At 38.8% G+C, this 144,179-nt stretch overlaps 2 protein-coding genes across 2 annotated transcripts; both read left to right on the top strand.

Annotated features, from left to right (window-relative positions):
- Positions 1–34,575: 34,575 nt before the first annotated feature.
- Positions 34,576–113,119, top strand: LOC149267136 (hsp70 nucleotide exchange factor FES1-like). The gene is made up of 7 exons (XM_089398214.1): positions 34,576–34,837; positions 65,068–65,159; positions 81,743–81,893; positions 104,172–104,299; positions 104,512–104,670; positions 104,763–104,951; positions 112,903–113,119. The coding sequence occupies exons 1-7, from the start codon at positions 34,681–34,683 to the stop codon at positions 113,101–113,103; spliced, it is 1,077 nt and encodes a 358-aa protein (XP_089254340.1). The 5' UTR covers positions 34,576–34,680; the 3' UTR covers positions 113,104–113,119.
- LOC149267137 (uncharacterized) lies at positions 61,906–62,775 on the top strand. The gene is made up of 2 exons (XM_089398209.1): positions 61,906–62,284; positions 62,407–62,775. Exons 1-2 carry the CDS (start codon positions 61,925–61,927, stop codon positions 62,608–62,610), a joined length of 564 nt encoding a protein of 187 aa, XP_089254335.1. The 5' UTR covers positions 61,906–61,924; the 3' UTR covers positions 62,611–62,775.
- Positions 113,120–144,179: the final 31,060 nt, after the last annotated feature.

The following is a 144,179-nucleotide window of genomic DNA, read 5'->3' as shown; positions in this document are numbered from 1 at the left end:
TTAGATGCCAGCATGCATATCCTTCCCTGTAGCACCTCTGACCATAACCCCATCAAGTTGACCCTTCGAACCCTCTCGGATCTTGGCCCCATCCCCTTCAAATTCAGCCCTCTTTGGACCAAGGAACCCAACTTTCTTCAGATTGTCAAGCATTGTTGGTCTCAGCCAGTCAATGGCTCTCCATTCTATATCTGGGAAGAGAAACTCAGAAGAGTGAAATCTGCCCTAAAAAGCTAGGCCAAATCTCTTTCTAATCCAGCCACTGAAAGGAAAAAGATCCAATGCATGCTAGATGCCCACCATCAGATCTTGGAAGAGGCCCACATCTCTAAAGAAATTCTTGACAAAGAGGCCCATCTTCAACAGCAATATCACAAAGCCTGTCTGAACGAAGAGGAAGCCTGGAGGATCAAATCTCGCTGCCTTTGGCTCAAAGTAGGAGATAAAAACACCTCATACTTCCACAAGCAATCTCAAGCCAGAAAAATCTTCAATCATATAGAAGAAATCAAAGAAGAAGTCGTGACCCACAAAGACTTTACAGACATCAAGCAGGAAGCCTTTCGCCATTTCCAAAATCTGTATAGCGAGGAGGTGAATGGCTCTCAGAATTCTTATTTGCTAGACGGGGTCCCCTCTTCAATATCAGCTCAAATGAACCTCCAGCTAGAAGCCAAAGTCACCATGGAGGAGGTCAAAGCTACTCTCTTTGCCATGGACCCTGAAAAAGCTCCAGGACCTAACGGTTTCTCTGCCAGATTCCTTCAATGTTGCTGGCACATTGTGGGAAAATATCTGCTCAAAATGATTCAAAAATCGCAAGATTGCCAGAAAATTGGAGGAAGAACAAACTCCTCGTTCCTTGCTCTTATTCCTAAGGAGAAGGGCGCCAATTCGTTTAACAGATTCCGCCCCATCTCTCTTTGTAATATTGGCTACAAGCTGATCACCAAAATCATTGCTAGCAGGCTGAAACACATCCTCCCTAAAATCATCCCTGAGAATCAAGGGGGCTTCATCCATGGAAGACAGCTGGTGGATAACTTCATTCTAGTTCAAGAGGCAATCCTTTCCAGTCACCAGCGCAAGGAAAGAGGTATGGTCATCAAACTGGATTTAGCAAATGCATTTGATCGTGTTAGGCATAGCTTTCTGTTGAATGTTTTAAAAAAATTTGGATTCGGAGAGAGATTTATAAAATGGATCCGGGCTTGTATCTTGGAGCCATGGATAGCCCCTTTAATCAATGGCAGAGCTACAGGGTTCTTTAAAGCTACAAGAGGATTAAGGCAGGGTTGCCCCCTGTCTCCTCTGTTGTTTGTTATCCAAGCATCAGTTCTCAGCTTCCACTTAAACAAAAAAATGCAAGATCAGGAGATTCCAGGGATTTGCATTGCAAGAGGAGTTCAGAACATAAACCATGCCCTATTTGCAGACAATACACTGCTTCTCGGGGCTGCTGCTATCCACTCAACCACCAGATTCAAAGAGGCTCTGGATGAGTTTGGCATGATGTCAGGAAGCTGTCTTAATAATGGAAAATGTCACATATACAACTAGAATACCCCACCACCTATGCTCATCTCCATTGCCAGATGTTTAGGATTTGCTGGCTCTGCTGTATGGACCTCATTTAAGTACTTAGGAATGCCTATCTTCCTCAAACGTGCCTATAGCAGGGATGGGATACCTCAGCTGAAAAAATTCAAGGTAAAACTTCAGGCATGGGGCTATAATTGGTTAAATATTGCAGGCAAGACAATCCTAATCAAATTTGTTCTCAGCAGTCTCCCTTTATTCCAATTCTTTGTGCTTCTAGCTCCCGTCGGCATCCTTCAGAAAATGGACCAGCACATTCGAAACTTCTTTTGGAAGGGAGGTAAGCAAAAGGAGAGGAAATTCCCCCTGGTCAACTGGGAGACAATCCTCAAACCTCAGATGGAGGGAGACCTAAACTTCAAGAATCTTCCCCTTCAAAACATCGCCATGGGAGCTAAGATTCTTTGGAAAATCATAGCGCCCAAGCCTGGCTGGTCTCAGCTAGCGCTCTAGAGGAAATATTTCACTGGTGAAAGGCCAAGATGTCTGGACGGGTCTCTTCCCCAAGGCACCTCTTCATTCGCCAGACTCAGCTCTAAAGCTGCCCCTCTGATCCGTTCCAAGGCCTATTGGATCCCTGGAAATGGGAAAAAAATCAACATATGGTCAGATCGCATAACGGATCGCGACCCAATTGGGGACTGTCATTCTTTGAAGAATCTGTGTGATTGGATCACAAATACAGGTAAACGCACTCTCTGGGACATTTCCAAGTGGAAGGGACGCGTTGGGTTGGATAGAACTTCCTCGATCCACCGACGGAATTTCTACAGGACATCAATCTTCTTTGTGACATGCTAATCGGTGCTGACCCCTCACACATACGCAGGAGAGACAGAAGAGGTTGGGGCTCTTTAGCGGCAGGTTACACTGTGTCGAGTGGCTACTCGAACCTTGCTGCAATCCTGTATGCGCCCCCTGATCCGGCTCCGTGGAAAACAGTTTGGGACATACCATCATTGCCCAAGATCGATATGTTCAATTGGTTGCTTTGTCACAGTAAAATTCTCACCGATGAGAACCTGCAGAGGCGTGGCATCAATGGTCCGTCGAGATGCTCATTATGCAGAGAGAAAGCGGAGTGTGTCACCCATCTGATATTAAACTGCAATTTCTCATAGCAGGTTTGGAGAGAGCTGATGGAGCAATGGAATCCAAATTTCGTTCTGCCTGCCTCCATATCCGAACTCTTCACTAACTGGCAGATTAGATATCCAGCTCCCCCGTCTAAAAATAAAATGATAAAGGCCGCCTGGTCCTCTCTTCTCAAAATTCGCTGTTGGCAAATCTGGCTAGAAAGGAACATTAGAATATTCAGAAATACCCAGCACGACGTAAAAGTGGTAGTGGCTAAAATAAAAATCCAGCTAAAAAAATGCCTGGAGGATTTTAAAGACGATTCGAATCTTAGCCAACTTGACATTATTTGGGGGGCTTCTTTAAATCTTCAATTCCGCCAAGCCAACAGAAGCATTATTCCTGTTGAGGAATGGCAAGTAAGAGGCATAAATAAGGAAGAGTTTTGAGCGTGGATCTCCAATCATAAGGTTCATTCTCTCTTTTTCGATGGGGCAGCAAAAGGAAATCCTGGCAAGGCTGGGGCAGGAGGAACGGTTAATAGCACGGAAGGCACTCTGATTCATAGCTTTGCCTGGGGGCTGGGGTTCAATTCCAGCATTCAAGCGGAAGCATTGGCCCTGTATCAAGGTCTCAAACTGCTATTGAGCCTAGAAATCAAGGAGGCAATCATTCTAGGGGACTCTCAAGTGATCATAAAGCTCATGGTAACCAACACTGCCCCCCCGAGACTTAAGATTAGCAAGTCATATTCAAAGAATTCGAAGCCTGGGAAAGCTGTTCCAAAATCTGAAATATTTCCATGTACTAAGAGAAAATAATAAAGAAGCAGATCATGAAGCAAATAAGGCTGCTCTTCTCTCCGTCGGGGCAATGATAAGGGACGGGATAGAAACTTGGGATCCAATATCATAATCACTTCAGCAGCTATGTTTTATTGCCTGATTCTAAATCAGTTTGTTTGCATTTTCAAGCTTAGACAAATTACAGAAATCAACTCCATTGTAGAGCCTAAAAAGAGCTAGAAGAGGAACACAAATTCAATACTTCAGGAGGTCGATTGTATTTTGGACCTGGACAACTCCCATTGTAATCAGAACTCTGGCAATTAGGCCAATCATCAAATATAATCCATAGTCGTTCTTGTGAAAAAAAAAATAATGAACACATAAATCAATCTAAAACTGCTAAATTAGTAGTTTATATTGATTAATGATGAACACAAATAAAATGAATATATGACTAAATTAGTTGTTTATAATGATTATTAATGAAAATAAATGAAATGAATATAAACTACTAAAATAATCGTTTATATAATGAATATGAAACTACCAAAAAAATATAAATGACTACACCAAGTGATTAATTTTTCATTACAAATGACAACTAAATTTTGCATATATACAACTATTAGTAGTTAATCTATAATATCTTATAACGCGACAAAAATTTAGTCATATTTCTTTGGTCATTAATTGGTTTCAAACGGCGACTAAAATTTGTATATATATGACTATTAGTAGATAATTTATAGTATCTTATAACACGACCAACATTTTGGTCATTAATTGGTTTTCTCGATGATCATATAACAATATATTTTGTTGTATATTTGGTCATTAATTGTGGCGATTAATAACTACATCAATAACTAAATTAATGACCAAATTTATGACTAAATATATTGCTAGATGATAAAATTGAGACAATCAATTAATGACTAAGCTAAAAATGACTAAAAGTTGGTCGCGTTATAAGATACTGTAAATTAGCTACTACTAGTCACTGACTGAAAAATGGTCATTTATATGCAAATTTAGTCGTTGTTTTAGTAACTAATTAGTCATTTTGTACTAGTGTATTAAATCTAACATTAAAAAGTGATTGAAAATAATACTATTTTGTTACACAAGGTAAGGTGATCTGTAGTTACAAGTTTTCAAGTCAGTGATAAAAGAAAAGAAAAACTTATTATAATATGATTTTTATAAATAAAAATGTGTAAATAAATTTGGCTTCATGATTAGTTACCTAATTTCACAAAGAAACCAGATGAAACTCAGGAAAAATTTATTAGCACAAAATAAATTTTTATACATTCTCATTAATGTAAATTTATGTGAAAGCCAAGAGGGAAAAGCAATCAGTTGTTTCCTTTGGTTTTTAATATATATAAAAAAAGGATATTATGAAACACTTGAATTTAAATAAAATATTAAATTGATATAAATAAAATCTACTTTATTTTTTAAAAATAAATTATGACCGAAAATAATCAAGTTAAAAAAAATACATGTAAAGATAAATAATTTGTGTTTTTGTACATGCAATTAATAAAGCAATTAAAAACTATATATTCAAAGTAGCATATGAATGGGTATAAAAAAAATTAACATTCCAAAAAATTACATTGAAATTAGAATATGAATTGGGATAAAAGGCGGTTAACATTTGCTAAAATTACTGATTACATTTCAAATACAACCATTTTTATTTCGTTCAACTTCAGAAATCATATTAGTGTGACTATAAACTTCATTGTTACAATAGCTAATCTGCAAACGGATAAATCCAAAGGTTGTATATGAGTTATCATTTCCATACATTCAAATATAAGCATAAATCTAAACCTCTAATAGTAAGCCATCGATTAATATTACCAGTTCTCGCATTCCCTTAGCATTTCTGGCTATAAAAGTTGCATGATATATTTCTTCTTCCATTTTGTTCCCCACCCATTTTCCCCACCCATTTAGTGCAATTTTCTATTAGTCCTTTGTCTATATCATTCTTTATGCAATGAACAATAATATTTTTCAATAAGCATCGTAAATCATAGATTGCATTATCTGAATTGGCATCCACTTCTTTCCATGTTTTGTGCAAATTAAATTTCAGAGCTGTAGTCATCTATTCCTCATAGTCATACCTATCTATGCTTCGTGGTGTTCCTTGTTTTGAAATTTGTTCCATTTCCTGTACGAGTGACCTGATCTTTAGTTGTAGTAAATGGTTGGATTTTTTATTCCAAATGTGCTAGAGAGTGTCAAATTATTTGTTCGCTGTTAGACTAACTAAATTGACTTTTGAATCGGAATTGCCTGCAAAGTCTATGAAGTCCCATACTTGGAAATAGACATTCATAGCCTCATCATAATTAGTATCGTACTCACAAACGTGGATCATACAATATATCAATGACCCTATTTTCATTTTCCAAGGCTTAGGCTGTGATTTATCGTTGTCTTCATGCCAGTTGGGTTATGAATCCTGCGATGACCATGATCTTCCCAACCATATTCATTTCATTACATTACACCACAATCAATTCAACTTGTTCAAGAACGATCGCTTATCCCATGCAAAATCCCCAGACAATCGAGGAATGATTTCCCCATAATAGTAGAATCACAAAGTCTATCTACTAAATCTCTCTTTGTAAAATAAAAAATGCAACAAACAAATGAATGTTAGAAACAAAAATTGAATTTCATTTCGACAATAAATACGCAAACTTTTCTCACTTACATGAGTTGGATGTCTGCAATGTAATGAGGGACGGTGCTGACATCGATGCGCGAGAGGCTGAGCATATCATCCAGGGCAAAAATGACAAATAATCATTGCATCGCTATAAATATTTTAATTTGAAATCTCGGGTGCTCTCCCTCCCCATTTCATTTCAATTTTTAAAATATCCCACCCATTGTCCTAGTGTTAAAAAAAAATATATATCCCACCCCATTGGCCAAGTTTGAAATATGGTGGCAACCTAGCATTCAATGCATATTCCGCCAACCACTCATTTACATTAATAAAAATGCATTAACTGCATCAAAATAGTTAATTCAAAGTGGTGTTGCAGGCTGGAGCTAACCAGCTATATATTGGGTATTTAATGCCCTCAGAGCAGCACGCAACTTAGCCCGATAACACGGGAGCGAGCAAATATTATTTAATGCCGAATTTGCCCGCTCCCGTGTTATCGAAATATTATTTAATGCCGAATTTGCCCGCTCCCGTGTTATCGCGTTAAGTCGCGTGCTGCTCTGAGGACATTAAATACCCAATATATGGCTGGTTAGCTCTTTCTGGTGTTGCATGTCGATGCCAGAGAAAGGAGTGGGCTAACGGGTCGACGAAACACCCTTCGTGTTTCGCGCTCCTCAACGTCGGTGAGGCCGTTCCGGCCACCCGGTCCCAATGTCGACACGGAACAACTAATGTCCCAAACGTTAACGTTAACATTTGTGTCTAACTCCCATTGGCAGTTAACGGTCGTTTCATGGTTCATCATTCAACACCCGTCTGCAAGCCAGCTACGACGCAACAACTCATCAAAGGTACGCAGCCACACACTCGCCGAAGTGACAAGTAGCCCGTCTTCACCAATGGCGAACTGCGATCTGTATACAGAGGGATAGGAGTGACAACTCCAATTTCGAATGGATTTCAAATTTGAATAAGAAAATCCACCAATATCCATCAACAATTAACCCCATTAACCAGAGGAGGGTGGGGATTAAATGACGTAAATGTTTGTAAATCCTCAAATCCAATCATGCGTGGCAGGTCAGACGATGTGGCGTACAGTCAATTTTTTTTGCATTCATTTCATTTCAAAACAGGGGAGAGGGAGACGACTTTTCATTCCGTCGAGCGAGGAGATAAAAGAGGGGAGTAAGCTACCATTCTATCAAGAGGAAACATGGGAGAGTGCAACCATTCCGTCGAGAGCAACCAAGGGAGAGTGCAACCATTCCATCGAGAGGAAACCTACGAGTGTAACCATAGTTACCAAATTCGAATTCGAATCGATACGGAAAAAATTCGACCATCAAAAATTCAATACGGAAAAAATTCGAGAGTATGCATTATAGAGACACTTATTTTTTAAAAAAATTAAAAATTAAAAGGAACCATAATTATATTCAAATTTTTAAATAAAAGTTATTAAAATCTTTTCTCACAAGAATAGTCATGTTTACTTATCTCTAACAATGACCTCTCTTGTCTAAAATGCTACAACCCCTCCTATTTAAGATCATAAAAAACAAATGAGGGATAAACTAAAACATGTAAAGTAAAATTTAGGAATGAAAAATCAAAACTAAATCTTATATAAAAAATGGAACACTAAATATTAAAAATAGGCTTAAGTGATCTCCACATACTAATAAATTTATGTCTCTATCCTTCAACAAATCCATATAAACTTTGAAAATTTAAAAGACATCCTCATTTCTGGAAAGAGAATGCCTGCATTAGTTCAAAATTTCAAATGGCCCTAAGTTTAATAGATGAAAGCTAAATTATCACCTAATAAATCAAGTTCTAAATACAATGAAATATCATAATATTAAATTCAAAGTTTAGATAATTATATAAAAATCTGATAGTAAAGTTATCCCATTTTTTAAACAAATTTAAAACTTCAACTTCATTTAACTAATTTCTATGGAAACTAAATTTATTCAACAATAATGAAAAATAATATTAACAAAATAATTTTTTATTATAAATTGTAGAAAAAAACTTTTATTTGAATTCCATTACAGTAATTGTTTAGCAAAATTTTACCTTATTTCAAATTTGGTAAGGTAAAAATTTCTATCTTTTCTATATATTTTGGATATTTTTAAATATAAAATTTACATTCGTTATTATATTGTAATATAGAAATTTCTATTTTTCCAATGTATTTAGATATTTTTAAATATAAAACTTACTTGGATTACTGTAATATAGAAATTTCTGTTTTTTACCAGATAGATGGCTTTCTTTTTGGGTTGCACGTCCACTAGGAGCAATTCTGTTCATGGGGAAAGATACCTCCTTCCCACCCGATCCTTAACCGCTGGTTGGTAGTCGGTTTGGAAGAATTGCAAAAAGCAGTAAATTCAATCTTTCAAGGTTCTCTTGATCCAATCCTTAATTGGTGGACCAAGAGGAATATTTGGCCACTTAATCATTCTTTCCAAGATTGACAAAACTGGGTTCAGAGCGATAGCAAGAGAAAGCTAAACCCAAGATTGACAAAACTGGGTTCAGAGCGATAGCAAGAGAAAGCTAAACCCGTACCGTATTGAATTTCACGAATTAGCAGACGAATCGAACCGAACCCACAAATATTCGGATTTTTTGGGCCAATTCGCCCGAATTTGGTAACTATGAGTGTAACCATTCCATTGAGCTCCCAAGAAAATAGGGGAGAGTTCCGTCGAAAGAGAGAAAACCAAGGGAGAGTTGCAGGCGATATTCAAAAAAAATCCCAAAGGCCTATTATTTCCTACTTTTTTTAGAGGGAGATTTGCCTACTGTTTTCAACAATCCTGCCAAGTGCATTTCTCTTCTGCCAAGAGAGATAGGGTGACCATTTGCATAGGTAAATTTACTATTTTTTTAGCTGTATAATTTACAAATTAGCTGTAGAGTTGTAAATTAGAAATTATATGCATTATGCGAGAATTTTTTCTCCTGGATGTTGTTCCAAGAGTTGTCGCAATGGCTACAAGCTTGTTGATGCAACAGTGCCCAGTGAGTTGCCACTATGACACTTATTTGGGTCAACTACTATTTTCAGAGGGAGAGTTTCCTTATTTTTTTCGCAATCCTGCCAAGCACATTTCTCTTCTACGAAGTGAAACAGGGTGACCATTTACAAAGGTAAATTTACTGTTTTTTTAGCTCTAGAATTTACAAATTAGCTCTAGATTTGTAAATTAAAAATTATGTGCATTTTCACTAAGAATTTTTTCTCTAGGATGTTTATCCAGGATTGTCGCAATGGTGATAAGCGAGTCACCACAACAGTGACCAGTGAGTTGCCACTATGACACTTATCTAGGTCACTTATTGTTTTTAGAGGGGGAGTTTCCTACTGTTTTCAACAATCCTGTCCAGCACATTTCTCTTTTGCCAAGCAAGACAAGGTGACCATTTGCAGAGGTAATTTTACTGTTTTTTAGCTCTAGAATTTTCAAATTATCTTTAGAGTTATAAATTACAAATTATATGCATTTTACCTTTGAATTTTTGCTCCGGGATGTTGTTCTAAGGGGTTGCCGCAATGGTGACAAGCGAGTTGCCGCAACGGTGACAAGCGAGTTGCCGCAATGGTGACAAGTGATTTTGACAAGCGAGTTGCCGCAACGGTGACAAGCGATTTTCCGCAACAGTGACCAATCAGTTGTCGCTACGACATTTATCTGGGTCTTCACTGAGGCAACTCACTGGTTACCATTATGGAGAATTAATGTTAGTAGTGGTTGTTAGAGGTCAAGGATGATTGCGGAAACTCGTTTGTCACTTTTCATTGATTTTCTTTTCTTTTCTCAGTGAGCTCAACTAGATAGATGGTAGTGAATGATATGCAACTTATTTTAAAGAAATGAAATAATATTCAAAAAAATAATATATATGACAATGAATGGTTTGCAACTTATTTTAAAGGAATGAAATAAAATAATAGTGACCCTAGGTTGGTACTCATGTTGCAGCAAACCAAATCCAGGAAGCTCTTTTGATACACAACGACAAAGTAAAAGATAAAGTAAATTAACATATGAAAACGAATGACTTTACAACTTATTTTAAAATAATGAAATTAAACAATATTTTGTGATTTAAGTTGGTACTCATGGAGCAGAAAACGTGTCCAAGAAGTTCTTTCGATGCACAACTACAAAGTAAAGGATAAAAGTAAATTAACATATGAGAATGAATGATTTGTAACTTGGTTTAAAATAGTAAAATGAAATTAATAGTGTGTGATCCTAAGTTGGTATTATTGTTGGCACCAAACCAAGTCCAAAAATAGTTTTTGATGTACAACTACAAAGTAAAAGATAAAGTAAATTAACTTATCATGAAAGCATTTTAAGATGTTTTTAATACATAAAGTAAATTAACTTATCAAATCATTTTAAGATGCTTTTTGATATTTTCATGGTTGAGTAATAGTGAGTTGTTGCCACTGTAATAGTGAGTTGTCGCCACTGTAACAGTGATTTTCCCTCACTGTAACAGTGAATTGCCTCCACTGTAATAGTGAGTTGGACTCACTATAACAGTGAGTTTCCGCCATTGTAACAATGATTTTTCGCCACTGTAACAGTGAGTTGCCGCCATTGCAACAATGAGTTGTTGCAACATTGTTTTAACAATCTAACAATATTTCATTAAATTGTTTTTTTTCATTTAATTGTTTTCTTATTTTGCAGATGGTGCGAAAGTGGACACTAATCATCTAGGTTTGGTGCCATCCAAATCTAGGCCAAGCACGGACTATATTTGTGCTTCATAATGAAGAACTAAGCCAAGTGTATCAAACTAGTACAGAAATGCCTGGGACAACCACAAACAATAAAGACTATTATTTTGCATTGGTTGATGGGCTAAGAGAAGCAAGGTGTTATGGTGCAAGTGACATTGTCACTTACACCAATTCAGAGTTGATAGCCAATCAAATGATTGAAATTTACCAAGTAATAAAACTAAATTTGAAACCCATCCACAAACAAGGCAAAAACAATGCTACACAATTTCAGAGTTTTAACATAACTTACCGATCAGATGTCCAAAGGGTTTCTAATGATATACTCATTGAAGCAACATCTAATGGATGCAGATGTGCAAGATATGTGGAGGAGGTAGCATGTGCTCCACCAATTGTCATTGACAGGCATCAATATACGTGGCGTGTCAATTAATGGATTGTTCTTGTGATTTCTATTATGGTGGGAGTCATATTATGGTTTTCTTATTCCTTGTGATAGCTTGTAGCAGGATAAACATCCACTATTTCTATCATTTTTTATGTATATATATATGAGCTCTGTTTTTTATAGATGGTCTCACTTTATTTTTTGGTACTTTTTTTATATCTCATTATGTGTATGTAAAAAATGTATTTTTCAGTCATGCTATTGATGGAACTACATTTTCATTGCATTTCAGATGTCTCATTTTTATTGTAGCTCAGTTGTGTCTAAAAATTCATTACAGTTCAGTTTTGTCTATCACTATTTCCTTTTACAAATGTTATTTTATCACTTAAGAACACTTTAAACAAAACCTAAAAATGAATAGCAAAATAAATATTTTTATTATCAAATAGAGGGCTCCAAAATATGTTAGAAAATGAGACCTTATAATGCCTTCAATACCTCTTCACATTTCAAACTTCTAGTAGCGTTCATTCATTCATTATCCATGAGTACCACATGCAATATTTATATAAGTCTCTAATAAAAGTCTAATGAGAGCGAATTCTTAAAGAAGTCCATTCAATAAAAAAATTATGTCAGATACCCTTGGTTACAAGCCAACCAAGATAGCTTATAGATCAATCATGATTTTCCCTTTATACATGGTTAAATGCAAAATGAAATTGTGATATCTTGCATTTTTCCAATCCAAAGATCCAACCTCAAGGGACATAATTGTATAAATATCCAAACAAACAATTCAATTGCTGTGAATTTCTCCATTATCAACAGCTACATCCACAAGATCAGGTGATTTCAATTGAAGCACGTTTTGACATACATGACAACAACAACAGCTACGCCTGAAAACAATGAAAATAATATGAACAACCTACAAATCAATGAAGTTAACTTAATAAGCATGCACAATTATAATATGCATTCAAGGATAACTAATAAACTGTAGACAATACTTTTTAAGGCAAGTAATTTGAGTGAGTGTAATGTTGCATGTGCCCACAAAGTTGCACGTAATCAAACTTTAAACTATTATGATGGAAAATCTCCCCTGACCACATCAACAATGAACGTTTGGTGCCAAATGGTAGGAACCATTGTGGCAACACTTGATTGCATACAACGATAATAGAGCCACTGACAACAACAACTACAAATGGTCTGTGGAAAATGGGGTTGTAACCATTGCAGCAACACCTGACTCGGTACTTCCACCACAATAGACGACACCTACTGGACTCATTACCTCAACTCTTCCATTGCGTCGTCCTCCCACATTCAAACTTTTGTGGAGAACAAACAAATTCATAGCCACTCTGAACTCTGAATAAATATGGGAGGCTGAAGAGTTCGTAGAGAAGATAGCGAAGAATTGCTAGACGAATTTCCATGCGTTAAAACATTGTTTGAACAGGCCGACTGGATAGAGTATATTCGCAAGTTTCAAGGGTATGACAACAACATAACTCTAGATTTTTCCATGCATTGCAGGGAGGGTAGAATTGAGGTAGCAGGAACAGTGGTGCATGTGATAGAAGAAGCAATTGCAGAAGTGACAGGGTTACCCCAGACGAGAGAATAGTGGTTTGCGCCCCAAAAACCCCAACCTGATGTTGTGTGGAAATTCCTTGAGGCAAGCGAACAACTGGAGAAGATAAGCACGAGATTTGATTGGAGGGCATTACCACAGCCTCGAAACATGTTGCATTCCTTATCTAGATATATTTCACGTGTGAAGGAAGGTATGTCGTTATTTATTACCAACACATCTGGTTGTTAGACCACTTGCGTCATGGAAAGTTGGTTAACATGCCTTTATTTCTTGCAAAAACCCTAGAGCATATGGCTCGATCTGTGTAGAAATCAAAGCGACCATTCGAAATACTATCCCACCATTGCCTCATTAAACTTTTGGTGGATGTTGTGCTGCAAAGGGAAGGGAGAACTTGGGATGAAGTAGTTAGAAGGCCATTTCATGCTAAAGTTGGTACCTCGACAGAGGATGCCCTAGTAGCTACAACTCCACCCCATGACCTCCCAACTGCAAATATTCCCCATGACCCCCCATATACAACTCCTCTGCCCCACGACCTCCTAGTTGCAACTCCACCCCATGACCCCCCAATTGCAACTTCACCCCATGACCGCCCAGCTGCAGAAATTCCCATAGAAATTTTCCATATCGCAACTGAGCCACCCATTGTTCAAACTAGGGTTGCTAAGGATTCTGTTGCTAAATCCCATAGAAATGAGACGAATAAGATGATGTTTATGAAGCAGAAATATTGGGGAGTAAACCTGCCACCAAAAGATTGAAAGGATACAGGAAACGCCCAACAATAGTGCCAAAATCCAAGCAGAACAAGAAAAAGTGAGGTCGTCTTGCTCCAATTCTTGAAATCCTCCTTGTTGTTATAGAAGAGACAATAGAAGAGAAAGAGCAAGATCAAGAGCAAGAGCAAGAGCATCCAAAATATGTATTGATGGAAGAAGCAATCATGGAGCAAAGATGCATGCAACAAAGATTCATGGAACAAGGATTAGGCTACCTTGCCGACACAAAAGAACAAGTTGATAAGGTTCCCTCTCCTAATTCTTACTATGAGTACATACAAGGAGTATTTTAATGGTTTGGAACGTAGGGCCTTGGCTCAATTTCAATTTTGTATGGGGATGATGTGGAGGATGAACCAACTACACCACCAGAATTGTCCTCCAACGAAACAGAGGGCCTTGCCTCAATTTCAATTTTGTATGGGGATGATGTGGAGGATGAACCAACTACACCACCAGAATTGTCCTCCAACGAAACAGAGGACCTTGCCTCAATTTCAATTTGGTATGGGGATGATGTAGAGGACCAACCAACTGCACCACCGAAAGTGTATGGGATCATGAGGAGGACCAACCAACTGCACCACAATAATTATATGGGGATGATGAGGAGGACCAACCAACTACACCACCCAAATTGTAAAAGAAGCATGTTGGAACAGTAAGTACCCCTACAAATCTTCCTCTATATATTTCATTGTTAAGGAAGAATAGGACTCTCCTGATGAAAAACACAGACCTACAAATCAAAGTTAAAACCCTAATAAATGAGCTGAGACAACAACAACTTTTGATAGATTAAAATGCTTGGCCCAAGTTGCAGAGTCCCTACCCATTGGTGTCATAGATATACCTTCTCCAGGGGTCCAAGAGAATATACCCCTTGGAAAAAAAAATGCTGACATTGGTGTGCAAATAGAGGACCAAAAGCCAGAGATGAAATTGACCAAAAGTATAGTTGTGCAAACAAAGGAACAAGAAACACAAATGAAACTAACAAAAGAAATGGTGTACAAATTGAGTAATAGGAACCAAAGATGAAACTAACAAAGGATCAGGAACTAAAGATCAAACTGACCAAATAAGTTGTTGTGCAAAAAGAGGATGAGGAAGCAAATGATAATTTAGTCATGTGTATACCCTCTTATAAGGGAAAACTAATACCTTTTCATTTGCACGAAAACTTACTCCGTGACCTTTGCAAGAAATGCGAACAAATATAAACAAAGTTGAAGGAAAACATAAAAACACAATGGTTGAAATGCAAATCAAGGTGAACAAGATGGAGAATGGTAAGAAACAACTCGAATAGATAATGGACCGTGTGCTTAGTTGCAGGGCTCCTTCAACCAATTACAATGTGTACTTGACAAAAAGATTGTTGATGTTTAAAAATAATGCTATCATCAACAATAAGCCTTTCTATCTTGAATACAAACATGGTTTCATAGAAGCATATAGGGCCTGCATGAATATAGAAAAATACTTTCTCTATGAATTTTACCAACATAATTATCTGGTATCTCTTAACAAAAAATGGAATCCCAACCCTGATGTAGGGGATGTCCAATTGAGAGCCTTTGTATCGTATTTGAGAAATTAGGCGAGTTAGGTCGAAGATATTAAAAATTTTAAACATAATTCCGAGAGCATTTGTGGGTTACAGGAGAATATGAAATACTTATAGAGGTGATAAAATAACAACAACAGTTGGCCAGTTCGTTAGAGGTAGTAGAGTATATCCCTAGGAATAGGAAACAGACCATTGCATATTGTGCAACCCAGATTCAAATATTGGAGACTGTCATATAAGAAGGATATAAAGCAAGGTCGGATGCCTGGGGAAAACAAACCCGAAATATATCCATTTAATAACCTAAACTTAAAGATATCCTTAACAAGGGTTTCTTAGTATATTATTTCCATGGAACAGTGTGGGGATAACTGGATTAGTCTTAGATTTTGCTATCCAATGATCTGGCTGCCAACAAGGATATATAAAAAATCATATACCCTTAAAAATGAAAGAGTTTGAATGTTGGAATGAAATTATGGAAACAGGAGGGTATCTTCGTCCTGGTGAAGCAGGACACAGTGATTATTGTATCAACAATATTCATGAAAATCCCCCTTCATTCTCAAATTTAGATTGACCCCTATGTTCTTGCTGATATTCACTCCCTCATTGTTGTTGATGTTGTAATATATATAATATTTGATGTTGTAATATATATGATTATCCAATAATATATCACCATTAGCATTGAGCAGTTATAAAAAACTGGTAAAATTGTGTTTTACATGTTTAGTTACAATTTCGTTGCATTTCCTCTACAATTTTTGTTACATTTCCGTTGTTTTTATTCCAATTTATATATCAGATTCATGTTTAGACACCAATGTATGCAAACATAATGAAAGTATGGAAAATCTCGTGAAATCTATTTTCCATAACATATAAAATAATCGATTTATTGAAAGACTAAGCGTAAATGCATGGAGTTACTTACTGACCTTAAATGACAATTCAGACAAATTAGAGAAATCAACAAACATATCCTGACCACCTATCAAACATACATGAACATATTCAACAAAACTATAATACATCGGATACATGTAATACACTAATAAATATTAAAATCAAATTGAAAACAAATGCATCACAAAAAACTAGGAAAGCCATGCATTTTTGGAGCGAGGGCGACCTCACTTGTTTAGTTGCTCAAACTCAAATGGTACATCTTCACCTGCAACAATATTCAAGTCAATTTCAAATCTTGCATTTTGTTTTCTTGTTTTTCTTCTCTTTTTGGGGCGGAGGAAACTCTTCTTCCTCTTCAAAGATGTCTCAAAAGCACCCAACCCACACATTAATTCATAATCCATAATATAAAGATTGTTGGCGTCATCCAACATTTTTTTAAACAAAGTAATCATCTTAGTCAAAGTAGTAGGAGGACTTTTTTGAACCAGGTCTATGTAGCCAAATAACTCCTCTTTGGCCAACTCAATTTCTTCAACATTTACATCAACATTGTGACTATCCATGGCAAATGTGTTTGCATTTTCACCAAGACCCGATATTGCCTCTATATTTATCTCATGAGGGTCATTGTATGAATAAATTGTGCTTTGATGATTTAGTAATTCATTTGAAGCTATTGAACAAGAAGACAACAAACCCACCTTTATGGCATGCTTGCAAATGTTGCCATGAATAGACCATGGGCAATCACAAGTTAAGAAATTTGTGCGATGACAAGTGACAAGATATTTCTTATTAGGTTTGGATTGACTCCTCACCCAAAAAGCATGAGACATTTTCTCATGAGGGCTGCAATCACTATCTGGAATTCTGTTTTCTTTTTCCATTGATGATTCAAATTATTTCTCTTTCTTGAAATTCTTCAAAAATCCTTCCTTTTTTAGAATTTCCTTAAACAGGTAACGGGGTTCAACATTTGTTAGAAGAATATATATCAACCAATCCATCCTAAGAGAAAAATTGTTTCTTCTATAAGATAGAAAATTTGTTTTTAGGTAACAGTGATATGACTCCGCGTCATTATTTGTCTCCCGATTTGCATGGGGAAAATCCCGACAACCTTTTACCCACATCCCTAATAGCATAAAATTTGGGTTAATGAAGATATTTCATCCTTATGAAAACCAAAAAGAGAAATGTAAAAATAGTTTCTTACAAATCTTGTCACCAATAACCCAATTCTTGTGGAAATATTCTAGGAGCTTCTCATTAGAAAATTTGTTGAAGAAAGCATTAATTGCATTGCTCACTTCAACACTGGAACAATAATTCATAATTAAACCGAAATCACTAAACATCTCTTTTTCTATTTCTGGACTACTGGCCAACATTTTTTAGCCATGCTTGACGTACGTGCCAAACACACAATATAACATTGCACCTTGTGATTCTCCTATCACGTTTAATTCATTTCAAGCATGTCTTTTTGTAATAAATACAAGTTGTACTGTAAAATAAGAAGATTGAAGTTACCTTAAAGCACTGATTTTAGCCAATGTATCACAACCATGAAGGCATTAACTTTCCAACTATTATCAACTTGGTGACGCCTATGCATGAGGTGCTCCAACCATAGTGAAATGTCATGTGATGTATTAGGTGATTCCACCACCCATGCAACTGGCACCCCACTTTTTTTCTCATCAAACACCATGAGTGTGTACAACTAATACTATCACATTCAAAAAACATTTGAAGTCAACTTCAACTCATTAATCATTATCAATCATTACTAATAAAATTATTGTACTAGATCAATCATTTTTAATACACACACCCCATATTTATTAGTGTTGAATGTTGAATCCATGACTATTAAGCTATTATTTGATAGCTTCACCATGGTCTCCAACGTCCACTTTGTCTTGAATTCCAACTATAAAAGGAATCTCTCCACCATTGGGTTTTTTATAAAAGAAAAAATCATCTAGGTGTTTTCTATACCAAAGGTTCACACTCATTTCATCCTTCTTACGTAACTCATAATTTCCTTTCGTTAGATGATTATAGATGTTAACAACATCTTTTCTACACAAAAGTAAATTCCTATCTTGAGTTGCAGCATCCATGTCAACATCTTTTTTAACATGCATTTTGCAAACCGAGTCAACTGGCACTTCCAAGAAGAAACAACTCTTTACATAGGAAATCATGTCCCTTGATAACTTTGGTTGATACAGGGACCTAGCATGACCCGGAATGTAATGTTGGCCATGACAAGGCCATCCTTGGCTATCTATATGTTATATGTTATTATCATTATCTCAGGGATTTCAACCATAAATTTTACAATGAAATGGCATTAACAACCCCTCTTTTTCACAAATGAGTATCTACGCTTCATTTCATCTTGTCCTCTTTTGTCCTCGAGGCCATTTGTACAAGCATAGCTAAATAAAAAAGATTGAATCTCTAAAAAAAATAGACTTCATATAGCAAGTAAGTAGTAGGCCTTGAGCCTGGGCATTTATTTTGTACCCGGGTGAAAGAACATGGAGCATTTGGGTTCATTTTCTCTCCTCTAATAAAGTATCCAACTTTAGTTGAAGGGATTTTTGCAATCTGATCAATCTCGATGTGTTTTCCATGTACTTCGGACCAATCTAAACCCGTTCTAGAAAAGATGATATTTTCTTTAGGGTCTTGCACCGGAAGGGCAATGATTATTTCCCATTTGAATTGCTTTACCATTTTCTGACACAACGAGTTGTTGCAATGGTGAGATAACAACAGTGGTTAACCAGCATTAACAAGCGAGTTATCGCAATGGTTAACCAATGTTAACAAGCAAGTTGTTGCAATGGTTGACTAGCGAGTTGCTGCAACGGTTGAACAATCAATTTTGGGTCAGAACCAGCGGTGTGCAACCCAGCACAACATTTCCTTTATATAATAGTATGAATAAATTTTGGTGCTCTCCTAACCTTGACGGACAAACAACAACTAGCTGTGTGCAACCCAAAACAACATTTCCTTTATATAATAGTCTAAATAAACTGGGTTTTAGCAACGTGGAGGATTCCAGATTTTACAAATTGGGTTTTGACCAACACCATCAAAAACAACAAAAAACAAACAACCAGACCTGGAATCTGCGTAGGTTTTGACATTTGCTATTTTGAACTTACAATATGAGTGACGTCCGGGTATAGACGTTTGTCGCGCTGTTTAAGCTCCATTCGTGTTGAACATTGGACCGATATTTGCAATTCGATCAACACAGACAGTTTAAATGTTTAAGTTTAAACATGAATATGATCAACACAGGTTGTTTATGTATATTGGACAGATATTTGCAGTCCCTGAAAGATTCAACTTAGAATGATATTTGCAATTCCTGAAATATTAACCAAGCCATCAATTGATTAACCTGACCATCAATATGCAATCCTGCCAATTTCTGTCATGCTGATCGGGTTGAGTATTGGACCAATATTTGCAAGTGGTTTCAAGTAGCTCAGTGTGAGGATGCATGGGAATTCAAATGATCCCAGATTGAATGGAATTCAGATAGATGAAGGCGTGCATTTGTTGTGTGCGACGACTGCGTGAGTTAGGTGGTAGGTCGTGTCGTCCATCGTTCGACGAGCTAGCCTGCAAACAGAGTATCTGGACGGGCTGCGAGGAGATAGAGTTGTTAATGTTAACGGAAGGACGGAGTTGATCGATGTTAACGTTGGTGAGCGATGGGACCCAGTTGCCGAAAGGACCTCGTCAGGCTGTGAGGGGGCGCGAAACCCGAAAGGTGTTTCGTCAATCCGTTAGCTTACTCCCCAGAGAAATGGAATTGATCACAAAATTAATGGTGATGGTGTAACATGCATGCTACCATGGTACCATGCAATAATCACCGTATGTTAAGTACAGTGAAAATACCTGCCAAGGGTTGTCTACTGCAAATTCCTCAGGATTTTCGACTTCAAACGGTGGGCATTTCGGTCTACGTTAACGAAACCAACAACGGAGACGGAGAGGTCCCCACTGGCCACGTCAACGAGTTTGATGAATATGAAATCAAGATAAGCTCAACAATGATAGTCTGATCAAGGGAATGCGGGGCCCATACCACGTCAAGGTTTAACGGGATGGTTTCAACCTCCAACCCACTTATCCATAATTTGATCTTTTTGATTTTTATTATATATAAAAATTCACGGGGTTATAAATATAAAAGCCAAGAATGTATTATTAGGCATACATTATAATAGCCTTATTAAAAAGTGGGAGCCCAACTTAATATATATATATATATGAAAGCTTATAAACTGTTATATTAAAAATGGGTTGTAAAAAAACAAAAACGTATGGGTTGTAAAAAAATTTAAAAGGGCTCATTATTTTTTTTGGTATAAACTTATTTTTTTTAAGAAAAAAGAAACAATTTGAAATTAAAAGTGTCGTTCCTTATGATATCTTGTTAAGTGAAATAGGGACTGCTCCTATTGTAGCAATTGCTATGGTGCGAGTTATAAGGTATTTTAAAAAAATGAGCAAATGGGAGAGGGTAGATGGCCTAAAGTTGTCTTTAATGATAGATTGTGCAAGAGCAAAAAAAATTGGATGTAGCAAAATAACAAATGGTTTAGTAAATGGGGTGTTTGCTTGAACGCGTGTCCCATAAACATCAAAGAGATAAGAGCTTTTGTTATGGAAAAGTTCCACAAGCGTACTTGGGATAAGGAGTTAGGAAGAAAGAAAAAATGCTATATTGAAGTGTTTAATCTCACTCATGGTCATCAACCAAAAGCATACATAGAGGCCAATATCTCTTGGAGAGCCAAAATTCTTATTACTCAGTTAAGGACTAATTCTCATTAACTCAGTTGTGAAACAGGGCGCTGGAAAAGGCCAAAGGAAGTGTGGGAGGAAAGAGTATGCATTTTTTGTTCTTCCGGAAAAATGGAAATAGAAAAACATTTCATTTTAGAATGTGAGGCCTTCAAAGACAACAGGTAAAGTTATGCATATATGTTGGCAGCTAGCTCTTGGGATAATCTATTTAGCGAGGGGTTTGTCGAGAAGCTAGGAGCATTTATTTTGAAGCTTCACAGAAAAAAGGTCGAATACATCAAGCAGATGAAGAAGCAATCTGTCCCATAAGCTTTCTTTAGCCTAGTGGACATTAAAATAATTTCTTTCTTTCTTTCTTCCTCAGCAAAATAATTCTTACCAGAAATATTGTTGTTGCACACTTGTTTTGGGCACAATGTTATTAATATAATCTCGATATCTATGATATTTTTCACATTGATCTTGTGAGATTGTTTTATTAAATGAAATTTTCTTTCTATTTGCTTGATGTGTATCTTTGCATTCCTCAAGTGTTTTAATGATTTGTTTTTTTAATGAATTTTTACGTTTTTCCGGATAAATTTAATTGCAATTTTATACATTTAAATTTGAGTATAATATGTGTCCCAAAAAAATTTCGTTAATATTTGTTTAATAAATTTTGGACTATTTAGATCCTATCATAAAGTTTTACATCAATTTTTTATATAATTTTAGAAGGGGAATTGGCCAATTTTTTATATAATTTTAGAAGGGGAATTGGCCAAGAATCTATAAAGCAATCATTTTTAAATATAAAATAATTTAAGATATCATATAAAATATATATGAGTATTATATATTTATAAATAGTGTTATATATAAATGTTAATCATATTTTTTTTCTTCATATAATTAGATGGTGTTTATACAATGTTTTTAGTTAAGGAATTGTCTTTAGTGCGATTTTTTTTACTTTCAGGTGCCGAATCCGGTGGAAAATTTTGAGATGAAATCTTGATTTGTGTTATTTAAACTAGTTTTTTTGACTGCATATATGGATTCATCACCCTGGAAAACCCTTAGGGCACTTCGATTGCACAGGATTACCCATCAAACTTGTGATTTCAATAAATTCCTGCTAGATTTTAGAGAAATTACATCGGAAAAACCCACCTTAAAAACTTCCAAAAACTTGCACTAAATACAACTCCTTTAGTTAATGGTTGTTTAATTTCATGAATTTTTTTTTTCTCAACTTGAATTAAATACACTCCTTATAGGTATATAAATTTATTTTAATACTCATTTACATATAATTATTTATATATGAATATTAATACCTTATATTTTATCTTCAATTTTGTGATTTGATAATAAACCACACTTTCGGATCGAAACTCTCCATCAAAAACTTCTCTTATATGATTTCTACCAAAAAAATCCTTTGTTTAATATATTATTCAATTAAAATTATAATATATAAATTTTCATATTTTTATATTTTAAATTAGTTAAATTTATTTTTATATAATATAAATATTATATTATAATTTTCCTATTTTCATATTTTGAATTAGTTAAATTTATTTTTATATAATATTTATATTATATATAACTATTTATTTATGAATATTAATATATTATATCTTATCTTTATCTTTGCCTGAGTCATGTACAATATATTATTCAATTAAAATCGTAACGTATGAACTTTAAGAGATTTGTATTTTGAATCATTTAAATTTAAATGGGGAAGAAAATTGGCTTTGATGGGCTGGTTTGTTGAGAATAGCGATAATGAGACACGAAAGTTCTGAAGCATAACCATTAAAAATAATAATAACACTAATAAATATATTTTATATTTAATTTTAATATTAATATTAATATAAAATAAATAATTTTGTATTTTGAAAAGTAAAATAATGTATTTTTAAATTAAAATATCAAATATTTTATAATTTATAATTAAAATTTTAATATATAAATTAATTTTGATGATGTTATATTTTCTTAAATTTATAATTGGGTTTGGTGTATGTTTTAAAACTATTTATATTTGGCTAAGAGCTCGTTTTTTTTGGATCTAAGGAAATAGGTAATTGTTGGAAACTCAAAGACATTGGACGACAATGAAAGCTTGCACCCCTAAAGGCATTGAGCAAGAATGAAAGCTTGCACCCTTACAAACCACTTGCTGGCTTGGTTTTCTAGTGGTTTTTATTGAATAATAGTAATGAAGCAACCTGCATTTACGGAGTGATGATTGCCCCCCCTCTTAGCTTGACAATTGAGTTATGATAGAGTTTCCACTATTTCAAAAAATGTTTTTTAATTTACATTATAAAATTACAAGGTTTTGATATATAAATTTTAATCATTTTATATTTTAATTTTATTGTTATTAAAAAAAAATTCGTCCACCCCGGATGCGGGTGATTCGAATTGCATTTAGTGTGATGGGACTGGGGTGGGCGAAGCAGCGAAGCCACCTGTGAGCCATGATCATCAGACAAAAGGCCATGTGGGAGGAGGAGCGCCTGCAGGTGGGTGTCATTAAGGGACAAGGAATGTCTGAGACCAGCATTAATATGTCGTCCCGATTCGCATGCGACGATGGCTATCAGTCTTCGGCTCCCATGAATGCCATAGTTATGGCGGGAGAGTATCGAGGTGGTGGGAACTGTTTATTAGCCGGCTTCAGCCATGGCTATATGCTGTTGTGTTTCATGCTGTTTTGGATGGTTGCGGGTTCTGCAGGTGCATGGGCTTCGTGGGGGTCGAGCTCTGGTTTTTATCAGCGGCCCTCTCCTGAGGTGGTGGGCTCACAAACGCAAACCAGCGCGCTCTCTTCGCGTGGTATTCCCCCTGCTGTTCGTGGTGATTACTTTAACGCTGCTGCAATGCCGAGGCCCCGCCAGAGAATGCTCAGCCGCAGAGGCTCAGGACGGGGCACCCCTTCACGCCCGTCCTCTGGGTCTGTCGCCATGAGTCAGGATCCTCGACCTCGAAGTGGAAATGAGGGCATTCTGAGGCCCAGTCAATTCCTCGACCCAAGCTCTCCAGGCTCTTCGAATTCGCCCTCCTTTGGCTCTGCTATCTTTACTTTCAATTGCTCCCTTAATCGCCCTCGGATCACGGCTCATGTCTCTGTCCTCTTTCTAGAGGAAGCCCAAGATGAGGGCGATCCCAGTGCTCCAATGCCACTCACAGAGGATGAACAGGATGTGGGTGATCCCAATACTCCGAGGCCAATTGCCGATTTGCAGCTCGGGATGGTTCCGCCGGCCAGCGCTGTCAATGTTAATCCAATGGCTCCTGCTCCTCCAGACATGCAAGATAATGCAGCGGCCCAAGCTCAGGACCTGAATGAAGGGGGTTGGTGCAGGATCGTGGAGGAGTCACCTGATGAGTAATCAAGCTTTGCAGTTGCTTAACCGGTTTTTGCGGCCCAGTTGAAAAGGTTTTTTGGCTCAATGTGTCAAATTCTGTCTCTGTTACTGTGTCGAGATCAATTTCTAGTTTCTGTTGTGTTTGCATGTTGTTTGTGTTCTTTTGGATCCCCTGCGTGGGAAATCTCGTCCAATTTCTCAGTTTTGGACAATGTCTGGCTCAAACGGCCTTACTCTCAGGCTAGTTGGTTCACCATGCTCAGCTTGTTGTAATTTTACTCTTTTACTGTGAATAATAGTTTAGACTTACTTAGCAAAAAAAAAAAAAATCCGTCCAATCTTTAATAAAAGTGTAATTCTCTAGATTAATGTTTTATAAATTTTAATAGGTTTTTATATTTTTTATTTATAAAATTTGAAAACTATAATTTAGAATTATCAAAGGCCATTCAAGGAAAATTCATTGTAATTGCGGTGTCAAGTAAAGATGTCTTTGTTTTATGTCTTTGGCATATACATTAATTACCCAGAAAAATGAGTGTTTGAAAGAAGGAGATTATGTTTAATGGAAGATTAATGTTTTATAATAAAAAACCCTTACAATCTTAAAAAGCAATTATTATTATTATTATTATTTATTTTACACCAAATTGGTGTATGAGACCCCTTTGTTTGTGGGACAAGGGAACCACCTTCGTGCAATGATTTGACTGTTAATTCTATGAAGGGATACATACTCTACCCCCTCTAGTTTTGAACCTGTGACCTCGTAGGAGGAAACACATGCTCTTAACCATCCAGCTTCTCGACAAACCCCTCACTAAATAGATTATCCCAAGAGTTAGTTGCTAGAATATCTGCATAACTTTCCCTGTTGTCTTTGAAGGCCTCACATTCTAAAATGAAATGCTTTCTATTTCTACTTTTCTAGAAGAACAAAAAATACATACTCTTTCCTCCCACACTTCTTTTGGCATTTTCCAATGCCTTATTTCACAACAGAGTTTATGAGAATTAGTCCTTACTATAGAAATCTTATTATGATTTTGAAAATAATTACAAGTCAATAGCTTTTTGTATATAGTTCATATTCTATACAGAGTGTAATGGATCATTTCAGGAACAGAGTGTAAATGAAATGGTTGATTTTATGCCCCTACAATTGTTGTATTAATCAACAACTTATGATGATGCATGCCTAGAAGTCAAAAAAATCGACGGTATGCGGGGACCCTTGTCGTGTCCAAGTTTAACAAGAGGGGAGGGTCTGCATTGGAATGATTTGCTGAAACCATCCACCAAAAAATAAATGGTGGAGATTGAATGCAAGACCCCCACAAAATTTCAAAATTGGAAAGGGGGAGTCCCACAAACCATCGGTGGTTTTATTTCTCGGCAAAAAATTTCTTTTTTTTTGTCATTCAAAATGGATTTCATTGGATATTCAAAATAGCATAGCGTACAAAATGCTCTCAACAACCCTCGCTCCCTCATTATGACCAGAATTTTTGAGATTGGCGGTTGGAGAATACCAAGATAGACAATTTACATATATTATTTTTGGATGGCTCCAGGGTCTTAGCATACTATGCGAGACACAAAAATTAATCAGAACTAATGGAAATGAATCAAGGAGGGAGATGGGGGGTCATTACAGGGGGAGCTGCAAAGTAACCCCCACGGACATGAATGTGGAAGTCAATATGCTCCACACGTGCCTCTAAGCTGTAGAGATGGTCGTTTGTGCAACGTTGGTTGCGTCATAGGTTGTCCAATTGCTCCAGGATGGTATTTTGGCTATAATGTTAGTGAGATAGGCAACAATTTCATTGCGGTCTTCGTACCTGTGGTCCTAGAGAATGTCAATTTCAATTTGAATGTGTCACAACTGCTCAACAATTGATTCCATAGAGGTAGCAGCTACTAGGAAACCTGGCGAGTTAGCAGGGGAAAGCGCCTAGACTTCCTCTGTTTCCTCATTGGAAGAGGCAGCGGAGGATGTGTGATGTCTTGGTACAAGGCGACCTTCCTAGGCATGTTGCCCCCATCCGTGACGAGTGCGGCCCCGCTGGCGTGGCATATTGTTGTACCCGGATTGTGGCGGCTCACAATAGGGGGAGCCCACAGAGAAAACTATCAAATAAATACAAAGAAAATAGTAAACACCCGACTTGTAGACCCACAGTCCTAAGCAAGGATGAGTCACTATCCAAATATTGCTACCAAGACGGCGAGAGAGGCTCTAGTTTACCCAACCTAGGTGCTGAAGCGAAGTACCTCTGAGACACCACCTGATTGTTACGCATGAACAGGACCCCCACCCCCAAAATCTGGCCAAGAAATTGTGAAGTCCTTCGGGCCAAAGGCGAGACCCAACCTCCGAACATAAATTACCAAAAGCCACATAAAAACCCACACACCTGTAAAGTCCTGTGGTGGTTCGCTCGAGTAGGAGAGGATCCGGGAGATGGCAGAGAGATGAAAAGTCCTTATTTCCACCAGAAGTGAGGGAGCAAGACCGAACCGCAACTATCTGCGTACCAAGGTCCCAAGGGCAGATCAGGGAATTGATGTCAAACCACTTCAAGTTGCTGCAAGTGTCTTCTGCCTTCCTCACCCAAGGCCAGAGCCCCATTAAGGCACCATAGACACAAACTCGGCCTCTATCCAACTCCTTACCACCCAAACTCATTGCCGAAAATGTTGAATAGAGCCAAGACATGCACCTAGGTTCACTTATATCCTCAAAGCGTTTGAGGAGGAGTGACGTGCCTGTGGAGTAATGAGCGGGCCTTGTCATCGATGCAGAGTTAATGGGCGTGTGGAAGGGAGGCAGGCCTGAATGCCCGATCACATGCCAAATGTATCATCGCATGCACACCCCCATGACAGGAAGGTGAGTCCACTTGAAGGAGATCCTAAGGACTCTGCAGCTCACCAAGGTCTAAATCAGCGGCACTTAACGCGACATGCCACATAATGGAAAATTCTTTGTGTTGATTCATAACCCCTTGATTAGCCAACCAGTCTGCCACTTTATTGCCAGCCTGAAGGACATGGCCTGTCGTGGCGTATTCAAATTTCTTCAGAAGTTGACTTATTCTTGCTAGTTGGGCCTCGAGACGCCAACTTTTGGCAATTTTGCAGATGGGAGAGTTGTCAATGACCTTTTGTGCCATTTGCACCACCATTTTGGAATCCCTGACTATACGGATCCTTAGGAAATCTTGTTGATCGGCCAAAATAAGACCCTTCTCCAATGTAGTGAGTTCTGCTACATTATTAGTGGTGTGGCCACAATACCCAGTGTATATTCTTGTCAGAGATCCCCCAGAGTTGTGTAAGATTCCTCCATACCTTGTCAGACCAGGGTTACCTTTAGATGCTCCATCAAAATTGATTTGAATGCAACCTGTAGGAAGTCGGGAGAAAATAGACAGAGCTGATGCAAGAAGGTCCCTAGTCGAAGAGGGGAGGGGAAGGATCATATCTTGAGACAGATTAATGGAAAGGAGGGCGGTTGACTCCTAGGGAGTAGCTTATCAATTCGTTGGATCCCATTTCTCCGATAAGATTGTCTCCCTGGTGTTGTCCTTGGCTAATTCCCAAATGGAAGTGTTGGAGGGAGTCTAATCACGAAATATGGCTCAGTTTCTTTCTTTCTAGATGTTCCATAAAATAAAACCCAAGATTAGACACCATTATCTGTTACCAACTGGATTTTTGAATCTATTTTGCGAACAACTGCTAAATTCCATACTTCTCCCGCTGTGGGGCATGCATTTAGAAGGTGCTCCTCCTGGTTCTTACAAAGGGGGCATTGTGATGGGCCCAAGAGGCCTTTCTTTAGAAGGCAATCCCAAGTTAGGATTCATTTGTGCCCAACAAGCCAAAGAAAGTGAGCCACCTTATGCCAAACTTTACCTCCCAAAATGGATCTCCAGATTCTTCGGCGGGGCAAGTTATGAGCATTGACCTTGATGAGGTAAGCTTCTTTGAGGGTGAAGGAGCTCGCCATTGAATATCCCCATCTTAGTTTGTCTTGCCCCAGAGAGACATGGATTCGTCTCTGATTCAACTATAGTAAGAGGTTCTTCCATGCTTCCCGGGGGGCTAAAGGTGTCAGTCAATTATTGTTTTCCATGCTCGCTAGACCTAAGGGTGAGGTTACGCTTTCCAATAGTTGGCTACTCGCCCCTCACTATGAGGTTGAAGAATGAGTTTAAGCTCCTGTAGGGGGGTCTCTCTATCCAATCTAGGGAGATGCTGCCATGAGTTCTCCCAGAATAAACCAGAGTTTCCTTCCTTAATTTCCTAGAAGAAGTGATCCTAAATGAGATAACTATTTTGATTTGCCAAGTTCCATATGACCGATCCTGTGGTGTAGGAGGTGTCTCTTAGTATCTCACACTGAGTTTTTCCTTGACCATATTTTGGAGTCCAAATAGTTTTCCATTGCTCTATGCTACCCTGAATCCATCTCCACCATAGCTTAGCCCCTAAGGTCGCATTCAAATCCTCAGGTTCCCTCAACCCAAGACCCCCTTGTGCCTTGGGGAGGTAGAGTTTGTGTCATGCAACAAGGGGCCATTTATTTTCCAGGGAAGAACCATTCCACAAGAAATTCCTAAAGATAACAGTCAACTATCCATATATGCTTTTGGGGGTGGGGAGAACAAAAAGTTGGTAGAGTGGGATAGCTTGAAGGACAAATTTTAGAAGAGTAGCACGATCTGCTAGGTTGAGAATCCTGAAAGTCCAGTTGCAAAATTTTTTGAGGACTTTGGAGCATAATTATTTCCAATATGCAATTCAAAGAGGGTTAGATAGTAAAGGAACACCATGATATTTCGATGGGAGTGCCCCCATGGAAAATCCTAGGATGCGAGCCAAAAACTGTTGGATTAGGTGGGGAGTATTGAAGAAATAGATATGGGATTTGTCTTTGTTGAGAAGCATACCTGAGCTTGCTTGAAATTCCGCAAGGATCCCATCGATCGTTACTGCTTCTTGAACCTTGGGTTCACCATACAATAAATTGTCATCAACAAACTGCTGGTGGGTCATGGAGATATCAATTCCAGGGAGGTGTATTCCTTTCAGGTCATTGTTGAGTTTGACCACCTTGATTAAGTGACTCAGCCCTTCAGCAACAATTATGAATAGAAATAGTGATATTGGATCACCTTGTCTAAGACCCCTATATGATTGAAAAGTGGAGGAAGGGGCCCTGTTTACCAGAATTGAGAAGAAATGGGTGGAGATAATTGAGTGGATCCAACGCACCCATTCCTCTACGAACCCGAAAGCTTTCGTGATTGAGAGAAGGTATGCCCAACTGAGTTAGTTGTAGGCTTTGGAAAGATCCAACTTTAATATCATCCCCTGCTTCTTATATCGCTTAAGCAAATCGATAATTTCATGGGCTGAGACTATGCCATCCAGTATTTTCCTCCCTTCTACGAAACTTGACTGCTCCTGACTGATAATGTGGTGAAGAATGGGTTTCAGCCGATGCACCATGATTGAAGAAAGGATCTTGTAGATCACATTGCAGAGCGATATAGGCCTGAATCCACTCGGGGTGCTAGCTTCCTTTGATTTTGGAATTAGGGTGAGGAAGGTTGCATTCAGTCAAGATCATACTTGTCTTCTGTGTCGGGACTCTTCCACCATCTCAACAATATCTAGACCTAGAAATAACCAACAAACCTTGAAGAACTTTGAGGTGAATCCATTTGGAGTAGGTGCTTTGTTGGAGGGCATGTATTTAACCACAGTTTCCACTTCTTCGAACGTCACTGGCCACATTAAGGCCTCATTTTTCTCTTCCATTACGAGGCTAGGGATATGGTGGGTGATTCTCTCTATGTCTTTAGTGCAATCGATATCTTCTTTAGATAGGAGTGAGGAATAAAAGGAGACTTATTCTTATTCCATTGCTTAGTGCGATTTTAGACAAACCCCTCCCTCAGAGGTAAGCGAAGTAATGTGGTTGTGTTGTCGGTTGCTAAGTAGCGATCTATGGAAGAACTTTGAGTTCCGATCCCCCTCCCGGAGCCACTGAATTCTAGACTTATGCCTCCATAATGCTTCCTCTTGGAGCCTTCGTTCTTCTAGTTGCACCGGGAGATGACCCTCTGTGGTCGCCAGTGCCTCTGAGCGTCCTTCGCAGATGATTTGCATTTGGATCTTCTCTATACACTCTTCCAGCGTCTATTTTTCAGTGAAGATGTCCCCAAACTCCTCCCGATTCCAAATTTTGATTTTCAATTTCAGTGCTTTGAGTTTTCTTTGGAAAGTTTGCATAGTGGAGCTTGGGGGCACCTCCAGGGTCTTCCACCAATCTTCTAATTTCCTATGAAGCCTGGATGTTGAAGCCAGAAGCTTTCAAAGTGGAAGGGTTTGTTCTTTGGTGGGGCATGTGAGGCTATATTGATACATATGGGCCAATGATCTGAACCGAGAGAAGGCTGAATGGAGGCTTCAATAACGAGATCCTTAAGAAGGAGTTCCTCCAACAAAAGATACCGATCCAAACGGTAGGCCACCTGGTGTTGACCTCCTCGTCGATTATTCCAAGTGTGGAGCCCCGACCTTGGTTTAACTTCCGCCGAGTGAAGATCCTCAATCATATCATTGAATGCAATGGAGTTGGGCTCCAATTGTCTAACCCCTCCACGTTTTTCTTCCAAATTTCGAATGAGATTAAAGTCGCCCCCTATTATTGATGCAAAGGATGGAATGATGGATTGTAATGCAAAGGATGGAATGATGGATTGTAATGCTTTGAGATCTTTCAAAAATAGATCCTTAGCTTGAGGTATGGAAGGTCCATAGACTGTCGACAAGTTGTACCACACATCAGAGCCAATTGACCTGAAGGTACCAGACATGGTATAATGGGTGCCAATCTAGTCTTTAAATATGACTTGCGCAGGGTTCCAAAGCACCGCAATGCCCCCAACCATTCCAATGGCATTGATCATCATGACTTCAATGTTCTTACAAATTTGTTGGCTTACCTCCTTTATTTTCTTGCTGTCATTTTGGTTTTCTGTAGCATCACAACATCCAGCTTTACTTTAATGATTTTTTCCTTCAGATATCAGAGCTTACTTTTGCTGTTGTAGCCTTGAATATTCCAAGAGACGATTTTCATTGAGAGGGGGGAACAGGTCTGGGAAAGTAATCCGTCAATTATCCCATTTGACCTGAGTTTAGTAGAAGTTCGCTCGCTTCCCTAATTACTTCTCTTGTCGTCTTTATCCCTTTTTTGCCTCTGTTGAGTGCTCCTGGATTTGGAAAGGTGATAGCCATCATTCCTCCTTCTTTGCCTGAGCTGGGAGGTTTGGGATCTATCTCTTGCTTTCCCAGTCTAACACTCCACTGGTTGAAGATGTTGTCGGAGTGTAAGACCTGGTTGGCTGGGATTTCTTTAACGTTCCCTTTGAGCCATACTCTAAATATGTCTAGCATTTTCCTTTCCTCCAGTCCTAGCCAGTTGCTTTGTTCCTCCATATCCAGCACTTTACTTGTGTGATTGAGGATCTCCTTGATTTTGTGGTCTTCTTATGTGGTTTTTGGAGCTTTTCTCTTGGGGTTCGCTTTGTCCATGGACATTGTGGGTTGATTGTCAACGTCCATAGCCTGAAGTGGAAGTTGAGACTTGACCTCATTTTCGACTTGCTTCTCTTGCGTCAGCTCTAGAGTTTCCAAGAGTGTGAAGGGTTTTTTTTACCAGCGGGGTGGGCTGTCTGGTTAGATCTTGGCTGAGGCATTGGCAGGTTAGATCGGGTAGTCGAGGGAGCGGCTTGGGCTCAGTTTTGGCAATTACGGCAACCTCCTACAGGCTAGTATCCTTCATCATCATGGTGTTGGGCTTCCTCAGCTAGGGTAAGGGGGAACTCACGGAACAAATGTTTGTATTCATGACAACACCAACATTTGAAGGGTGCATGCTCATAGTTAAGGCGTTGCGACCAAATAGAGTCATGGTATACCAACTCAATTTCTTCAGGAAGGGGTTGGGATATGTTTATATGGACACAGATACATGCATATGATGCATGCCGTCGACACATTGTGATCTATGAAACTTTTATAAATTGACCATTTCCGATTCCTTCTAGGATACCAAGTTCCCATAAGTCATCCGGAAGGGAGAATAGTCTTACCCATACCAAAGCTGCCTGGAACTCTTCTTTGTCAAGGTTGTAGCATTCCTCCCAATAGTGAAGAAAGAGTCTTGCACTGTTCATGAAATAGACCATGTTTTAAAAAGTGTGTTTTCTATGAGCCAGATGTACAAAGATCACAGTGAAAATGGCCTTGGTTCGCAAATGCAGTTTGATTTGACCCCTAGGGGCCCATTGTGTTGGATCCACTAGAGGATATCTTGTTCCACAGCCAAATACCTAGGAACTTATAAATCAAGGCGTGATCTTTCATCTACTGTCTTGATTTCTCTAGTCGATTATTTGGGATAAAAAATTTGGGGTTATTCTCTGACTTTGGGAGGCAACATTTCCACCCATGTGCCTGCCATTGAGCACCCATCACTAGATTTTCCATGGTCGTCGAGGTCGACATTCTTGGTGTTGTATTGCTGGAGTGGATGAAGGGCAACTGGTTGACTACATCTCGGAAAGAAGGAGGCCCCCCTTGCCTAATCGAGGGGCCACTCATTGGAGAGCTTCGCTCCACGGACAGGAGAGCGAGTGCCGTAGGTGGGATCGATGCAGAGACAAAGGCCGACCGACCCTATCCAACCGATACGACTGCAACAGGGTTGCTGATTTGATCTGACAGAACCCTAACTGCAGAGAAAAATCTCTTCAATCAAATATAATTGTGTAGCAAAACATTTCTATTATTTTCTTGACAGAAAACAAATATATAAAAGAATTGTGGAATTTCAGCTATCTATATATGTTTCTATCTCTCTTGTTTGTCATAACATGGCTTTGCTCAAATTCCTGCATGAGGCATCGCCTCCATTGTATTTCTGGATCTATACTTCATCTTTGCCTGTGGCTACTCGCCTTATGTATCCTCGATCTTTATATCATCTTAATATAATACATTCAGCTTTTTCTTCTGAAAAAAAATAAAAAAATTGTGGAATTTACTTTTATATAATAAATTTAATAATTTTTTGAATTAAGATTTTTAATAATAAATATACATGCTAAACCTTTTAAATTAATTTTTGCTCATTATTATTTTTTTAATCGTTATATAAATAATTTTGAAATAAAGCATATTTTATTTATTTATATATAGCTTGACAAAAAAAAGTTATATATATTTAAAGTGTTTCACTATATAGCATGAATAAAAAACTTGAAATAGAAAAATAAAAATAAAAATATCAATTTTAGAAGAATCAATTTAATAAATTTTAATGGCTTTTTTATTAAATTAAAGAAAAAACAATTAATTTTTACTTATTATTATTTTTTTAAATCATTATATAAATAATTTCGAAATTATAACATATTTTATATTTTTATTTTATATATATATATATTACTTTTATTTTTTTCCTCACAAAAATAATAACCTTTTATTAACCTATATAAAAAGTTACATAAACATATATTTAAAGCGTTTCACTATATAGCATGAATCAAAAACTTGACTGTTCTCTAACCCAAACCAGTCTCAAATATAATATATTTTTAACATATTTTAATATATATATTCAAACATTTTTTTATAAAAAAGATGCACTTGGAGTTAAAGCAAGTAATTTGAGTTAAAAAACAGTGTTAAAAATATAAATTTTAGAAGAATCAATTTTAACTCACAGAAACAGTGTTACATATAGAACAATTAATTTTAAAGAATCAATTTTATAACGGACCGAAACAATTAATTCTGGGGAAAATAAAAATAGAAATATCAATTTTAACTCGACCAATCACATTCAGTCGAACACACATGCCCATGCAAACAGGCAAAACGCAGACGTGTCCTTACATGTAATTGCAGTTAATTCGTCACTCGACCAATGACATTCAATAGAACATACCCGCCAATAGAAACACACGAAATACACACATGTCCTAGTAACACGTCTAATTTTCCCTATAAATTCTTCTCAACGTTCCACTTCGAAGCTCTGCAGGAGGCGTCTGATATTTTGTGCGACCAGTTTGGAGGCGTCTGATATTTTGTGCGACCAGAATTAGGGGCCCGACGATTGAATTCCTTGGCGCAGAAAATGTATTTTACAAAGCGCAAAGTGCTTGGATCCGGAGTGGTACTATTATGGGTTTTGGTAGCAGCGGTGTGCCTGGCAAAAGCTCAAAACAAGTTGGAATTACAAGGCATGGACGGAGGATTTCCTTCTCTGGACTCTATGCTGCAATGGGCTGTAGGTAGGCACTTTATTATATGTTTTGAACTGCGAAGTATTTGGGTCTTGTTTGTTTTGTGGGCTGTGGAGGTTTCGATCTTTGCTGTTTTACGCCTTTTCATAAACCTAACATGGATCTAGGAGGGTGGGTAAAAGAAGCAATTAATGCAATTCACTAGGTGGTGGAGGGTGTGATGCTTATGGAGTAGCTATCTTAGTGCTAGGTTTTTAGGTCTTGCCTAGAGTAATTATTCACTTTATTTTATTTTTTACATCTTGCTTTATTTAGGCATTGCTTTCCATGCTCCCATTGTATGTTGGCACTATTGTACTTAAAGTCCTATTGACCAACTTTTGTGGTCGTTTGTTGGACATTAAAATATTGTCTTTTCTTATCTCACACATCACACAATAACAGAGCATTATATCTCAAGGGTTCTCCTCTTATCACATTGGATGCAATTATTAAATTCAAAAGTATGTTGAAGCTTTGTTTCTTATGTTTCTTTTATTTTGCCTTAATCGATGCATGAGAGTGCTAAAGATCATCCAAATTTAAAGTTCCATCTTGCTTGACATGATTTAGTCTATTTAGATAAGATAAGCTAATTTTATTAATGTTTGACTAGTGCTGATAAAATTAGGTCAAAGGGACTATTGAGTACAATGACGTCATTACAAAGAAGGAGCACTGAAAGGTCTCCTATAAAAGGCAAGATGCAAAATGTAAAATAAGGTAGAGTAGAGAGTGAGATCTAAGCTGAGCATGAACAACCCTTGACCCCGATCCCAAAACCCCACTTTGGCTTGGAGATGTATAGGAGGAGAAGATCTAGGAACAAGAAGAACAAAAAATAATGAGGTAAGTATGTCATGGAATAGACTAATCTCTCCTAACATCCAAGGTTGAATGAAGGAATCTTAGTTAGTATGATGTCCAGACTGAGGATTAGTGGGATGCCTAGATTGTCCTCTGCGTTGTTGTCTAGAAGAGGTAGTTCATTGTTGAGGCATGGAGAATGTTGCTTGTTTCTTGCGGAGGGTTTGAGCTAGTCATGTCATTGAAATCTCATGGGATGGGTAAAGGTCCCATCGGACTGCACTTATCTAAAGTCCAATGATGTGTTGTTATTGGTCTGTCTTTTAGAAATAACCTACTAAGGTAGTATCATGTACAATTTATCAATGGATTACAACCAACATTGTTGTTGCAATACACAATACTAGAGCTTAATTGCCATTTTTTGTTGTTAAAAGTACTTAATTTAAGAAATGATTGTATTATGTTTATGTTGTATAAATGATATCACACACTAATTTCAACAAAGGTTAAGTGTTCAAGCCCTCAAATTACAACCATAAAATGAATCGACAAAGAACCCCATTTCTAATCAAAGCAATGCAAGTTTACCATAGTTTTAAGTTTTGATACTTAATGGGTTCTTGATATTGCCATTGACAACATTCTTATGGTAGCCATGAGAGCATGGTAAATTCTAAAAACATGAAGGTAGAATAGGTCAAAGAGACTATTGAGTACAATGATGTCATTACAAAGAAGGAGCACTGAAAGGTATCCTATTAAAGGCAAGATGCAAAATGTAAAATAAGGTAGAGTAGAGAGTGAGATCTAAGCTAACCATGAACAACCCTTGACCCCGATCCCAAAACCCCACTTTGGCTTGGAGATGTATAGGAGGAGAAGATCTAGGAACAAGAAGAACAAAAAATAATGAGGTAAGTATGTCATGGAATAGACTAATCTCTCCTAACATCCAAGGTTGAATGAAGGAATCTTAGTTAGTATGATGTCCAGACTGAGGATTAGTGGGATGCCTAGATTGTCCTCTGCGTTGTTGTCTAGAAGAGGTAGTTCATTGTTGAGGCATGGAGGATGTTGCTTGTTTTTTGCGGAGGGTTTGAGCTAGTCATGTCATTGAAATCTCATGGGATGGGTAAAGGTCCCATAGGACCGCACTTATCTAAAGTCCAATGATGTGTTGTTATTGGTCCATCTTTTAGAAATAACCTACTAAGGTAGTATCATGTACAATTTATCAATGGATTACAACCAACGTTGTTGTTGCAATACACAATACTAGAGCTTAATTGCCATTTTTTGTTGTTAAAAGTACCTAATTTAAGAAATGATTGTCTTATGTTTATGTTGTATAAATGATATCACACACTAATTTCAACAAAGGTTAAGTGTTCAAGCCCTCAAATTACAACCATAAAATGAATCGACAAAGAACCCCATTTCTAATCAAAGCAATGCAAGTTTACCATAGTTTTAAGTTTTGATACTTAATGGGTTCTTGATATTGCCATTGACAACATACTTATGGTAGCCATGAGAGCATGGTAAATTCTAAAAACATGAAGGTAGAATTTCTTGTCTATGATAGTACTTTGCCATAGGCAAACACTTATGGTTTTTTATAGTTCATGAATAGTAAAATATTAACTCAATTGGTATTGAAATTTACCCCACACTTCTACTTGGTGCACCTTATACTCCATACCATAAATGCATTGAGCCCTTTTTGATGCATGTCAGTCCCTTTAAAATTCATTAGTGGTAGGGTACACCTTGTTTCGCTTGAAAGAATTTTAGCAATCGACAAAAATATCATCTCATCCAAGAGGCCCTCTAATAATATGCATGCATCCTGATGTTAGTCTTAGTCAAAAGATTTATACCTCCATGTAAGTGACTTGAGTGGAAATTGGTGGCTATCCACCTTTTCCATCAAATTACTATCGTAAAAAATTCTGAGGACCTAACCTAGGTCTTCTAATTAAAGAAAATTTATCATTTAATTTAAACACAATACGAAGGAAAATAACCTATTTTTAGCTCAACATTTATTTGTTGATAATATACAAGTAAAATTTATTTACAACATATTAAACCAGTAAGAAATTTCATTGCAGCAATTTACATAAGTTATCAACAAATAGAAGAATACTTGTATCAATAGCGTGGTTGGGATGCTCCCGATTCTGTTGAGATGCTCCTGTTGGGATACTCGACTGAATTTACCTCCTAGTCAACTAGGAATGATTTCCTAGTCTAGGGAGCCTCCACAGGTTCCCTAGCCCTCTGAGCCCAATTCCAACCAGTTGTAGTGTGTCCAAGTTAAAACCAACACTCTCCAATAGATCCAAGTTTGAGTTTTCTCATTTTTCTCTCCATTATCTCCCTTCTCCTTCTCCACATTCCCCCCCAAAAATAAAATAAAATCCTCCAATGCCAAAATAAAGAACAAGGATCTACCCCCCTTCTCCTCTCATTCTCCTTCCCTTTATGTCTCTTCCTCTCATCCACCTCAAACACTTTACCATTAATGTCATGAATACCCCCTCATCCTTTTAATTTAATGACCTTGACTTTCCTTACCATATCTTATCCAAAAGTAGATTTGAGAAGACAACCTGAGAATAGAAATATGGATATTTGATTTAGAAATAAATTGGAGAAGACCATATCTTATCCAAAAATAAATTTGAGAAGACACCTTATGAATTTAAATATGGATATTTGATTTAGAAATAAATTGGAGAAGACCATGTCTTATCCAAAAGTAAATTTGATAAGACTCCCTGGGAATATAAATATGAATATTTGATTTAGAAATAAATTGCAGAAGATCATATCTTATCCAAAAGTAGATTTGAGAAGACACCTTGGGAATTGAAATATGAATATTTAATTTAAAAATAAATTGGAGAATACCATATCTTATCCAAAAGTAGATTTGAGAAGACACCTTGGGAATTGAATAATAACAAATAATAAAAGTCATATTAGTAATTCACAAGTGTAGGTAGATACCAATATTACTTAATAATTATAAGTCAATATTTTCAGGTTAATTAAACACTAATCAAAATTAGCATGATAGGATCAAGTAGGGCATTACAATAATTGTCTTCATTGGTGGCTTCCAAGCCCATGGTTTTGGTAAACCATGGTATCCACCCATGGCATTTAAGAGGTGGAACAAAACAAAATATAAATCCAATCATACAATTATCTTTACCATACACAACTATTCATTAGTTTTTACCACAATGATTTATGGTATTCACCCATGCTATTATAGCCCATGGTATTTGCTCATGGTATTGGACATATGACGAAAGTACATGACTTTAGGTGAAAAGTGTTGGAATTTCAAAGAAGATGTTAAAATTCCTTAACTAGATAATTACTTGTGAATGTTATGTTCTTAATTTAATCTTTCTTCATCAAGCAATTACCATAAAAGAAAGATCACAGTACACACGAAAAGAGACAACAATTTATCTTGGGAAAACCCTCTGTGGGGAAAAACCCAACAACCTTCTTCTTAGAAAAATATTTAGATCAACAGGAAAAATCAAAATTTTACAACCATCCATAAGTGCTAGGCTCCTCATGGTTCTGGATTTACTTCAAACAATTCTAACAAAGATGCTTTACAAAGCTCGTATTTCTGTAGACCTTTGATCACCCTGTTAGGCTTTAGGACACTTCAAAACAAGCTTCAAATTTACTAGATAAATTCTTCAGTAGTCTTAAGATCCTTCTCTTAAACTTCAGAACTTCTTTAATAGATTTTTGGGTATTCAAAACAGAACTTGTGTTTGGATCACTTTAGGAAATTTCATATTGCTTTTGGACTTCGGATTATAGACCTCAGATCATTCTAAACTTCATATTTCTCTTAGACTTTAGATTACAGACCTCAGATCATTCTAAACTTTAGATTGCTCTTAGACTTCAGATTACAGATCTCAGATCATTCTCAGATTGCTGTAGATGCTCTAAACCAGTTCAGATCACTTTCAATAGACTTTAAACTAATTCGGATCACCTTCAACAGGATTCAGACTTAATAGAGACGAAATCTCCACAGAAAATGCAAACTGTATTAATTGCAAAGTGAATAGCCATCAAGGAGGATGAATGAAATTTCTTTTTATAGTCAACTGAGGGTCCGAAAGCATGTCTCTATAAGGCAAGCTGGCCTAAACAGTGAGGAGGCTGACCAACACTTGTGAAGGTTATTGTATTTACAAAAACACATGATAAATAGTTTTCCTTTTTAATGTCATATGAAACGTAACTTAAAAAATTATACTAGGAACAACATAATAAATTTTATTTTTCCAATTACAAAAATTATAATAACATTATGAACACTGACCATAGCTACATTTTCTGACACTCCCTCTTATCTAGGGAAGTATTCATAATGACTATCTAGATATTCTCTGTTGAGATATTTCTTTAAGAATAAGGTTACACTTTATAATACCATTATCCAGGTTAGCATCCCTAACCAATGGTACTACAACATAATTAATATATGTTGATACATTATCATGGTTCTCCATATACAATCTAGGTGAAACTTCAAAGGCCTTATTCTAGGCCTGATACTAAACAAGCTCACTCTAAAAAGTTCTAAGCAAGATACTAGGACGAACCTTGCTTATCTGAGTTGCCTCCATAACTACTCTTTGACAATGATAAGAGCCATTTCTTCATAGCCAAGGTGCCAACCCAATAGACATTCTTTTTCTAGGACTCTAGGTGTTATCTAGGCTACTGCCAAGATACCAATCCAAAAGATACGCTGATATAGGGATCTAGTTACCGTCTAGGCATCAAATCAACACATACTATTTAAGGGATCTAGATACCATCTAGGCTACTGCCAAGGTATCAACCCAATAAATACGGTTTCAGGGATCTAGATACCATCTAGGCTACTGCCAAGGTATCAACCCAACAAATACTATTTCAGGGATCTAGATACCATCTAGGCTACTGCCAAGGAAACAACCCAACAAATACTATTTCAAGGATCTAGATACCATCTAGACTACTTCCAAGGTATCAACCCTTCATCTCAAGGATCGATGTGCGATCTAGGCTTCTGCTAAGGTACCAACCCTACATACCATCATGCAGGGTATCCATCCTAAGGTACGATAACTAGTCACCATGATCTAGTAGGCGCCTTAACCTCATTATATGCATACTAGTTTGTCATTATCAAAGTCAAACTTTAAGGAACATCTGTGTTTGTACATTTCAACTTCTCATCATAGACCTATTATAATTTATAGCTTTAGTTATAAAAGATAATACTTGAAGACATACCTCAAAACTTGAGAGTTAAATTGCTCCCTTTGAAACAAGGCTTCTTTTAAATTCATAGTTCTTTTAGGATCCAAAGCTTCTTTTGAATCCACAGCCATTTCAAGATTCAAAGCTCCCTCTAAATCCATGACTTGTTATGGACTTTGTTTTGATATTATGATTTCTTCCAGTCTTTAGCATGTACCTGTAATTCTCTTTGGAGAGATCACAAAATAATAGTTAAGTAACGAAAATAAAGAAAGAGCCTAATTTTACTAAAGAAATCAATAACAGTAAAAGAAGGGAGAGAAAGTACTTATCTTTTATGAACAACAACGGATCCCTCTTGATCTTGTATTTCTTGTTGTCATTTATCTAGTCATTATAAGGATTTTCTTCAATTCAACAACTCATCCTAGGGTTTTTATCCAAAACCTATGGATTCTCTTATCAAGCTTATCTAAACTAGCAAACCCTAGAAATAAAAAAGTTGTAAAACCCTAAATGATCTTTTTGCAAATCCTAAAGTCAATTATGCATATGATTCAAAATCCTAAATATAATTTTACACAAAGGATATATTACACTAGGGTTTTGTCTTAAAACCCTAAACCTTCTCTTATTTAATAGTATAAATCTCTGACATCAAAGTCATCTGTTTTGGCCTTCTTTGATGGTTCGTTAGTGTTAGCAACAACAACCTGATCTCTTTCTCTTTTCTTATTGTCATTCATTCTCTCAGGACATTGGTTTCTATAATGACCAAATTTGTGACAATGGGAACATTGAATTTTTGATAAATTTGTCTTCCTTTGTTGATTTTTATTTGAGCCTTTGTTTTGAGAACCAGATTTCTTACTTTCTCCTTTCTTCTTGAAGTGAGTTGTATAAGCATTAGAGATAGAATTTTCTTCTTCTTCTGGTTTTCCTTGCATTAGTGTAAGTCTGGCTTCTTCTTGAGAGCAAGCAGTCCACAACTCTTCAAAAGATGGAGCCTCTTTCCAGCTATTTATACTGGTTGCGAAAGCATTCCAGGATCTAGGTAATCCCAAAAGTGCTGAAATTACAAGTTCTTTATCAGGGATGATCTCATCAATTGCTTGAAGTTCATCTCTTAGACGAGAGATCCTTACAAAATATGAAGACACAGTGTCCTCTTTTGTCATCTTGATAGTTCGAAGCTCATTCTTTAAGCTTGCTACTTGACCAATGTTTTTTATTGTAAATAGTTTAGAGAGAGCATCACACATCTTCTTTGAAGTATCTAAGTTGGAGATATAGGGAATTAGATTGTCTTTGATTGAATCCATAATGAGGCTCATGGAAATTATGTCATTTTCCTTGAATTTTTCTTTCCCCGCATCATCTGATGGTTCTGTGATTTTGCCTTTCACAATGTCCAAAACTTTGTTTCTTGCAAGGATAAGATCCATCCTTGTCTTCTAGGCTCTAAAATTTGAAGCTCCTTGTAATTTGTTTTCTGACTTCATTGAGGATGCCATTAGTATAAATCATATTAGAATATCAGTGTCTCTTCTATAAAAATTCAGTCTCCAAGAAAGATCTTGATCTCACTGTCCCTTTCTTCAATGTTTTTCAACCATAAGCTCTGAAACCGTGTTGGAATTTCAAGGAAGATTTGATATTCCTTAACTAGATAATTACTTGTGAATATTATGTTCTTATTTTAATCTTTATTCATCAAGCAATTACCATAAAAGCAAGATCACAGTACGCATGAAAAGAGACAACAATTTATCCTGGGAAAACCCTTTGTGGGGAAAAACACAACAACTTTCTTCTTAGAGAAATCTTTAGATCAATGGGAGATATTAAAATCGTACAACTTTCAACAAGTGCTAGGCTCCTCAAGGTTTTGGATTTACTTCAAACAATTCTACTAAAGATGATTTACAAAGCTCAGATTCCTGCTTCAAACCTTGGATCATACTGCCAGGCTTTAGGACACTTAAGAACAAGCTTCAAATTTACTAGATAAATTCTTCAGTAGTCTTAGGATCCTTCTCTCAAACTTCAAAACTCCTTTAATAGATTTAAGGTACTCAAAACAGACCTTGTGTTTGGATCACTTGAGGAAACTTCAGACTGCTCTTGGACTTTGGATTACAGACCTTAGATCATTCTAAACTTCAGATTGCTCTTGAACTTCGGATTACAAACCTCAGATCATTATAAACTTTAGATTGCTCTTGGAATTCGGGTTACAAACCATAGATAATTCTCAGATTGCTACAGATGCTGTAAACCAGTTTGGGTCACCTTCAACAAACTTTAAACTAATTCAGATCACCTTCGACAGGATTCAGACTTTAGTAGAGATCAGATCTTCACAAACAATGTGAATTGTATTAATTACATTGTGAATAGCCATCAAGGAGGACGAATGAACTTTCTTTTTATAGCGAACTGAGGGTCTAAAAGGGTGTCTTAATAGGGCAAGCTGACTTTAATAGTGAGGAGGCCGACCAACACTTGTGGAGGTTATTTTATTTACAAAAACAAATGATAAATATTTCTCCTTTTTAATGTCATGAGAAACATGACTTAACAAATTATACAAGCATGGAGAACATGCTAGGAACAACATAATAAATTTTACATTTCCAATTACAAAAATTATAATAACATTATGAAGACCAACCATAGCTACATTCTCCAACAAAAAGACACCGTAAATAATATAAATATGGGCCGTCACTATTATAAAAGCATGAGTTTTTCTCATGATGTAATTTGATGACATGTTTACCATTTAAATAAAATAATTAAACTCTTTTCGTATGAATTTACTCTAAATTATTTCTTTTATGTACTTGTGACATTTTTTGATTTTCAATATTTTGTTTCATTCCTCAGGAAGTTTGGATCAGTGGTATCAGAACAATCTGCTCTTTATTTGTTTTTTTATACATGTCCTTAATGAGGTCAGGTATAAGGAGTTGGAGCTTGAACTCTATATATATATATATATATTCCCTTCAAAACTACTCTCTCTCTCTCTATATATATATATCCCCTTCAAAACTTCTATGCTTTGATTGTTGCTGATGAAGAGGGTAAATATATTTTTTCTGCTCTATACACACATTCTATGCATGATATTTTCTATTAATTTCCATACTTCCTTGGTCCATTAAAGGGTCTGACAATTGTTTGAAAATTTCTTCATAAGATGATTAGTGCATATGAAACTTTTGGGCTTTCACAAAGACTTTGCAATTTCATTTAGGGTAGATTGTTATAACTTGGAGAGAGGCAACACACTCTATAAATTTGGACAATAATAAACTGAGCATTACCAACGTCCGTTGGTTTTTCCAATTCAAGTTTTCAAGTTAAACACTACTGTATCGAGTGAGTACAACGAATTGCTGCCCCTAGAATTGATGAATTTCATAGTTATTAACTGAAGCTACTTTTGTAGGTATGAGAAAGCTATCGATTTTTATCATGAGAATGTGAGGCTGGTTTAACTTCCTGTATTTCATAAATCAGGCTGAAGATTTATGAAGATTTTGGGCAACTATATTTTGCATGCAACTTGTGATAAATAAATTCAAGTACTAAGCACAAATAAATTATAAAAGACTATCCCACGAGCATGTGATTGCTTCTAATTTGAGGACCTTGGTTCGAAGCTTATGGACTTCTTTTTCACCTATTGACTGCTAGAGGTGCACTAACTTTGATATTGTGTTGGTGACCTCGAATGATAGGATAACGATTTTTTTTTAGTGGCCCTTTTTTCCTTTGGGGTCCAAGATTAGAGCAGTTTTTATGTTGGTGGTGACATTGTTGACCATTCTCGAATCCAGGAGCTGTCCTTGAAAACCATTACTTTGTTGTCTTGCTCAACCTTGGCTTGCCTTAGCATATCTTCCAATTGTGCATTTGCCTATTTGTTTTGTGTTCACATTGTTTACACCAGAGACAACAACAACTACCAATGAAAATGCCATGAACAACTGTGACTCTGTGAGAGAAGTCATTTAACGTCTAGGTGTGTTTTAATTTAATTTGAGATTGATGGTCGTGGTAAAAGCATCGTTTGGAATTCCTTTCTCCCCATTTGTATTAGGTATTAAGATACAAAAGTCTCTAGTAAGAATCAATTTGTACTACACTAGTTTGCTGGCTCGTCGCGGGTTTTGGACAAGAGAGAATTAGTGTTGAAGGAATTCTCGAACCACTTATTGGTTTGGTTCAAGGATCTTTTGGAATGTTGGCACGCATTTTGTATGTGATACTTATTACCGCTCAAACTAGCAGGTGTCCTAGGAGGGGACCCTATAGAGCAACTACTAGGTCAAAGGGCAACAATGGAGCGATAGCCCACTGTCACCTCAACTAAGGCTCCTTATTCTTTATGGACTTTCACCGATGGGAGGAGACCCGGTATAAGAGGAATCACAAGGATGAATGTATCAATGAATGGATAAAGGGTGATTCCTAGAGCCTATTTGCAAGAGAGACTCAATTATGTGCCTTACTTGCTTAAGAAGCAAGGTGATGGGCTCTCTAGGAAGAGCTAAGAGGATACCCAAGCCTAGGGTTTGAGAATATCTCTTGACAAGAGGCTTCCTAGGTCTAAGGGTCCTTGTGGAGAGATGGCTTCTATGTAATACTTGTAGAATATGAGTTATGAGGTTGTGGGACCACAAAGAAGCCAAGTGGACCCAAACTAGGTCAAGGGTATGGAGTTGATCACTCAAGGAGGGGCTTGACTTAATTGGGGAGGAGAATAGGATCAAAGACCTAATTTTCTTGAGACTTGAATGCAATGATCCCAATGAGGACACTAACGAAAAATCAGCCTAGGGCTCTGTGTGGTATTTACCATAATGCCCCAGACTTCTGCTTCTTCAAAGATGCTCTAGATTCTCTCCTTCCATGCACTGTAGTTGTTTTGCCCATCCAACCTGTCTTCAACTCTCAAACCCAAAGACATGTTTCACTGTCCTATCAAACTGAAATTTTCAAATCTATGGTAAAGGTTTTTGTTTTTTGTGTAAAAATCAACTTGCTGTAATTTTCACTTTATTGTCCCAAATTGCACTTTTCAGCCAACCAATCTCTGATACCATGAAGAAATTTCAGCCCCCACTCCGGTTATCAGTTTTCCTTATCACTCCATGCATTTAGTTTTAAATCCAAGCATGATAAAAATTCTAAAATCTGGAAATGATAATATTTTATGAAAACACAAATTTAGAGATTTTACAACTATTGAAACTGCAGAAATAAAACACAACAAAATTTTGACAGCCACACACAGAAAATAACACAGTGATTTTTGGTCAATGTGACCCTGGAAAAACCCCCTACAACTCTTGGGGAAAACCAGTTTGACAGCTCTTCTTTATTTCTGAAAGTGCTTTTACAGAGAAATTGAAATACACAGTAAAAATTCCAGCAACCACAAATTACAACTTATCTTGATTTCCGTGCTTGAACTCCACCTCGAAAATCGTGCCAATCAACAAACAGCCAAAACGGAAATTTTTACAGCAATAAAATAGCATTAAATGCTGTACGGCCAGCCTCAAAAAATGTGCCCAGAACTTCTTGTCCCTCTTCCTCGATTTCTGTGCCTTTCTCCTACTGTATGGTTTTCTTTGTGATGCATGCCAATAAATTTTGCTGCCTAGATTCGCTGAAATGTCTTCTTACTGCTCTCCTTCACTTCCTCACTGTTCAGAAATTTTCTCCTTGCTCTCTCTTCTCTTTCTCTCAAATGCTCATGAAAGAATGAATGATCTTTTCCTATTCTCTTCTCCTTTTATTCTCTAAATGACCTTTTGGGTTACCCTAAGATCTAATGGCTGAGATTCATTTAGATCTAGGGACGAGAATAAATGTACATTTAATTCTCACTTTCTATTTTTTAACTCACCCACTTAAATAAAGACCCACTTAGCCTTTTATTTCCATAGTCACTTTTTCACTTTCTAATTCTCCATTCACTTTAATAAAGTCACCTTTAAATTAGAATGTAACTTTACCACTTATAAAGTCACTTTTAAATTAAATTGACTTTACCACTTATAAAGTCAGTTTAGGAGAAAAGTAAAAAAATAAATTTGGACACTTTTCCCTAGGCCAAAGATCAAAGCCTTAGGGAACCACTTGTCCTCTGGTACCCAAATTTTAACAAAATTTTGCAGCTAGAGGATGCAATTGAGGTCCATTGAAAAGAATGATACAAGGAACATTTGATTTAGGGTTTTTGAAAAGAAAATGACATCAAAACGAAAAAAAAAAACAATCCTCTTCCTGACAAATGATAAAGTGGAGAGATCCAACATTAATCCTTCTATAAATTGATCTTCTTGCTTCCCGAGTACAGGACTAGATTCTTACAAATTGTTTTCGCAAAATGATGCAAAAACAAAACATGTCTAAGATTTGAGAGAGACCGACCCCCCACTAGTTTCAAGGGAGTCAAGAAAATGTGGGAACCGAGTTTGGAGATATATTTTTGCGATCTTTTCTACCTCGTCTTATTTGTAAATCAAGTAGTGGTTATATCACATCTTGAAATAAAATGGATATATCATACATTATGCTTTTTAGTTTGCCATAAGGGAAACTAGACCAGAAGCATAATAATAGAGCTTTTGTTTATATAAACAATTGGAATTGGATAACAAAATCAAAGAGATAAAAAATTCTAAGACAATATAGCAGATTACTGGCTAAACCAAATCTATCAACATCTATGGCTACAAGCAGGCTGCTACTAGCATATATATCCAAAAAGAAAAGTAGAAACATCTATTTTGACTGAGAATCACCCTGAATGGTGTTAGGTACATCACCCTCCTCATAAGAGGTGGAAAACTTGAGGTCTGCTAGCTTCTTAGTAAGAATCGATACCTTGTCAATCAACTTCCTTGTATGCTTTTGTATTTTGTCAATGCACAAGAGGATTTCCTATTTGGTTTCCAAGTGTTCTACTAAGACTTCCAAATGATTTTTTTAGCTTTCAGTAAATGCCCACAATTTGCTTGTATCTTGTTTGTCTAGTCTTGGTATTCCTAGTGTCTGGTACCTATCCACTGACCTCTTCTACATCCTACATAAATTATGAACCACTGCTCAATTCTAACCTCCTTTTTGCGTCCACAATTTACCTACGAATATGTGGAGTGGTGGACCTTACTATACCACAATTAACCTTTTGTTGAGAGATGGGCTTCTGAGCAAAAGAGAGTTTGTTGGCTTCTTTCCCCCCTGCGACCACTGGAATGAACCGAGTGGACCATGGTTGATAGGGCATCAACCGGGAGCACTGAGAGGGAAAGAGTGGGAAAACTAAGATAAAATAAGTTAGAAGAAGGTCTACTAGAGGTACCTAGGAAAGAGACAAGGAGAAAAAATCTGTTAAGGGAAGAAGAGAGTGAAAAGCCTTTGCCTTGAAAACACTAGAAAAGTCTCCCAAGAGACCAAAAATAATAGAAGACTAGAATTTTGTTCTTAGAGCAGGATCCTAAGGAAATGAAAAAACAATAGCTAAAAGAAAACTGGAAGATTGGAGTGGTACTATAATGGGAGGGATATTGCCCCGAAAAAGACCAAAAACTAGAAAAAACCTATGGTGCAATAGATATAAGACAACTAGAGGGGCGAAATAACTAAGAAATAATAAAAAAATAAAACACGGTTGAGATAACTTGAACTTGGGACCATAGCCATAAATCTTGGACTTGAACTTTGGTGTGTATGCTTGAGATGGCCACTAGGTGGATGTCCTCAATGGCCTAGAAGAAGGCAATTGCCTCAATCCCCATTCTTCTAATCACTTTCCAATTCTGATCACTATGCCAAGAAGAAGAAGCCTGCCTCTAAGAGTGCTTCCAACATATGAAATAAAACTATCTATGAAAAGTATGGAATTCTAGATGACAAAGAAGCTTCCTATCTCAAACCAACAACCAAAATATATGCACATGATCCCAATTATCCAGAAGGTAGGAGGATTTCTTACTAAATTTCTCCTGGAAGTTCTTGGTATACTTGTTGTCTTGCTGGAACTCCCGCCATTCTATGAATTTAGTTAGTAGAAGCACATTAATTGTGAAATGATGAGTCTAGGATGAGCTAACTGTCGCATTAAACCACAAATCCATGAGCTAGATCTAAGGGTGATACTCCTTGCTTACACAGGGAAGCGTTGAATTCCCAAGCCAAGTGTATAAGACCACTGGATTCCATTTCCCTTTCCCATCAGGTCCCATTAATGTGCCATGATTAATCATGAGTCACCCGCCATGGGGTTTCCTACCTCTTGTTATTAAAGGGGAGGAATGTGGATTTTTTTAATATCTGAAAAGGAAGGAGAAGAAGAGGGAAGACCTACCCTAGATGGGTTCTCTTCTTTATTTTGAATTGATGTTGTTTGTTTGCACTTGATCTAATGTTGGTTGGTCAGATTGGAAGATTGTATGAGATCTAGGACGGGGCTTGTTACCCACCATTTTGTGGGTGATATCCCTAGGAGAAAAAATTTCTCCAAGATGGTCCTTAGCCGGCATCCAGCAACCCCTTGCAGCCACCAATTAGCTCATTGTGCCACTTCTCCGCCACCTGAGTCAACCTTGTGGTCCCTCACCCATCTGTCATGATTGTATGCTTGAAAGTGGGCCTCCCGAACTTAAATGTATGCCTTGTCATTTGGTAATTGAGTATTGTAGTTTTCTTATCATGGACACTTCTGGGCATGGATTAATGGGGGGATTCATCAGAGAGAATGGTCTAAGTCTGTGCTCTTGTCCCCTAGACCCATTTTTGGATATTAACTTTGGATTGTAGCCCCATGGGATCTCTTTCACTGACCACTTGGCTTTAGGGATGGTATTTAATGGGAAACCTTGCTTTTGGTTGCGTGGTCCCGCTCCCTTATTCACATAAATTCCCCGCCTTTCCACTCATTATTTAATATTACCCATTCATCATTTCTCCCACCTGGGTCCGCATTCCTCCATCGGGTCCACATAGGGCTAACTCTCCCCTTTCCCTTGCCCACACCTTGGGTCAGGCCTAGAATGATGCCCTCGAGGTTGATGCAGCTAAAAAGAAAAGTAAAATCTCAATTCACCACATTTAACAAGAAAATGTACCAAAAAATGCTAAAGATGGCCGGGACAAACACATTTAGCATGTCGGAAAAAGCCAATACATGAGCTCTACCCCATCATCATGGCCATCACCCTGGCTCCTACAGGTTTTATGAGCACCCTTCATCGTATAGGAACCCACAACTTAGAAAGTCGGTCCACAACCACCATGATGACTGACTTGTTTCCTGACTTTGGAAGACCTGTAATGAAATCCATAGAAACCTCCGTCCATATAGATGCCGGGATGGGCAATGGTTGTAATGTGCCTGGTGCTTTGACTATCTCCCCTTTGTGGCGTTGACAGACATCGCATTCCGCTACAAAAGTAAGGATGTCCTTTTTCATGCCTGTCCAAAAAAATGATCTTCTAGTGCGAGCATATGTCTTCTGAAAGCCTGAATGTCCTGCAATGGGGGATGAGTGCAATTCTGCCAAAATGCGGCTTTTGAGGGTGGATGTTGGTGATATTACGACTCTGTCCTTGTAGCGAAGAATCTCATCCTGCCACGAGTAGCCCTTGGTGGAATTTGGATCCGCCTGCAATTGAGTAATGAGTTGGGAGAGCCAGGGATGTGAAAACCATTCCCTGCAAGCCTCTTCAATCCATTCTGGAATGGGAAGGGAAATTGCGAGCAGGGTACTTTCCTCCTCAAATTGGCGAGATAATGCATCTGCTACACTATTTTCGCGCCCTTTCTTGTAAATGATCTCATAATCATATCCCAACATTTTGGCGAGCCATTTATTTTGTTGTGGGGAGGATAGGCGTTGCTCCAAAAAATATTTAAGGCTGTGATGGTCTATGCGGATTTGGAAACATCGCCCCAGTAAGTAACGTCGCCAGGTATCTACTGCATGTAAGATGGCCATCATTTCCTTCTCATAGGTAGATTGTCCCAGATTCTTCCCACTTAGTTGTTGGCTTGTGAAGGCCAAGGGTCGACCTTCTTGCATTAAGACCGCCCCAATACTCGTACTCGAAGCATCACATTCAATGACAAAAGATTTGGTGAAATCAAGTAGTGCTAAGACTGGAGTGGAACACATGGCATTTTTGAGAGCTGTAAATGCTTGTTGTGTGTCATCATTCTAGAAGAATCAATTTTTCTTGAGGAGTTGAGTGAGGGGCTTCGCAATGCGACCATAATTGCGGACAAATTTGCGATAATAGCCTGTGAGACCCAAAAATCCTCTCAGGCTCTTCAAGGTCTTAGGTTGAGGCCAATCCTGCATTGCCTGGATCTTTTTGGGGTCCACCTTGACACCTTCACGCCCCACAATGTGGCCCAAATACTCAACTTCTTCCATGACAAAAGAACATTTGGACATCTTAACAAATAATTTATGCTTGCGGAGCAGTTGCAAGAGCAGATCTACATGCTGAAGATGTGCGGCCCAAGTGCAACTATAGATGAGGATGTCATCGAAGAAGACAAGGACAAATTTCCTGAGATATGGTTTGAGAAGGTGGTTCATAAGGCTCTGAAAAGTAGATGGGGCATTACAAAGACCGAATGGCATGACCAGGAACTCATAATGGCCTTCATGAGTTCTGAAAGCAGTCTTTGGAATGTCGACTTCCTTCATGCGAATTTGGTGGTAGCCTGAGCGAAGATCCAGCTTAGTGAAGAATTGAGCCCCATTGAGTTCATCCAGCAAATCATCAACAACCGGGATGGGAAATTTATCTTTGACTGTCAACTTATTGAGGGCCCTGAAGTCTGGACACATCCGCCATTCCCCATCTTTCTTGAGCACCATGACCACCGGTGATGAATAAGGACTAATGCTGGGACGAATGACACCTGCTTCCAAAAGTTCCTTGATTATTTTTTCTATTTCATTCTTTTGGGTGAACGGATATCTGTATGGGCGCACATTTGGTGGTTGGGCCCCTGGAACCAAGGTGATGCTATGATCATGTTCCCCTCTCGAGGGTGGAAGCTCATGAGGCTTGTCAAAGACTGGCAGATGGTTATTTAAAATCTGTTGCATCTCAGGATGAATCGACAGAGAATTGGGTTCGACGGCTTGGATGGCATTAAATTGAGCTATAACTCCATGATGGCCCTTTTTTAGCAAATTTTCCATCCTATGTGAGCTGATGATAGAGGGAGCTCCCGCCTGGAGTCCACAGAGGGTATGTGTGGAGTTGTTCTGCTTAAAGCTCATATATAACTCCTGGAAATCCATTGTGATTGGCCCAAGAGTGCGAAGCCATTCAGCACCGAGGACAATGTCGCACCCTCCCATGTGTATGGCAAACATGTGGGTCTTCAACTGATAATCCCCCATTTGAAGTTTGACATTTTCACAGCGGCCTTCACATTTCATTGTTCCCCCATCCGCAATTTGGACTTGGAAGTTAGAAACTGCTCGTACAAAACAATGCACTGCTTCCGCGACTTTTTGATGGATGAAATTATGTGTACTTCCATTATCAATCAAGACTACTACTGGGCGATGTTTAATAAAACCTCTGATTTTGAGAGTTTGAGGTGAAGAAATCCCTGCCAAAGCATGCAGCGAAATAACTGGTTCGTCAGGGACATTGTCGTTCTGGTTGTCCTCTTCTATCTCCTCCGATTCCTCAAGTGGTGGGGCTTCCTCCGATGAGCTGTAATCAGTGGCATCAATTTGAAAAATTTGGGCTCCTTGCATTTATGACCTGGGGAGTATTTTTCATCATAGTAGTAACATAATCCCTGCTTTCTTCTTTCGGCCATTTTTGCAGGTGACACCTTTTGAACCTTAAGTGTTTGAGTCGTGCTGTGAGCCTTTGGGGGGCGACCCTTGGCGGTGAAATTTGGGCGAATGGACTGGGCTGCTAACGCACGTTCCACGTTACGAGCTACCTTGCAAGCCTCCGACCATGTGGGAGGGTGGTAAAACATTCCGTGTAGAACGTATCTGGGAGATCCCTAGTGCGGAAATTTAAGGCTTCAAAGGCTGTAACATATTCATCCACTGTGCCAGTTTGTCGGAGCTTAGTGAGACGACCCAAAAAAGCAGATTCCTGGTCAAAGCGCTCTGTAAGAGATTTTTTGAAGGTGGCCCAAGTCAAAAAACTTCCATTGCAACGTTGATGCCATTCCCACCATTGCCATCTTTCATTGTCCAAGTACATGCTCCCCACCATAAGCTGAGTCTCATTATCTAAGATGTTATTTAGATTGAAATACTGCTCCATTTGTGCTACCCATGCGGCTGGGTGAGAACCATCAAATTTATGCATATCCAGCTTGGGAGGTCGCGGACGGGATTGTTGGTGGGTGCCCCAGAGGTGAAGAGAGTGGCTAGACTCACCCTCACTGTGTCCATTGCCAATATACGCCTCCTCGCGGGCTTCCTCCTTGCCCTTAGAGAGTGCGTCAGTTAGTTTGTCAAGCTGAGCTTGGATGGCTTGCAAGGATTGTTCAAGTTTGTTGATCTTCTCATTGGCCATAGCTTGAGCTCTAGTTGCTACCATGCACCGATCCGATGTACTTGAAATTTGGGACCGCCCAAATTTTTTTCACTAACAATTGAATGGTACCACCTTGCTCAGCTCGTCGTCCTGATTCTTATGGGCTAGATCACCAATAAGCGCCGCGGGGGGTCTCAGACTCTTTTTTTTTTGAAAACTCCCAACGGAGTTTTACTCCTTGCTTAGGAATACTGCAGTAGCTGAATCCTCAAAATGTCAGTGCTGCCAAAAGTCCTACAAAAATCACGCCACGATATAGGAACCCCACACAACTACTCAGATCTGGTGGATCTGAGAGATCTGAATGGCTGATCGGATAGCTCGGACAGATTGCTGCTGCGGATCTGATGGATCTAATAGATCGGAAAGGCTGGTCTGCTAACTCGAAACTGCGGGATTGATGTCTGCTGCTGCTGCAAACCCCCTTGCGAGATCTGATCTGGCAGAGATTATGCGTGATCCCAAGATAGAAAAGGGAACTATGGTCTCGAGGAGTGTCAGGTGCTACAGATCGCAATATACATAAGGGTCTGACAGTAGTACTTGGCCCAATGTTTCAAGGCTCTAACTAAGGAGGATCAACCGTACCCTTAGCCGTACAACCCGACTACCCTATCGTACGGGCGAGTAATCTCTCCGAGTGCTGTTCTCAGTGTACTGTAGCAGCAAGACGGCCGACGGTTTATCTATGGCGAGGTTTCAAAGGAGCTAGGGGGCTTCCGATATACCTAGAGGGTACTTGGAAGACAATCCGTGCGCAGTTCTGTCTAATGTGCTACTACTCGAAGGGGTACCCATAGGGGTTACAAGGGAGTCCAACAAGCGTGACCACCTCTTGTATTTCCTGCGTGCATGCCTCCCCAAATCCGCAGGTTTATGCGCTCAATGACAGATCCCGTGGTTTAAAGACGCCGGAACACGTCTCTAGCCAAATTTTTTTTGCTAAGAAATGGAGATCCCACCTGCCCTGGAAAGTGCTTTGATACCACTTGTTATGCTCTTAACTTGCAAGACGATTACCAGAATACCAAATATGCGAAGAAATATACCCAGAACATAGAATAGTGAGAAACAAGAGCAAGTATTTTATTATTCAGAAAGCAATGTTCACTTGCCTCTTCGAGGGGGCAACCTCCAATAGAGCAGAGCTCGATTACAAAATAAGACACGATGCTCCTCACAGGGAGTCTCTATCCTTTATATATGACTCATACATGCAATACCATGGATCAATACCATGGTTCTTATTAATACCATCTATCTAATACCATGGCCCATTTGCAACTAACTGTGGTCCCGTCATTAATTGCGGGTTAACCACTTACAATTATTAATATGGGCTTTATTGACTCTTTACTTAACTATAACTATGACTCGATCCTACTACATAAATAAGGGGGTTAGGGTGGGACCCTAACACAACATGTGGCCCAGGGTTGCCCCTTCTCATCCCCTACTTCATTCACCTCTCTATTACATACCACCACCTTTTAAAGGATGTACCTCGAACATATTATCCCCTTTAGAAGTAGAAACCACCTCATAGGATACTTGGATAACCCCATTTGGAGTTTGGAGACATTAGCACATGTCAAAACCCATTATGGAAGGGCAGGCCATTATGAAGTTCCCACCTATGGTCCATGGTTTGTAAGATCTTTTACTTGATTTCTCTAATGACTTGTACTGGAAGTTTAGGGGACACATTGGATCTTATGCATGATTGTAGATGGTCTCCATCTTGGGTTTGGTCTCCCTATACGAGGTCCTAACCCTCCAGAGGGCTACATTGGCACATGTAAGGCGTGTGTTGAGAGCCATGGGCCTCCACAACAGTAGAAAACACTCCATGGATCCCCGAGGATGTTTAGAGATTGCTTGAGATTCACCTATTGGACGAGGAAGATGCCCCTGATTTACCTTTGCCCAACTAGCCCCACAAATGTACCATGCACTTGGCAGCTGACCCAAGATTTGTAGGATGATGTGGCATCACCTACACCATCATCGGAGCCCTTACAAATGATCTACAGGCATCTTCAACTCATTTGGAGACCCATGAGGTTATTATTGTGCCCCCACAACCACTGGGAGCACCACAGGTTTATTGTTTGGAGAACAAGGGGCCAACCACTTGTCCATCACTTTTGAGTGTTCTGTTCTTCATTATGGCACCTATGGACCTCATCAGGCCTCTTGGAGGGCCCTACAACATGTATTATTTATCATTTGACCTCTTAAGAGACTTACTATTTCATTTGTGATCTAGTTTGGTGGGCTTGTCACCAAAAGTTAGGTTATTAGCACATTATTTTATTTTTGGGCCTTATGTAGGCCTAGGAGACTAATTCAAGCTCCTCATTAGTGTATAAATACAAGTGAGATGATTTCATTTGATCATCATCACTTTGGATTGGGTCTCTCTTCTCTTTAGAGAATTTCACACTAATTCTTGGAGGATGAATTGGAGCATTGATGAATTTTGATGTGTGGATTTGGTTTATCTTATCTTGGAGCTTCTCTATTGTCAAATTGTTGATGGTTGGATATGTTCTATTACATGTAAGTACACACTTTTAATTCTATTCTTATTTTACTTTGTCATATACATTGGATTGGAAATTTCTCTATTTTTAGGGCTAATTGCGGCATGCATTTATTGCTTAAATTATGGAATTTTGTTTCTATATAACATCTCTCTAAATGTATGGGCCATGTAATTTTGAATGAAATTTCCTAGAGATAATTCTGTCACTGAATTCATCTTGATAAGCCATCACCTTTTGCAAGTAGAAGTATAAAGTTGTAAGGTTGCTTCCCCTTGCCCTGGAAGGCAAGCGAAGTAGTCTTAAGGCTTCCTTGACCAAGAAGCAAGGTCCTCATTCATATTTACCCTAGACTCCATTCTCCCAAGACTAAGGCACTGATCTACCAAGAGGTGGTCACTAGAAAAAATCAATTCCTTTTCACCTTCTTCTAGGTCTAGCCAAGTTGGGTCACCTAAGGCATCACCTTCTCGACAAAATAACCCAAGAAAAAGTTTGATCTCCTAGCCTGTCTTGCGCTAGTGTGTCCTCAAGGCATCCTCCAATTTTGAAGTTATTCTGATGATGGAGTTGTGAGATAACCCAAGCCCTAGCTCCGAGATCAAACTTTGCCCTAGTGCTCCCAAGGCTAGTGCTTCATAGGATCAATTTGACACCTTCAAGTGAAGATTCTTGCTTTGATCCTTTCCCCCTCCTTGTCTGGGTTAATAACATCATTGGTTGCTAGTTTCTTCCCCCTTAAGCTAGGCTAGGTCCACTTGGTCCTGTGTGGTCCCACACTTTTGAAAAGGCAAATCTTCAGGAACCATTCAGGAATTCAAGTCCAATAAGGATTTTAGGATTGGGAAACTCCTTCATAAGGCATATTTCTCTAACCTAACCCTCAAATCCTCACCTCCGCATCCTAGAAATGTTTGTACCTTGCTTAACAAGAAGTAATCTCTATTCTTACAACCCTTCTAGGAAAAGGATTATTAGGGTCACTTCACATCCATTGGTTGATGCATCCTTCACAAGCGACCTTCTATATACCGAGTCTCCTCCCATTGGTGAAAGCCCGTAAAGAGAAGGGAGTCTTAGTTAAGGTGACAATGGGCTAAGCCTTCATCGTTGCCCTTTGATCTAACAATTGTCCCTTTAGAAGTCCCTTTTACCCCCGCTAATAGTTTGAGCGGTAACAGGGCTCTAAATCCTCATATTCTTACCTCGAGGTTTGTAGGCTCCAAATTTGTTATTGGAGGGGGTAAGCAGGTATGACTTAGCCTTGATGTCAGGTGGAGTCCTCCTAGACTGCTGTTTCTTTTGCTTTCTTGAAACTTGTCTAATGATCCTTGCTCATCATTATTTGGAGAAGTTGGAGTTGGCTTAGAAAATTGCTGAGTTGCTTGACCATTAGAACAAATTTTTGCAAAGTGACCAGACTCATGGCAACAATTACATTTAAAAGGAACCTACTCATAATCTAGGGTCCGAAGATGGCTCCAACCTTCAAATTCAAGTTGAATCACCTCAAAAAGTCCTTTTGCAAAATCCATTTCCACACAAATTCTAGCACATGTAAAAATATTACCCTTAGGTTCTGCATGAGTAATAAAAAGGCCCAACTTGTCTCTGATAACTTTAAAATACCATCACCCCAAAAAATAATGGGTAGATGTGGCAATCTAATCCATACAAGTGTAGAAGATGTTTCCATGTTGGGGTTAAAGTCTAGAGTCCAGTGGGCAAGAAATATTCTCCTGGAGGCCATGAAGTAAGGGCTAGATCTGAAGATGAGATCCATGTTCTCTTTGCCTTCAAAAATAAAAATAGTGTCTTTTTCCATAGTACAAAGTAGCAATTAGCTCATGGTCTACGCAATTTTTAGAAATCCAATTCTGAACAGTGTTAGGACTGGGCCAAATATCCAATCGTCAGATTTCCTTCAAATCTGGAGGGCCTGTAGAGAAAACATCAGTGTAGTTGTGGACCAAAAATTGAAGTGTTTGGATGGCTAGATTGTGAGATAATTTATGCCCTAGGTCCCCTATGGAGGCTAGGCCTAGAAGAAAGAGGGAGAGGTGATAAAGAGTATGATTTATGGTGATCACCTATGGAAGATCAATGCCTATTCCTTTGGGAGAAATGGATTTAAGAAGATTCCAATGATTAGGTGGTTTCATTCAGTCAAGGAGGCCTCTAGAACAATTTCACATGTCAATTAGGGCATGAGAAAAACTGCTTCAAGGTATTTATACTTCAATGTGCAATATGTGATGACTTGTCAAGATAAATTTCAATGAAATATCCCTAAGAACATTCACTTATTCAAACATGGTCCATAACATGATGCAACGCTAATAAAATACAAATTTATACCCTTTCATCCAAGAAAAGCAGCAAAATTTCGGCCTAGTATAACAAAAATCCCAACATCATTTATGTAACATAAAAAAAAGAATGACAAAATAGCATTAAAAGAGCACTTACATGTGAGAACAAGTATATCCAATCATCATCATATGCCAATATAGAAGCTCCAAGACAAAAATGAAGATATCCAAACGTCAAAATTCATCCATCCATCCAATTTCGTCCTTCAAAGAGAATAGCGAAAATCTCACAAGAGAATATGATCAATCCTCGTGATGATGAGAGAATGAATCAACTCATCATCTATTTATACATTGTCTAATGAATTTGATTTAGCTTATTTTGGCCTAATTTAGCCCCTAGAATAAAATAATGTGCAAAATAACAAGTACTTTTGGTGACAAACCCACCAAACTAGCTCAATAACAAAGGAGTAAGCTTCTCAAGAGGGTCGAATGATCAATAATATGTGTCGTTGGGCCTTGAAGGAGACCTAATGAAGTACATAGGTGCCATAATGTGAAATAGGACTCCAAAAATAGTGGACAAGGGGTTGGCCCCTTGTTCTCCAAGTAATACACCTGTGGTGCTCCTAAATGGATGTGGGGGTATACAAATGTCCTCATGGGTCTCCAAACAGATCGAAGATGCTTGTAGACCATCTGCAAGGGCTAGGATGATGATATAAGTGATGCCACATCATCATATAGATCCTCGACCATCTGCCAAGTGTATGGTGCAACTGTGGAGCCGGTTGGGCATGGTGAACCAGGTGCATCTTCTTTGTCCAATAGGTGAACCACGAGAAATATCTGAATGACTATGGGGATCAATGGAATGTTTTCTATTGCTGTGGAGGCCCACGACTTTCTACACACACCCTACATGTGCCAATGTAGCCCTCTGGAGGGTTAGGTACAGTGTTGCACGAAGCGCCCCCCCCCCCCGGATCGAAGCTCCGAAGCGCGCCCCGTACGGAAGCGCCGTACGAAGCGCGCTTCGGAATTTTGGAAGCGCGCTTCATGAAATTTTTAGCGCTTCCTGGAATTTCCGAAGCGCCGATTCCGAAGCGCGCTTCGAACGGCGCTTCGGGCCGAAGCGTGGCGCTTCGGAGCAGGAAGCGTGCGCTTCACGCACGCTTCCGTACGCTTCGGCGGAAAGGGGCGCGCCCAAGGGAGAAAAACACATTTTTTTTAATTTTTTTTTTAAGTTATGTTCACTCAACCTTAAGGGGGTGGGGTAGGGTGAGGTTAGAGTGAGGTTAAGGTGAGGAATGAAAAGAATAAAGCCCCCATTCATTCCTCATTTTCTCACTTTGAGTTTATGAGAGTTGGAGAAGAGAAGAGAGGAGAGGAGAAGAGAAGAGAGGAAAGGAGAGGAGAAGAGAGGAGAGCTTGGAGGAGTGAAGAAGGAGGAGCTAGGAGAAGGAGGAGGAGTTTGGAGCAAGAGCTTGGAGGACTTCATCTACAAGAGCTAAAGAGGTAAGTTCAAACCCCAAACTCCCTTGTTTTTTTGAATTTTTTTTTGTATTTTTCTCCTCCCTCTCCTACTCTTTCCCATTGTTTCTACTTGCTCCTTTATTTACAGGTTGCCGTTGTCCACCACCTATATCCATATTCCAAGATGGTGTTCTTTTGGCTTCTATGTATCATTCCACTCTTGGTTTTAATGATGGCAAGGGTGAGGAATAGAAGGGAAGAAACAGAAGAGGACATTGGTGATGGTCCTAATAGTATTGACCCAATGTATGATGAGGAGGAAGGGTTTGAAGAGGAAGGGGATGAACTTGAAGGGGACACTGAAACACAAGATGGGAAAGCTACATCAACACCCTTGTGGAACTATGTGACCAAACTTGATGGGGGAATGGGTGGTGGATCTTACAAATTTGTGTGCCCTCATGGTTGTCATGGAGGAAAACCATATTGTGGTTCATATACCCGTCTGAGGAGGCATCTTTGTGGGGTGCTGGACAGTGATGAAAAAAAGGGTTCTGTGGGGGTACAAATTTGCCCAAACATTTCAACTGAAGAAAGAAGAAAATACATCCAAATAGAGATGGCTGCACAACAAAAAAACAAGAAACAAAAAACTCATTCTGAATCAAGTGTAACCTCTAAATTTGGTAGTTGCTCATCTCCTCATGGTACTTCTGCAAGCTCTGGAGGTAGAAGAACAATAGGGGATTTCCTTAATGTTGCTGGGAGGGATGATGTGGATGGAAAGATAGTCCGTTTTCTTTGTGCTTGCGGTGTACCATTCAATGTGCTTCGCTCTCCCTATTGGCATGACATGGTAAAGGCCATCAATGAAGCCCCAAAAGGATACAAGGCCCCCAACTATGAGAAAGCTAGAACAGTGTTATTAGAAAGAGAAAAAGCTAAGGTTCAAAGAGCTTTGACACGTTTTACAAATGAGTGGGTAGATTCTGGGGTATCCATTGTATCAGATGGGTGGACAAATATTAGAAACCAACATTTGATAAATGTTCTTGGTGTTTCTTCTAGTGGTGCAGTATTTATTGCATGTCATGACTCCTCCTCCATCACTGCATCTGCACAAAACATTGCAGATCTCCTATTGAAATCAATCAAAGATGTTGGTCCGAATAATGTGGTTCAAGTGATCACAGATAATGCAGCAAATTGTAAGGCAGCAGGAAAAATTATTGAGCGTACTCATCCACACATCTTTTGGTCTGGGTGCCTGGTTCACACATTGAACCTTTTGATGCATGATATTGTGAAACACAAAGAATGTGGGTGGATTGCTGAGGTTTACAGGAGAGGGAAGCAGCTCATTAAATTCATCACAGGGCATACAAGGGTAAACTACTTCTATGGCACTTACTCCAAGTTGCAATTGCTTAAAATTGCAAAGACAAGATTTGCTAGTTATTACCTCAGCTTTAGGCGGCTAGTGAAGGTGAGACAAGCTTTAACTAATCTGGTGTGTGCTGAAACATGGGATGAAATTAACACTGACATAGATGGTGCTAATGCAGTCAAGGACACTGTTCTTGACAGTTACTTTTGGGGACAGGTTAAATATGTTTTGCAATTCACCAAACCAATTTATTACATGATCAAGTTTGCAGATTCAGATCGACCAGTAATTGGGGAGGTGTATGAGCAAATGGATAGCATGTTGGGGCAGATTAAAGACATTGTTGAGCCTAGAGATATCACCTTGTACAATTATATTCGTGTAGAGGTGCAAAACCGATGGGAAATGCTAAATATTCCATTGCATGCATTAGCATATGTTTTGACACCTAAATACTATCATCCATCATGGCTTTCAACACTAGCACCTGGGGGGGGGAAGCAGGAGAAAACCACACCAAGATCAAGAGGTTCACCAAAAATATATGGCTGCATTGAGTAAATTAATCCCTGATGAGGAGGACGCTGCATTGGTACGGATGCAGGTGAGCAACTATACGCTCAACACTGGTCCATTTGGGAGCATGCATGCAATTAAAGATCGAGAGACTTTTTCTGCTCTTGAGTGGTGGAACATGCATGGAGGGGGTACTCCACTTCTACAGAGTTTGGCATTGCGGGTGCTATCACAGGTGGTAAACACTTCTTCTGCAGAGAGGTGTTGGAGCTCTTATTCTTTCATCCACAGTGTTAAAAGGAACAGGTTGAATTTAGACCGGGCAGAGAGCTTGGTTTATGTTCATTACAACTTGCGATTGTTGTCCCATTACTGTGAAGATGCAAAGTCTAATAAAGACTTGTTGATTTGGGACAAGAATCCAGAGGAGCCCAATTTGGAGGATGGAGTGTTGCGACTAGAGCAATTAGAGGATGCTCTTATCCAGGTATGTCCATTGTGGTATGAATTTTCCAATTTTCCCTTATAAAGCATTTCTCTAATTCATGTTTTTTAATTTTTTTGTTAACTAGTGTTTTTTTTTTGCATGAATTTTTTGAGCGATTCTAGGATGATGATGACCGTGTTGATATGCCACCACCCCCACCCCCATCTGGTCCCTTGGTTCCTAGGTTCCATGGTTCAACACCAACAGCAGGGGGTTCTTCTTCATCAGTTTCAGTGCCACGACTTCCACAGGCACCATCTTCTTCATTGCCACCACGTGGAGGCCCGCCACCACGTTCTATTCGTGGTGGAAGGAGGAGAGATTAGTAGATATATTCACAATCTACTACTTTTTGTCATAGATTACTCATTAGACTTGTAGACTTGTGAATTTGAATTTTGAACCTTTTTGGCTTGGCGGTGACCAAGTGACATATTTTGTAAACATTATTATTTGAATTTTGGACATGACAAATGTTGACAGTTGCTCACTTGCTAGATAAATCATAATATGCTCTATGTTTTATGTTTTATAATATGCTTAAATGTTTTATGTTTTATAATATGCTTAAAAATTTGATGTATGTTTGTAATAGCTAGAATATAGATGATTGTTGTACATACTAGTAACTACAATGGAATCATGGATGCCATATCTATCTTGATTTATGCAAAAATATGCATGTTTTCATGTCTTCTACAATTAATTTGGTATTTGGGATGTTTGTTTTGAGTATAAATGCAAAAAAATATAAATATATATATATATATAGCAGACGCTTCCGCGGACGCTTCGCTTCCTAGATTTTTGGAAAATGACGCTTCGGCGTCCCCGCTTCCAAAAAACGCTTCCGCTTCGCTCCCGCTTCGTGCAACATTGGTTAGGTACCTGTATAGGGAGACCAAACCCAAAATGGAGACCACCTGTAATCCGACATAAGATCCAATGCGTACCCTTGCCCTCTAGTCACCAAGTCATTAAATAAATCAAGTAAAAGAGTTTACAAACCATGGAAAAAAAGGTGGGAACTTCATAATGGCATGCCCTTCCATAGTGGGCTTTAGCATGTGCAAGTGTCTCTAAGCTCAAAGGGGAGTTAACCAAGCACCCTATTAAGTGGTTTATGCTTCTAAAGGGGGTGGTATGTCCATGGTACATCCTTCAAATGGTGGTGGCATGCGATAAAGTGATGGAACAAAGTAGGGGATTGAAGGGGAAAATCTGGGTCACATGCCATGGTACAAGGGTAGCTAATGAAAGGGAAGCCCATAATTGGGTAAATGATGTGTAGGAGGGAGAAATTGTGGTACATGAGTTACCCTGACCTTGATTTTTCCACCCTTCTTCATATGCCTTTTGCCTTTTATGATTTTTCTTTGGTTAACTGCTCAGGGCTCAAGGGAATGAGAGCATGATGTGTAAAGTATAGCAGTGGATACCCCTTTTAAGGTGGGGCAGTTCATTGCCCACCAAGGGTTGGGACAATCATGGGTTCCTGAATGATAGAGGAGGCTCATCTAGGGCCTATAGGAACCAGGGTGATGGCCATGGAAGGGGGTAGAGATTATGTATTGGATTTTTCCCATGTGCTAAATATGTTTGTTTCCGGCCATCTTTTGCATTTTGTGGTACAATTTCCTGTTGAATGTGGCCAATTATGCTTTTTATTTTCTTTTCTTTTGCATCAACCTCTGGGCATCGTTCCAGGCCCGACCCAAGGTGTGGGAAAAGAGGAGAGGGTGGCTAACCCTTTGTGGACCCAGTGGAGGAATGTGGACCCAGGTGGGAGGAGTGATGAATGGGATTATAATGAGCAGAAGGGGGGTGATATATGTGGATCAGGGAGTGGGGCCACGCAACCAAAATCGGGGTTTCCCATGTAGTACTATTCCTAAAGTACAAAGGTCAGTAAAAGTGATCCCACGGGACTAGGGTCCAATGATTAACATCCAAAAGAGACCTAGGGGACAAGAGCACAGACTTAGTCCACTCTTTCCGCCAAATCCCCCCATTAATCCATGCCCAAGAGTTTCCATGATAAGTAAAATAAAATACTCAATCACCAAATGACAAGGCATACCTTTCGGTCTGGGAGGCCCACCTTCAAACATATGATCATGACAGATGGGTGAGGGACCACATGGATGGCTCAAGTGGCGGAGAAATGGCACAATGAGCTAGTTGGTGGCTGCAAGGGGCTGCTGGATGCTAGCTAAGGACAATCATGGAGAAAATATTTCTCCTAGGGATATCACCCACAAAAGGGTGGGTAACAGGCAGCAATGCCAAGCTCTTGTTTTCATTGTTTTTAGGTGCAGGGAGATGGTTATTAGTGGTTATATTTGTCCAATGAAATTATACCAGTCCATGTGTTTATATTTTTTGCTTGTTCTTGATTTCGTATGCCAATGATGTAGTTCATCCACTTTCTTGTATGATGTTGTAGCCCATCCATTAGCAGCCTGTTTTTGAAAGTGTAGCCAAAACCCTACTAATAATAGTAAATTCTAACTTTAGAAGCTATGGTTCCTCAGGTCTCGTGAATATTTGAATTCGTGTTTCATGAGATGCATCCTCTAAATTAATTTCATCAAAAGAGAGTAAGAGTATTATCTGATTTTTTTTTTGTTCAAATGATTGTTTTGTCAATAACTTGAAACCTAAAAGACTTGGTTTCTTATTTTTGGCTGTCATTCATTTGTAATTAGCTAAATTCTAAGCAAGAACTTTTATTAGGAGTTTCTTTATTCATATCTGGCTTTGGATCGATTTGAATTTTTCAGGCCATTCAGATCCTGAAAAATTGAAGGCAGCTGCAGTGGAAGCCCAGAGACTGTCTCCAGAAGAACTTGAGAAGCGTAGAGTGGAAATTAAGGTATGTCGCTGCAGTAGATAGTTTGTCAGTATGTAAATTTTGAGAATTTTCAGTAAACCTTCATTATTGCATTGAATTGGAACACCTGTCAGAATATGTTTGGAATCTTCATCCCTTCATCAGCATTCTCAACCATTAAAATGTTTTCATCTTTTACTTACAAATCTCATCCTAAAATTTCATAAATAAGCAATTGGTATGAATCTGAATTAACTGTATGGTGTAGGGCTGTTTTATCGATTGAAATTGTGTTCAAAGCTTCAAAGTTCAAACACAAGATATAATGACTCCATGTTCCTGTGTTTTGAAGGTTAAAAACATTGCTATATTCAAATCTATACTTTGGGACCTATCAATCTCTGAAGAATTTCCGTAGTTCCTAGAAGTTCTTTTTGTTTTCTTGAATATTTCAGCATTTTTAATGGAGCTGCTCATTAAATTCAATTTCAAACTTTGAGTTTCTACAGCATTTTCCTTTTACTTAACTTTCTACTTTTTTTAACCTTTTCTACTTTCTTCCTTTTCTACAGAAATAATAAGCCAATGCAGAACATTTTCTGTTATAAAACCTTAAATTAGTTTCTTTTATATACCTGGATTTGTTCATCTAAAAGAGTACACTTCAATTCCATTTTGAACCACATCTTCTGTTTCTTGGGTCACTTCTCTTAACCTTGTAGGGTTTCTTGATATACTCAGATTGACTTCTATAACTACTTCTGCTGCATGGAATACCTTCATCATTTGGTTCTATTATCTGAGCTTTGCCTGTCTCATGCTCTCCAAATATACAGTCTCTCCATCAAAGCATAACTTTTTGGGCAAGTTGGGTTGCAAGTAGAATGTTAACATAATCCAACTTGATGCCTTAAACTCATCCTGGACCACTGTGTTTGTTATTGAGATCACAATAACATTGATGTTTGTTGTGACAGTCCATGTGAATGTTTCATATCTGCTTTTGATAATTACTATTTATGTGATTTATTATCTCCCTTGTATTTGTTTGTTTTGCATCATACATATCTTAAGTTCCCTCATGTCAAGTTGAACAATATTTGCATAGTGATTCTACATTTCTGCACTTACTATAGGGTTTTTGTTGATGTTTGTAGCTTGGACAGGAACTCTTGCACAGGTTTTGTGTCAAATGTGTGTGAAGTCGTCTGAAGTCCTTTATATTTTGTAAAGTAAATTAATAAATTGAAAGAGATTTTTAATTTTAAGTTGTGAAAAGTCTAATAAAGTGCGATTTAATTACACTAATGATTTAGATGAATCTCAACCATTGATCTCAAATGAGTTTGAGATTTAATCTCAGCCATTGATCTCAATGAGTGATTAGGGTTCTGGAGATTTAGTCATCAACTCAAAATTATAAAGGTAGAGCAAGTGAAAGGAAATAACAGAGTGATAGAAAGACACAGTAACTTAGTTGCATAGAGAGATAGAGGTGTTCACTCAGCTTGCAAGCCAAGGAAGAGAAAGAAGACAATTCTGTAAATATAAAGGGAGCAGTACTCAGCTTGTTCACAGAGAGAGTTGTATGATTACAGGGGTTGCCATATAGGACCATACACAGGAGGAGATCAACCAACAAGGGGTTGTATCATCTTAGTGCAGAGGCTAGGACATAGGGGCTTTACCCAACCGTAAATATTGGTGGTACGCGGCTATATGACTGCGTGGCAGAGGAGGTTTTCTGCAGTTTTTCTAGTGGGTCAGTTTTCCCAATGTGAGAAGCCCTTGTAAGTTTGGAATCATTTCTTTTAATGAAAAATTGATTTTGAAGGGCAGTAAAAGTTTGTTTTGTATTTGGAAATTTATTTTGCTTCTGCTGATTTATTGTCCAGCCATTGTGTTATTCATTCTATAATCAGAATTCTTCATTTTTAAATTAAAAATCAACAAGTAATTGTGCTCGAGATGATAAGGAAATTCTTCACCTAGGGTTTGGCTAAAATTTTAACATGGTGTCAGTGCTGGGTCTCTTTTGGAAGCTTCCAAGTATTTACAGAAGTAAACCTATTATATTTGAAAACCAACTGTTATTTTTTACTGGGCGCTTGAAGGACTAATCCACTTATAAGCGCAAGACCAAGTCAGCCCAAAGAGCAGAGGAAATCAGCCTAAAGGGAGGGAATTTGACCCTCAAGAAAGGCTATATAAAGAATAGGAGCTTCACTCATTTGGACACACAAAAAAGCACAAGTTCGATTTGTAATAGCGAAGAAGAAGAAGAGTAGCTAGGAGGATGAAGAAGAGAAGCATAAGTTGAAGTTTGAAGTCTACCTTTTTCTTATCTTGCTATTAGGGTTTGTGACGCTGCTAGTTGCAGGGCCAAAATTTTGTGAAGCAGTTGCAGGGGCCAAAGTTGCAGTATCAAAGTTTTGGAAGCTGTCTTGAGAGAAATCCTACTGGGGGTTGACTTGGGGCTTGGAGGGTTTGCTGGATTTGATCTTTGGATCTTGGAAGTCTCTTTGTGAGAAGATTCTATAAAAAGAGAAGCATTTCTTTTTGGGTTTTCCCCTTGGAGGGGTTTTGCCTTGGCTTGGAGCCTATATCATGTGTACTTTGTCTCTTTGTGATATTCATTGTTTTTGGTAATTGCTTGATGAACAAAACTAAAGAAGTAATTAAAAGCCAACTAACATCAAAGTAATTATCAAGATAAGGAAAATCATTTATAATCTAAAAGTCTCTAGATTTTCGAACGCTAATCTATTTATTTTGGTGTTGTATGTAGATGATTTGTTTCTTGTAGGTGCACAAAAGCACATTGTAGGGTGCAAGGAAAATTTGGTAGCAGAGTTCGAGATAAAGGAAATTGGTTCGATGCAGTACTTCTTGGCGTTAGAGTTTTGGCAGAGATTGAGAGATATTTTCCTTGGAAAAGGGAAGTATGCAGTTGAGGTCCTGAAGAAATTTTGGATGGAGGATTGCCTATGGCCACACCTAAATCACCAATATGAAGAAGATGACAAAATCAAATTCAGAGTTGGTGAATCCACATTGTACAGGCGAACGATTGGTTCTTTGATGTATTTGATCAATACTAGGTTAGATATATGTTTTGTAGTGAACACCTTGGGTCAGTTCATGGTGGAGCCGAGGTAGGAGCATTGAGTAGCTATGAAGCATGTTTTGAGATATGCGAGGGGCACAATGGAATATGGTTTGAGGTATCCTGGGGATGGGAAGTGAAGCTAGGGGTATACTGACTCAGATTGGGTGGGCATTGTAACTGACATGAAGAGCTCCTCAGGATGTTGCTTTAGTTTGGGATCAATGATGATATCCTGGTTCAACAGGAAGCAAAATTTTGTGGCACTCAGTTTTGTAGAGGTAAAGTATATGGTAGTGAGTGTAGTGAGTTGTAAAGCCATTTGGCTTCACAATCTACTTGCGGGTTTGTTTGATGAGGAGTTGGATCCAATGGTATTCTATTGTGATTATCAAAGTTGTATCTCTTTGAGAATCTAGTGTTCCATGAAAAGTCCAAGTACATAGAGATTGAGTGCCACTTCATTCAAGATAGGAGCAATAAAGATCCAGTACATCTCCATAGATCAGTAGGTTGCAAAAATTTTGACCAACTCCTTACCCAAAGGGAAGCTTGAGGTCCTCATAGACAAACTTGGATTGGTGTAGAATTCGTTCCTTGCTAAGAGGGAATGTTGATCTTTGTAGCTCGGATAGGAACTTCCACACAAGTTTTGTGTTAGTCATACATGAAGTTGTCTGACGTCCTTTCTATTTTGTAATTCACTTTATTAAAATAATTTATTATAGTGAAAATCCTTTTAATTTTAAGTTGTAACTTGTGAAAAGTCTAGCAAAGTGTAATTTAATTACTCTGGTGATTTAGATGAATCCGAACCATTGATCTCAAGTGAGATTGAGATTTAATCTCAATCATTGATCTGAATGAGTGATTAGGGTTTTGGAGGTTTAGTCATCAACTCAAAATTATAAAGGTAGAGAAAAATGAAAGGATACAACAGAGTGACAATAAAAGACATAGCAACTCAGTTGTATAGAGAGACAACTCAATGTGCAAGCCAAAGAAGAAAACAATGTAGTAAATCTTAAGGGAGCCATACTTAGCTTGTTCGCAGAGAGAATCATACGATTTCAGTCGTTGCTGTGAAGGGTTGTACGCAGGAGGAGATTGACCTAGGAAGGGGTCGTACAAACTCAGCATAGAGGTTAGGGCGTAGGGTAAACCCAGCCGTGCAGATCGGTTGTACAGAGAGCAGTAGAAATTGGCCATACAGGGCTGTATGGCCACATGGCAGAGGAGGAGGGTTTCTGCAATTTTTATTTTTTTAGTGTGCAAGTTTTACCCAATGTGGGAAGCCCTTGTAAGTTTGGAATAATTTTTTTAATGAAAAACTGATTTTGAAGGGTGGTAAAAATTTGTTTGTGAATTTTGGAAATTTATTTTGCTTCCATTGATTTATTTTCCATCCATTGATTTATTTTCCATCCATTGTGTGATTAATTCTATGATCCAATTTTTCGTTTTTCTCACCTAGGGTTTGGATAAAATTTTAATGCTCTTCCACTCTTTGTATGATTTCTACTTTTTGTTTTAATTGGTCATTGCTAAGGACAAGGATAATGTAATGCCCATATGAGTGCCAATGATGATGTTTCTTGTTCTTCATTTGCTTCTTGAATTTCATTGCCATTTGTACTGGTTTTTTTGTAATTTTCGTCTGGCTATTTGAATTTTGGCAGCAATCCTTTCATGAAATATTTGAGTTATGGGAATTGGTGTCCTTACATTCTTTACATCCAACAAATGTTGATAGTATTGATGCTAATAATCTACCTTCTAAAGCTCAAACTGTCTCTCCCTATGAATAATGCATCTTATGAATTGCTTTAACATTTGCTACGAGGTCACATTGCTTCTAGAATTGGTTGAGAGTGAACACTGTTCCATGATTTGTGCCCCACATACTGGAAATGATACTATTATGCTCCTTTCAGCATTTAAAAGAGTTTTGCTTGATCTCCTCTTCAAGAGTAATGTAATGATGTATATTGTTACTGTGCAAGATGCTAATGTTGAAGTTTCTAAGTTTACTTAGTTTAGAAACCCTTCATTCACTTTTTCTGATTTATTCCTACCTACTTGTTATTTTTCTTTAACAAGTTATTTACAAAGTAAATATTGAAAATAAACACCAGTGCATGCTCAACATATCATAGATCAACAACTAAAAGAAACAAGAACAAACACACCACATGATACCATTATTTTTGGACCAATGTCCCCGGAAAAACCCAATGCGGGAAAACCGGTGCAGCTATCTGAGGGTTTTCTTATTAAGCAATATCAAAGTACAATCTGGGTGCCGAAACTGGTCTACCCAACAGAGAATTTCCTTAGCAGCTATACCTCACAGTTTGAGAGAAATCTCCTGGCTAAAACCTCGGAAAATCCTTCCGGTAGCTCCTCAGCACAAAACTGCGCCAGCCCCTCTCTGTCTCACGTTGGCCCTGCACCAACCTTTCTTGGCCCGCGTCAGCCCCAGGAGGCCCTGCGTCAGCTTTCTTGGCCTCTGTGTTAGACATGCTAGCCTCTCTGGTGCTCTGCGCAACACTTGGTTGCCTCTGCGTGGCCCTGCGTGAGCCCTTGTTGGCTCTGCGTCACTCTCCTTGGCTGTTGCGCTGCTCTCCCGGCACAATCTCTGCCTTCTCTGTTTCTCTGTACTCAATGACCCTTAGTTGCTCTGTCGATCACTGATTCTATCTATCATAGCAAACCTCGCTCTAGAGAATAGAATGACTGATCACTCTAATGTCCTCTCCAAGTGACCCTCAAGCCTCCTCTTATACTTTTTCTGTTGACATCTCAACGGCCGAGATTAAGTCCCTAATCAATGGCTAAGATAAGATCTGGCTTGATCCATGTCTTTTGGACCACTCTAACACAGATTCATATTAATACACATTAATATTTTATTTTCCCTAAGTTTAGACTTAGGGACTCCATTAAAAATATTAATTATTTTAATATCTCCTGATCTGTTTAGAATCTGCTCAAACCCTTTCTGGGTATTGGAGATCTCATGTGCCCCAACCCCTCCACCAAATTTCATGGCTAGAGCACATCTGATGCTACCCCAAATCAACACTCTCTCTCTTAGTGAGGACTGTGCTCTAGCAATACTCCTCATTTAGCATTACTCTGATCATCCAGCATCAGTACCTATGCTGATGCTAGAGCTTTCTACCCAACATCCTTTGCACTGCTGCATCCTATACTGCTGCCCATGGTTCTACCACTGCCACTGCTGCATCTGTAGGATGGCTTCCTCTGCATCCGTGTTGCTGCTGGTCCTTCCTCCAAGCACTGCATCTGCACTGCACCTCCTCTCGTCATGTTGCATTGTGCTGCCCACTGCTACACTGCAACTTAGTTACTGAGAAGTAAGTAACTGATCTCCCAACTGACCTCCCTGTTGGGCTAGAAACACCCACTAACGCTGAATCTCCCTCTGCCGCTTACAAGTGCTCCCTCTCTCTGACTAGTGCGCTGCTGCAACAACTCCCTGCATCTCGCATCGTTGCACACCTCGCTATGCCTTCCTGCACTGGTGCAACACTCCTGTGCCTTTCGCACTGTTGCAGCCTACTAGCTCTGCGCTGTCTCGGGACTCCTGCACTGTAGCTCTCTTTGCCACTCCATTCACATTCGTCTCTACCCACTCAGCCAATCCTGCTACTCCTCGTCGGGGCTCCTATAGCAAGGTCTAATCCAAGAGGCTAGGTACCTCGAGGATCCTGCCCCTCATCGCCTGTAGTCCACCTGACTATAGCTCGATGTCTCCCCACTTCCGCTCAAGTGGCGCATGTGCACTCATGGCACAACCATCATCTGTCAAAACATCCTTCTCTGCCCTTGCTGGCGCTGCCTTAGTCTTGGAAGGCTCTCCCTTACTCTTCTTCCTTGGACACTGGGTCGCATAATGAGCCATCTCTCCACAGTGGAAGCACTTGATCTTGGAGAGATCTTTCTTCTTCCGCTTTTCCTGCTTTCCCTCAGATGCTAGGGCCACATCCTCCTCGTCCTGCTTGACCTTAATCCCTTTGCTGCTGCTATCTGTCTTCGATTGCCGTCTGATCTCTTGCTGGCGAAGAGTTGCCCACATCTCGTCCCAAGGTGGGAGAGTCCCTCTGCCTCTGGACAAACACTTCCCAATCTTCTGAGACAGCATTCAGGGCTGTCCTCACCATAAGTTCCTGATCTGGTGTCGCTCCTATAGTAGTCAACTGGTCTCGGATCTCATTCAGTCCTCAGAGGAAGGTGTCAATCGATTGACCCTTCTTCATCTGATACGACCTCATCTGGTTCTGGAGCAACATTCTTCTCTGCACAGAAGTATGCTGGTACAGGTTCGTGAGAGCCTCCCACATCTCAACTGTCGTTTCCTTCTCGGCTATATGTGGTACCACATGATCCTTGACCCCATCATGGATAATGCACTTGGCCCTCGCCATCGCCTCTTTGTACTTGTCGTTATCATTGGGGTCGACTGGGATAGCTATAACCTTCAAGGCGAAGTTCTTGACACGATTCCTGTCAAGCACTGATAAGATTCTGGTCTCCCAGACTGTGAAGTTCGATGCTCTATCCAGTCTATCCTAGTCTCTTACCCCGTGTAGTGCCATGATGCTCCTCTACTTCCCTCCTAGAAGTTCTCTGTTTGACTCCTCTGAGTCTCTACTTCCTGTCTAGAAGTTCTCTTCTGGACTCCCTCTGAGTCCTGATTTCCCTCCTGGAAATCCTTCTGTCGCTTGTCGAGATGCCCCCTACTCTGATCGTCTTGTGCAACTGCACTGCTGATCCAGGTTCCTCGGCTAGAAACCCTCGGTAACAACTCCTCTAGCCCTGCTCTGTTAGGTACTGTTCTGACTACAATACCTCACCAACTCCACTCTGCAATATTTCTGCAGCCTTCTAGACTCCAGCAACTGCCTCTCTGTGAACTGCGTCAGCCCCTCTCTGCCTCACGCTGGCTCTGCGTCACCCCAGATGGGTTTGCGTCAGCCCTGGGATGCCCTGCGTCAGCCCTCTGGCCCTCTGCGTCAGCAACGCTGGCCTCTTTGAGGCTCTGTGCAACTCTCGGCTTCTTCTGCGTGGCTCTGGCTAGCTCTGCGTCACACTTCTTGGCCTCTGCGCTGCTAGAAACAACTTCTGTCACCTCGGGACAACTGTTTTCTGCTGCTATTGCTTTGCTCGGCTGATGTCTCTTAGTCCTCCTGTGATCTGCAATCACGCTCTGATACCATGTTGAAGTTTCTAAGTTAGTTTAGAAACCCTTCATGCACTTTTTCTAATTTATTCCTACCTACTTGTTATTTTTCTTTAACAAGTTATTTACAAAGTAAATACTGAAAATAAACACCAGTGCATGTGCAACATATTATAGATCAACGACTAAAAGAAACAAGAACAAACACACCACATGACACCATTCTTTTTGGACCAATGTCCCCGGAAAAATCCAATGCGGGAAAACTGGTGCAGCTACCTGAGGGTTTTCTTATTAAGCAATATCAAAGTACAATCTGGGTGTCGAAATTGGCCTACCCAACAGAGAATTTCCTTAGCAGCTATACCTCATAGTTTGAGAGAAATCTCTTGGCTAAAACCCCGGAAAATCCTTCCGTCAGCTCCTCAGCACAAAACTGCTCTGCAACCATAGCGTCTCCCCAATCTGGACTGTGTCGGCCCCTCTCTGTCTCACGCTGGCCCTGCGTCAACCTTTCTTGGCCTGCGTCAGACCCAGGAGGCCCTGTGTCAACTTTCTGGGCCTCTGCGTTAGACATGCTGGCTTCTCTGGTGCTCTGCACAACACTTGGTTGCCTCTGCGTGGCCCTGCGTGAGCCCTTGCTGGATCTGCGTCACTCTCCTTGGCCGCTGTGCTGCTCTGTCGACACAATCTTTGCCTTCTCTGTTTCTCTGTACTCAATGCCCCTTAGTTGCTCTGCTGATCACTGATTCTATCTCTCATAGCAAATCCCGCTCTAGAGAATAGAATGACTGATCACTCTGGTGTCCTCTCCAAGTGACCCTCAAGCCTCTTATACTTTTTTTGTTGACATCTCAATGGTCGAGATTAAGTCCCTAATCAACGGCTAAGATTAGATTTGGCTTGATCCATGTCTTTTGGACCACTCTAACATAGATTCATATTAATACACATTAATATTTTATGACTCCATTAAAAATATTAATTATTTTAATATCTCCTGATCTGTTTAGAATCTACCCGAACCCTTTCTGGGTATTGGAGATCTCATGTGCCCCAACCCCTCCACCAAATTTCGTGGCTAGAGCACATCCGATGCTACCCCAAATCAATAGCCAAGAGGACAAAAGGATTTCCATGACTGCCAGAGATCAAGTGATTTGAGGAATTTTCCCAATTAACTGTGGTTTTCATTAGTAGATAACTCTTTGTTGTTGTTGAAACCACCACTAGGTGGTTATTGTTGTTATTGTTGTGATGTACTCTCTGAGCAATAACTGGATGGTGTTTCTCTTGTAGATTAGGTTTGACATCTTAATGCTCTGTGGTGTTTTATGTCACCAATTACCATTTAGGATTCTATCTTGGTTTTGAGGTAGGGCATGCTCTCTCAAAATTGTCGAGTGTGAAGGTTGCTGTAGAGGATATGCTTGATAATATTTTTATTCATTTGGAAAGCGAGGCGTCTTGGCAAGGCTCTCCACACATGGCTGGATTTTTTTTGATGTTTCCTCCTGAGTACTGCAAGTTATGAACATTGGCTGCCTTACATAATGAAACCCTCAAAATTGAATTGCGCTAGTGAGATTCGACAAAATAAACCTTTCTAATTTATTATAATCATAACCACTAATTGGATGTCCACAACATGACAGGACATACAAACTTGTTGGGATGGAACTCAAAGAAAGCAAGCAAATGTTCTCTTTCCCTGTACTGCACTACTATGAGCATATTGTGATTATTGCAAAAATATTTGTTTCAGACTCATTCACAAACGAAAACCTACTTTTTCATTTTCTAGCAACATCTCTCTAAAGAATTACAATAATTTTATGATTTGCATTTTCATATTACTGCTTGAAAAAAAATTTAAAATACATTTTGTGCTTGGATGTTGTAAGTTGAACTCTTGGGCACAGCTTAGAAGGTGCCTTGTTTGAAATCAGGAAGTCTGTAAAGTTTTGTAGATGTTCTATGCTAAGAGCAATTTCACTTTTCTCACAGCAATCATACAAGTAGATAAGCAAAATGCAGATAGAACATATAAGCAGATCTTACAGAAGACAAATCAGAAACAAGAAAAATGTATGTGTTTGTTTCGGCGGTCAACAGGATGCTTCAACCAGCAAAGTTTCCTTTGGTCAGCCAGCCCAGCATGTGTCACAACAACCCTCCAACCAGTAGATGAGTCAACCCAAGTCAGTTCTACAAAAGTCAACGCTGTCCTGAAAAGTCAACGCAGGGGCAGCAAGCTAAAAGTCAACGCAGCAGCAAAACGGTCAACCCTTTGACCTCGATTTTTGTGCCAGGTAGTATGGCCTTCAAAAATCGAACCTCCGACAAGTTTTCAGCTTGTTTGGACCAAGCGTTGACCAAAGTCAACGCTGGTCAAACTTCTGCGAAACCCTAGCAGCAGAAACGCTAGCAGCAGAAAAATCCTCTTCGTCCTTCCCACGTGTGGCTGAAATTCGTCCTCCAGGTAGCTCGTACTTTTTAGGATGAGAGAGGAAGATGTGAGTTGTGTTGTTATCAAATTCTCTCCAACTTTTCCTGTATATATATATCCATCAATGAGGGTGTGTGACACATCTGTTGGGCATGTGAGCCTACATTACAAAACTGGCTGACCTTTGCACATATAATTTATTAAGAATAATAAATTCAAAATATAAGTTCTGCTCATCGGATTAAGACTATTTTTATATGGATTTTACACCTCTCAGAAAGAGGAATCCAACAAAAATATTAGCCTCTTAATCTGAGCATCAGAACATGGAGTTTGGACCTAGTTGTCCAAATTTAACACTCCCTCTCAACTAGGGAGAACTCCATCTATTAGTGCAATTAACATCGTGAGTCATCCCGCCGAAACTTGCTTTGCTGGCTTCTTTATTTCAGAACAGAAGTGGGTCAGTCACAAAGACATCATTCCCCGACTGACATAATCAGTCCAGAGGTCCCAGACCTCACAAATCTTGATCCCAGATCAAGTGGTTGGACCATGCCATCCTAGATAGAGAGTACGGCAATCTCTGATGCGTCCATCAGTCTTTGCTAATAGTCTCTAGCTTTTCCACACCTCATTGGCCAAATGAGAGGTACTTCCCATGAGCCCTGAACTCAATGGGTAGGATGCATGCGGGGCACAGATTAAATGAGTGGCGAACCAGCTCAATAATCACAAGGGTGGGGCAGAAGCATTATGAGTGCTTATAGTTCCGAGAAGCTATCCCCAAAGCCCCCCAGAGCTCTCAGAGCTCATCGTTCAACAGGACCCACATCATAGGGTCTTTCCACGACACCAAGACTCTCACGGAAGGTTAGGAACTTGACCTTCCCCAGGGGCTTAGTGAGAATATCCGCGACCTGCTCATCAGTTCCTATATGATCGAGCCTTACAGCGCCTCGCTGTACCATATCCCGGATAAAGTGGTACCTGATATCAATATGCTTGGATCGGTCGTGGAACACAGGATTCTCAGTCATACGAATCCCACTCTGATTATCACAGAGTATTACAGTGGTATCTAGCACATGTTGGAACAGCTCACTAAAGAGCTTCCTCAACCAAACTGCTTCACAACAGGCCATACTAGCAGCAATGTATTCGGCCTCCGCGGTGCTCAAAGCCACCGACTTCTGCTTCCTGCTCATCCATGAGATCGAAGCAGAACCAAGATTGAAACAGCATCCAGATGTGCTCTTACGATCCACCACACTGCCAGCCCAATCGGCATCAGTATATCCCCGGAGTATCACACTCGCGGCAGTGTATCTCAGCCCATGGTTTATCGTGCCCCGAAGATATCTCAAAAGATTCTTGGCACCAACCCAGTGAAAATGATGAGGCTCAACCATCTGTTGACTCAAAGTATTCACTGCAAAACATATGTCCGGACGGGTGTTCACTAAGAACATCAAAGCTCCTATGAGTTGACGATACTCAGTAGGATTGGCCAAGATAGGCCCTGCAGCGCTGCCACTCAACTTCTTAAAGTTGAGTTCCATTGGTGTCGACACGGACTTACAGTCCACCATCCCAAATCTTTCCAGAAGCTTCACAATATACTTTCCTTGAGAAAGGAAAATCTCTCCAGGTCTCTGCCAGACCTCCAGGCCTAGGAAATAGTGCATCAGTCCTAGGTCTTTCATCTCGAACTCAGCAGCAAGCTCCCTCTTACATTGATGAATGAGAGGGTCATCACCTGTCAGGAAGAGGTCGTCCACATACAGCACTAGAATGAGAGGCTTTCCTTCCTCAACCTTAAAGTAAAGGTTAGGATCAGCATTGCTTCGAGTGAAGCCCAACTTCATCAAGTAACTATCCATCCTCTCATACCAAGCTCTGGGTGCTTGCTTTAACCCATAGAGGGCTTTCTTCAACCTGCAGACATAAGTGTCTCAATCTTGAACTTCAAATCCCAGAGGTTGTTCTACATACACCTCTTCCTTTATTGCACCATGCAGAAAAGCGGTCTTGACATCCATCTGATGAAGACTCCATCCTTGCGTAGCAGCAAGGGCTATGATGGATCGGATGGTGGTATATCGAGCCACAGGTGCAAATATATCGTCATAGTCAATTCCTTCCTTTTGAGAGAAGCCACGGGCAACAAATCTTGCCTTAAACTTTTCAGCACTCCCATCAGATCCATGTTTAATCTTGTAGAGCCATTTAGCGGTGACAACAGATTTGTCCTTTGGTCTCGGGACCACATCCCAGACATCATTCTTCATAATAGCCTCATATTCTTCATGCATAGCATCCTTCCAGACTTGATGCTTGATGGCTTCTTCAAAAGATCCAGGTTCAGATTGTATAATAGTACTCATGGCAGCTAGATACCCTTGGTATCTACACGGCTTCTTGCTTTCTCGGAATGTTCCCCTTGGGGCAGCATGACCCTTAGCATCTTCGAGGGTGTCCCTGAGCCATGATGGCCTCTTTCCTAGAGAAGGGGAAGGATCAATAGGGTCCATTGGCCCTTCAACATCAGGCATAGTCTCATCCTGGGGTTCTTCCAGATTTCCAGGTCTTTCTTCATGGTTTTCTTCAGATCTAGGAAGATCTACTACTTTCTTCAGGGAAGCATCTTCGTCAAAAGTGACATCATGGCTTATCTCTACTTCCCTTTGACCAGGTACATAGACTCTATATGCCTTAGAAGTCTCACTGTAGCCCACAAACATTCCTTTCTTCCCAGTAGCATCCAGCTTACTTCTCTTTTCTTTCGGCACATGAAAATAGACAGGACATCCAAAAATTCTAAAATGTGAGACATCAGGTTTCTTACCAGAGAAAACCTCTTCGGGAGTTTTGGAGTCCAAAGCGGAATGAGGGCATCGGTTTTGAATGTACACAGCAGTATTTGCAGCTTCTCCCCACAGAAACTTTGGAAGACCCTGGTCACATAGCATGGCACGGGCAGCTTCCACAATAGTCCTATTCTTGCGTTCAGCAACACCATTCTGCTCAGGAGTATATGCAGTGGTAGTCTCCCTCTTAATGCCAGCTTCTCTGCAAAAGTCTTTGAACTCATTTGACTCATATTCAGTGCCACTGTCAGTCCTCAAAATCTTGATCTTCTTTCCGGTCATATTTTCCACCAAGGCTTTGAAGGTACGGAACCACATGAAAGCCTCATCCTTTTTCTTCAAGAAGTATATCCAGGTTTTGCGAGAGAAGTCATTAGTAAATGTCATATAGTAAGAACATCCCCCGAGGGATGTTACAGGCAACATACCGGAAAGATCAGAATGGACCAGTTGCAATATCTCAGATGTCTTTGTGACACTTGAGGGGAAAGGTCCCCTTGTATGTTTTCCTTCAGCACAGCCCTTACATACACCTTTATGATTATTTCCAAAATCAGGCATCCCTGTCACCACCTTCCTTGCTTCGGGAAGAGCCTTGTAATGAAGGTGTCCAAATCTTCGGTGCCATAGTTCGGTTTGACGGATAGTATCACAAGTCATAGCTCCCAACGGACTCCCTCCAACCTGGTAGAGTGTACCAACTCTAAAACCAATTGAGATAGCTTCCTTGAAGCTCTTCTTCCACATGAGTACCTTTCCATCAGAGAAAGTTACATTGAATCCTTTGTCTTCCATGGCAGATACAGACACAAGGTTCTTCTTCAATTTGGGTACATAGAGTACATCTTGTAGATGGAGGACTTGTCCTTGAGACAAGTGGAGGGTCACAGTCCCGGTCCCTTTCACAGGATAAGTGGCATTATCCCCAAGGATAATTTCTAGATTAGTATCCCTTTCAACCATGTCAGAAAGTGCTTCCTTGAATCCGGTGATGTGTCTTGAGGCACCACTATCGATTAGCCAGACATCCATAGTGTCGGGCGGAGATGCAGCTGAGAGAGCAGATATTAGAATATACTCATTTCTTTTATCAACAACATTAGACTCCTCATACCTGGTATTTCTGGTCCTTTTAGAAGGTGGATGGTTTCCTTCAAAGTGAGCCTTCCTCTTTCCTTTGGATTTGTCATTTCTTTGATTCCCATTCCTTCGGTTGTTGTTGTTGTCGTCACTATCGGGAGAATTCTTCTGGAAGGGGCATTCTCTAGCATAGTGTCCAGTCCTATGGCAGGTGAAACATTTACCCTTCTTCTTTTGAGTCTTAGTCCTTCCTTTGTCCTTGGAACCACCAGAGTTCTTCTTTCGGGAATGAGCAACATAGGCAGCATTTCTTTCATTATCAAATTCCTTCATCCTTGTTTCTTCTTGCATACATCTAGACAGAAGCTCATCAAAGTTAGGGATGGTATTATTGTTGAGAATGGTAGTTGTGAATACTTGCCATTCATATGGAAGTCCTCCAAGTGCGGTGAGAACCATCTCACGATCAGCTATTGTCTCCCCAATAGCTAGCAGATTGTTCCTGGTTTCGGTCAACTTCATAAAGAAAGTTTGAATAGACTCGTCTCGGCCCTTCTTCATATTCTTCAACTTGTTCTTGAGGAATAGCACTTGGTTCACATTGTTTACTCGGAACATAAGTATCAGTTTGTCATACATCTCCTTGGATGTGCCTAGTTCAGATATGTAGGCAACCAGACTCTTATTTATGGATTCCCTGATCAGCAGTTTTGCTCTGATTTCTCCCTTCTTATACTTGTGTTTAACAGCAGCAGAGGCATTTGATGGAGGTTCTTGAATCTTCCCTGTCACATGATCTAGGAGATCATGATCTTCTAATTTGAGATCTAATAACATCTTCCAGGCATGGAAGTCATCACTTCCAGTCAGCTTGTCATTCTCCCTGAATTCAAGCTTAGAGGAATCCATTTCCTTCGATGATGATTGCTACAGATAGAGTTTGTCTTCACCTCAGCTCTGATCCCATGTAAAGTTTTGTAGATGTTCTATGCTAAGAGCAATTTCACTTTTCTCACAGCAATCATACAAGTAGATAAGCAAAATGCAGATAGAACATATAAGCAGATCTTACAGAAGACAAATCAGAAACAAGAAAAATGTATGTGTTTGTTTCGGCGGTCAACAGGATGCTTCAACCAGCAAAGTTTCCTTTGGTCAGCCAGCCCAGCATGTGTCACAACAACCCTCCAACCAGTAGATGAGTCAACCCAAGTCAGTTCTACAAAAGTCAACGCTGTTCTGAAAAGTCAACGCAGGGGCAGCAAGCTAAAAGTCAACGCAGCAGCAAAACGGTCAACCCTTTGACCTCGATTTTTGTGCCAGGTAGTATGGCCTTCAAAAATCGAACCTCCGACAAGTTTTCAGCTTGTTTGGACCAAGCGTTGACCAAAGTCAACGCTGGTCAAACTTCTGCGAAACCCTAGCAGCAGAAACCCTAGCAGCAGAAAAATCCTCTTCGTCCTTCCCACGTGTGGCTGAAATTCGTCCTCCAGGTAGCTCGTACTTTTTAGGATGAGAGAGGAAGATGTGAGTTGTGTTGTTATCAAATTCTCTCCAACTTTTCCTGTATATATATATCCATCAATGAGGGTGTGTGACACATCTGTTGGGCATGTGAGCCTACATTACAAAACTGGCTGACCTTTGCACATATAATTTATTAAGAATAATAAATTCAAAATATAAGTTCTGCTCATCGGATTAAGACTATTTTTATATGGATTTTACACCTCTCAGAAAGAGGAATCCAACAAAAATATTAGCCTCTTAATCTGAGCATCAGAACATGGAGTTTGGACCTAGTTGTCCAAATTTAACAAAGTCTTAGTGGCATTTTTCTGAAATTTTGCTTGACATGCTAGAATTCAATGTGTTCATTTATTTATTGTTGCTATGTGCCATTGTACAAAACAGGGTCTAATGGAGGATTTGCGGATGCCATCAGATGCTGCGCTAATGAAAAGAGCAATTGCAGACATCAACAATACTTCACTTTCAACAGAAGGCCATTTTCGAGCTCTACTTGAACTTCTAGAGCTTGTAGGACCTATTGAAAATGCAAATGGTATACACTGTTGTTCCACATTTTTGGAATTAATCTGTGATCTCAATTATGTGCTTGTAAATTGTTATTCCATTTCTTCTAGGCTATCACATATGAATATGAACATTTGTGAATGAATTTTGTGCTTGTAAATTGTTATTCCATTTCCTCTAGGTTATCATATGTAGATGAATAGGAACATTATAAAATAAATTTTAGTTGAAAAGACAATATGGCTTAATCTCGATTACACGTTGATAAATATTTGGTTCATGACAGCCAAGATTTCGAGTTTTCAGAAAGTTTTCATTGGTCTTTTGAAGTTTTAGTGATTTATATCAGTCATTTTTTACATGACTTTATAAGCCTTGTCCATGTAATATCCGCAATCAATGTGAAACTGTGGTAAGTACTAAGAAGTTGATTGACATAATCCTTAGATACCATTACCTCCACAACCTAGTTAGTATTTGCTGAACACATGAGCATAAAGTAGAGCACAAAATATGCAAAATGGAGATGTCATTCTTTGTCTACATGGGTAGGTCACACGACCAATCTTCACACTTTGCCCCACATTTTTGTGTATATATGATATAGAGCTAATGTAATAGAATCTGTGAAATTTTTGTAAATTGGGGCCCAAGTGCAATGCCCCATCAGGCATGGGATGTGCCCCATGTACATTGTGTAAATATTTTAATGATGCTTTGTCTTGCATTAGGATGAAGGCTTCTAACCTTCAAGACATGAATTATCATTATAAAATGGCTGAGAAGTCCACTGAACGAAGACAAGTGGCTGAATTGCTGCTGAACTCTTAGGGATTAGGCTTAAGGAATCAAGGATATTAGCGTGGGAGCCATTACGTGGCTTATGGTGCATTAGATGTGCACTAATTAAGCACGGGAAATTAAAGGTTGTTCCAGGATTATCGTGAGGACATTAATGTAACTACACCATGACCTATTTGATATATTTTCTTTAGATGCCTTACCTCATCATAGTTAGAGACAGTGTTGATAATATCGGTATCGGGAAAATATCGGCGAGGGTCCAGAAAATATCTTATCGGCAATATCGGCAAAAATATCGTCAAATATCGGCAAGCATAAAAAATGCATAATATATTCATTTTTTCCAGATTTTTAAACATATAAAGCAATAGCAACATGAAATAAACACATTGGCACATAAATATGAAGAAAACACTTATATATATGATGTCAAATAAAAATGATACATCAAAGGCGATACCAAATCCTGCTGATCCCTGATAATTGTCCATTCAAGGACTCAAATGTGGAGAACCAATACAAAATAACATCACATATATAAAAGTATCTCATCATCATGAGTTATATGTAACACAACAAATAAAACTAGCAGCTATCTATCTGAAATCACTGCCCTCTCCCCCTTTTACGGGAAAACATGATGGGCTGTTTGCCAGGCCTGCCCCTAGTATTAGGAGGCCCTAACCCTACCTCTGCACCTAATGTCAAATAATGAGTGCTAGGTATGGGGCTATGCTCTCCTATATCTATAGCAGATGGTGTTGATGCTGATGCTCCCGCAGTGTCCTCTTCCTCCTCTGAGTGTTGCTGCTCCTCTGACTCCGAGTCCTCCTCTTGCTGCCCCTGCTCTTATGGATCATCTGCCACTGGCTCTAACCATGAAGGTGACTCCTCCAAGAGGGGTTCCTCAGACTCCACCCTCCACGGAGACAATACATCAATATTGTCTAAGCTAAGTCACATGACACGAGGACACGAGACACGGAGGACACGTAAATACGAGTATTCAATACGAAACACGACCTGGAAACAAGACACGGGGGACACGTTTTATATATATATATATATATATATATATATATACCAAAATATAGTTTTTTATCCATATTAAATTGCAGGTTGCAGCTTATCTAATCAAATTAAAATATAATTACTTCTCAAAGTTCATAGTTCACTTTAAAAAAATAAATAGAATCAAAATTTACTATTTAGAAATTAGAATGTGATATGCTTGGTCTTGATTCTTGAATATTCAATGTTCATTGTTCATGTACAACTTACAAGCACATAAGAAAATAACTAAAGTCTAATCCTATTGATTTCCTCTGCCCTCTTGCGAGAAAATGCCACAGCTTTCCCTTTCCCTCTAGATGTAGATGCTAGTATTGGTGGAGTTGGCAGTGGAGTTTGCTATGCTCTAGACGTTGAAGAACTAGAAGTAGGAGCTATAGGAGGTAGACGACGTCCTCCACTGGTGGCAGGGGTAGCCCGGGCAGGTGGTGTCACCTAGAAACATTACAATCTCCCAATCCTGAAATCCTAAAAAACTGATAAGTCTGCTGCATTTTGAATGAAATCTAAAATTCTACTTTCTCCATATGAAATCCAATGAGGCCGGAACCACTCTCAAACATCCTGAGTCATTTCATGGTAGTGTTAAAAATTTAAGTAAAAGGATGAAAATGAAGATTAAGGAGAATGTCACTTTTACTTTAAGAATTTAACATTACCATGAATAGCATATCAATACTAGGGCCTAGAATGCTCAAACCCTCCTTGGCAGCAACCACATAGCTCTCCCCTTCCTTCTCCAGCAATCAAAAATGAAAATGATATGAAAAAAAACCAAAATCGGATTTTTATAGGCCGTGCAGAAATTTTTTATAGTCACCGGGCGATATTTTCGATTGTCGCGCGATATTTTCCAAAATATCGGCGATATTTCGGAAATCGCGCGATATTTTCAAAAGCCGAAAATATCGCGATATTTTGTCGGCGATATATCGGCTCGCAGAAAATATCGCGATATTTCCGAATATCGCCGATATCTCGGAGATATTATCAACACTGGTTAGAGATATAATGGCTATTGTAAACTTTATGAAATAAACCAAGTCTAAGTCAAAAGTAACAGTGAAAATGTAGGTTAGGATTAAGCCATGTAGAAAGGTAATTTGTAGTTAGTGAGCTAGACACACTTTAGTACCTTTATGGAGTTAATTCCATCTTGTTCGAATCATGTATTTATAACCTCTTTCATAATGAACCATATTACTTATCATGCATCATTATTACTTCTCAGCAAACACTCCCTTCATAGCAAACACGCAATGGTTTTGCCTTTTTGGTCTCCAATAGGCCACGATCTCTATTGTCCAGTTCCTGTCCTCTGGTTGCTAACTTCTTAGGTTCCAAGGTGTTAGAACTTAGAATGGCTCTGATATTGATTTGTAAACTGCAATGGATAACCTACTAGAACAGTTTGTCACGACAGATCTGATATAATTACTAAAATCTTTACTGTTAATTTTTCCTTAGATGTATGATTCTTTAGTTAGCTGATTTTCTGCTTGATTAATTAAATTAGCTGAAATTCAAGAAATATAAAACAGCAAGATATACACATACCATCCTCAATAGACAAAAAGATTTGTTGGAAATATGGTAGCCATGGTCGGTATTTTCATCATGTGAAGAAATTGAAAATTTGAATTTATATGATGCCTCCAAAATTGCTCAAGTCGGCCTCCTTATGTTCAAGTTGACTGGGTCTGTTTTAGGCACCCTTTTGACCCCATTGGAAGACTATAAATATGTGAGCCTCTCCTCTTCATTTGACACATTGATCATATGGTTATGTCTCTGTTCTAGCGAAGGAGAAGGAGAAGGAAGCCAAAAATTTCAGGAGGCTAGGTATACATGTTTCTGGTTAGATATTATCTTTGATGTTTTGGTTTAACTGGATGTATTGATGAATTGAACTCTCTCTCTCTCTTAAGGAAATATTTCTGGGTTTTCCCATTGTGTTTTTTTTCCTGGCCTCAGGCCTAATTTCTGTGTCTCTTGTCTCATTGTCTCATGGTCAATGTTGCAAGAAATGTTCCCCACCCGGGATCTAACCCCCGAAACACGGTCTGTATGGATGCATGGGGGAAGCGCCTCCCAAAACACGCTTCAGAAAAACCGAAACACATTTTGGCGCTTCCTGGAAATTTCAGGAAGCGTCTGCCCGAAACGCGTTTTGGTTTTTTCCGAACCGGGACGGCGCTTCGGCTGTACGAAGCGTCAAGCTTCCGAAAAAAATTATAAAAAAATTATAAATATAGCAAAACAAATATAAAAAAATTATAAATATAGCAGATGCTCCCTCATGGTAATGTTAAATTCTTAAAGTAAAAGTGACATTCTCCTTTATTTTTCATTTTCATCCTTTTACTTAAATTTTTAACATTACCATGAAATGACTTAGGATGTTTGAGAATGGTTCTAGCCTCATTGGACTTCATATGGAGAAAATATAATTTCATATCCTATTCAAAATTCAGCAGACTTAATAGTTTTCAGGAATTCAGGATCAATGGGATTGTGGCATTTCATTAGATTATATCAAGTATGAAGGTATGCGATTAGCATTTAATCAAGAGCACCAAGCCCTATATGTACCCTAGTGTTGTTGGTGTTAATTGTTGAACTCCTTTGTCACGCCCTTAGCAAAAAGTTACCTTTCAATCAAGTCAAAATCATTGATCAAGCATGTTAAGCTTTTTCTACCATATTTTAAGTCTTGGATTAGGTAGTTTGATCAAAATTGGGCAATGTTGACTAATATCCCTAGACAATCGAGGTAGAGGCAAAGGCTGGACAAGAGGAGAAGAATCTAGATTCTAGATGGTTGATGCATCTAAATGGTTAATGCTCGAATAATTAATCATTAATGTACAATGGATGCTATATCTATCTTGATTTATACAAAAATATGCATGTTTTCATGTCTTCTACAACTAATTTGGTATTTGGGATGTTTGTTTTGAGTATAAATGCAAATATATATATATATATATATATATAGCAGACGCTTGTGCGTCCCCACTTCCAAAAAATGTCCCCGTTTCGTCCCCGCTTTGTGCAACATTGCTCATGGTTATTTGTTATCGCCCTTTCATGTTTAATGGTTGAAATTTTCTTTTGTATAATTGCTTAATGATATTGAATGTTATTGATGCTATCTGATCATTGGAAGTAGTTAGATGTTGAAGGAAATTGTTTTTCTAGTTTTTGTGAACCCTAGAAATATCAAAAGGATTTTCCCTAGGAAACCCATACGAGAGAAAACCTAGCTAAAAGGTGAGTCTGATCTACTCTTTTTTTCTCTACTATGTAAAATGTGCATGTACAAAGGAAGAGGTACTCTCTATGGAGTTACCTAAGATGTGTGGCATCTAAGGTTACTACAAAACATTAACTCCCTTTGTTATGCTCTCCCGCTCCTAGTTGCTTTGCTCAACTATGGAACACAATACAATGGCATCAAATGGAACTCCTACTCCTAGTGGCCTGGTATTTAACATAGTTCGACAACCATCTAGCAGTAAGGTTTGATTTCCTCAACCCTAAACTAGTGATAAGGTTGATTGACCTTTGGGAGACTTCTTGAAAGCCCACATGTAGGGGGGATGTATCATCCATATATTGTGGTGGTCAATTAGCGGGAGACATAACTCTCTCATACAAGTTTTGATTGAGATGATTCTTGTACCATTGAAAAGGTGTTAGTGTGGAATGTGGAGTCTCGGTCCATTCTAAGATTGAGACCACAAAGTGTTGTCATTTAAGGCCTCAAAATGGCTCCAAAAGTTTTTTGCCTCTAATTTTCCAAACTAGGATTGTCGTTAAAATGCTCCTGCAAGTTGGTTCCTCCCGTTTTTCCACTTTGAAAGCATCAAGATAGATGAAAAATAATATAATAATCCAATTTGGATCATACCATCCCATTTTGGAAGGCTTTTGGTTCCCAAAAGATTTAATGAATGAGTTGAAGGGATTTGTCCTCTACTCCTTGGAGTACCATTTAGCTTTTCCTAGAAACTGTCCTTTCAACCCAATTTGCTAAAAAGGTCATGCTACCCTTGTCTTGTAGTTTTGGACCTCTTTTACAAAATTGTATCCTTTGTCAATTCTACTTGGGCATTTGGAGCTAAAATCTCTATGGACGATAGGACTTGCTCCTCTTCCTAATCCAACATGGAGGGCTCATAGAGTTTGAGATTTCCCACATTTACTACCGAGTAAATGCGCATGTATGGGGGTAGACTAAGTGTGTAGGCATTATCTCCCACCTTTACCAATATCTTTGAAGGACCTATTATTGCTCAAACTAGAATGCCTTGGAAAGAGGCAAAGGCTAGAGGGCATGACAACACCTTGGGACAGACGCCCACTCTCACCACAGCCTATTTCCCCTTCTCTTCTTGGATTTTCACTGATGGGAGGAGTCCTGGTATTCCTCACTTATGATAGATGTTCTTAGGATAGGTTTAAAGTGAGGTAAGGAGGCTCATTCAATGGAAAGGTTCAATGAAAGTGCGGGCTTTGGGAGAAGCTAGGAGGACTTTATAAGAAAAAACCCTTAAAAGGACTACCTGAGGCCTATGGTTGATATATTCAACGAGATAAGAATTCATCCAAGGTCCAGGTAGATAAGAGAAAAGGCTATGATTAATATACTTCAACAAGTACTAAAGCTCAAGCCTTCAAGAATCCCCAAGTTGAAGGATAACACCTAGGGTTCCCACTTGGTGGGATGGCTAGGGCATCAATTATATTGAGATTTCACCTTGAGAATTACCTCGAGTCAAGAGGAGGGCTAGAGGAAACACAAGTGCAGAAGACTGTCTAGACAGTTTTACAAAATCTCCTTCCTAATGAAATTCACACCAAGCCCTAGGGAGGCCTCCTTATCCTTAAGGGGACGAAGAAAAGAGGTGAAAAGGGTGAAAAGAATGATGATTCGTCGATTTGAGGGTGATCACCAAGGATCTAGGACTAGTGCCAAGCAATTGGGAGGATTGGGTAAAAAATGATCTTGATTTGAGAACTTTGCTCTTCAAGGAGACCGAAAGGCAGCTTCACTAGCCCTAATGGAGGTAGCTTCATGGAAACTCTAGGAATTTATACTTCATTGGCAAGAATAAATGGAGTTTCAAGGATGCAATATTCAAAGCAACCTCTAGGAGCATTCATTTATTCATTATCCATGAGTAACACATGCAAAATTTTTAATAGCTTCAATGTTCTAACAAAATTATGGCACATTAAAAACCATAGACTATATTCCATGCATTATACATTTATTAGATCAGAATTATAGTATTAAACAACTCTTACAAGAAAATGAAGAATATATCCATCCATCAAATTGCCCAAGAGAAGCTCCAAGAGAGAAAACAAATTTTTCCGAATGTCAAAATGCATTAGATTCATCCAAATCAGTCCACAAAGTTGCAGGCCGAAAATCTCTAATGAGGCTAGCTGAAAATCCCAAAGTGTGATGATCTCAAATGAGAGTGAGCCTCTCATATTTATACAAGACTCATAAGTTCGAATTTCTAATGAGGAAGCCCCTAAAGTGTTTCAACAAGGTAACAAACCCTTGGTTACAAGACAACCAAGATAGCTTTAATATTAATTATTATTTTGTTTCTCTTTTAGCCCACGTAATTAATGCAAATTGCTCTCCGATGCTAGTGTTGAGGACTCATGTGTTGGGGAAGAGAGTGAGGGCCTAAAAAATAACATATAAGAGGGGGATGCCCTATAAATGCTGCAAAACATCTCCAAACCCCAATTTGGGCTCTATGGGCTCAAAATGGGTCTCCAAATGGCTTAATATTGTTGATTTGGGGTAGCATCGGATGTGCTCTAGCCATGAAAATTGGTGGAGAGGCTAAGGCACATGAGATTTCCAAGACCCAAAAATGGTTTAGGCAGATTCTAACCGGTTTGGGAGATATTAAAATAATTAATATTTTTAATGGAGTTCCTAAGTCTAAACCTAGGAAAAATAAAATATTAATGGGTATTAATATAAAACTGGGTTAGAAGGTTCCAAAGGTCATGGATCAAGCCAAATCTAATCTTAGCCGTTGATTAGAGATTTAATCTCGGTCGTTGATGGATCAACGAGAAAAGTATAAGAAGAGGCTTGAGGGTCAGTTGGAGAACACACCAGAGTGATCAGTGATTCATTTTGCTAGAGCGAGTTTGCTAAGAAAAGTTGAATCAGTGATCAGTAGCGAGGGGCAGTGAGTACGAGGTAGAGAGGCAGAGACGATACTGAGAGACCAGCGCAGAAGCAGAGACAGCCAAAGCAGCAGCCAGTCTAGGCTACGCAGAGCCCAACAGAGGCAGCACAGAGCCCAGAGAGACTGCGTCATCCACGCAGAGGGTAGAGGGAGTGACGCAGAAGCCTCCAGAGGCTGCGCAGTGCCTCAGAGGGTTGACGCAAAGGGTCTTGGGGCTGATGCAGGTCAGTAGAGGGCTGAGGCAGTGGCGAGAAGGGCCAGCGTTGTGCTTTGATTATGCCAGAGAGGGTTTCGTGGGATAGGTTTTCTGAATACTTGTTTTCGAATATAGAGGTATTGCTGCCATATATTTTTCTCTGTCGGGTGAGCCGATTTAGGCACCTAGATGTATGTTGATAAACTGCATAATAATATAACCCTCTGAATAGCTGCACCGATTTTCCCGCATTGGGTTTTTCCAGGGACATTGGTCCAAAAATAACGGTGTCACTTGTGTGCTTGTTTTCTTTTAGTTGATGATCTGTAGATGTTGATATTGTACTTGTGTTTATTTTCAGTGTTTACATGGTAAATAACTTGTTAAGTAATTAAACAAGGAGGAAGAAATAAATCAGATAGTACAGGAAGAATTTCTAACGGGTTAAACTTAGAAATTCCAACATGGTATTAGAGTGTGGTTTCAGATCACAGGAAAATTGAAGGCATCGGCCGAGCAGAGCATTTGCAGCTGATTCAACTGTCCCGAGTGACAGATCTAATCCTTGCAGAAGGCGACAGAGGAAGGAGTGACGCAGAGGGACTGCGTCATCATTCTGGGCCAGAGAAAGGTAGCGTAGAGGCTAAGGGAGGCAGTATCAGGCTCACGTAGAGGCCAAGAGGGCTGACGCAGTTGGCTGGGGGAGTTGATTTGCCAGTGCTGGGATTGCGCAGAGCCAAGTGGCTCAATCCTTCAGTTGCTGGGGTATAGGAGGATGTGGGTAATTTGCGGAGCGAAGCTGGTGGGGAACTGTGGTCAGAACAATACCTAACAGGGCAAGACCAAGGTGGAGGGAGTTTCTGCCGAGGCAGATTTCTAGCCAAGGAATTCGGATCAGTGGTGCAGTTGCATAGACGATCGGAGTGGGGCAACTTGATGTTGGCAGAGGGATTTCCAGAAGGGAAATTGAGACTCAGAGGGAGTTGAATCGAGAACTTCCAGATGGGAAGTTGAGAGGCTCAGCAAGAATTGAACAAAGGACATCTAGGAGGGAAGTAGAGAGACTCGAAGGAGTCAAAAGAAGAGCAACGAGATGGCTATGAATGGGGCCTGGGCTGAGAGATCATGATAGGTTGGACGGAGCGACCAACTTTGTGGTCTGGAATGCCAGGATCTTGTCCATTCTAGACAGAGATTGCCTCAAGGGCTTCGTCACGAGAGTAATAGCTGTCCCAGTTGACCTGGTAGCTAATGAAAGGTATGAGGAGGCAATGGCGAAGGCGAAGTGCATCATCCTTCATGGGGTCAAGGATCATGTGGTACCACATATTGCCGAGAAGGAAATGACAAAGGAGATGTGAGATGCCTTGAAGACATTGTACCAGTATACTTCCGTGCAGAGGAAGATGCTCCTGGAGAATCAGCTAAGGGCATACAAGATGCAGAAGGGAGAGCAGATAGATGTCTTCCTCGGTTGCTTGAAGGAGATCTGTGACCAGCTAACTTCCATAGGGGCCACGTCGGATGAGGAATTGATGGTGAGGACCGCACTGAACGCAGTTTCCGAGGATTGGGAGGTATTTGTCTAGAGCATACTGGGCAGGACGAGTCTTCCAGATTGGGAAGAACTGTGGGCGGCTCTTCGTCAAGAAGAGATCAGACGACTGACCAAGGCGGGGAGTAGCGACAAAGGGGTCAGAATCAAGAAGGAGGAAGAAGAGGATGTAGCTCTAGCATTTGCGGGAAAGCAGGAGAAGAGGAAGAAGAAGGACCTCTCCAAGGTCAAGTGCTTCCATTGTGGGGAACTGGGTCATTTTGCGAACCAGTGTCCTAGGAAGAAGAGCAAGGGAGAGGCTTTGGACTCGAAGGCAGCGCCTGCAAAGGCGGAGAAAGAAGTCGAGGAGGAGGATGATTGTGCCATGAGTGCTCATGTGCCACTTGAGAAGAAGTGGGGAGACATCGAGCTGTAGTTAGGAGGACTACAGGCGATGAGGGGCAGGATCCTTGAGGTACCCAACCTCTTGGATTATACCTTGCTACGGGAGCCCTGAAGAGGAGTAGCAGGATTGGCGGATGTCGGTAGAGACGCATGCGGATGAAGCGGCAGAGAGTGCTATAGTGCAGGAGTCCTAGGACAATGCGAAGCTAGCACGCTGCAACAGTGCGAGAGGCACGGAAGTGTTGCACCAGTGCAGGATGGCACAGATGATGCGAGATGCAGGGAGTTATTGCAGCAACGTAGAGGTCAGTAGAGGGAGCACTAGTTAGCGACAAAGGGAGCTTCAACATCGGGAGTGTTTCTAGCTTGACAGGGATGTCAGAGTTGGGTGGATCAGTTACTTACTTCTCAGTAATTGAGTTGCAGTGTAGTAGCACGATGCAGCATGATGAGAGGGGATGCAATGCAGATGCAGTGCTGGGAGGATGGACCAACAACAACACAGATGCAAAGGGAGCTGCTGTATGGATGCAGCAGTGGCAGTGGCAAGGCCATGGGCAGCAGTATAGGATGCAACAGTGCAGAGAATGTTGGGCGGGGAGGCCTAGCATCAGCACAGGGACCGGTGCCAGATGATCAGGTTAAAGCTCAATATGGAGTATTACTAGAGCACATTCCTCGCTAAGAGGGAGTGTTGATTTGGTGTAGCATCGGATGTGATCTAGCCATGAAAATTGGTGGAGAGGCTAAAGCACATGAGATCTCCAAGACATAGAAATTGTTTGGGCAGATTCTAACTGGTTTGGGAGATATTAAAACAATTAATATTTTTAATGGAGTTCCTAAGTCTAAACTTAGGAAAAATAAAATATTAATGGGTATTAATATAAAACTGGGTTAGAAGGTTCCAAAAGTCATGGATCAAGCCAAATTTAATCTTAGCCGTTGATTAGAGATTTAATATCGGCCGTGGATGGACTGACGAGAAAAGTATAAGAAGAGGCTTGATAGTCAGTTGGAGAACACACCAGAGTGATTAGTCATTCATTTTTCTAGAGCGGGTTTGCTAAGCAAAGTTGAATCAGTGATCAAGAGTGAGTACAAGGTAGAGAGGCAGAGATGATACTGAGAGACCAGCGCAGAAGCGGAGATAGCCAAAGCAACAGCCAGTCTAGGCTACGCAGAGCCTAGCAGAGGCAGCACAAAGCTGAGAGAGACTGCGTCATCCACGCAGAGGGTAGAGGGAGTGACACAAAAGCCTCCAGAGACTGCGCAGTGCCTCAGAGGGTTGATGCAGAGGGTCTCGGGGCTGATGCAGGTCAGCAGAGGGCTGACGCAGTGGCCAGAAGGGCCAGAGCTGTGCTTCGAGTGTGCCAGAGAGGGTTTTGTAGGACAAGTTTTCTGAATACTTGTTTCCGAATATAGAGGTATTGCTGCTGTATATTTTTCTCTGTCAGGTGAGCCGGTTTAGGCACCCAGATGTACTCTGATAAACTGCATAATAATATAACCCTCTGAATAGCTGCACTGGTTTTCCCGCATTGGGTTTTTCTGGGGACATTGGTCCAAAAATAACAGTGTCACTTGTGTACTTGTTTTCTTTCAGTCGATGATCTGTAGATGTTGATACTCTACTTGTGTTTATTTTCAATATTTACATGGTAAATAACTTGTTAAGTAATTAAACAAGTAGGAAGAAATAAACCAGATAGTACGGGAAGAATTTCTAACAGGTTAAACTTAGAAATTCCAACAAATATCATGTCGATGCTCCATCAGTGAGGGCTAGAAGATGAAACATGCCCTCCCATGTCTTCCCGGGAAAGACAAAACCTCCTCTGGGCCCTGGATCAATTGCCAAGTGTCGGGTGCAATGTGGTCCCGCAACTTGTTGACTCCAATTCCATAAATATCACTTAGAATCCAAGCATCCATAAGGCCTTTTGAGACTAGGGGCTTTAATTGAGTCTCTCTTGCAAATAGGCTTAGGAATCACCTCCTTATCTTATCATTGATTATATATATTCTCGTGACTCCTTACCGGGACTCCCATCGGTGAAAGTCCGGAAATTGTAGGGAGCCTTATCTGAGGTGACAGTGGGCTATCGTTCCATTGTTTCCCTCGACCTAGTAGTTGCTCTATAGGATCCCCTCCTAGGACCTCTGCTAGTTTGAGCAGTAACATTTTTGGTGTTGTTGCTGAGGACACAAGATGTTTGTCATGCTCCTCATACGACAATATCGATATATCATTCTTGAGGAACAAAGCCCTAGTTCATCATTGAGCTTCAAAGTCAATTCTTGTAGCGTGAAGCAAGCATTTGTGAAGGCATTATAATTCACCCTGGCAACTCCATTTTGGCATTATATGAAAAATCATGAAAAATGGCTAGTCCCGAAAGAGTGAATGTTCTTTGGTCTCCTTTCAATAAGCTTAATGATCAAGACCTTCAAAAATTACAAAAGGTTGGGGACCAATATGTTGAGCTTTGTGAAGATTTACTAGAAAACATGGATAAAGAATTCATGCTCAGGTTTCATAGGACAACACAAAAACAACTATACCTAGTAATGTGTGCCTATGAGAAGGATCCTAGTCGTCTCTTTGACTTTGCTTGCTAGACCTGTGCTCTTAGTATTTTGACTGACCTTATCAATGAAAAATATTATAATCAGTCGCAAAGTCCCATGAAATGTAATCAGTTGGATGATCACGGTGAGCTTGAAGAAAATTCAGATGCGGAAAATGATCATGAAAATGAGGAATATATGGAAGAATGGGATCCATCTAAAGAAGGTCTTGATAGCCATAAGACCGTAGAGGGCCTTTAGATGTAAATTTAAGGAATGAAAATGTCCATGACATAAGTGAAAACCCTATTGAATTCCATGAAGGTAAACACGATGAAATGGGGACCTTCATTCAAGAAAGAGGGTTTGAAGATATGAATATCGTAGTTTCCTATGAGGATGATACTTCTAATTTCTTGTGCATTAATGAGGGAAGATGGGATATGGGAAGCCATCATTTTGACAGTGACCCTATTTATGATACTGACACGAAAAATGAAGTTGAAATTGACTCTCCTTTTCTCCAAGACATTACTCATAATGATAGGACTACTCACACCATCGAAAGGGAGGATCATTGTTTTCCCACGTATGAAGAAGGTTTATTGGAAATAGAGGGCCCCATATATGATATTGATCATGACATTGACAAAGGCCTTGTTTTCCCCTGCCTTCTCTAGGATCCCGATAGCATAGCCACATTATCAACGAACCCTCACCCTGGCTATTCTCACATTGTCACAACTATTGATGATCTCTTTCCCTCTCCTAGGCATGATGTTGAGGAGGATTTATCCACCAAATGTACCTCTCCTTTCCTCTCATACCTTCAGGATTGTGAATATGGTCATCATGAGCAACTTATCTCTTGTCATCAGTCTCCCTTTCCTCCCAATCATGACCTTACAGTGGCCATGAAGCATAATATTATTGATAAGGACCATGATGGTGATGATATGCCTGAGGTTTCCATCCATCAGAAGTTTATGAGCTTGATTGTTGATATCTCTATCTTTTGGTTGGGTAAAAAGGATCCTATGTAATAGATTACATCCCTTTGCTCTCCCTTACCCCATGATACCCCATGATTGGTTATTTCATTTTCCCGCCTCTCGCCCTTGTGACCTTCCATGATGTCATTCTTGCCCTTGCCCAATGTTACTTGGGAGTGGGAGCGAAAACGGGAATGGGAGCGACATTTTCAGAAGCTCCCGGTTTGAAAGCGAATCCCGGAGTGTTTTTTATATAATATATATATTTTATATATTTTGATACATATATGTCAACAAAAACATGTAGAATAATGAATTAGATATAAAAAACATAAAAAAACATAGATTGAACCATACAACAACAATCATCTAGAAGTTATAATCTTCATCAACCACGTCCACAAGTTAGTAACATAGTAACATACAACATATTGAGTCTCATGATTCATCAATCTTAAAGTTTCAAGCTTTCAAAATTCAATATATAACATTTATCATCATTGATCACCAAAGTTGTACTTGTAAGCTAAGTGTAACCATTACAACAAATAATATCTAACATGAAATGAAATGTTATAAAATGAAATGAAATGAAACAAATTTCAACTTTCATGAAGCATCATATTCATAATTGATTACTAATGAGTTATAATTGCCAACTTCAAACTTAAATTGTTATATATTGTTTAAAAAAATATCATAATAAATATGAAAGAGTCAATAGTTATAAAAGCTACTAGAAACTAGAAAAGAGAAGTAAATCTATTATCTATTTCTTATGCTTGGGCCTCTTGCCGCCATGAGAAATGTCTAATTTTTTAGTCTTGTTGGAAAATCAGGATCTTTGTCATTAATATCACCCTCTAAGCATTAATATCCAGAGGTATCTTTGTCATTATCTCTGTATCTGTAGGGATCTTTGTCATTAATATCACCCTCTAAGCATTAACATAAGATAGAACAAGCATAGCATGTCAAGTCAAGATTTTGTTTGAGTGATGCGTACATTTTTAGGAGGGTCATGATAGAGGAGTTCGACAAACAATGTCACTAACATCAAGGTACATAGAGGGATTGGTGTTCTTGATTAAATATGAGTTCCATACCCTAATACATGACAAAAGTCAATGGAAACATTGCAATCCCCCAATCCTGAAATCCTGAAAACCTGACAAGTCTGCTGGATTTTGAATGAAATCTAAAATTCTACTTTCTCCATATGAAATCCAATGAGGCCGGAACCACTCTCAAACATCTTGAGTCATTTCATGGTAATGTTAAAAATTTAAGTAAAAGGATGAAAATGAATATTAAGGAGAATGTCACTTTTACTTTAAGAATTTAACATTACCATGAATAGCATATCAATACTAGGGCCTAGACTTGATCATTAAGCTGCCCCACTCAAAAATTATTTGTTTCTTTCAAAAAAAATTGCCTTTCAAACATTACTAGAAAAAAAAAATTGCAAAAAAGGCAAAATGCTCCCAAAATCGGGAGCGAAAATTTTTTTAGGGAGCGCGCTCCCGACCCAGTCCCGCCCGGAGCGCAGATTGGGAGCGGGATCGGGGGGGAGGGCACTCCCCCACAACATAGCCCTTGCCTATGGATCTGTTGCATGAATAAGCAAAAGGGAAATTGTTTTCATATTCATTGGAGGATATGTTGGTTGCATTGAGTCTATGATTATACTTAGTGTTTCGGTGATGTAGCATGCATGTTAAGGCAGGATGCATTGCATGTTTATTTTTCTCATTAGAATTAACATCATATGATATTATCATGATAAATTAGTTTCATTTAGGTTATGTTGTCGCATGGATTGTATAGGCACCGTGACAACACTCAAGCCGGGGCTTGTCACTCTGATCCCCACCCACTCCATTCTAGTTGTCTCCTTACAACAAGATATGGGGGGTAGTCGCTATGGAATTGTTGATTTTTGGTAGAATCAGAGGTGCTCTAGCCATGAAAATTGGTGGAGAGGCTAAGGCACATGAGATCTCCAAGACCCAAAAATCGTTTGGGGAAATTCCACTCGGATGGAGAGATATTAAAATAATTAATGTTTTTAATGAAACCCTAAGTCTAAACTTAGGAAAACTAAAATATTAATGTGTATTAATATAAAATGGGTGAGAAAGTTCTAAATGATGAGGATCAAGCCAAATCTAATCTTAGCCGTTGATTAGGGACTTAATCTCGGTTGTTGAATCGTCAACAGGAAAAGTATAAGAAGAGGCTTGAGGGTCAGTTGGAGACACACCAAATTGATCAAGAATTTGATTTTCTGGGGCAGGGTTTGCTGAGAAATCGAGTTAGTGATCTGTTGCAGCGAGGGGCAATTCAGTAGAAGGCCGAGAATACATATCAGAGAGGCAAAGAAAGTGTTGGATAGACAATGCAGAGCCTTGGAAGGCTGACGCGGAGGTAGCAAGGACTGACGCAGAGGCTGAGGAGGCCAGCGCAGGTGACGCAGAGGGCCAAGAGGCTGACGCAGGCAGTGCAGAGAGTTGCAGAGCTGACGTTGGGCTGAAGAGGCAATGTTGAGGAATTTTCATGGGGCAAACTAGGCGCTGAGAGGCAGAAGCAGAGCCGTAGAGGGTGACACAGTTCTGAAAGGAAGCTTGGAGCAACTTTCGCTGTCTAGCTAAGGAACTGTCTAAGTTGCTGTGGGATCAATCATCCGGTCACTGATTAGCCAGAATATCTGTCTCCGAGGAGAGGTGCTTTTGCCAAGGAAAATCTCTGAAGGGTGAGCCATTTCTGGAACCCTAGTTGTATTGAAAAACTGCATAATTATAAAACCCTCATACTGCTGCACCGGTTTTCTCGCGTTGTGTTTTTCCGAGGACGATTGTCCAAAAATAACGGTGTCCCTTGTGTGATTGTCTCAGTTATTTCAGTTGCTGATCTATATATGTGTGAAGGCTGCATTTGTGTTTTTTTCGGTATTTATATTTATAAATAACTTGTTAATGGAAAGAACAAGTAGGAGATAATAAACCAGATAATGCAGTAGTTATTTCTGATGTGTTAGTCTTAGAAATTTCCACATGGTATTAGAGCGTTGCAGATCACAGGAGGACTAAAGACACCAGCAAAAATCTGAAGAATTTGCAGCAGAAGCAGCTGTCCCAAGAGATAGCGTTGTTCCAGAGCAGAAGCAGCAAGAGAGGAAGTGACATAGAGCTTGCGTCAACATTTCGAGCCAGGAACAGGTTAGCACAGATGCAGAGAGGGGCAAATCAGACCTATGCAGTGCCCGGTCATCTTTCTCAACCAGGAAGGATCAACGCTGTGGCCAGGAGGAGCATATTCAATCTTTGCCGAGATTGTGTAGAGCCTGAAAGGCTCAGTTTCTTCGGTTGCCGGGCTTGGGGAGCTCTGGGCAGATTGTGATTTGAGGAGCTGGTGGGACGCTGTTTCTGTCGAAGTAGAATAGTGTCTAAGGAGGTGGGACCAAGATAGAGGGAGTCACTACCTCGATGGCTTTCTAGCCAAGGAATCCAGATTCGAGTTGCATTTTCAAGGAGGATTGGAGAGGAGCGATTCGATAGTTGGCCAGAGGATTTCCAGAAGGGAAATCATGACTTAGAGGGAGATTTCCAGGAGGGAAGTCGAGACTCAGAGGGAGTCCAGAAGAGGAGCTGAAATGCAGTGAACAAACTAAGGGATCATGACAGGTTGGACGGGGCTTCGAACTTTGTCATTTGGAAGGCCAGGATCCTGGTAGTCCTAGATCGACATTGCATCAAGGACTATGCCTTGAAAACCGCGACTATCCCAGTTGAACCAGCTGAGAACAAGAAGTATGAGGATGCAATGGCAAGGGCGAAGTGCATGATCCTAGATGGGGTCAAAGATCATGTCATACCACATATTGCTGAGAAGAACACAACAAAGGATATGTGGGACACCCTTACCACCTTATACCAGGGCTCTTCTGTGCAGCAGAAGATGCTGTTGGAGAATCAACTGCGGTCATATCAGATGCAGAAGGGAGAGTAGATAGATCCATTCCTTCTTAGGTTGCAGGAGATTCACAACCAGCTTACTTCCGTGGGGTCTACACCGGATCCAGAATTTATGGTCAAGACTGCCTTGAATGCAGTCTCCGAGGAGTGGGAGACATTTGTCCAAAGTATTTTGGGCAGGGCTACTCTTCCAAGTTGGGAGGAGATGTGGGCAGCTCTTCGCCAGGAAGAGATTAGGAGGATGACCAAGGCGGGGAGTAGTGGCAAGGGAGTTCGAATCAAGAAAGAGGAGGAGGAGGATGCAGCTCTAGCATCTGCGGGACAGCAAGGGAAGAGGAAGAAGAAGGACATCTCCAAGGTTAAGTGCTTCCATTGTGGGGAGCTGGGACATTATGCATCCCAGTGTCCTAGGAAGAAAAACAAGGGAGAGGCTTCCGATTCAAAGGAAGCTCCAGCTAAGGCGGAGAAAGAGGTCGAGATTGATGACAATTGTGCCATGAGTGCTCATGCACCTCTAGAGAAGAGGTGGGGAGACATCGAGTTGTAGTCAGGAGGACTACATACTAGGGGCAGGATCCTTGAGGTACCCAAACTCTTGGATCACATTCGGCTATGGGAGCCCTTAACGACAGTAGCATGATGACAGGTGTCGGGTGGAGCAAAGTGTAGTGGAGCAGCAAGGCAGTGCTTGAGTGCAGAAATCTGAGGTAGCGTAGTGGAGGTTGCAGCAGTGCGAGAGGCACAGAGATATATGCAACAACACAGTAGTAGCAGAGGGAGCACAAGATAGCAACAGAGTTAGATTCAGCATCACGAGGCTTCCAGACTGACTAGGATGTCAGTATTTGGGGGAAGTCAGTTACCTACTTCTTGGTAACTGAGTTGCAGTGCAATAGTTAGCAGTGGCAGTGCTAGGGGCAACATGGTCATCATGTTGAGAGGGAGCTATAGTACATATGTAGTAGTGGCCATGGCAGTGTAATGGGCAGCAGTACAGGGAGTAGCAGTGCAGTGATGTGAGGCAGCAGGCTGAGCATCAGCGCAGGTACTGATGCGGAAGATCAATGTGATGTTTCTATGGTGAAGCATTACTAGAGCACACTTCTCGCTAAGAGGGAGTGTTGACTTTTGGTAGCATCGGATGTGCTCTAGCCATGAAAATTGGTGGAGAGGCTAAGGCACATGAGATCTCCAAGACCCAGAAATCGTTTGGGGAAATTCCACCCAGACGGAGAGATATTAAAATAATTAATAATTTTAATGAGACCTTACGTCTAAACTTAGGAAAATAAAAATAATAATGTGTATTAATATAAAATGGGTGAGAAAGTTATAAATGATGAGGATCAAGCCAAATCTAATCTTAGTAGTTGATTAGGGACTTAATCTCGACCGTTGAATCGTCAATAGGAAAAGTATAAGAGGAGGCTTGAGGGTAAGTTGGAGACACACCAAGTTGATCAAGAATTCGACTTCCTGGGGCAGGGTTTACTGAGAAATCGAGTTAGTGATTTGTTGTAGCGAGGGGCAGTTCGGCTGAAGGTCGAGAATACATATCAGAGAGGTAGAGAAAGTGCCAGAGAGATAGCGCAGAGCTTTGAAAGGCTGATGCAGAGGCAGCTAGGACTGACACAGACGCTGAGGAGGCCAACATAGGTGATGTAGAGGGCCAAGAGGCTGACGCAGAGGCATCAAAGGCTGAAGCAGGCAACACAGAGAGTTGCAGAGCTGATGCTGGGCTGAAGACGCAACACTGAGGAATTTTCGTGGGGCAGACTGGGAGTTGAGAGGCAGACGCAAAGCCGTAGAGGGTGACGCAGTTCTGGAAGGAAGCTTGGAGCAGCTTTCGCTATCCAGCTAAGGAATTCTCTAAGTTGCTGTGGGATCAATCATCTGGTTGTTGATCAACTAGAATATTTGTCTCCGAGGAGAGGTACTTCTGCCAAGGAAAATCTTTGAAGGGTGAGCCATTTCTGGCACCCTAGTTGTATTCAGAAACTACATAATAATAAAACCCTCATATCTGTTGCACCGGTTTTCTCGCATTGGGTTTTTCCGGGGACGATTGTCCAAAAATAATGGTGTCCCTTGTGTGAAGGCTGCATTGTGTTTATTTCGGTATTTATATTTATAAATAACTTGTTAATGGAAAGAACAAGTAGGAGATAATAAACTAGATAATGCAGTAGGGATTTCTGATGTGTCAGACTTAGAAATTTCCACAGGAATGAAGTGGAGGAAAGCAAGTTGAGGATCAACTTACTTGGGAGACACGGATGAGTGGCCTAGCCACTTGGTTGAAATTAAGCAAGATTATTGATTAAATTAGATTTTCTATTATGAGACCAGTGCCTTAATGGAGTCACAAATTCTTGCTTCTTATGAATTGGAACCAAATGACCAGATGGACACCTGTTGCTTAAATGATTGACTAACCTATATGATATGCAAATCCTAATACCTATGTGAGACGCAATGATCTTGGTAAATTTTAGTTAAATTCCTAGTCTACGTGTAACCTTCCTTTAACTATTTTGAAGCTAGGCTCCAAGGTAGGTTGTGGGAAGGAGGCTAACAGGAAGCATGCTAGGGCCTAATTAACAATACTTTCTGTTAGGCTTCTATTCCCAATGCCTCCGGTGTTGTAGAGACTTTGGCTCTGACGATTGGAAGGTCACTGTGTTAACCACCAAAGAGTTGTCGAGGCCCCTCAAGCTAGATAAGAAGGGTTGTCCTATATCTCCATCAACCTAGCTTATGCTAGGAGGTAAATTATTAATGCAAATCTAGATATTCCTGGGCAGGCCCAAATTCATGTTACATCCCCACCCTCTTCCTGTTACCTATTCTTAGACATAGATATTAGAGAGGCCATTTGGGTGATGAACAACAACAAAGCAACCGATGAGGAAGGTCACCAAGCATAGTTCTTTAAGCATGGTTTCTGTGCTTTGGTTAACTACTTGGATGATCTTTTCAATCATGTAGTCCATGAAGGTTTTCCACCGACATGGTCACACCACATCATCCATTCGATCCACAAATCAGGTTCCAACTCAAATCCCAATAACTACAGAACGATCATGGTGGGCCACACGTTCTCGAAGTTGTATGTTACTGTTCTACATAGGAAGCTCTCCAGTGACCTTGAGTAGAGGCAACTCAGAGCTAGGGGACAGGCAGGTTTTCGACCGGCTCATCAGACCACTGACCACATCTTCACCCTTCGCGCCGTGATTGAGGAGGCATGGCACCGCTCTTCGAAAGTCTACTGTTGTTTCGTAGATTTTTGAAAAGCTTTTGACTTTGTTCCGAGGGAGGCCTTGCTCCAGAGACTCAGAGATATTGGCATCTCTACAACCCTATTGACCACTATTATGTGCCTGTATGAGTCTGTTCTTGGTTGTCTTCACGCGGCTCATGGGATGTCTGATTTCATCCAAAGCACTATTGGGGTTAAATAGGGTTGTCCACTGTCCCCTACCCTGTTTGGGAGCTATATTGATGATTTGGAGGCATTTCTACACGAGCATATCCAGGTCACTGATGGTTGCTTTCTTCACCAAGTTTTGATATCTATTCTACTCTTTGTTGACGACGTGGTCCTTCTCTCCTCATCCCCAGAAGGATTACAGAGGCAGCTGGATGCCTTAGCTCTGTTTTGTGATCATCGATAGTTGATGGTCAACTTGGCTAAAACCAAGGTTATGATCTTCAATAGGGTGAAGAAAACCTCAGACCTTCACTTCCTATTCAGAGGGGAGGAGATTGAGATCACCAACACGTATACTTGGGGGTGCAATTCTCAGGTCCTCGCTGTTTAATAGTTTATCAGTTTAGTTCATTTTTTTTAATTTTTAGGATGACATGCTGGCATTAGCATTACACTTTTATGTTACACTCCTCCCTCACCTGGGCTGTAGAATGTGCATTTCGATGCAATCACCATTCAGCAAGTCTTATGTGATTTTATTATTGTTGACAGTAAGATTTATTATAAATAGGATATGGCTAATTACTTGTGCACATTCTTTTTTGCAGTGGTCCTGAGAGATACGGACTGTAAGATTTATTATAAATAGGATATGGCTAATTACTTGTACACATTCTTTTTTGCAGTGGTCCTGAGAGATTCGGGCACTTGTTGTCACACATTTTTGCATGGTTATGCCATGAGATTGTTAGCCGTTTCTGTGAGCTGCAACTTCCCATTAATTCATTTTCCCTTTTCAAATTTATTTTATATATGGCCTGCCATTTAAAGCTCTGGGATTTCTTGTGCTTAAAATTTTTCTTCTATGTCTGGATGGTCTTGGATTGGAGATTCTAGAAGTGCTCTTATTTATATGCTTCAACATTTTGGGTTTCCTTGCCTATAGGTTGCTTTTTGACATTTTTGGATAGAGTTGTAAAGTTTTGATTTCTAGTTGAGTCTGTGATTTAGTATACTATTGATGTGACATTTTACTGGTAGATTCTAGGCATTTGTATCCTGCTTACCTAAACACTGTTTCTGGTCGATGCAGATTTGAATAAACTTGGAGGACTCACTGCACTTGTCAAAGAACTTAATGGAGAAGAGAAAGAACTGCGCACAATTGCTGCATGGGTTCTTGGACAAGCAAGTAATAACAATCCTGTTGTCCAAAAGCAGGTAATCTTTTAATTTCTCTTCATTTTCAAAACTGCTAAGAATCTGCCTTATGCACAGCAATTTTTACTTTAAAGTTTGGACCTTTGGCTCTTTTGTATTTTTTCATGCAGAAGTCTGGGAAAGAGTGCACTATTTCAGTATGACATCTTTGTATTGTATATAATATCTATTTTTTATATCTTAATCTATCGCTAAATTCAAATGCATTGCAGATAATTGAACTCAATGTCTTACCAAAATTAATGGGGATGGTGAAATCAAGCTGTTCTGAAGAGTCAGTTAAGGCCCTTTATGCAGTTTCAGCGATAATTAGAAACAATCCTGATGGGCAAGCTGTGTTTTACTTTGAAGGGGGAGCTCATATGCTTCAGGTAATATGCTAATAAGAATTTGATTTCCTTCCAAATATTTAGATTGAAGGGCACACACAAGATTGAGCTCATTTGGTTTCCTTGGTTGATAGGATATCATGGCCAATGATAGCAGTGACATTCGGCTGCAGAGGAAGTCTGTCTTTTTGGTGGCCGACTTAGCAGAGCAACAGTTCGAATTAGAAGCTAGTGGAGCTACGAGTATTTTTGAAGCTAGCAAAGAATACCTTAAATCAGTAGTGGATCTCACTGCAGTGCCTGATTTAGATATACAAGAGAAGGTTGTTCCCTACCCCCCCCCTCACATTTCAGATTTTCTGGGTTGAAATTATGTGATATAAACTATGTGTTGCTAAACTCAGGGCAGATCTGCATCAAGGCAGATTTCTCATGAAAGTATGCTTCATTAGTTTAAATTTAGCCTTATGCTGCATGTTAGCTTTAGTATTGTTGTTGTTGTGTTGAGATGTATACACCAAGTTTTTTGAATTTTTTGGTTATAGAGTACATTAAAATGTGTTGCACTGCTAAAAATCAAAGGTGATTCCATATCACCATATGGAGAGAAGTCCTTTCAAGATTGAGAAAGAGCATATATATTATGGCAACATTTGGTGCATCCACTTATCGACTCAAATATGACTCTTTATTGAAAGGCAACAATTCACTTATTATTGTAACTCTTAGAAGCACACTGCATATGTCACAGAGGTGATAAAACAAAGGTGATTCAGTATCACCTTATGGAGATTTTTCCTCTCAAGATTGAGAAAAAGCATATAGGTGTATCCATCAATGTTACATTTATCGTTATTGGCGATTTATCACCAGGGGTCCAAAATTTTAATTATCGGCAATATCTTGGAATTATCGCGAATCTTAAAAAAGAATACTCATTTTTTTTCAAATTTTTAAACCTATAAAGCAACATCAACATCAAACAAACACATTCACATAAATATGAAGATAAAAATACTATATAAATGTAGGTGGTGTCAAATGGTACATCAAACATCGATACTAAAATATGATATCTGTCCCGATTCTCCTGAGTCACAAGTCTTAATAAGATCAAAGAAAATTGCATCTAAACAAAAAAGTGTATCTCATGGGATGATCATCATGAGGCATCTAGATACTACAAGCCTACAAAGCTAATCATGATGCACTAAAATATCAAGTTTTAACGATTCCCTCTACCGCTTTTATGGGCAAAGGTCACCAGTGTCATTCTTCCTCTAGAATCAGTAGGTGGACCTGTTGAGCCTGGGACCTAAGCTTGAAGCAGAAGGTGAAACTCTTAGGGAATATGTGGAAGATGAATTGGGATGTCTTCCACCTCTTCCCCTAGTTGGTAGTCTCTGCGGAGGTGGTTGTGGTAGCAGTGGTTGTAGCTCTAGCACACTATGAAATTCAATATCTTCCCCCTACTCTAAATTTGTATCTCCTACAATTGGAGCATCATCCTCCTCATCCTCTTGCTCCAACCACTCAGGTGCCTCCATGACAGGCTTCTCAGTATCCACCCTCCACGGACTCATGTTGTCAAGTTCCTCCATTGAAATGGCATCTGTATTAGGTACTTTGTTTATTTTCTTGACCCATAACCTAAGATTGTAGTAGACATATACCATGCCATTGAGGTGGTGGACATTTAACCTGCATGAGGGGCATTTTGTGATTAATCATTAGAGGAATCCATAAATTAAATCAATGAACTTATAAAAAAACAAAAAATTTAAATTTGAAAATTTCTAAGTTTCTAACTTGTTGTGCTTCTTGGAGTGTATCTTTCCAAAGACACTCCAATTGTGCTCACCTTGAAGAGCTGCAAGTTTGACTTAGCACTCGAATGGCAAACTTTTGCAGCTATGGGACTCTTCTACCATAGTTTTCCCACCAAACGTCTACAACAAATAAATGGAAAGGATTCAAATTTCCAAGGAAAGACAATGTCTTATATTTCAATTTTCCATTAAGTAACAAATTTAAGAAATTTCAAATAGAATCATAGATAGTCATAGAAAGGAAACACACGAAATTTGAAAGAGAAAAATGAAATAAATTTTACTTGTAGCTTACCTAGCATCCTAGCAGTCTTGTCTTGGATAGCCATATCATACCCAAATGTCCCAAAACTCAACTTATATACCTAAAGTTTGGAAATTTCATTGTGTTTAGCGGAAGTCAACATCATCCTTTGAATACATTGGTAAAAATCCATCCATAACCTCTACATCAAACCTTAATCCACATGCATAAGAGAATGTAGGGTTGAGGTAGAGCCTTGGTGCATGAATCAGATGATGCAGAGTGTTGTTCCATTGCTCATCAATCACACCCCATATCTCATCTTGTCTAGTGAACCCCTCTTCTCCCTTGTCCTTATATTATCGATGGATAGCTTCCTTGGCCCTATCCATGGCCTCATACAAGTAGCCCATTGTGGACTTCTCACCATTAATTGAATGGAGAAATTTTACTAAAGGTTCACTGATAGCACACAACTCCACTCCCATCAAAAAACTCTGGTTGTGTCTCACAAGTTGGGCTATGGCTTGCCCGTCCAATCTAGTGCTATAGACACAAGCATTCCACTCATCTGAGAGAAATGTCCTCTGCAATTCCAACAACAAATTGCGAAGAGATTGAAGACAAATGAAGCTAGTTGCAAAATGTGTGATAATAGGGTGGACCAACTCCTTGCTCCTTGTGAACTTTAGAACAAATGTATGATTATAAATATATTTTTTAACACTCCTAGCCAACTCAACAATTTCCTTGATCCAAGGAATTTTTTCCATGCCCTCTAGCATCAAATCAATGCAATGGGTGACACAAGGAGTCAAATATAAGCTTTGATACCTCTCCATGAGCAACTTTCCAATAGCAACATAGTTAGCAGCATTGTCTATAATGACTTGCAAAATGCACTGCGGACTTATGATCCAAGTGGATATTGGTGGCCTTTTGCCTATTTCACCTAGACCCCCCCAGTCAGTTTCCTTTGTTTCCTTGTTCATTTCAGCATTTACTATTTTTAGTAATTTTTTGGGTCCTTAACTTCTAGAGCTGTTTTGACCCCCTAAATGACATTTTTTTTGGGATCTGTGGCCAAAACCTATAGTACTCAGTGAGACCTTTCCAACAAGGTATCATACGTGCCAAACGGAGATAATATGACCAAGTTACTACCCCGGGAGTTGGTTACCCAACTAAACCCAACGGGGCCCACAAACTCTTGGTGTTACATCCCCTGGGGTTAGGGTTTTGGTTGTTCAGGGTTTTCTCATGTTTTCCAATAATAAATAGGCCCTTGAGCCTCATTGTAACACAATTTAGAGGCATGTAGCTGCGACATCTCTTCTCAGAGATAAGCTACCACCGCTCGAGCTATCTTATTTCCATTCTGTTTGTAAGCATACTTCAATATTTTTCTATTAATGAAATGAAGTGTTTTTCTGCTGCATCTTTGTGTTTATGATTATATCTATAAGTTGTTGCGTTCCTGTTTAAGTTCAGATCAACTTATCTCTTGAATGAAGTTATCCAATAACTAACATAATAACCATGCATCTTTAACATATGCAGATGCATCAATAGATTTGAAGAACATTGTCCCCCATGGGACAATTAACCAAGAAATTTAGAATGGACATGCCCTTCCCATCTGTCCAACTATCTGACATAATGATGAATCTCGTGATCTCCCATGATTCCTTCAACTCAGTGAATCTCCTTGTTCAATTTGCCTTTTCCCCGAGATGCCCTCTCAAGTCATTATAAGGGCCCTTGTAGCCTGGACCAACAATGGCAACAACTTCAAACATGGAATGGTAGAATGGTTTGTTCTTGGTAATGTTGAATGGTATGTCACTGCAAAGAAAACATTCTGCCACAATTTTGTCAGCCTCTTCCTTCTCCTTCAATTTCGCCATTGAATGAATAGAAGGTTTCTCCCTAGGCACAAATCTTGGCACAATGAAAGGTGAGGACATTGAGGGGCCAGGCATTGCAGAGTGTGAGCTCGAGGATGGCTTTCCCCCACTCCTGAGAAGTTTATTGATCTATTTGCAAGATCAAGCCTTGCTTCTTCCTTTTGATCTCTCTTCTTATGCATTTGAAAAATGGATTGGTTTGCAATATGGATAATTTTTGAGCCGGATCCTGGGAAACGCTCCACTTCATTCCTTGGTATTTTGGCAAGGTGGTATTTCAAACGGCTGATTCCACCAAACATTTCCATACCACATAACCTGCAATTCAACCTCATTTTATTATGACCCTCATAGGGTAGACCATACTTCCACATTGGATCCAATGACTTTGGCATTCTGATTCTTGAAATCTATAGATTCTAGAGTCTAGAACACTGATTCAATTTGTACACTGATGGGACAAAAAGAGGAGGGGAACTTGGAATTAGAAATTCTGAAGTAGAATACAAATCCACAAAATTGAAAAAACATGAAAAATGCTCCAATTAAAATACCCTAGCTACATAAGTATTAAATCATCCATTCAAAGAGAGAAAAATGAGGTATATCTAATGAACATTGCATACCCTATACTAGATCTTGAAAAACAAAGAAAATGAAGGGATTTTTTTATATAACTAGAAATATGGAAATGGTATATTGGAGTAGATGTCCACTCAACAAATACTCAGCTAATGACAAATAAAGCTATCGAATTCCCCTTCTTTGCTTGTTGAAAAATAGTCACAAGGTCGCTTGTCCTCTCAGAGCTCAATCTCAGCAAGAGAAAAATCCAAATGACCAAAAAGAACCGGATGCGGGTGCTTTAAACCAAATTACGTACAACAGGGCGATAATTTCTGTCATCTTGTGATAATTACGGAAATTATCTCGATAATTCCATTTCAGGAAATTTATTGTGATAAATACCTGTGATAATATCGGCAAGAGGCCTTTTGGCAATACTATCGTGATAATTCCGATATTATTGTGATATGTGCAACACTGGTATCCATTGCTATCTTACTGTCTCCTCGAATAGGAATCATGGTGTAAGGCAACAATTTGGACCCCAAGTGTAACTCAAGCACACTAAAAGTCACAAATTCAAAAAGCCCAACTTGTCAGAAAGCTGCAAGCATTTGATCTCAACACAACTTAAACTATTTCAGGACACGAAGGTTCAAATATATATGTTCTTAAGACTTGTAAAATTATGTTGAACTTGAAACGATAATCGATTGTGGGTAAGTAATGGACCATGACTAGAGGATTGAAAAGTTTAGAAATAGATAAATTTCGGGGCCATGTTGTCTCAAAACGAGCCAAATGTTTGTGGTAAAGGCTGGCCCCTCTTTTTCTTGCAAAGTATATAGTGATGAAAGGTAGATATCAGACGTATGCAACTCCTCTCTTCCGGAGTCTTTGCAGAGGAATAGTGCACAACTTCCATGCAACAAAAATTGGAGATAAGGAGTAAGAAACATTGAATAACAATCATGATAGCCCATAAAGATGTTTGTAGTGTGATTGACCTTCACGGTGGACTACTTTTGGTTTGTATTTTCATATTGTTCACAGTTAAGAGTTAAGGTTGGAGCCTTTTAGTGATCATTATCATTTTTATTTTTGTACCATACAGTTAGAATTGTACTACATTAGGCCCACATGCAACAATCTATTCTATTACAAAGATTAAACCTATATAAACAATAGTGTAGGATCAGGTTTTATTATATTGGAATTGGCAGAAGAATCCAGTGTAGGTGTGGCACTCGTCTGGAAATCGGGAGTCAGGAAATCAGAACCTATATAAATCAACAATAGTACAGGGTTAGGTTTTATATATGATTTTTATTCTGATAGAAATTTTATAGAAGCAAGATATTTGAACCTTCTAAGCAAGGTCTGGAAATCAGGAGTCAGGAGATCAGAACCTATATAAATCAACAACATTGCATGGTTAGGTTTTCTATGTGATTTTGATTGTGATAGAACTTTCAAGATTTTGTTGCAATCATCATGTTAGCTCTTGCGACGTAGTCACAAATTCTAGTAAGGGTGTTAAACTTTGAAGTTCATATTTTAAGGCTGAAATTTTGGTATCTAAGTATTTTACGAACTGTGATCTAAATTACTGGAAACACTACCCACAACTCGCAGAAACGTCGTTCAATATTTCGGATATGGAAACACGTACGAAACGGCTTGGAAACGACATGGCAATGTTTCTGCCACGTTTCATTAAATTTTTGAAAACGGCCAGCTTGAGATCGAAAACGTTTCAAAGGAGTTTCAAGAAAATTTGATCCGTTTCCAGAAAATTTGGATATGTTTCTAGAAAATATGGATACTTCTAGGTTACCAATGTTCTAGGCACTCTATTGCAAGAATGTATTCCAGGTTTGTTTGTCCAGAGCATGTAAATGCGGCTGAATTCTTTCCAGACCTTATATCCATTGATTACAGCTCATCTGAAAGTGAACATTTATCTTGACAAAGGATTCATGACATGATAGAGGTATTTGCCAACAAGTTTTCAACAATGCCAGATCTAAAGGATGGAAACCTGGAATTTGGAATGGAAACTCATAAGGTATTTATAATCAAGAAGGAAAGTTGTTACCCACAAAGTTGGATGGAAACCTGGAATTTGGAATGGAAACTCATAAGGTATCTATAATCAAGAAGGAAAGTTGTTACCCACAAAGTTGGTTGGTGGAAGCAGTTTCTTTGCATTAGGTTAAATTTCTTAGCATTTATTTACTAGTATCGTACTTCACAATATTTAATTTCTTAAACTGTGACATCTTGATTCTTGGTAATATGATCTTAGGTTGTGAATAAATAAATCCAGCTTACTTCTTTCTATGAAATTCAGAATTCAGAGCATCTCCTGTTGTAGCTACTGGAATACAGTGCAATTTATAATGTGTAGAGGTTGTTATTTACAATGATTAAATTTACATTATATTTGGTGATACTAAACAATATTTCTATGTGAGGACTCCTTTAGAGTCTAGACGAAGATATTGTGCAATATACTATTTATAATGTCAAATTCACTATGTTGCCTCTGTATTAGTGTTGTCAAATTTATTAGAAAAATTTCATGAAGTATGATGCAACTCTGAAAACAATCTCATATTCTGTTGAATTGTGAGTGGGTATTGACATTTTAATCAAAGGTGTCAACTTGAATGTTATAATAATCATTGTTGATGATGATGACATTGTTTATACTGAATTGATGATGATGATTTGTTTGAATTCATGATAATGATTATGTATTTTTAAATATAGAATCTAGATTCTAAATTTTATATATATATATATATATATATATATATATATATATATATATATATATATACTGTTTGCTTACCATATCGTATCCAGTTTTTTCTAGATTTTTAAAAAATTTGCCGTATCCATTTCAATGTCCATATCCGTATCTGTTTCAGTGCAACTTAGACTGTGATTAACATAGCTGCATCTCGAAGAAATTAGGCTGTGTAAACATTACATTCATTTCAATGTCCATATCCGTATCTGTTTCAGTGCAACTTAGACTGTGATTAACATAGCTGCATCTCGAAGAAATTAGGCTGTGTAAACATTACATTCATTTCAATGTCCATATCCGTATCTGTTTCAGTGCAACTTAGACTGTGATTAACATAGCTGCATCTCGAAGAAATTAGGCTGTGTAAACATTACATTCATGTCCTTGGTTTAATATACACTTAGGGAATTTTTCCGTTTCAGTGCAACTTGGACTGTGATTAACATAGCTGCATCTAGAAGAAATTAGGCTGTTGTAAACATTACATTCATGTCCTTGGTTTAATATACACTAAGTTGTTAAACATTACTGCTATAAGGGAATTTTTCAGCTCTGTAGGGGAAAACAGTGAATTAGGAAAGTGTATAATTGGCAGATAATAGGCAGTTTTCTTCGTTTTGTCTTTCAAGTGTAAGGGGATAGAGGTATGCATTTAAAAAATATTTTCCTGCCTCAATCGTATTCTTTTGGTAAACAACGAATCCATATTATTCTTTTATTTGCACGTGTTTCCAAAATCTGGCTATTTAATTCCTTTAATCAGTGCTTATTTGGGCATATAATGATACTAACTATTGTGTAAACCTTGGTCATTTGCTACTATTTGCTTGAGTGTAATATATCTTGTTTCATTCAAGAGCCTTTTACTTTGAGGACTTCATAAGCTAGACTGACATATACTTTTTGCAGGCTTTGGTGGCATTGAATCGTCTTCTTCAGGTTAGTGATAAAAATGCCCAAATCTTGAGAGATTTTGGTCAGTTGGAAGTGGCATTGGAGAGACTTAGATCTCGTCTTAGAGTGTTGATGCTAGATGAAAACCAGGGAGACTTTCTGAGAGAAATAGAAGCACAGCGTCAAGAAGTGGAATTCATGTTACGCAAGAAATAGTATTGGATCCATGAAGAAATATTATTGGATCCCTTTATCAATTTGCGTCATTCAGTATATCTTCAGAACCAAAAATCACAAGGTTCTAAATATTCAGGCGTTTTTGCTTGTATACTAGGCTAGATGTTACTGCCAATTTTGTAGCTAGGCTAGATGTTAGTGTAATTTAGTATATTGTACTGATACAAATGTGTAACCTGAGAGTACCAATACAAATATTTCCGGCACCTGTGGAACCATGTTTTTGGCACTTGCCGAAACATGTTGTCGATGACCCAAAGTAGTTAATATTTTATTATGCAATCCGGTACAAAGTGATCTTCATATTTGTGCCTTTTCATTGCAATAACTATAATTTTTTGTTAACAGCTTATGAGGTTGAATTTTTCTTTGACATAATTAGCCAAAGCATTTGTTAATATAGGATGTTTGCATAACTTTTTTAGATCATGCTTCATCAGCTGACAATTGTATACATTACGCGTGGTCTCGCTGCATTTGATTCTCATAATTTATTTTTCTATTTTATAATCAGTATGAATTTATCTTAAATACGGATGTAACATGAGCCCAGAGGAATTCAATTTTTTCAAGTGCAATGTTTTTGATAAGTGGACATTATTTAAATGTTTTGTATAGTTATTTAAATTTTATTATTTTTAGATTTTTAATTTTTTATTTTGGCTGACATGAGCAAAATGTTTTGTATAGTTATTTAATTTTTAATTTTTTTTCATTTTTTAATTTTTTATTATTTTTTATTTTCGCTGACATGAGCAAAATTTCAACATTTGATGACGGACAGACATCCTTACACATCATACTGGGCTGTAGAATGAGCCTCTCGGCTCAATAACTTCTAATCACTATGGATTGACATTTATAATCTTTCCAACTCTTGGGAGACTATCTTTCTGAAAACTCCTGAAAGATAGATGTTTGAAGTTTCGCTTGTTTTCAACCTCACATCTCTTTGTCCATAGGATACAACGAGTGACTTCAGCATGTTAGAGCTTACAAAACATCATGATTAATTATTGATTAAACTTCACACACCACATGACATACACAATATGCTCTAGAATCAGATATTTATTGTATTTTAAATGTCTATTTATGATTGATTCAAATACCAAAGGTATAATAGCCCATTAGGTTGTGGTCTAGCAGTAATATGGAGTAGTTGTGTTAATGACTTGTGTTCAAATCTTGGTGGGCATGCTTCTCTTGTGCATGGAGTTTGCTAGATGTAATTATCGATTATATTTAACATTTTTCTTTTTTCTTTTTTATCCAAGGAAAAAATTGTAATTTTCATTATGAAAAGAAAATTACATTTTGTATATGCACTAAAATGCATTAAAAAATTGGCTAAACAACCATCCAAAAGAAATAAAAAAAGGCAGGCATGCATAAAGCCTTTATTATGTCAAAGAAACATTTCTATCAGCAGAGATACATGTAAAATAAAAGCAACATTACATACATATCCTCCCAATCACTTGGGAATTTGATCAGAAAGATAAAAAATAGGTAGTTTTGTAGGCAGTGCAGTTATATTTCCATCTGCAGGCCCTCTATGAAAAGGCTCGTGATAATATTATGAGACATTTTCATCTATCTTCTCAAGGATCTTCCAAGTGCCCAAAATCTGCGTAGTGACCACTTTAGATAGTGTGTTTGCAATCAAGTTTCTTTTCCTGTAAATACGACCACATGAAATTGGATCAAAAGCATGCTTTAAATATAGGATCCCTTCAAGGATTTGGTATAGTGTGTGCATGTGACATCTTGTAATCTCATTAAACCAATTTATAATAGTCTTTGAGTCACCAAATATTTGCAAACGACGACATCCCTTCTCAATAGAAAACAAGAGAAAAAGCTCGACATTGAGTAACTCAACGTAATTATTTGTGCCTCTTCCCAACACGATTTGAAGCTTGAAATAATGATTTTCCTGTAGGTATGATACAACCCACCCCCCCAAGCTACTGAAACCCGGTCAAAGAAGGCCCAGGGGTAAGAACAGTCTATGGCTTTATCAATAATATTTCGAGGATTGTGTGTGAGCTCAACAACAGAAAGAAAAGAAAAAAATGACAATGACCTATGCAACAACCTTGTCAGGAGTAGTAGAATTATCTTGGAAGTTGGAAGATTTCGTTGTTCCTTGAGATCCAAATTCCCCGGCTAATAATTAGCGGTGAACTCTTGTTCTTTTTTGGATTTGGTTGTTCCCATCATTGCATCCAAGCATCATTGTAAGGTGCACCCTACAAAGTAGAAACAATTCCCAAGTAAGTTCAAACAATGTTCCATATTCCCAAGGTGAAGGATAGAAAAGAAAAATATGATCCATGATCTCCTCAAGATTTTTACATAGGGAACACCAGTAGGGCCCAACCATACATATTTTATTAAATTGTCCCCTCTAGGTACTTTATTTTCTAGGATGCACCACTGAAACAAGCGCTCTTTAGCTGGCAACAAAGTTTCCATAATTTCCTCTATCACCAAGCCAACTCCCCCAGTGTCTTGTCATCAATAATAAGCATATAGCCTGATGTTGGTGAATATTCCCCAATAGGAGAATGCACCCAACATAAAGAATCTTCCCTGTCTCTGAGACGTACATGGGAGATGTTGAGAGCAACAATGTAATTTTTCCATTGTTCTAAGTGTTCAATTGGCAAGTTAAGCTGGTTGGCATCAACCCATCCTTGAGCCCAAATAGAAGTACGAGCATTATCGATCACCTGGTTTAAAGTAATCCTTCCATTTGTATTTAGAAATTCAACTTTCTCATGAGGCAGAAGGAAATTTTCTCTGCATCCTATCGAGGGATCAATACCAATCCTCACCTTTTCACTATTTCCAACTTTCCAAGCCAAGACTTCTTCAACCACTAAAAATGAGGATAAGATTGCTTTCCATATAACCAATACATTTGGCCTAATCTTGTTCAGGGGGCGAATCCATTCTTCAAGTGTACAATTCCATTCTTCAAGTGTACAAGGGTGGATATACTTCCTGGATACATCTTGCCGATAGACTATTAGGGGATATCAACCTCCAACCAACTTTCGTTGCTAGTGCCTATGTGAAAAGGTGAAGGTTTTTAAGACCCCACCCTCCCAACATGTTTGGCAAATAAATTTTGTCCCATTTAACCAAAGGGAAAACTCGTCCATTGTTCGACCCCAACCATAGAAATCGACATCATGTGTTTGCAGATGGAGTTTAGATTTCCTTTTGGGATCTAGGATAAGGACATCCATAATACTGGAATAACTTCCAGGTTGGATTTATGAGAAGTAATATGTCAGCTCTAGACAACCATCTAAAACTCCATGCCTTTAATCTCTTTTCAATCTTTTCACTTAGCCAGTTTTAGTTGGCCTTTCTATAGTCATTGGGTTTCAGGTGGAACCCTAGATACTTTAAGCCTTCATTAAAATTGTTAGAATGAAAGGAAAAAAATTATGAGCATTTGTGGACTCACCCCTAGATAGTCTGAGAGGGGAGAGAATAGATTTATAAAAATTTACTTGCATGCATGTAGCTTTCTCAAAAAGTGATAGGGCCTCTTTGATGGTTTCTAGATCATCTAGACTCATCCTAGAGTAATAAGATATCATCCATGAACAATAGATGAGTGATGGTAAGATCATCAACTACAACAACTCCCTTTTGCTTCAGCTAACAGTCTACTAAGGCCCTTGGCCACCATCAGGGATAATAGAGGGGTTAGAGGACAACATTGGCACAATCCTCATTGAGCATGGAAAAAAGTTGAAGCTGACCCATTGATGAGTACTGCAAATGATGTCGTGGTTATGCAACTCATAACCCAGTTATTAAAAGGTACTTCAAATACTAGATGAGTCATAAACAATCTGATATATATCTAGTTGACTCTATCATATGCTTTACAAAGGTCAATTTTAATCACTATACCTTTTATTTTCTTGGATTTTGAATTGTGCAACCCTTAAGAGCAACCCCTATTGCCTAATGAATTCGTCGACCTTCCAAAAAGACAAAGCGTTCCTTGGATACATTTTTGGATTGAATCAGTTTTAGCCTATTGGCTATGATTTTTACAATGACCTTGTAAATGCAGTTGCATAGTGATATGGGCCTAAAGTCATCAAAGGAGTGTGGAGTATCTGATTTGGGGATGAGGGAAATAAAGGTAGAGTTAAAAGAATCAAGCATCCTACTAGTTTGTTGAGAGTCCTCAACCATCGTTAAGAGATCTTCCCCCAAAATATCCTAATGTCCTGTAAAGAATTCTACAGACCATCCATAAGGTCCACAACTTTTATCCTTCTGAAAATTGTGGAGAACCTTTTGTAATTTGGCCTCAGTGACCAATTCCATTAAACATTGGTTGTCTTAAGCTCTCGAGAACTTGGGGAAAGATCGAGCCAATATTATAACATCAATAATGGTCACCTCAAGAGGGGCCTTATACAAGTTACTAAAGTGATTTTTTCCCAGCTTTGTGAGATCTTCAAATGATGAAGCTCTACCACCTTCCAGATCATCCAGAGCCCAAATAATATTGTTTGCTCGACGACCCTTAGAAAAACGATGAAAAAGATTCATGTTTACATCACCACTCTTTAGCCATATTTCTCTACCTTTTTGCCTCCCAATTCTCCTTTTTTTTTTCCAGGATTCTCTTTTTAGCAGCCTCTAGTTGAATGACCCTCTATATTGATTCCTCTGACAAATAGTCCTCTCCCTCTGGCCCTCCTCCCCACCCCACCCCACCCCCATTAGGAGCTTCTAGATGCTCCGACTCTTCCTCAACAACTTTTAGATTTTCCTCCTCCCTCTATCTTTTGAGGTTATACTACTCAATCATAGCCTTTTTAACCCATTTAATATTTTCAGCAAATTGAATTGCAATAGACACATCCCTATCAGGGTTGTAAGGAATCCATTTTTCAACAACCTAATTATGAAAAATCATGTTTTAAATATCTAGCATTTCTAATGTAGTCTTTAGGTAGATTATTGTATGGCATTGGCACGGAAGTGACAAACCATGTTCTTCACTTAAATGTGTGAAGTGGGGCAAGATTTTTTCTTGGTTCACCCTCCATTAAAATAAAAATTCCCATTTAAGAACATGTTCTTCACTTAAATGTGTGAAGGGGTGGGTCAAGCTTTTTTCTTGGTTCACCCTCCATTAAAATACAAATTCCCATTTAAGAAAATACAAGATGTTGAAGGGCCAATATATAATAAAACATAGAAAGGTGGAGTGGCCATTTGGTCACATCCCTGTATATTATTATAATTATTAATAATAATAGTGACAATAAGACCTAAGTCAAGATTACACAACCATCCCCTTCAAGCTTGACTTAAGGTTAAGGTAGGGATAATACAATAATCTCCCTAACAACTTCCTTCATCCAATCAGATTACACAATTTGATAAATATAGTTTATGTCAATGATTTAGGAAACATGTGTTGAATACCACAATCTCCACGTGAATATCACTAAATCTCGAATTAACTACCAAAATAGTGATAAATATGAGTAACAACAACCTCTTTGGCATTAGGGAAGCAAAGTTAAGAAAAATTGAATCCTAGTGTGAAAGAGCTTATGCAATGATGTTCAAAGTGGGAACTTAAATCCACATTGTTGTTAAAACACAATGTCTAGAATGACATAATATATAGCAAACTGGCTCATGACAGTTAAAAAGCAAACCGAGAACTTGGCAATGCTCTCATGATGGTCTATATGCAAACCAAGAAGCTATCATGTTGACATCAGGGTGAATAGGTTCAACAAGTGCTTCAAACATCACATGCAACAAGATAGTGGTCACATCATAAAGTGTAAACTTGCCAAATGAAGCGAAGGACACCATCACCACCATCGAGAAGACTTGATTAATATACTCAATCAATCAGAGAGAGTGATGAAAACAATATGATTGTGTAATGCAACATGATAAGTTTTTCTCAATCAAGATCTCAAATATCACCATGACCAATCGTCAGTGCATCCAAAACTAAACTTTATAGTGGGGACTAAACAAAAAAATTTCCATCTACGCCTCTAAATTGTGAATTTATATGCAAGACTATGGCAATAAGAATGTTAATACTTGGTGAAGAGTAAGGATGTTTCCAACCACTTTGACTAGGATATTGTTATAGCTTTCACTATGGATTTTTTTCCTGATCAAAAGATGCCAGATTCGGTTCCCATGTATCCATAGTAGATGTAGATTGATACAGTGTGGGTTCTAATTATTGCGAATTAATGGTAGATGTAGTGATGTATTTTCATCATATCCAATACTTGCTCTTATTGGTCTTATTTCAGGGTCAATTGCAGTGATAATACCATGTCTATATTTCTCGAAGTCCTCTACAAGTGATGCAGGAGCATCCTGCTCAAAATATTATTGTCCATTTGGTTGATTTAGGGGGTGATGTTTTTAATTATTTTTAGGAATCTTGTATAGATTGAGTGAGGAATCTACATGTGAGGTTGTCAGTTGTGAAATATTCTCAACTATGTGAGAATATCAGGAATAATTGATATGTGTAGATCTCGTATAGATCTTAGGGATTACGAGATCCTCGAATAGGAATTAGTTGAGTGAATTATGGAAAAAAATCATGGATTTAGTATAATCCATAATTATGTAATTAATCTATAAATGTAAGCCTGCGAGGAGAGTGATAAACAAGTGTTAGAGAGAGCTAAGTAGTGGAGAGAATAGATCAGAGCACGAGATGTTCTGAATATATATATGTAAATACTGTTATGAATGAAAGGAGTTTTGTGTTCAAAACTTGTTTTTGCGTGATCTTTTATTATGTGATTTGGTTTCGTTGATTCTTTAAATCGTAGGCTGAATCCTCTGTTAAATACAAGAAATTGTGTGTGAAATTAAAACCTTTAGTGGAGTCTGGCATTTGAGGATCGCCTGGACAAAGGCTTTAATTTGTTGATCGCCGATTGAAAGCAGACAAAGATTGAATGAATTGACAAATCATCATTGATCACAGGGTGGATCAATGATGATCTATTTGGGAGAAGATCGATGGTGTTCGCTGGTGAATGTGCACGCACTTTAACACAAGAAACAAACCCAATAACATTATAAAATCGAGTTAATTGATAAATCGATCGTGACTATTGAAGTGATCCGACGGTCATCGCGTTGGAAGATGCACACAGTTTAATCCAGCTTTCGGATGCGATATTTTATGGACTGTGATTTAATCCAGTTGAATTCTGGATTGATCATAGTCGTTCATTATGAAGGGACGAGATCCGATGGATATCGCTCCGGAAGATGCGTGCTGGTTAGCATAAATTTCGGAAGCGATAAGGTTTGAACTAGATTTTAATTTGTTTGGGATCCACGCAAGAGATTGGGGTCAGATAGTTTGGTAAACAGGGGTTTTAATTGTTTTAATTCCGGAATTATGTAAATTTGCAGTTTTGCTACATCAACAAGTATAACTCATTTTACAAAGAAGAATAAGACAAATACATGTTTTGTCAAAATAAGGGGAATACAACTTATTAGTCATTGATAATGCGTAAGGAGAAGATACACCGGAAGATGGATGAATGTCCTTTCATAGGGTGTTGAGTACTTCCTCCTAAATCAACCCGTAGATTTAAGTTTTCTTCAGTTTCTTGCCAATATTTTGATTGAGATTGCACGGATTCTATTGAGATTCATCGATGGATGAATGTCCTTTCATAGGGTGTTGAGTACTTCCTCCTAAATCAACCCGTATATTTAAGGTTTCTTCAGTTTCTTGCCAATATTTTGATTGAGATTCAACAAATTCTATTGAGATTCATCATTTTCAATCATGTTGGAGTAAGAGGACATCATGATCATTTGTCAAAACAGTCAACATGAGATATAAAAAAACAAATTTCCCACAATGATGAGTAACAAATCCCTATATTTTGTTAACCTCATCACGAGGTTGGATATTAGCTTCTAGAATTTAAATAATCTAGTGCCTTTATTTAACACTACCCAAACGGGGTTTCTTTTTGGATTTGCCCCTTCCATTTTTTCTTTCAATGTGATGTAGAGTGGGAATCATCTTGGGTACAAATTTTAGATTTTCAAGTTTTGTTTTTATTTTCCCTTTGCTACATTGGCATGTTGTTTGGAATCTAATATACCTAGATTTCTTAAGTTTCCTTGTTCATTCAAGGTGTTACAAAAGGTGATTCGAAACAAAACCTTGGTTAGAAAATGTAAGTTGTTGAGAACTTCTAAAGAGGGTTCCATGCACTGGTAAGCAATCCATGATTCCGGAGATGGATATGAATTCTTTTGATACATATTTACTTATGATTTTTTATAAAGCCTTTGCTCTTCTTTTGAGCCATTTTCTCTTATTATTTTTGTCTTGGGGTTTTTTAGTTCCTTTTTAGTCAATGTCCATACACTTTGACAACTAAGTACCCTCGCGATTTCTAGCTTCTACATATTCTAATTTTCACTTTTAAACATACACTACATGACCCAAAGGATTTTCTATTTATTATGCAATGTGATACAAGTTGATTTTTATAGTTGTGCCTTTAATTGAATAACTGTAATTTTATTATTGCATGTCTATAACCTTGTGATGTTGAATTATTCTTCAACATAATCTCTTAACTCATGCAAAACATGGTATGTACTAATATAGGATACTTTATAACTTTTTTGAGATTATACTTAATCCATTGACGATAAAAGACATCATGATGTGTGCTCACTTGTGCCCTTGCTGCTTTTATTGCTGCAAGTTGTTCATCTATATTTAATTGTTCGTCATATTTTATATTTCTATTTTATAGTGGGTTTTTCTAATCCTCTCTTTCAACAAACATTATCTTTTCAACCCCGAGGAGTCCATCCTAGAAAAATCTTTGGAAGATAGGTGTATGATGTTGGCTTGTTTCAAACCTCCACATTTCTTTGATCATAGTATATGATGAATAGCTTCAACATAATAGAACCTACAACATTGGGTTTTAATGTTTATTAAACTCAACAACACAAGATGGACACAAATATGCTATATAAAAAAAAAATCATTATATCGAAATTTTCTCTATGGTTTACGTATTTAAAAAACTACAAGCTTACCATGCCCAATATATAATAAAACATAGAGAGGGTTTGTACCTTTTAGTCACACTATTATATATATAATACTAATATTAACAACGAAAAAAATTGTGTTAAGAAGACTTGAGTCAATATTACAGTAACATCCTCCCTTAAGTTTGATTTGGCGACAAGGAAGGGACATTATGATAACTTCCCCTTAATGACAACTTCATGCATCCAAATAGAATACACAATTTGATAAATTTGGTGGTTGTCAATGATTTGGAAAAATGTGTTGAAAACAATAGTCATTGAATGCTAGATTTACTACCAAAATGGTAACAAATGTTGGCAACAACGACCTCGTCAACATGGATGAAGCAAACTTGAAGAAACTCAAATTCAAGTGTGAAAGAGCATATGCATGAGTTTTCAAAGTGGGAACTCAAATCCACGATGTCGTGGAAAATAATGTCTAGAATGATGTAACGCATGGAAAAGAGAATCATTATAGTTAGTTAACCCGACCATTTTCTCATGATTGTTAATAAGTAAAAAGACCATGAGCATGCTCTCATGGTGTTTAATAGGGTCACTAGGGTTTCAAACATGACATGAAACAAGATGATATTCACATCATAAATTCTACACATGTTAGAGAAAGGAAGGAAAAGCACCATCAAAACTATTAAGAAGAGATTGCCACTATACTCAATTGCTTAGAAAGAGTGATGATAATTTGTGCAATTGCATAGTATATGAACCTTGTTAATAAGATGTCTTCAAACAAGATCTTAGATGTTGTCATTGTTGATCATTAGTGCATCCACAACTAATTTGATCGTGGAGATTGATCCGGATAGGATCATTATAGTTTTTGCCATCCATTTCAATGCTTTCAGGGAGGAAAATTTAGATAAATTATCTTTCATGAGCAATTTTATCCACAGGACCTAGTTTGGAGAATTTGGGTCAGAAACCTTCCGAGGCCAATTTAGGCCTTAAAATACGATTTTTGGGTGTAATACTTTTCTATTTAAGCATTGCACCCCTTGGGCCTGCTATTCTACATTTGAAAACCTTTCCAACGGTGCAAGAATTATGCCAACTAGAGTCTAGATGCAAAAGTTATGCCTTCGAGAAGTTGAACTATCGTGTTTGACCGCCATAAATTAAGAGGATGCCACATCAACTCTCATTACTCATGGAAAAGGGGATAGCCATGTGAGGATGATAAAAAATACACTAGAAGGGTCGATTTGTAACTCAAGTGGAGGGTTGAATGGGTGAAATTTAACCCATTCAAGTAACTAGGATGAAAAGGGGTTCGATTCCATTCAAGTGCAATAGATAAAATTTAGAAATATAAAAACAAGTATGCACCAATCATAATGAACACCAAGATATGAATTACGAAACCCTTTGGGGAGAAAATCTAGTTGGAATGCGAGGTTAATCTACTCTCTCTTTCTCTGAATGGAAATGATCCAAATATAGAGTGAGACCTATGGCTCATGGGTTGCTATAGAACACAAAATCTCTCTATTATGCCCTCTCTCTATCCATGCTCAACTACTCTTCTCTATCATGGAACAAAATGCACTTGAATAGAATAAAACCCTAATTATAAGGGTTGAATGAGTTTTTCTATTACATAAGCAGAGTAAACAATGAGTTAATAAATCCAAAAATATAAGGAATTAACCCTCATAGTATAAATTTCAAATTTTAGTCTATTTTTTTGTTAGATTCATTGTGATGTATTATCCACTAGAATTCCATAGTAGTTTACAATTCATATTGGTATTAGAGCAAGTTTCTTTAAATATATTGAGGGGAGTTGCAAGGGATTAAATTGGTTTAAGCAGAGATCCATAAAAACCTTAGCCATGGCCAACAAACCATTTTATGATAACCCTTGAGATATGATGATAGAGATGTTTGTGTGGTTGGAAGTGCAAGTTGTAGTAAATCGTAATGTGGGCCTCCCCATGACAACTCTGAAAAATAAGCTCAGGTTGTTCAGAGAATATGGAGGTTCTAATGCAAAAGTCGAATTGGAGGAGAAATTAGGGATTATGAAGAACTAAGGAGTCCATAAAACTTGAAAAATAACAACCCAATTTGAGTGTCATGAACCATTCATAGTCTTTGTTTAAGATGGAAGTGAATGATCCAGGGGATCTGGAAAATGCTCAAAAATCAAAGTGCTCAAAATCTATCAAAATCAATTCCAAGTCGAAGAGCTCGTTGTTCTGATTCCAAATACACTTGAATTAATTCAATTCAACATTGTATGAGCAAGTTATTGCGTTTTAACGTTTTGGCCAAATAATAAAAAAGTCAACTTGCAGGGTTCACTGTGCAGGGTATGGATGTTGACGTGGTAGTCCATATGCTGATGTGGGCCAATCAGAAGGTGCAATGTGACCCTATGAGAGGCTGCCATGTGGCCTTAGGTTCTGTGTCAAATTCTTTTTTATGGACCGGATTAGCCTCCGCATGACTCAAACCTTTGACCTCCAGCACAACAAACCACTGCCCAAATGTAGGGCCACAGGTACTGCTTGTTAAATCTTAGTGCACAATTTATATTTTTTTTTGTATGGGCCGACCATTTGGGGGATATTTCTATGCATATCCACGTGACCAACACGATGACGAAGGTGAGGCATTGGGTGAGGCCAGGACCCCAATTCCATTATAGTGTTATGATCGACACAGGGGCAGAGATTGGGTGCGTGGCCTATGGTCTGCAACACATGATTACGTGACCTCCAGGGAACCGTCGGTGGAGGAGGGGAGGTGTCACGCCCCTACACCTGCGGTAGTCTTCCAACCGCTTATAGCGAGGTGCGGCACCACCGAACAATTTCTTTTCACCAATACTAATGTTCATGGATTACGCTTAATTCACTTTTCCTTACTTAGTTTGTGTTTCGCAACCAAGCAATATTATGTTTAGCCTTTATACTAATGAACACCCATACTCATTCATTATCATCAACAATTATAAAAGAGAACAACAATTACACAGTATAAAGGGAGGGGCAACTCCTTGCAATATGAGTCTGCCCGAATCAATATATTATATAATCTTCACTTTTACAATGTACAAGCTAAATCTTGGGAAACCCCAAATTTACACTTAGTCAATTTTCACAACTTCGGAAAACTCGGTTGCCCAGCTTGTCAGCACCTCTGCACGGTCGCCGCACGACTAACCAAACCTTCGTTCACCCCGTCGCACCGTCGTGTCGTTTTCCCAACTTGGGCGCGCCTCCAAGTCGCCACACACGGGCGCCTCCAACCGAGACACACCTTCGTTCACAACCCAACACTTCAACAAATCTTCGTGCACACTTGCACGATGGGCGGGCGCTCACCTGAGCCACCAAGACACCCTCGCCAAGTCTAGGCACAACCAACACCTTCGCACGATCACCCTGGGCACGTCTTGCCCAACGCGTTCACCTCTCACCAAGAGCATTTCCACCAAGTGCGACCCAAGGAGAGCGCATAAGCTGTGCGCCTAAACCTCTCCTCAAATCTGCGCACAAGTACCTCTTCTCCAAGAGCGAAGTGCGTATGATGATGAGCGAGTTCGTTGATGAGTTTGAATGCTCCAACGTTCCAACATATATACACTTGTTCGTGTGTGGGTGGGCTATCTAGCCGACCGCCCACACACCCCATACACGCATCGTTCGGGCGCTTGTAAAGTCGGCCATGCCCTTCCACCATGGGTCGGCCAACCCCCATCGCAAACGCTCCTCTCACATGGGTATAAGCAACGCTCCATGCCTTAGTCGTTTCACCAAGCTCGCACTTATCGTCGCATATCGTCGCATATCTATCGCACGCCCGGTTGGTCGCTCCACCGTTCGGTCGCACAACCGCCCGTCGCACCTCCAACACGCGCCCGTCGTGTGCGCGCCCCTGGTCGCCCGACGCCCAACCGTCGCACAACTTCGAAGGCGTTACATCCTCCTCCACCTGAAATCGTTGTCGTCCTCGAAAACATATCATCCTGGTAGCCATCCACCAAGATCATCAATATCCATGATGTCAACTCCTCCACATACTGCAAACATCCCTGCAACATATGTAGAACCACCGTCTCCATCATGTCTTGCCTCGGCAACCATCTGTCACCAAGATCACCATACCAAGGTATACACCTCATCGGTATGTCATCCATCAGAGATCATCTCAATCCATGATCATCGATCACCCTGTCACAATCTCCACATGCTGCTCTCCATCACGGAAGGCTGGCCCCTCCATCTCAAGCTACATGTCCACTGCAACATCTCGTGTCGACCTCATCATGTGAACTGCTGCCATGATACTCCAACAAATGCTAACACATCTCTGTACATGCTATAGCCCCCATGTCTGAACTAGTTGGGTAGCTAATCCAACTGTCACGCTCAAACCATGAGAATGCACATCCTCATGCCACCATCAATTGTTTCTCAAATCATCCTGTCACATCCTCAACTCGATCAAGAATCCATCTCCATATAAGTATAAGCCATGCTCAGGTCCATGAAGTAGCCCTCATCTCATCCGCAACATGCTGTCCATGATGCTTGGTGTCAATGTGCTACATGAAATCAGCCACATCTATCCCAACATCATCCATGTGTGCATCTCCTCAATATGAAGAGACCATCTCATCAATCTGCAACTCTCGGTGTGCCACATCCAGGTCCATGAAGCAACCTCCATCATATCTGCAATGTGTCATCCCTAAAGTCTGCCATAGAAACAAGTATACACCTGTCTCATCTATCCATGTGCTGCCCATGATCATAGATCAATCAGCCCCCATGTGTCAAAAGTGGTTGAGTCTCGGCTCAACCCATGCCCAAGTGTTGCTACCAAGGCATCATCATCGTTGTAACTCCATTGCTCCAAAGTGTCCCCAAGTCCACCATATATGAAGTCCCCAAAAGTCACAACAATCTCATGTCATCATGAGCTCCATAAGTCATCCCCAACCAACATCCTAGCAAGCATACAAGTCTCGGCCCAAAGGTCTCTGCAAGATGCCTCAGCTCTCCATGTAGTAGGAATGCTCCATAGTCTGCTCACAACTCCATCCAAGTCCATGGCCTTGTTGTACATAAGTGCACAACCTCTCCATCGGCTCATAAGTAAAACATCTCCATGTCACATCAGCAAATCCATCTGCACAACATCCCTGCCTTGGCACTCCTCATTGGATGCCCATAAGTGACACCTCTACAAGTGCTCCTGCACAATGTCCCTGCATAAGACTGCCATGCTCCATGTCTCCAACCTGATGTCCATGACTAAGCTGCCCATGTAGTCCAACCAAGTAGACCCATCACAACAATCGGTCATCCTCATCCAAGTCTGCATATTCGGTCTAGTGAGCTCGGTCACCCAACCATATCATCATCATCACGAGTCCCTTCCATCATAGCTCCCCACTAAAGGTTCCATCAAGACTTGCTCTTGGTCTCGGCCACGAGAAGTCCACTCAAGCATCATCATACCCAAGTGTGTGCCCTTCAATCTGTCCATGAGTCATGCCGGGCACTTAGCCAATCTTCCATGTGGCTAAAGCATGACCTAATCCTCCGCAACGATCATCATGTTCCTCCCTTGTCACGGGCCTTTGCACCTTCTACCATAAGGTCACAAACAACCCCAACAAGTACTGCAACAATCAACAATCCTTGCTTCTCCATACAAGGTCTCATCATAGACATCCATGGTAAGATGCTCCTTAGCATCGGAAAACTGGCTTTGCCCTTCCCTGCATATGGTCCATCTACCAAATGCTCAAGTGAAACACAAGTATCAATAGTACTTACATCATCATCATCATGAGGCTCCTCCATGTGAGTGTCCTCATTCATCCATGTCTGCAAACTACACGATCCTAGTTCAACTTGATCAATCTCAAGTTCATCCTCCATCGTTGTCACATCTGCAACATCGTCGAGCATCACGGCTTCCTCTTCCTGGTCAGCACAATTTGCAACTTCATCCTGCTGCATTGTCCAACCAAGTTGAAGAAGTTCGTCTTCAACATTCTTTTCCAAGACTTCAAGCTTATCTCGAATCCGAGGATTCTCTTCTTTCATCCACTTCAACCTGTATAAGGTAAGCAAGAGCTTCCCTTCGCATTCTTCCAAACTTGCCATGCCTTGTTATTCAACTTGGCCCAAGCACTAAGCTTCACCCCTACTAAACCTGTTTCACCATTCACCAGCTTCACCAAGTTCCCTGCAACCATGAACCGGCCCTTGTTCCACTTGTACGTGAAACCAGCTTCCTTCACCGGCAAGTACCTGCTTCCACTATCCTCAACTGTCAAGTGCATCCATACCTGCACTTCGTCACGTACCAACTCTGATACCAACTGTCACGCCCCTACACCTGCAGTAGTCTTCCAACTGCTTATAGTGAGGTGCGGCACCACCGAACACTTTCTTTTCACCAATACTAATGTTCATGGACTACGCCTAATTCATTTTTCCTTACTTAGTTTGTGTTTCGCAACCAAGCAATATTATGTTTAGCCTTTATACTAATGAACACCCATACTCATTCATTATCATCAGCAATTATAAAAGAGAACAACAATTGCACAGTATAAAGGGAGGGGCAACTCCCTGCAATATGAGTCTGCCCGAATCAATATATTATATAATCTTCACTTTTACAATGTACAAGCTAAATCTTGGGAAACCCCAAATTTACACTTATTCAATTTTCACAACTTCGGCAAACTCAGTTGCCCACCTTGTCGGCACCTCTGCACGGTCGCCGCACGACTAACCAAACCTTCGTTTACCCCGTCACACCATTGTGTCGTTTGCCCAACTTGGGCACGCCTCCAAGTCGCCACACATGGGCGCCTCCAACCGAGACACACCTCCGTTCATAACCCAACACTTCAACAAATCTTCATGCACACTTGCACGATGGGCGGGCGCTCACCCAAGCCATCAAGACACCCTCGCCAAGTCTAGGTACAACCAACACCTCCGCACGATCACCCCGGGCACGTCTTGCCCAACGCGTTCACCTCTCACCAAGAGCGTTTCCACCAAGTGCGACCCAAGGAGAACACATGAGCTATGCGCCTAGACCTCTCCTCAAATCTGTGCACAAGTACCTCTTCTCCAAGAGCAAAGTCTGTATGATGATGAGCGAGTTCGTTGATGAGTTTGAACGCTCCAACGTTCCAACATATATACACTTGTTCGTGTGTGGGTGGGCTATCCAGCCGACCGCCCACACACCCCATACACGCATCGTTCAGGTGCTTGTAAAGTTGGCCACGCCCTTCCACCATGGGTCGGCCAACCCCCATCGCAAACACTCCTCTCACATGGGTATAAGCAACGCTCCATGCCTTAGTCGTTTCACCAAGCTCGCACTTATCGTCGCATATCGTCGCATATCTATCGCACGCCCGATTGGTCGCTCCACTGTTCGGTCGCACAACCGCCCGTCACACCTCCAACACGCGCCCGTCTTGTGCGCGCGCCCGGTCACCCGACGCCCAACCGTCGCACAACTTCGAAGGCGTTACAGGAGGGGTCGGGCTTGTGGTGTTACTGCTCGCGCCCCTGGCCTATTTTGGTTGAATAAGGTCGGCAACGAGTGCTACGGGAGGGGCCCGTATTAAAAAAAATATTTAATATTTAACAACGAAAACAATGGCCCAGAAGATCGAACCCAGAACTTTTGGGATACCATTATAGTGCCTAACCATTAGGCCATGGGCCATATTTTTGAGTGGATTTGGGAATAAATTCTATTTTTTTTGTAGAGTTTATTAGTGTTGAATTTTGAAGAGATGTTTCTTGGCCATTTGGAGGCCTTTTTTAGTGCAACAAGAACCTAAAAATGGGTTTTTGAGCATTCTGGATAGCATGGGAGTGTTATTTTTGCAAATTGAGGCTTATATTTTGATGTAATTAGCATTTGAGCAAATGAATAAAATAGTCGCCATTGGAACCTGGACCTAGAGACGTATCCCAAGATGGGTGAACTCCATTATCAATTTGCACTTGTCTTATGCTGCATTTTTATCCTCTTTTCACTGTAAAATTTCTACAACTTAAATTATGTTTGTGTACTTTCGCAATTTCGATATGTTTCCTAAAAGGACATAAACTAATCTACAAATTAATCAATAAAACCTTCACTTTTGTTTTTAGATTAGTGAAGGTCGACATCAAGTCATAACAAGGTGAGGTTGACGCTTTGAAATTAAGCCACTAGTTGCAGCAATTAGAGGTTTATTTTAGTGTTCACCACATAGATGAGGAAAAGAAATTGTTGTTTGCTTGTTTGAAATTGGAGGGCCATCCCCTGACATGATGGGAAGACCAGACAGAAACCCCGAGGCTAAAGGGGTATCCTCCACTGACTAAGTGGAAGGATTTTAAAATTGTCATAAAGTCTCAATTCTACTCTATCGGGTATGTAGAGGACTAGTGGATTTGGTGGCATTACTTTAGGTAGAGACAGAGGTAGAGTGTATAGGATTACACCATAAAATTTAGGAAGATGGCAATAATGTTGCCTATCTCTCCCAAGAACCCATACATACTCCTCAAGTATTTGGGGGGTTTTCCTCAATAATCTATGAGAGAAAGTAATGTTGTTCAAATCCATAATGGTGAATGAGGCTTGTATCCAAGCACAATACTTGGAAAAGATTGACTAGAAGAAAGGGTAATGAATTGGTTCAAAGTAGAAGTATCACTAGGAAGATTCCATAGAAGGGAAGAATAAATGGAAAGGAGGAAAGGACAAGAATACAACAACCACAACACACCAGTGCAAAGATCCCAAAATCCACTACAACCACTAAACATTGATCAATCAATCTAGAATTCAACCACGCGAAGGAGAAGTGTTGGAAATCAATCTAGAATTCAACCGCAAGAACTAGAAGAAGCATGGGAAGAAGAAAACTCTCATGGTCATAGATTTGAACAATTAGGTGGAAAACAACTCGGACGTGGATGAAAAGATAATCTGCACATCATTGCAGAAGGGGGTGAATTTGATTAGCCTTCAGTAACAGGGAGAGAATGAGATGGCCAAACTCTTTCATATAAAGATACAAGTCAAGAAGACAAAAATTGATGCTCTGTTCAACTCACGATCATAGGCGAATCTTATCCAACAGAGTTGGTCAAAAAACTGGGATTTGAGGTTCAATATCATCCAAGCCCATATCTATTGGGATGGGTAAATAAGGATGCTAAAATCAACGTAACAAAACAATGTAATGTAAATTTTCTCTTGCTAAGAAATTTAAATGCTTGCATATTAAGGTGATTTCTCTTCTTTGATAATTACCTGTGAATGTTTGTTGGCTTTTATTTATTTTATTATTTTTTCTTCATCAAGTACTTACTAAAAAACAAAACATGAATATCAGAGAAGACAAAGAACACAAAGATGTAGGCTCCAAGCCTAGGGAAAAACCCCACAAGGGGAAAAACCCAAGAAAATCCTCTTCTTTTAGAATAAGATCAAAGTGAGATATCCGAGACCTAAGACCAAGATCAAGACTATCACAAAGACCCAAGTAAACCCTCCTCCAAGCCATCTCCAACAAGTCATAATCAACAAAAGTCAACGTTCGTTAAATCTCTGAATTCTGGTAAATTTATGAAATTTCGGCCCCTAAAATTTCAGGCTTGCAATACCAAAAAAGCTACCTCAAAAAACTCAACTACCTTAAAAAACTCATGCATGTCAACATAAACTAGCGCAAAATTATCTTCATATTCTCTCCTTTTACCTCCTCTCTCCTTTGACTTCTTTGGTTTTCCTTCTTGTCTTGGCATAGAAATTGATATGAATGATGAGTAAATGAATGATATCTAAAGTGGTTGAGTTTCCCTCTATATTTACACATCTCGGAGGTCGAATAGCTACCCCTAGGTCTGACTTGTCCAATGAGGGCCGACTTGGTCTTGTGGGTGACAAATTGACTTTTTGACTCGTAAAATTCTTTTTCTTTTTCTTTACAAAAGTCCAAATGTTATTTTGACTCAATTATATTTTGTTGATTCATAATGAATTTTATTTTTGACTCAATAAACCCTATAAGCATGAAGAACATACTTTGACTAGAAAATAAAATAATAAGAAGTTTGAAATCTACCTCCATATTCTAGGGAGAATGAGTGAGAGATCATTTGTGCATTGTATTAGAATAAATATATAAATTACAATGAGTTTTAGATATTGGGACATAGATATCATGATCCCGCACATAATTGGGACACAAATTTTGTTGATGAATTCACTTCCAATCATTCTATTCATTTCATATTTAAAAAGCGAAAGTTGAATTCCATTCGTACTAACTAACATGCAAAGTCTTATTCCTTTGAAATTCTAGGGGGTAAGCAAAGAATAACATTTGATATTATCCTTGGTCATTATAGATTAGGGGTTGATCCATTGCGTATGATAATCCAAGGAATTCGGGTACAGGAAAGTCTTATTCGATTGGAGCTATTATAAACAACTTTGAAATTGAATCCTTTTCCTCAAAAAAATCCATTACTTCTCTTAGCTCCTATAGGGGTTAAAAATTTCAACATATTTGCAAGAATAATTCATTCTGCACTTCAACTTCCAATCAAAGACATATCACCTCTGAAAGGACCACATTTAATTACCTTACAAGAAGAGATGAGGCATGCAAAGTATATCTTAATAGATGAAATGAGTTTCATTGGAATAAATCTATTTAAACATTGAATTGAGATTTCGACATGCTTTCCTAGAAAATGGTGACATTCCTTTTAGTGGGAGGTCGATTATATTGGTTGGTAATTTGGGATAATTGCCTCCTATTTTGAATAGACCCATATATGCATGTGAAGGTCCTGTGAAAGAATTATGGAACTCATTCACAATGGTTTTGACCCTTAATACTGTGTTTCGACAAGATGTATAAAGCAATCAACAAAGATATTTTCGTCATTTGTTAACAAATGTAAGAGATGCAATACCAACTATGGAAGACTGGAAAACACTTATGACTCGTACAATTACATGCTTGGATCCTTCCAAAAAAGAGTCATTTTATAAACAAATACATTTGTTTGCAAGAAATGATGATGCAGACAATCGTAATAAGCTTTGTTTAAGAAGCCTAAGTTGTCCCATTGCAACCAATATTGCTATAAAAGAAAAAACCAATTACATGGAAATAAATGACCTGAAGAAATTTAACTTGTGTTATTTATTGTAGTTGGAGCTCAAGTGATGCTTACATGAAACATATGGACTTATGTAGGACGTGTAAATGGTGCTTTTGGAATTGTAGAAAAAATAGTGTATAAACATGAAATTTCACCCCTTGAACTACCCACATATGTTTTAGTAAGATTTGATAATTATATGGGAGTAATATGGGATGAATCATGCCCTCAAATGGTTCCTATTACATCTATTGAAAGAGGTAATAGAAAGCAAATTCCTCTGAAACTTTCTCGTGGCTTAACAATCCATAAGTCACAATGATTTACTTTGGAGAAATCTACTATTAACGTTGGGAAGCAAGAGAGACAAGGTATGATGTTTACTACATTATCTCAAGTTAAAGATATGAATGGTATATGATTTCATCCTCCTTATTCCTATGATACGATATATGAAAAAGATAACAATTATGACTGCAAGAAAATCAAAGAGAGATTGAGATCATAATATATGATGAATAGCTTCAACATAATAGAACCTGCAACATTGGGTTTTAATGTTTATTAAACTCAAAAACACAAGATGGACACAAATATGCTATATAAAAAAAAATCATTATATCGAAATGTTCTCTATGGTTTACGTATTAAAAAAACTACAAGCTTACCAGGCCTAATATATAATAAAACATAGATAGGGTTTGTACCTTTTAGTCACACTCTTATATATATAATACTAATATTAACAGCGAAAAAAATTGTGTTAAGAAGACTTAAGTCAATATTACAACAACATCCTCCCTTAAGTTTGATTTGGCGACAAGGAAGGGACATTATGATAACTCCCCCTTAATGACAACTTCATGCATCCAAATAGAAATTATACACAATTTGATAAATTTGGTGGTTGTCAATGATTTGGAAAAATGTGTTGAAAACAATAGTCATTGAATGCTAGATTTACTACCACAATGGTAACAAATGTTGGAAACAACGACCTCGTCAACATGGATGAAGCAAACTTGAAGAAACTCAAATTCAAGCGTGAAAGAGCATATGCATGAGTTTTCAAAATGGGAATTCAAATCCACGATGTCGTGGAAAATAATGTCTAGAATGATGTAACACATGGAAAAGAGAATCATTATAGTTAGTTAGCAAACCAAAACTCGACCATTTTCTCATGATTGTTAATAAGTAAAAAGACCATGAGCATGCTCTCATGGTGTTTAATAGGGTCACTAGGGTTTCAAACATGACATGAAACAAGATGATATTCACATCATAAATTCTACACATGTTAGAGAAAGGAACGAAAAGCACCATCAAAACTATCAAGAAGAGATTGCCACTATACTCAATTGCTTAGAAAGAGTGATGATAATTTGTGCAATTACATAGTATATGAACCTTGTTAATAGGATGTCTTCAAACAAGATCTTAGATGTTGTCATTGTTGACAATTAGTGCATTCACAACTAATTTGATAGTGGATATTGATCCAGATAGGATCATTATAGTCTTTGCCATCCATTTCAATGCTTTCAGGGAGGAAAATTTAGATAAATTATCTTTCATGAGAAATTTTATCCACAAGACCTAGTTTGGAGAATTTGGGTCAGAAACCTTCCGAGGCCAATTTGAGGCCTTAAACTACGATTTTTGCGTAATATTTTTCTATTTAAGCATTGCAACCCCTGGGCCCGCTATTCTACATTTGAAGACCTTTCCAACGGTGTAAGAATTATGCCAACTAGAGTCTAGATGAAAAAGTTATGCGTTCGAGAAGTTTTACTATCATGTTTGACCATCATAAATTAAGAGGATGCCACATCAACTCTCATTACTCATGGAAAAGGGGATAGCCATGTGAGGATGATAAAAAATACACTAGAAGGGTCGATTTGTAACTCATGTTGAGGGTTGAATGGGTGAAATTTAACCCATTCAAGTAACTAGGATGAAAAGGGGTTCGATTCCATTCAAGTGCAATAGATATAATTTAGAAATATAAAAACAAATATGCACCAATCATAATGAACACCAAGATATGAATTACAAAAGCTTTTGGGGAGAAAATCTAGTTGGAATGCGAGGTTAATCTACTCTCTCTTTATCTGAATGGAAATGATCCAAATACAGAGTGAGACCTATGGCTCATGGGTTGCTATAGAACACAAAATCTCTCTATTATGCCCTCTCTCTATCCATGCTCAACTAATCTTCTCTATCATGGAACAAAATGCACTTGAATAGAATCAAACCCTAATTATAAGGGTTGAATGAGTTTTTCTATTACATAAGCAGAGTAAACAATGAGTTAATAAATCCAAAAATATAAGGAAAATTAACCCTCATAGTATAAATTTAAAATTTTAGTCTATTTTTTTGTTAGATTCATTGTGATGTATTGTCCACTAGAATATCCATAGTAGTTTACAAGTCATATTGGTATCAGAGCAAGTTTCTTTAAATATATTGAGGGGATTTGCAAGGGATTAAATTGGTTTAAGCAGAAATCCATAAAAACCTTAGCCATGGCCAACAAACCATTTTATGATAACCCTTGAGGTATGAAGATAGAGGTGTTTGTGGGTTGGAAGTGCAAGTTGTAATAAACCATAATGTGGGCCTCCCCATGACAACTCTGACAAATAAGCTCAGGTTGTTCAAAGAAGATGGAGGTTCTAATGCAAAGGTTGAATTGGAGGAGATCCCAGGGGATTTGGAAAATGCTCAAAAATCAAAGTGCTCAAAATCAAAGTGCTCAAAAATCTATCAAAACCAATTCCAAATCGAAGAGCTCGTTGTTATGATTCCAAATACACTTGAATCACTTCAATTCAACATTGAAGCAAGTTATTGCATTTTAACGTTTTGGACAAATAGTAAAAAGGTCAACTTGCAGGGTTGACTATGCAGGGTATGGATGTTGACGTGGTAGTCCATACGCTGATGTGGGCCAATAAGAGGGTGCAATGTGACTCTATGGGAGGCCGCCATGTGGCCTTAGGTTCTGTGTCAATTTTTTTTTATGGACCGGATTAGCCTCCGTAGGACTCAAACCTCCAACCTCCAGCACAACAAACCACTGCCCAAATGTAGGGCCACAGGTACTGCATGTTAAATCTTAGTGCACAATTTATATTTTTTTTGTATGGTTCGGCCATTTGGGGGAGATTTCTATGCATATCCACGTGACCAACACGATGACGAAGGTGAGGCGTTGGGTGAGGCCAGGAGCCTGATTCCATTATAGTGTTATGATCGACACAGGAACAAAGATTGGGCGCGTGGCCTATGGCTTGCAACACACGATTATGTGACCTCTAGGGAACCGTTGGTGGAGGAGGGGAGGGGTCGGGCTCGTGGTGTTACTGCTCGCGCCCCTGACCTATGTTGGTTGAATAAGGTCGGCAACGGGTGCTATGGGAGCGGCCCGTATTAAAAAAAAAAATAATATTTAACAATGAAACCGACCTTAGAAGATCGAACCCGGAACCTTTGGGCAGTGCCTAACCATTAGGCCATGGGCCATATTGTTGAGTGGATTTGGGAATAAATTCTGTTTTTTTTGTAGATTTTATTAGTGCTGAATTTTGAAGAGATGTTTCTTAGCCATTTGGAGGCCTTTTTTAGTGCAACAAGAGCCTAAACATGGTTTTTGAGCATTCTGGATAGCATGGGGGTGTTATTTTTGCAGATTGAGGCTTATATTTTGATGTAATCAGCATTTGAGCAAATGAATAAAATAGTCGCCATTGGAACCTAGACCTAGAGACGTATCCCAAGATGGGTGAACTCCGTTATCAATTTGCACTTGTCTTATGCTGCATTTTTATCCTCTTTTCACTGTAAAATTTCTACAACTTAAATTATGTTTGTGTACTTTCGCAATTTCGATATGTTTCCTAAAAGGACATAAACTAATCTACAAATTAATCAATAAAACCTTCACTTTTATTTTTAGATTAGTGAAGGTCGACATCAAGTCATACCAAGGTGAGGTTGACGCTTTGAAATTAAGCCACTAGTTGCAGCAATTAGAGGTTTATTTTAGTGTTCACCACATAGATGAGGAAAATAAATTGTTGTTTGCTCGTTTGAAATTGGAGTGCCATACCCTGACATGATGGGAAGACCAGACAAAAACCCAGAGGCTAAAGGGGTATCCTCCAGTGACTAAGTGGAGGGATTTTAAAATTGTCATAAAGTCTCAATTCTACTCTATTGGGTATGTAGAGGACTAGTGGATTTGGTGGCATTACTTCAGGTAGAGACAGAGGTAGAGTGTATAGGATTACACCATAAAATTCAGGACGATGGCAATAATGTTGCCTATCTCTCCCAAGAACCCATACATACTGCTCAAGTATTTGGGGCGTTTTCCGTAATCATCTATGAGAGAAAGTAATGTTGTTCAAATCCATAATGATGAATGAGGCTTGTATGCAAGCACAATACTTGGAAAAGATTGACTAGAGGAAAGGGTAATAAATTGGTTCAAAGTAGAAGTATCACTAGGAAGATTCCATAGAAGGGAAGAATAAATGGAAAGGAGGAAAGGACAAGAAGACAACAACCACAACACACTAGTGCAAAAATCCCAAAAGCCACTACAACCACTAAACATTTATCAATCAATCTAGAATTCAACCACACGAAGGAGAAGAGCTAGAAATTAATCTAGAATTCAACCCCAAGAACTAGAAGAAGGATGAGAAGAAGAAAACTCTCACGGTCACAAATTTAAACAATTAGGTGGAAAACAACTCGGACGTGGATGAAAAGATAATATGCACATCACTGCAGAAGGGGGTGAATCTGATTAGCCTTCAGTAACAGGAAGAGAATGAGATGGTCAAACTATTTCATATAAAGATACAAGTCAAGAAGACAAAAATTGATGCTCTGTTCAACTCACGATCACAGGCGAATCTTATCCAACATAGTTGGTCAAAAAATTGGGAATTGAGGTTCAATATCATCCAAGCCCATATCTATTGGGATGGGTAAATAAGGATGCTAAAATCAACGTAACAAAACAATGTAATGTAAATTTTCTCTTGCTGAGAAATTTAAATGCTTGCATATTAAGGTGATTTCTCTTATTTGATATTTACCTGTGAATGTTTGTTGGTTTTTATTTATTTTATTATTTTTTCTTCATCAAGTACTTACTAAAAAACAAAACATGAATATCAGAGAAGACAAAGAACACAAAGATGTAGGCTCCAAGCCTAGGGAAAAACCTCACAAGGGGGAAAACCCAAGAAAATCCTCTTCTTTTAGAATCAGATCAATGTGAGATATCCAAGACCCAATACCAAGACCAAGACTGTCACGAAGACCCAAGTAAACCCTCCTCCAAGCCATATCCAACAAGTCATAGTCAACAAAAGTCAACGTAACTTTGTTGAATCTCTGAATTCTGGTAAATTTATGAAATTTCGGCCCCTGAAATTTCAGGCTTGCAATACCAAAAAAGCTACCTCAAAAAACTAAACTACCTTTAAAAACTCATGCATGTCAACATAAACTAGCGCAAAATTCTCTTCATATTCTCTCCTTTTACCTCCTCTCTCCTTTGACTTATTTGGTTTTCCTTCTTGTCTTGGCATAGAAATTGATATAAATGATGAGTGAATGAATGATATCTAAAGTGGTTGAGTTGCCCTCTATATTTACACATCTCAGAGGTCGAATAACTACCCCTAGGTCTGACCTGTCCAATGAGGGCCGACTTGGTCTTGTGGGTGACAAATTGACTTTATGACTCGTAAAATTCTTTTTCTTTTTCTTTACAAAAGTCCAAATGGTATTTTGACTCAATTATATTTTGTTGATTCATAATGAATTTTCTTTTTGACTCAATAAACCCTATAAGCATGAAGAACATACTTTGACTAGAAAATAAAATAATAAGTTTGAAATCCACCTCCATATTCTAGGGAGAATGAGTGAGAGATCATTTGCGCATTGTATTAGAATAAATATATAAATTACAACGAGTTTTAGATATTGGGACATAGATATCATGATCACACACATAATTGGAAGACAAATTTTGTTGATGAATTCACTTCCAATCATTCTATTCATTTCATATCTAAAAAGCGAAAGTTGAATTCCATTCGTACTAACTAACATGTAAAGTCTTATTCCTTTGAAATCTAGGGGGTAAGCAAAGAATAACATTTGATATTATCCTTGGCCATTATAGATTAGGGGTTGATCCATTGTGTATGATAATCCAAGGAATTCAGGTACAGGAAAGTCTTATTCGATTGGATCTATTATAAACGACTTTGAAATTGAATCCTTTTCCTAAAAAAAGTCCATTACTTCTCTTAGCTCCTACAGGAGTTAAAATTTTCAACATATTTGCAAGAATAATTCATTCTGCACTTCAACTTCCAATCAAAGACATATCACCTTTGAAAGGACCACATTTAATTACCTTACAAGAAGAGATGAGGCATGCAAAGTATATCTTAATAGATGAAATGAGTTTCATTGGAATAATTCTATTTAAACATTGAATTGAGATTTCGACAAGCTTTCCTAGAAAATGGTGACATTCCTTTTAGTGGGAGGTCGATTATATTGGTTGGTAATTTGGGATAACTGCCTCCTATTCTGAATAGACCCATATATGCATGTGAAGGTTCTGCAAAAGAATTATGGAACTCATTCACAATGGTTTTGACCCTTAATACTGTGTTTCGACAAGATGTATAAAGCAATCAACAAAGATATTTTTGTCATTTGTTAACAAATGTAAGAGATGCAATACCAACTGTGGAAGGCTGGAAAACACTTATGACTCATACAATTACATGCTTGGATCCTTCCAAAAAAGAGTCATTTTATAAACATACATTTGTTTGCAAGAAATGATGATGCAGACAATCGTAATGAGCTTTGTTTAAGAAGCCTAAATTGTCCCATTGCAACCAATGTTGCTATAAAAGAAAAAACCAATTACATGGAAATAAATGACCTGAAGAAATGTAACTTGTGTTATTTATTGTAGTTGGCGCTCAAGTGATGCTTACATGAAACATATGGACTTATGTAGGACGTGTAAATGGTGCTTTTGGAATTGTAGAAAAAATAGTGTATAAACATGAAATTTCACCCCTCGAACTACCCACATGTTTTAATAAGATTTGATAATTATATGGGAGTAATATGGGATGAATCATGCCCTCAAATGGTTCCTATTACATCTATTGAAAGAGGTAATAGAAAACAACTTCCTCAGAAACTTTCTCGTGGCTTAACAATCCATAAGTCACAATGATTTACTTTGGAGAAATCTACTATTAACGTTGGGAAGCAAGAGAGACAAGGTATGATGTTTACTAGATTATCTCAAGTTAAAGATATGAATGGTATATGATTTCATCCTCCCTATTCTTATGATACGATATCTGAAAAAGGTAACAGTTGTGACTGCAAGAAAATCAAAAGAGAGATTGAGATTAATTACATTGTAAACATTCTAACTTTGTATTCAACATTCGTACTAAATGCTTGTATTAAATAATATTAGACGTATTTAATATATTTAAAATGAGCACATCAATTATATTTTCAACATTTTTTTTTGTGGTTGGACATGACTGAAACCAACCTAGATCAATATTAACCTTATATTTATCAAGCACTAAGAGGGAATAAATCTCTCGAGGTGCAAAACTTTCCTCAAATTTTCCACTCAAAAAATAGGTGTGCATCTCGAGATATTTTATCCATCTTGGTGCTTGATAGATATGAGGATGAGATGGATTTAGGCTGGTGTATTGCTACAATGAGGGGATAGCTTGAAACCTAAATATCCTTTTGATATAGTGGTAATGATCAATGCATTAGCCTAGCCTACCAAATTATTATAGTAAGAAGTCTACTTAGTGTCTCGGCTCGACTTCAATACAATGATAGTGGTGGTTGGAAGTGACTCTAATAAAAATATGGTGGATCTTAATGACCAATAACTCTCCCTAAAATGATAATTATTCTCTATAGTAATTATATAATGATAATTACTAAAATTTTGCATGTAATAATTGTAATATTAAAATTAATTAATAATATAATAAATATTATATATATGTATATATATAATAATTAATAAATATTAATAATATTACTTAATGTTACATATAATTATGATTAAGGTAAATTAAATTAATATAATGAAATCAATATTATACTATAGGTTAGATTACATAAGTTGAAATTAATATTATTATAAGTTAGAATGTTAAATGAATTCGAGTTAACATTCTAACTTATAATAATATTAATTTTATCGTATATAATTTAACATATAGTATAATATTGATGTTATTATATTAATTTTATTTACTTTAATCTTACTAATTATACATAACATTACTTAATATTATTAATCTTTGTAGTGTTGTTTTTCGGAGTCATCGCATTTAGGTTTGTTCCAAACGTCGATTACAACAAACCTAAATGTGATGACTCCAAAAGACAACACTACACACCGGAAGACAACACTACACAAAATATAGATCGCAGAAGCCTCAAATCAACAATTATTAATCTTAATATAATTTATTATATACAACACTAATTATATTTATTACATTACTATTTAATATATATTATTAATTAATTTTAATATAACATTTATTACATTATTATTTAATATATTTAATATTAATTAATCTTCAGATTACATGATTTAATATTCATTAATTTTATTATAATTAAGATAAGTAACATGAATTACATTTTTATATAATATAATGGAATATGTACTTAATTGATATTATCATTAAATAAATTCTTTATTAATTTATTGATTATTATCAATAATATTTATTACATTAAGTTTTTTATTCTTTTATTTTGTTTTAGTGTTTTCTCTAATGAATATTTATTGATTTTTGGATTTCTTCTTATTTATTTTGATATTTTGGTTCATCTTTCTTCGAGAATATTTTTTTGATGATGGATCTTTTTTGGGATTCAAAACATTGAAAACTTTTGAACACTATTATACAAAATTTGAACTCTTTTTTAATAGAAGAAAACCACAGAAGTCTAAAATCTAACATAAAGACAAGAAATATAACTAAGAACATATAAACATTCCAAGAAGGGATGTTATGATCCAAAGTTGTAACCATTAGAGCAATTACATAGAGGTTGAAGTTCTATGGGAGAAATTGGAGTGCTAGGAGAGGCAAGTTCTTGTCCTTTGATAAGTTTTGCTTCAATTATTTCAAGCGTGAGGGTCATATCACAGTGCTCTAGAAACATCGCTTCATGCTCCTATTGTATATGATCCATTTATTGGGACAATTCTCCTTTAGCTTCATTCCTTTTCAAGAGGGCCTTAACCATGAGAGTTTTCATATGATAGTAGAGCTGTACTAAGCATATTTATTGGGCGCAACCCGACATGGCCAAATTTTGGGCAAGGATTCCGAATTTTGGGGAGTGTGCAGTACAAAGGATGTCACAGAGTGCGAAGTGGACCGCACAGCAAAGCATCGGAGCACAATAAAGACCATGCATCAAACTCACCACACAGCATAGGGGATTTGTAGCGAAGCCCCTCACTTTTCATAAAATCATATAATATTATAAAAGTTGAATGGTTTTGGACCATAGTCCCTTGTATTTTGGAAACCATGGTATTGGGTCCATGGTAATGTAGTGACGTAATCCCTCAGTGTAATAGTATATATAGGGATTAATAATAAAGAAGGAATGAAACATTGGATCCATATATGTGTTTATAATTGTATCTTTGTGATCTGTACTTTGGAAAAGGGGCAGAGACTCCACAACTAAATGTGTAGAGGCTTGGGTCTGAAACTTAGTGCGCAAACCATTTGCAACTTAGTGTGCAGACAACCTGCAACTATGTGCGTAGGGAAAGAATTGTTTGTTGTACCAAATCCTCTATTATAAGCAACAATTCTTGTGGACATAGTCCCACATTGGGATGAACCACAGTAAAATATGTGTCTTCATGTGTTTTTCTTATTATCTGCACTTTATTTCAGTACTGTGAAGTTTATGTATGTTATGATATGTTTAAGTGATGAATGTAATTATGCGAAGTAATATATAAGTGCGAAGTAGTTCATGAATTCAAAGTAATGTATAAGTGTTAAAGCATAAGAAAATATAAAATTGACACATCGCAATATCCCTCAAGGTTGCAGAAACTTGGTTCTGCAACCTCCCATAGTCACTTCGGGTGAGACGTGCAAGCATTGCTGAAAGGGCTAATGATTGAGGGTTTTGTTGGTGCACAGTAAAATCTGAACCTGGGTTAGCCAAACCAAGGCCAACAAATGGTTTCGTTGTCGGGACCAGGATTTGTTTGAGAGACGTTTTTATGTGGCATCTATCAAAGAAATAAATCCAAAAGTGGGTAGAACAGAAGGAACGAGAATTTGCAAAAAAAGAGAATGAAACCCTCGTTGGTTAACTAGGGGGTGGTTGGAGAAGTATATTTTCAAAGATCAATACGAAATCTTCTTCGGTTCATTCTATGTGGAGCTATACGAGTGGATATCAAGGTTGACTAAGAGAAAAGATTGTTTTAAAGGAGATGGACCTAAGGAGTGGACTCCTCAATTGATACTGCGACTCAAAAACACTAATACGATCCCAAGAGTTGTTGACTTCCGGATTGATAGCATCTTAGGAGAATTCATTACTGAGTTTGCG

The sequence above is a fragment of the Pinus tabuliformis genome, chromosome 6 (assembly GCF_031772625.1).
Source record: "Pinus tabuliformis cultivar Carrire ecotype Pingquan chromosome 6, CPIR1, whole genome shotgun sequence".
Lineage (NCBI taxonomy): Eukaryota > Viridiplantae > Streptophyta > Pinopsida > Pinales > Pinaceae > Pinus > Pinus tabuliformis.
This window is presented reverse-complemented; position numbering and strand designations above follow the sequence as displayed.

What these genes read in the sequence shown, in the direction of transcription:
- LOC149267137 (XM_089398209.1), top strand. Translation starts at nt 61,925, where the DNA reads ATGCATGCAATTAAAGATCGAGAGACTTTTTCTGCTCTTGAGTGGTGG. An exon ending in TAGAGGATGCTCTTATCCAG is followed by an intron (nt 62,285 to 62,406) that starts GTATGTCCATTG and finishes GAGCGATTCTAG; the next exon opens with GATGATGATGACCGTGTTGA.
- LOC149267136 (XM_089398214.1), top strand. Translation starts at nt 34,681, where the DNA reads ATGTATTTTACAAAGCGCAAAGTGCTTGGATCCGGAGTGGTACTATTA. An exon ending in ATCCTGTTGTCCAAAAGCAG is followed by an intron (nt 104,300 to 104,511) that starts GTAATCTTTTAA and finishes AATGCATTGCAG; the next exon opens with ATAATTGAACTCAATGTCTT. An exon ending in GGGGAGCTCATATGCTTCAG is followed by an intron (nt 104,671 to 104,762) that starts GTAATATGCTAA and finishes CTTGGTTGATAG; the next exon opens with GATATCATGGCCAATGATAG.